The sequence below is a fragment of the Delphinapterus leucas genome, chromosome 17, assembly GCF_059928025.1.
Source record: "Delphinapterus leucas isolate spDelLeu-1000000601 "Yukka" chromosome 17, BTC_Dleu_Yukka2, whole genome shotgun sequence".
In the NCBI taxonomy this organism is placed as follows: Eukaryota; Metazoa; Chordata; class Mammalia; order Artiodactyla; family Monodontidae; genus Delphinapterus; species Delphinapterus leucas.
The window spans coordinates 34,393,708-34,514,350 of record NC_143145.1 but is presented as its reverse complement, the minus strand read 5'-3'; the positions used below and the strand labels follow the sequence as shown (position 1 = coordinate 34,514,350).

Sequence of the window (120,643 nt, the reverse complement as noted above, 5' to 3'; positions counted from 1 at the left end):
AGAAACTTCATGTCACAACGAAGAAGTGCAGCGATAGGGCTTGTCCCATGGAATAAACTCGTCTTTCCACATCCCCCATCACCTGGGAGTGACTGGCCTAAATGAGAGGGGAAATGGCTTACTGAGGACTCATTGATGGTACCAGTTGGTAGACAACATCCCGAAAGAATGGGGTTCTGTCTTACAGGTGCAGTATATGCTTTGGATCAGAAAGCATTACATGGTGTTCTCGCTCCTATAGCCAGAATACAAATGGCAGAAGTGGAAGTGGCTTCTCTCACTATTACATCTTATAACCCATTTGCAGATTTTTGCTTCCTGTCCTGACAACTTTGAGCTCTGCTGGTTTGGATATCTAGGTATCCAATAAGGGAATGCTTCTGCCAGGGGATACAACAATGTTTCCACAGAATTGGAAGATGAGACTATGTGTTTAAAATAACAGAAATGTCTTTATCCCCTGGTTTCTGTGGGTCAAGGATCTAGGCACAGGTTAGCTGAGTCCTCTGCTCAGGGTGTCACCGTGCTGAAATCAAAGTGTTGGCTGAGGCTGCAATCTCATCTGGGGCTCAGGGTCCTCTGCACAGGTCATGTGGTCGTTAGCAGAACTTGGTGCCTTGCAGCTGCATGATTAACGTCCCTGTTCTCTTGCTGTCAGCTGGGGATGGCTCTCAGCACCTGGAGGTCGTTCTCAGGGCCTTGCCACGCAGCCCCTCCTATCTCAATATGGCTGTTTTGCTTCCAGACTAGCAAGAGAACTCTTCTGCTTTTTTAGTGTTCTGAAACATGTTTTTATCTTTCATTTAACATTAAGAACATCTTTGTTGTTGTTGTTTTGTGGGATTTCTTTTGTTTTTTTGTCTTTTTTTTTTGGCCACTAGTGCAGCATGCAGGATCTTAGTTCCCCGACCAGGGATCGAACCCGTTCCCCCCTGCAGTGGAAGCACAGAGTCTTAACCACTGGATCACCAGGGAAGTCCCAAGAATGTCTTTTCATGTAGACAAATGTATGTTTACCTCATCCTCGTAAACAGTTGCACAGCATTCCATTGTAGTAATAGATCATCATTTAGTTAGCTAGACCCTAGTGACTGACGGTTAACATTGCTTTCTATTCCCACTGTTTCAAACAATGCTGCAGTGAAATTTCCTTGCACACACAGTATGTCCTGGGGCATTTCTTCAAGAGTGCCTGTAGGGCAAATTATCCCTGGGTCCAAGAGGAAGCATGTTTCAAATTTTGATATATCACTGACTTACCCTCAATTATTATGACAATTTTCACTCCTGCCAATAGTGTTGGAGAATTTCTGTTCTCCCTACCCTAGCCAGCATGGGATCTTATGAAACTTTTTTTTCCTTCCAGTTTCCTTGAGATATAACTGACATACAGCACTGTATAAGTTTAAGGTGCATGGCATAATGATTTGGCTTAAGTACGTCTTGAAATGATTATCACAATAAGTTTAGTGAACCTCCATCATCTCATACAGATACGAAATAAAAGAAAGAGAAAAAAATATTTTTCTCCTTCTGATGAGAACTTAGAACTTAGTTTCTTAACAGCCTTCACAGATAACATACAGCAGTGTCACTTACATTTATCATGTACATTACATCCCTAGTACTTATTTCTATAACTGGAAGTTTGTACCTTTTGACTATTTTCATCCACTTCCCCCTCCCCTCAGTCCCCACCCCTAGTAACCACAAATCTGATCTCTTTTTCCATAAGTTTGTCTGTTTCTTTTTGAAACCTAATTGACCTACAACGCTATGTTAGTTCCTTTTGTACAATATAGTGATTCGATATTTCTATGCATTTCAAAATAATCGCCATGATAAGTCTGGTTGGCAACCAGCTATTTGTTTTCTGAATCTATGACTCTTGTTTCTGTTTTGTTGTGCTTATTCATTTGTTTTGTTTTTTAGATTCCACATATAAGTGAAACCGAACAATATTTGTCTTTGTAAATATCTTCTTTCATTCAGTAGGTGGCCTTTTTTTGTGTGTGAATAGATGTTGAATTTTGTCAAAAGATTTTTCTTCATCTATTGAGCTGTTCATATGATTTCTATTCTTCAGTTTGTTAATGTGGTGTGTCACACTGATTGGTTGGTAGGTATTGAATCTCTTTCATCCCTGGAATAAATCCCACTTGATCATGGTGTATGATCCTCTTAATGTGTTGTTGAATTCAGTTTGCTAATATTTTGTTGAGGATTTTTGCATCTGTGTTCATCAGTGATATTGGCCTGTAATTTTGTTTTCTTGTGTTCTGTTTGTCTAGTTTTGGTATCAGGGTGATGCTGGCCTCGTAGAATAAGTTCGGAAGAGTTCCTTCCTCTGCAGTTTTTTGAAATAGTTTGAGAAGGGTAGATGTTAACTGTTCTTTAAATGTTTGGTAGAATTCACCTGTGAAGCCATCTGGTCTGGGATTTTTTGTTTGTTGGGAGATTTTTTACTACAGACTCAATTTCATTCCTGGTCATTCATCTGTTCATATTTTCTACTTCTTCCTGATCCAGTCAGGAGATTGTACCTTTATTGGAATTTGTCCTCTTCTTCTAGTTTGTCCACTTTATTGACATATAGTTGTTCATTGTAATCTCTTATGATCCTTTGTACTTCTGTAGTGTTTGTTGTAACTGTGCCTTTTTGTTTATGATTTTATTTGGGGGGGCCTTCTCTTTTTTTCTTGATGAGTCTGGCTAAAGGTTTATCGATTTTGTTTATCTTTTCAAAGAACCAGGTCTTAATTTCATTGATCTTTTCTATTTTTTTTTTTAGTCACTATTTCATTTATTTCTGCTCTGATCTTGATATCTTTCCTTAACTAACTTTGGGTATTGTTTGTTGTTCCTTTAGATGTAAGGTTAGATTGTTGATTTGATATTTTTCTTGCTTTCTGAGGTAGACATGTATCACTATAAAATTCTCTCTTAGAACAGCTTTTGCTGCATTCCATAGATTTTGGATTGTGTTTTCATTTTCATTTGTCTCCAGGTATTTTCTTATTTCCTCTTTGATGTCGTCAATGGCCAGTTTGTTGTTTAGTAGCATATTGTTTAGCTTCCACGTGTTTGTGTTTTGGGTAGATTTTTCCTTGTAGTTGATTTCTAGTCTCATAGCACTGTGGTCAGAAAAGATGCTTGCTATGATGTATGGTCAGGCCCTCAAGATGGCTGTTCTCTTGCTCTCTGTACCTCCCCTCATCAACCAGTCCCTGCTTTACTCACATGACTCTCTAATCCTCTTAATGATAGGGCTTAATTAGTAACTGCCTACCTACTTGCCCCCTGCCCCAGCTGCTGGTTTCCCTGGTAATTGATGAGCTAATCTGGCGTCAATTCACCCTATAAATGGTAGCCGCCTTCTCCCCGGAGTGGTGAGGACTGTTGCCATGTCCTGCCTGCTGTCTGCCACGCACAGTGAGGTGTCGCTCCAGGACCTTGCTTCATGTGTAAGTTTCTCTTGTCCAATAAATCCCTGATGTCTCTGTTGCTGTCTCTGGGTGAGAAAACTCCTGGGAGCTGAGATGTCAGGACATAAGGACGGGAAACAGAAAGTTGTGGAGGTGATCGGGAGGAGGCCGTCTACTAGCATGTGGGGCCTTGTGGTAGCTGTGTACCATGAGAGATGTCTTTTTCTTCCATTATGTTGATGATATCCTGTTAACCTCAGTCTTTTCCCAGTTTAAAAGTAGCAGCCCAGTGCTCCTCGTTCATCTGACTACATGGGGGTGGCTGGTGAATAGAGACAAAACTCAAGGACCTGGATTATCTACAAAATACAAGCATACCCCTGACCTACCACCCCTAAACAATTAGAGACACAGGCTTTAGGGATATGAATTCAGAGACAGACTTGTGAATTAACATGGCCCATTACCCAGGAGCGTTTGGTTGAGGTCTGTGGCAACAGCAACATAATAAGAGTGCCCTTGGGCTTCTGGTCCCAATTATAGAAGGGTGTAGAGCAATGATAGAGTGTGATGGAACAACAGCTATATGCAGTCTACGATACATTACAACAGGTGGGAGTCATTACAAAAAACCTACCCGATTCTTTGAGCATGCAAAAAACCACTATTCATTTGTATGCAACATATAGGATCCCCGTGGACATCAATAGTGACCAAGGAATCTACTTTATTGGCCATGAAGTTCAGGAATGGGCCGATACAAAGGACATATGGGGCATTTCCACCTGTCTTACAACCCCACTGCTACCGGGCTATGAAGAGACTACTTAAACAACAGTTGAGGTGGGAAACTCACTCTTAACACGTGGACACATCCCAGGAGCATTTATCCCAGTGCCGATGCCACGTTAACCCGGAGGTAACTAGTCAACACTGTTCGAGTTCAACTGTTGACCACCGAAGGACTGTTGCCAACTACAGGTCTGGACAGCAACTCATTTTTGCCCTTCACAGGATCTATCCCCAGGGGAACATATTATAACTAGCCCTGAGGACTGGCAGGTAAGTCCTCAGTGGTTTGGGTTTGCTGTCCCATTGGGGAATAGGATCAGAAAGGGATTTACAGATTTCACCTGTCTTCTACCCAGCCCCACCTCAGATTACTAAGGTAATTAATCCAGGCCTCTACTGTCGAAAGGCACCATTATGCTAACCCTGTGCACTGTTACACCACCTCTCCTGTATTCGGCACTGGCTATGGAGACTGAGGGTGGGCAGGTCGTATGGTATTGCAGGCCAGGACAAAATGAGTAGACAGGGGTGGCATTACCTCAGAATGATGTTACTGCTTGTATTTTGCTTAATGGTCATGATCTTCCCTATATTGTGCCTGTTAGTCATCTTGCAGCTTGTCCTACTCTGAGTGAAGGGAATCTGTTTGTGGACTGGGTGACAATGGTGGCCTCACTGAGAAGTGAGTTTGATTGCTGGCTCTACAGCAAAATGCCATTGTCAACCTCTGAGAGTCCATGAAAAATTGACTTGATAAGCTCCTGGTTCCAAAGCTTGCCCACCTGTTGGACTGTCTCTATTGCATTTGTGGTATTTGGTTGCAGTTGCACTTCTACCTACCTGTCCTCGGGGATATAGCAGAAGAAGTATGGGCCAAGATTATAGAGGTCATACAGGGTATTAAGGGTGGAGTGTTTGACCATGCCATTCAAGATGACTGTCCTCTTGCTCTGTATATCCCCTGTTCAGCCAGTACCTGCTTCACTCACATGACTCTCCAATCTTCTTAATTATAGGGCTTAATTAGTAACTGCCTATGTGTTTGCTTCCTGGCCCAGCTGCTGGTCTCTCTGGTGATTTATGAGCCAACCTGACCGTTAACTCCCCCTATAAATGGTAGCCTCCTCCTCCCCCGGGTAGCAAAGACTGCTGCCATGTCCTGCTTGCTGTCTGCCACAAACTGTGAGGTGTTGCTCCAGGACCTTGCTTCAGGTGTGTAAGATCCCTTGTCCGATAAGTCACTGATGTCTCTGTTGCTGTCTCTAGGCTCTTTCTTCAGTCTTGAGGCTGGCAACTACAAGCCTTGCAGGCCTGTGGGGTGCAGCCCAACATATGATTTTAATCTTCAATTTACTGCGACTTGTCTTGTGGCCTAGCATGTGATCTATCCTGGAGAATAGAACTTTTGCTTTTAAAAGACTTGCCTGATTAGATAGGTTGGACCCACCCAGGATAATCTCCCATTGAATTATAGTCAGCTGTTTAGGGACCCTAATTTCATCTGCAAAATTCCTTTTGCCATATTGTTGTATAATCATGAAGGTGATATCCAATGGTATTTACAGGTCCCTACAGTGCTCAAAGGAAATTACACTGGTGTTTACCCCAAGGGGCAGGAATTGTGGGATCCATCTTAGAATTCTGCCTACCACAGACTGCCCCCTGGCCATCTTACACTCCTTATACCACTGAACCAACAGGTGAAAAAGGTTAATCTACTGGTGTTATGATCTCAGTTACCGCAGGAAATTGGTTGCCTTTATAATGGAAGCAAGGAGGATTTCCTCTGGAACCCAGGAGATTTTCTCTGGAACCCAGGAGATTTTCTGAGGTTCCTTTCAATACTTCCATGCCAACAGTAAAGATCAATGGAAAGCTACAGGAACTGGAAAAAGGCAGGACAATTGAGGATTCAGACCATTCAGAAGGGAAGGATTGAATCATTCTACCAGTAAAGAATCTGGATGGAGCTGTGGGTTCTGGCTGTGGGCAAGGAAAACAGGGAATAAGTGGGTGAAGGTGGAAGCTATAGATGTCAACTCTGACCTTGTGAATAACTACAGAAACCAGGACTGGTAGCTTTGCATGTTTTCTGTTATATGTATGTGTTTATTCTAACTTCTCCTTCCCATTTTAATTTTATATAACACTAGGTGGAGGTTAACTTTACAATGTAGTCTTTAGTGGGACCTAAGACTGAAATTGAGGCCTAATTAATATAGGCAGCAATGGATTCAATGACCGTTGGGGTTTGTGTTTTACCTGGGAGAAGGGCAAGAACTTCACTTATCAGAGGGTTAGCTGTTTCTTGCTAAAATGTAGTTTCTTTGCTGGGCAGGCGTTGAAATGTGTGTAGAATGGTGCATATGAAAGCTGAGAAGTCAAAGGGGTCGACTGAGATGCCTATGAACTTATTGCTTCCCAGCTCCAAATTCATTCTCCAGTTGCACACCCAGAGTGCTCAGTCCTTTGACTACCTTGTAGCTCCAGCCCAGAAGCCTTGGTGATCACCTTGCTGCGGTCTTAAGAGGCACACCGCGTGCTTCTGGCTTCATGCTGTAGCAACCCACAGCCCTCACCACGCACACTCCCAAGCATGACCAGGCCTGACTTTCCTGGCCCCTGCAGGGCTGTTCCTGAGACCTTTCCAAGGTGGGCGATGTCTGCTCTGGCTTGGCACCTGCAGAAACATCCCAGCTTCCTCAGCAACCTGCTTACATGCCTTGGCTTGCCTGTGTCCTAGGTGATTGTTTCCTGTTTATCAGATGACCCTAAACCAGTTCTGGCACAGGCAACCCAGCAAACTTTCTCACCAGCCAGTGGTTGTCTGCAACCGCACCTTCTCCAAAATTCAATTAACTATCAAGTTAAGAAAAAGGGAATTCTGTTGGTGCCAAACTGAGTATTATAACCTGGGAAGCAGATTCTCAGAAAGCACTGAGAACTCTTCCACCTGTTAGAATTTGAAGGCATAGACTTACCCTTTTTTTTTTTCTTTAATTGATTCTATTTTTTACATAAAAAGTTCAGTAAAAATTGGATAAAGTAAAGTGATGTTTTTGTTTTGTTTTGCGGTACGCGGGCCTCTCACTGTTGTGGCCTCTGCCGTTGAGGAGCACAGGCTCCGGACGAGCAGGCCCAGTGGCCATGGCTCACGGGCGCAGCTGCTCCGCGGCATGTGGGATCTTCCCAGACCGGGGCACGAACTTGCGTCCCCTGCACTGGCAGGCGGACTCTCAACCACTGCGCCACCAGGGAAGCCCAAGTAAAGTGATTTTAAGCAGTAAATCAATCTTATCAACATAGCACAAGGCTGGCCGAAACCACAAGACAGCCTGCTCTGGAATATTTACATGATAACACATTAAACCTTGCAGGAGAACTTAAACCATCCTTACAAAGTCTTCTGTGATCCTAGCACGCAGAGGCTTAAAAGCAAAACAAAAGCCAAAAACCAGGGAAGACAAATTATTTTCAATATATTCACATAGACATTAAAATATAATACAGATCGTCAGGGTAAGGGGTCGTGGGTGGGGATGCACATGAGTCTGTGTGCTGACAGCACCGCCAAGGAGGAGACCCAGCCTTGAGAGTGGGGTCAGGCTTGGCCGGGATCTCGGAAGGGAAGGTCTCAAGGGCCTAAACCCTTGCCTCAGATGGCCTCTACCAACAGCTCACAACCAGGGACCGCTTGTTGTAGATGGAGCTCATTTTTGTGAGCTCATTCTGCAGGTTTGAATTCCCCAGGGTGATGTGTCATGAGTAGCACAGCCCTGACAGTGGGGTGGGGAGAGAGGGCCCACGGGGTTTCTTCTCCCCAGAGTCCCTCCTACCAGCTTGCCCGTCCTCCCACCCTGGCCCTGAAGGTCACTCTAATTCAGTGTCCCGTTTGGGTTTGGAAACAGCCCCAAACTTCTGCATGTACTTCTTAATGTACTCCTTGGTTTTGTGTCTCACGTTCTCATTGCACTCCAGGTCCTCGGGGTCCTTACAGTACTTCAGCTCCTTATTCATAACGCCGTGAGTCAGCTTGCGAGCTAGGTGTTTGAAATCTTCAGTTGTGGTAATTCTTCCCACTTTGCAGTCAGGTTTCCAGTAAGGGTTCAGGCACTGGACAATGAACTGGGCCATCTCTTTTCTGAATACTTGTTTGCTTTTCTTAGCCAGCTCACTGGAGGCGTCTGCTTCTGCTGTCTTAGGCTTTTTTGAGGTCTTCATGGGATTTTCATCATATGTTGGGGTTCCCAGGTCCATCTTAGCTTCATGCTCAAGGCTGGCATCATCTCCCGGGCTTTCCCAAGTAGGAGGATCCCACTGAGTCTGCCTTGTGATCACATGGTAGTAGTAAATCTTCCCTTCTGGGTCTCGGGCTGTCTTCCAGTTGGGAGGTAAGATAGTGGTTTTTGGTTTGGGAGGAGATGGGGGTGGTAAGTCCAAGAGGTTATTTGTCACAACCATTTCAGGTGGCTGTAAGGGCTGAGGCTGCCCTGGTGCAACTATTGGAGTCACGGCTGTGGCTGGCTGTACCACCACTCCTTGTGGGTGAGCTGTGAAAATCTGTTGTCCCTGGATGTACTGAAGACTTGGCTGGGCGTAACTCTGTACAGTTGGTGGAGTTGTCTGTGAATAGGGTGACGTCACACCATAGACAGTTGGAGCAGCCTGTCCTTGATAATATAAGATTGCTTGAGACTGTGCAGGAGGGTACTGCTGCTGTACACTCACGGACTGTTGATTTGAATCTCAAACACCATAATTCTGTCCCTGGACTGGGCCTGGGGCTGGCACTGGCAGGACGGTGACCCTGGAGTCTTGGTGTACCACACCATCACTTTGGGCCACATACTGTGAACTGGAAACTTCCACAGGGGCTGCCACATGTGGCACCACGGGCACAGGTGGAGGGGCAGCAAGGGGTTCTGTAGAATGTCCCACCAAGGGCTGAGAATAATCATAAGGAGAAGGAGAATACACAGGATCCATGCTGGGTGTGGGGAGGAGCACCCTTCCAGCATTAGGATTGCTGGGATCCACATAGGCCTGCATGGGGTAACCTGGTGGGTAGCCAGCAAAGGGGTGATGAGGGGCATGGTAGCCAAGAGAGTCATAGGGCAGTGGAGACGTCATTCCCAGGTTCTGCATCTGCTGCTGTTGTTTTTGAGCCTCCCGCTGAGCTACCTCCTGCTCAAACAACTTTCGACACTCCTCTGTAGAAAGTTGATTGCGATCTTGAATTCGTATTTTCTTTTTAGAAGTTGGTGTATCATATCTGCCACCTGGCCTTTTTGTTCCCTGCTCATAGGCAGAAGGTGGTGGTGAGAGGGAGCCCCTTCATTTCCTTTTCTCTTTATTTTGAGTTTGTTTGTCTGGGTCTCTCTCTCTTGACCTGTTAGGAGTCTTTGGGGCAACTGTTTGATCTCTGAAGCCAACAGCATCCCTTCCTCGTTTGGTTATTGTGCTCTCCTTTTCGGTTTGCCTTTTCTTTGGAATTCGATATACCTCCTTTAGGTCTTTCCAACTGTCCAGGAGCTTGGTGGCCAAATCACTTATATCTACCGTTTTATGTGGCTGTTCCTGGCTCCTCTCACTCTCCACATCAGATACACCCTCCTCTTCATCTTGGGATGGTGTTTCCTCAGCAATAGGTTCGTCTAGTTTTGTGCCATTGCTCTCTTTAGGCTCTATTTCAGTGTCAGCCTCTGGTTCAGATGTGGGTAGCTTAATGGCCTCCACAGCAATGTCACTATCAACTTTAGATTCAGGTAGCTGTTGTGTGAGTAGCTGTTGTTCCTCTTCTTCTATAGGGACGTTTTCTAACTGGTCAAGGTCCTCTTTGCCATCCTTGCCTTCTAGCTCACTGGTAGCATCAGAAATTGCACTGTCCATGCCATTTTCACTTATAATTTTAAGTCTGCGAAACATTAGCTTCTTGGGGGTGTCTGTGTTAGCTTCTATGCTCAGCTTGGTGGAAGGATCAGGTGTGTTGAGCGGTGTGTGAGCACGTGATGTATTCTCGCTAGAATACCCATCTCCTTCGCTCAGCTGAGGGACAGCAGTCTTGGTTTGAAACCAACGTTGAATAATAGGAAGTACTTTGCTCTCCTCCAACATATTTTCGGTAGGAATGGGTAAATGTTCCAAAGTCTTTATAATCTCTTCCTGAAGCTTCTGGTTACTTTCCCGGCCATCACGTAGTTCTGCCATCCAGATCCACAACAAAGGCAGCCCATGACGTTCCAGAAAGTACTTCAGGCAAGACTGTGAATGTGTGTTCTGTATGAGCTTGAGACAGGTAAGTTTCTGTTCCAAAGTTTCAATTCTAACCATTAGCCAGGATAAGCTGAGCACCTGGTTTTTATCAGAGAGACCCTCACCATTCTCCATCAGAGCTTCTAGCTCTCCATCCACCGAATCCTTCTTCCGAGATCGTTCTTTCTTCATTTTCCGTCCTGCTGCTCTGAGGCTGACTCTGTTCTCTCCTCCCAGGTAACCCCGGCAATTAGCCGACCCACAGAAACATCTCTGTGCTTCCTTGCCGTATCTTTGGAACTGATAGTCAAATGTTAACTCTGAGCCTGAAGGAACCAGTTTGGTGGTAAAAATCCCAACTCTCAGTTGTCCGTTCACAGTCCATTTTTGAGTCTCACAGTTTGGTTCACAGCTGTGATTCATGAACCGGGAGCAATTTCCTTTCTGAGTGGCATCTATTATCTCATCATTCTTCAGGGCCATGAAATAGTAGTGGATGTTTTTGTTTTGTGCATACTCCTTTACCCGGGCCTTAAACTCTTTGTGATCAAGTACCTCTCCACAATATTCCAGGACAAAGGTGTTCGAAGGAAGATCTTTAGCAGCTCTCAAGCCCCAGCCTTTCTTTTCTGTGAGTATGACTTCCACATCTGCATGCTGTTTTCTTTGAAACCGTCTATTGGAACAATAATCCCCATTTGGACAACGAGACGAACATTCAATCATGAGGAGATGATTAAGACAATCTTCCCCACATGCTATTTCACCTTGAGCTCTTTCATCTTTAGAAAGAGGTGTACACTCACACTGCATTCGCTTAATATCCCGATGGGATTTATTCTTCTTTCTTTCTGTTAAATAAACATTTTCTTCAATCAGATCAAAGTAAGAAGGCACCTTCCCTTGTTTGGCACATTCCTTCCACCGCTCTGGGTCCCTGAAGTCCTCCATGACACACGAAGTCCCAACCAATGCTGAGCCTAGAAGCACTGCTGTCTCTCCCTGCTCTACCTCCACTCTAACTTTCTTTCTGTCCTGAAGCTCACCGTCACTTTCAGAATCACTCTCCAATTCCTGTCTCCTTTTTTTAAGCGGCCCTCTATCTTTCCTATCATTTTTTTCTAAGTTTTTCGAAAGATCTTTCTCCTCATTCACAGCTAAAGAGTCCTTAATGGAATTGCTGCTTATTTCAGGTGCTTGCACTGACCCCTTGTCCTTCTGAAGGGACAGAAAAAATTTATTGGACTGGCCTGAAAAGTGAGATCCTCCACGTTGATCCCAATTCTCCTCCTCTTCACGGTCATCTGTTAAGGAATCTGGTACCTGCCCTTGAATTCGATCATACACAGCCCCAGTTCCAGGCGGCCTACCTGCTGATCTTGGATCCCAGTAGCCATTGCCTTGCCAGTAATTACCTGTCCCGCTATGCTGTTCTGCACTTTGCTGATACTTGTGTCCACCACAGGCTCCATAGCTGCGGTCAGGTTGCTGATATGTGGTAGTAGGCTCTTCTTGTTGAGAGAAGTCCCACCCTAGATTTCTGAGCTCTTCCGATGATGAACGGAAACCATCCACTCGGGAGATCTCACAAGAAGAAAAATTTGACTCTGTTTTTCCCAGTCTACTATCTGGCCTGTTAGGGAAAGTGGCCTGTTGCCGAGACTTACTTGAGACATCTTCAGAATCATCAGGAGAATAAACTGGCAGCTCTTCTTGCCGCCTAGAAGTTATTTTGGCTTTTGCTGCTTCCTCAGAATTTGGGTGACCTAGAGGGTCAGATTTTATGTCTGTATGACTTGTACTATCAACCCCATCACTCTGAGGATGAGCAATTTCAGACAGGTGATTATCTATCTGTTTTCGGCTGGGCTGTGTAAAAGAGATTTCTGAATTCTTCTCTGTTGCTTTATGAAAGAAGAACTTCTCAGTTTGAGGACAGGCTTTACTTGCTATACTCTCAAATTTTTCCTCAAATGAATGCCTCCTTGGCTCCAATCGCTCATCTTCCCAGTGGTCAGAATAGTGTCTGTAACTTTGACTGCTCTGAGAAGAAGAAGGACTTGTTTCTTCCAAGGTCAAAGTAGAATTCTTTGGCACAACCACAACAGACTGAAGACGGTTTCTTGGAATACTGCTATCATCAAAATCTGTATCTTCCGAATCCCTTTCATCTCTTGAACTTTCGGAAGAACCAGAATAGTCTTCATGGACAGTGGATACAATCTCTGAGGCATGACCACTACTGTCACATTTTAAGGTATATGTTACACCATCACTGTCCTCCATGATTAAATTCAAATCACAAGAAGAAAATACAACTTCTGAGTCATCAGAAGTATGTGCATGTCGTCTTCCACCTTCTTCATCTAAAGAGATTTCTGGTCTTCCTCTTCTATCAGGCAGTATGGAGATCCCTTCTTCTTGAGCCTCTTGCACACATTTCCCAGATAGTCCATTATTATGCCTGTTTTCCCAGGAAGCAAATCCTCTTCCTGAATCAGGAAGGCCACTAGCTACTTCTATTATTTCTTTCTCTGCATGCTTTAAAAACTCTGAGCTTTTACTCTTCAGCACAGCATCCAAAACTGGAGATGTATTCTCTCCACATTGCAAGAGAGTTAAACTGTCTACGTTTGTCCCTGCTGGAAGACTCTGAAGAGATGAAGCAATACATGAGCTCCCTGTAGGTGGATATAAATCATCAAAATGATTAACAGAAGCTGAACTAGTACTACCAACACTCTGCTTATATTCTCCACATGCAAATTTTGAGTGCTGATCTGTCAGACTTCCATTATCACATATAACTGTTTTTGATTTCAAATGCACATTCATAAAGCTATTTGAAGAAATCTTCGTTACTAAAGGCTCAGTATTTTCAGCTCCGGAATGACACAAAGAAGGACGGTTGTCGTTTGAAGTACAGTATATATCTGAATCTTTGGTTTTACAGCAAGAAACTCTCACATCAACTGGTTCTTTAACTATTGTTTCGGAATAATCTATAGTCATAACTGGCAAAGGTATGAGTTGATCCTGGTGTGGCGACACTGGAGGTTCTGTTTCTCTAAATGTGCTTTCTGACTTACTATGCTGCATGCGAGTATCATCCAAGTCTTTTTCTTTACATCTATTAATGTTTTGAAATCCATTTGATGAAAGCATGCACGTTTTGACCAAAGGGGAACCTCTGATGCAGTCACACTATCATCAGAAGACATCAAAACAGTGTCACGTTTAGAAGCGCAAAATGCTGCCAAATCAGATTCGGCCCCAGGAGATCCGTTTGTATTAAATTCGGTGGGACAATAACTTCGTAATTGATCATTCTTCACTTTACATAAAGAGTCTAATTCCTTAATACTATCATGGCTATCATGTCCTATAAATTCAGACTTAAAAACAGGTGATTCATGTAGCTTTTTAAAAGTAGGTGAATCATTTAATCGATTTGATGGAGATGGAGACCCGATCTTCTCTCTTTCAGGAACTTTACTAATCACCCTTAATTCACTACCTTTAGAACAAGGAGTCTGTAAACGAAAAGAATGAGACTGTTTGATTTCCTCATTCAATTCTGTACAACAGAAAGAATTTTTAAATTTATCAGACTTGGGTGCAGGTTTTGAAGGGGCAGATTTATAACGGGAAGCACTCTTACCGTGCTTGGAATATGATGACCCGCGTCGGAATCCCTGTTCATTAGTGGGAGAATAACATCTTTTCATTGCTTCATTTTCTGAAGTCCTTTTGGATTCTCCTTCTAATTTTGAAGAATCCTTTCCTCTTTTTTCCATCTCTAAGTAAGAGGACTCAGTTTTACAGTATCCATCAGTCTTGCCCTGTTATTGGTATATGGCCGAGACTAGCGTGCCCTCTCTCGATAAGGGGAGCTCCTATGGTAACGACCATCATAATGAGAGTCGTCATAATGGGACCGTTCTGACCGAGAATAGGATGAAGTAGTTCTAGAACCTCTGTCAGATTTAAACGAGACCTGCTCCGCCTTTGCTCTCTCTCTGATCTACAGCGAGAAGATATATAACGAGTATCTCTTTCAAGTTTTGAGTAGCTAAAAGATTTATCATCTCTCTGTTTTAGATCGTGAAGATTTCAGGAGCTCTGCTTAATGTGTAATGCAGATGCACACTGGGCATTAGGGAGGGAGAAGGCCCGAACAGAATTCCGTGTTTAATTTTTTTTGTCCTGCCTTTAAATTTTATTCCATCAGAGGTATGAATGCCAGACGGGGATCCTCTTCCAAGCTTGCCTTTCCTTGGGTACTCTCCCTCTGCCCTAGGATACTGTTAAGAGTTCTCAACACGCAGTCATCCCTCAGCATGAGCAAGGAATTGGTCCTAAGGCTCCCCCTGCCCGCCCAGTCCCCTGCGATTGCTGAAGTCTCTTATATAAAATGGAGTAGTACAGTCTGCCCTCAGTACCCCGGGGCTCCACATTGGAGGATTCTGCATCCGAGGATTCAATCTACTGCTATTCAGTTTACGGTTGGTTGAGTCCGGGGTGCAGAACCCGTGGATACAGAGGGGTAATTGTATTTATTTCACTCTATTATAGCTTAACAATTCTGGTTAAATTTACCATGTTCTGTCTCCTGGTTGGACCTAGATTGGTAGAGGTGTGATGACTAGCTTGAGTTTGAAACAAAGAAGTGAGCATGAGTAGCACTTTCTCCCCTCTCTTTGGGAATAAGCTGCTCACAGAAAGCATGCATTGGGCCCCATTTCTCCATAAGTCTTACAAGCGCAGGCGGCAAAATAGCCTGGGCTCAGTGCTGTCTGTGGCTGGATGCGTATGTCTGTATCATTATGGGGCTCAGTGTAAGGAAGCCCTCTTTTACACAGATATAAGGCTGAAATTAGAGAATGAGGGTTATTAGTAATAAAGATAATACATCATGTTCCACATACCTCTTGTCTACTTATGAATTACTTTAGAACCTGGGTACGGAAGAGGTTAACATGCTTCACTTAAGGGAAGAAGCTTGTTACTATTTCTTTTGACAAGTTGAGTGTGAATTGGTTTTATCGCTTTCTAGGCTTGTTCTATTCATAATTAACATATATTGAAACTTACATTAATATAAACAAACAATCCTGCAATATTTGCTGTCAGAAAATAGATAAGGGACAACCTTCAAATCCAACTTTTGTGTAGTTGGGCCTTCAACTATAAGCAGGTTTTAGTTATTTTTCTAAGTCTCTTATGATTTTCATGGTGAGTTGAATATCTTTATTATAAAAAAAAAGTTTCTCTGTAAAACTAAACGTTTTAAAGAACCTATACAACATACATAAGGGTCCCAAAATGCTCACTTTTCATAAAAATGACATCTATTTCCATAGACGAGTTCACCAACATCCTGACAGCTGATGGAAAAGTGACACATAGGCTTTAGGGTCTAGATCACAGATTCTGTCACCTAGGAAGCTTTCAAGTACAGCAACTAATAGAAAAACCCAACTGAGAATGGCTTACATAGAGCAAACCAATTAACTTCCTTTGAAACCACAGAGATACGTGTGGCTAGGAGTGAGACTAGACGCTCACAAAATGTGACTTAGAACCTAGTTTCTTTCAGTTTTTAACTGTCACTTCCCTGGCGTTGACTGTTTTTGGACAAACTCCCTCCCTCCCCCCCACCCCCCAGTTCATAATCCTAAACTGACTTTGAGGAACTCTAAGAATTACATAAATCCTTTTTGTGAAACAGAGAATCTATATCATATATTCAGCGAAAGTGTCTAAGAGTCACTGATTGGACCAACTTACCAACTTAGGTAATCGTGCCAGTTCCAAAACATTCAGAGATGGCACATTCAGATTGGCTCTATGAATCAGGGCCTTTCTCTGGGGCAGGTGAGGCCCATTTTCCAACTAAATCACAACGGTGAGAATGGAGAGACGGGGTAGGTACTGAAAAGAAATTCAGGCTATTACTCCAAGAAGGAAGAAAAATAGATACTGGGCAGCCATATAACAGGTATTCATTATAGGTACTTCCAGAGTCTATTTCCTACTTACTCAAAGAAATTTAAGACTCTAGGTAACCCCGAAATTCACATATTTTCTGCATGTTACCTAACACATTTTTAGAAAATAAAAAGGTAAAATAATGTGAAACGATTTAATTTCTATAAGTGATCTTATAATCAAAGAGACCTTGCTACAAAAGTGAAACTTTATCTAGAGGATTTTATATTCAGTAAAGTGTTCACATTCAAGAGCAAATTCCCATTCTGATGATTCATGAAGTCACTTGTGATATTCCTTCTTTAGTGTGGTGTTTATATAAAAACATGAGTCTTTAAAATTGCCATGGCAAAAACACATATTGAAGCTTGATAGCCTTCTTTTCACAAAGCATGGTTTCCATCATTGCCTTGGATCACACTGTACCTTATGTTCATTCTCTGGTACAGAGCTCCAGCAGCTTTTTTTCTTTTTCTCTTGCCCTGCATCTTAATCTTCAAGCATTCTCCTACAGTCATGTTCTGGTTTTCCCTTTGTCAGCCTCTGCCTCCTAGACTCCTAGTACTTTTTTCAAGCTAAAGTTCTTTACCTTTATCTGCTGAAATCCAAGAAAGAGCCTGTAGTGAAATGAAGACTTGCAGTTTTCCCCACCTGCTTAGTTGCTTGCAATCTGTCTTCAGCTGCTACAATTTGAATCTGCCTCAAGTTATCAGTGGCATTAATCTTCATCCTACCAAAATATTTACATGGTTGATAACCCCTTTTTCTTTGATCCTCTTATCTGACTGGTCTTCCTCTGTCAGTCCTAAGACATAGTCATGTCTTTCTGTTCTATTAATTTCTCTCACTGCTCTTTTATGCATCAAATAGACAGGTTAAGTAAGGCTCTGAAAGTACTCATCTTTCTGGTCTCAATCTTTCAACTTCCTCTTCCACTTCTTGTTCCATTACCACATTGACTATTCACTGCTCAAGACATGTCATCTATCCTTTTTTCCAAGGTTCCCTTGGAAATATCTTCCTTCAAGGCTCAGCTTAAATATTTTTCCTCCATGACCCCTGCTCTAGTTTCCTCCAAACTTGAACTACCTCCAACTCCGTTAACCAGGTCCATGCTCTATCACCAGCTCTTGACCGAATATTTGTGAAAGCTCTCTAGCTAGTATCCCTGCTTCTTGCCTGTCTTCTACTTGTTTCTCCATACTACCACTAGAACTGTCTCTCATACAATCTGAACCCCTCATCATGGCCTCTAAGACCTTGCTCCTGCTAATGTCTATTGGCCCAGGAACTGTGCTAAGAACTTTACTTGAATTAATCCATTTAATCCTATGAGCTACATACTCTTTTAAATTTTTACATCTTTATTGGAGTATAATTGCTTTACAATGTTGCTTTAGTTTCTGCTGTATAACAAAGTGAATCAGCTATATGTATACATATATCCCCATATCCCTTCCCTCTTGAGCCTCCCTCCCCTCCCTATCCCACCCCTCTAGGTGGTCACAGAGCAACGAGCTGATCTCCCTGTGCTATGCGGCTGTTTCCCACTAGCTATCTATTTTACATTTGGTAGTGTATATATGTCCATGCCACTCTCTCACTTCGTCCCAGCTTCGCCTTCCCCCGCCCCGTGTCCTCAAGTCCATTCTCAACGTCTGCGTATTTACTCCTGTCCTGTCCCTAGGTTCATCAGAACCTTTATTTATTTTTTTTTAAGATTCCATATATATGTGTTAGCATACGGTATTTGTTTTTCTCTTTCTGACTTACTTCGCTCTGTATGACAGACTCTAGGTCCATCCACCTCACTACAAATAACTCAATTTTGTTTCTTTTTATGGCTGTAATATTCCATTGTGTATATGTGCTACATTTTCTTTATCCATTCATCTGTCGACGGACATTTAGGTTGCTTCCATGTCCTGGCTATTGTAAATAGTGCTGCAGTGAACATTGTGATACATATCTGTTTTTGAATTATGGTTTCCTTAGGGTATATGCCCAGTAGTGGGATTGCTGTGTCGTATGACAGTTCTATTTTTAGTTTTTTAAGGAACCTCCATACTCTTCTCCATAGTGGTTGTATCAATTTACATTCCCATCAACAGTGCAAGAGGGTTCCCTTTTCTCCACACCCTCTCCAGCATTTACTGTTTGTAGATTTTTTGATGATGGCCATTCTGACCGGTGTGAAGAGATACCTCATTGTGGTTTCGATTTGCCTTTCTCTAGTGATTCAGTCATGTTGCGCATCCTTTCATGTGTTTGTTGGCCATCTGTATGTCTTCCTTGGTGAAATGTCTATTTAGGTCTTCCACCCATTTTTGGATTGGGTTGTTTGTTTTTCTGATATTGAGCTGCATGAGCTGCTTGTATATATATTTTTAACATCTTTATTGGAGTATAATTGCTTTACAATGCTGTGTTAGTTTCTGATTTATAACAAAGTGAATCAGTTATACATATACATATGTTTCCATATCTCTTCCCTCTTGCGTCTCCCTCCCTCCCACCCTCCCTATCCCAGCTCTCTAGGTGGTCACAAACCACCGAGCTGATCTCCTTGTGCTATGCGGCTGCTTCCCACTAGCTATCTATTTTACGTTTGGTAGTGTATACATGTCCATGCCACTCTCTCACTTTGTCACAGCTTACCCTTCCCCCTTCCCATATCCTCAAGTCCATTCTCTAGTAGGTCTGTGTCTTTTTTCCCGTCTTACCCCTAGGTTCTTCATGACATCTTTTTCCCCCTAGGTTCCATATATATGTGTTAGCATATGGTATTTGTCTTTCTCTTTCTGACTTACTTTGTACGACAGACTCTAGGTCCATCCACCTCACTACAAATAACTCAATTTCGTTTCTTTTTATGGCTGAGTAATATTCCATTGTAAATATGTGCCGCATCTTCTTTATCCATTCATCAGATGATGGACACTTAGGTTGCTTCCATGTCCTGGCTATTGTAAATAGAGCTGCAATGAACATTTTGGTACATGACTCTTTTTGAATTATAGTTTTCTCAGGGTATATGCCCAGTAGTGGGATTGCTGGGTCATATGGTACTTCTATTTGTAGTTTTTTAAAGGAGCCTGCATACTGTTCTCTATAGTGGTTGTATCAATTTACATTCCCACCAACAGTGCAAGAGTGTTCCCTTTTCTCCACACCCTCTCCAGCATTTATTGTTTATAGGTTTTTTGATGATGGCCGAGGTGACTGGTGTGAGGTGATGCCTCATTGTCATTTTGATTTGCATTTCTCTAATGATTAGTGATGTTGAGCATCCTTTCATGTGTTTGTTGGCAATCTGTTTAACTTCTTCGGAGAAATGTGTATTTAGGTCTTGCACCCATTTTTGGATTGGGTTGTTTGTTTTTTTGATATTGAGCTGCATGAGCTCCTTGTATATTTTGGAGATTAATCCTTTGTCAGCTGCTTCATTTGCAGAGGTTTTCTCCCATTCTGAGAGTTGTCTTTCTTTCTTGTTTACGGTTTCCTTTGATGTGCAAATGCTTTGAAGTTTCATTAGGTCCCATTTGTATATTTTTGTTTTTATTTCCATTACTCTAGGAGGTGGGTCAAAAAGGATCTTGCTGTGATTTATGTCATAGAGTGTTCTGCCTATGTTTTCCTCTAAGATTTTGATAGATTCTGGCCTTACATTTAGGTCTTTAATGCATTTTTAGTTTATTGTTGTGTATGGTGTTAGGGAGTGTTCTAAGCTCATACTTTTACATGTATCTGTCCAGTTTTCCCAGTACCACTTATTGAAGAGGCTGTCCTTTCTCCACTGTACATTCAGGCCTCGTTTATCAAAGATAAGGTGACCATATGTGCATGGGTTTATCTCTGGGCTTTCTAACCTGTTCCATTGATCTATCTTTCCGTTTTTGTGCCAGTACCATACTCTCTTGATTACTGTAGCTTTGTAGTATAGTTTGAAGTCAGGGAACCTGATTCCTCCAGCTCTGTTTTTCGTTCTCAAGATTGCTTTGGCTATTCGGGGTCTTTTGTGTTTCCATACAAATGGTGAAATTTTTTGTTCTAGTCCTGTGAAAAATTCCAGTGGTAGTTTGATAGGGATTGCATTGAATCTGTAGATTGCTTTGGGTAGTAGAGTCATTTTCACAATGTTGATTCTTCCAATCTGAGAACATGGTATATCTCTCCATCTATTTGTATCATCTTTAATTTCTTTCAACAGTGTCTTATGATTTTCTGCATAAAGGTATTTTGTCTCCTCAGGTAGGTTTCTCCCTAGGTATTTTATTCTTTTTGTTGTGATGGTAAATGGGAGTGTTTTCTTGATTTCACTTCCAGATTTTTCATCATTAGTGTATAGGAATGCCAGAGATCTCTGTGCATTAATCTTGTGTCCTGCTACTTTACCAAATTCATTGATTAGCTCTAGTAGTTTTCTGGTAGCATCTTTAAGGTTTCTCTATGTATAGTATCATGTCATCTGCAAACAGTGACAGCTTTACTTCTTCTTTTCCGATTTGGATTCCTTTTATTTCCTTTTCTTTTCTGATTGCTGTGGCTAAAACTTCCAAAACTATGTTGAATAAGAGTGGTGAGAGTGGGCAACCTTGTCTTGTTCCTGATCTTAGTGGAAATGCTTTCAGATTTTCACCATTGAGGATGATGTTGGCTGTGGGTTTGTCATATACGGCCTTTATTATGTTGAGGAAAGTTCCCTCTATGCCTACTTTCTGCAGGGTTTTTATCATAAATGGGTGTTGAATTTTGTCGAAAGCTTTCTCTGCATCTATTGAGATGATCATATGGTTTTTCTCCTTCAATTTGTTAATATGGTGTGTCACGTTGATTGATTTGCGTATACTGAAGAATCCTTGCATTCCTGGAATAAACCCCACTTGATCATGGTGTATGATCCTTTTAATGTGCTGTTGGATTCTGTTTGCTAGTACTTTGTTGAGGATTTTTGCATCTATGTACACCAGTGATATTGGCCTGTAGTTTTCTTTCTTTGTGACATCCTTGTCTGGTTTTGGTATCAGGGTGATGGTGGCCTCGTAGAATGAGTTTGGGAGTGTTCTTCCTTCTGCTATACTTTGGAAGAGTTTGAGAAGGATAGGTGTTCACTCTTCTCTAAACGTTTGATAGAATTCGCCTGTGAAGCCATCTGGTCCTGGGCTTTTGTTTGTTGGAAGATTTTGAATCACAGTTTCAACTTCAGTGCTTGTGATTAGTCTGTTCCTATTTTCTATTTCTTCCTGATTCAGTCTTGGCAGGTTGTGCATTTCTAAGAATTTGTCCATTTCTTCCAGGTTGTCCATTTTATTGGCAGAGAGTTGCTTGTAGTAATCTCTCATGATCTTTTGTATTTCTGCAGTGTCAGTTGTTACTTCTCCTTTTTCATTTCTAAATCTATTGATTTGAGTCTTCTCTCTTTTTTTCTTGATGAGTCTGGCCAATGGTTTTTCAATTTTGTTTATCTCCCCAAAGAACCAGCTTTTAGTTTTATTGATCTTTGCTATTGTTTCCTTCATTTCTTTTTCATTTATTTCTGATCTGATCTTTATGATTTCTTTCCTTCTGCTAACTTTGGGGTTTTTTTTGTTCTTCTTTCTCTAGTTGCTTTAGGTGCAAGGTTAGGTTGTTTATTCAAGATGCTTCCTGTTTCTTAAGGTAGGATTGTATTGCTATAAACTTCCCTCTTAGAACTGCTTTTGCTGCATCCCATAGGTTTCGGGTCATCGTGTCTCCATTGTCATTTGTTTCTAGGTATTTTCTGATTTCCTCTCTTTGATTTCTTCAGTGATCACTTCGTTATTAAGTAGTGTATAGTTTAGCCTCCATGTGTTTGTATTTTTTACAGATCTTTTCCTGTAATTGATATCTAGTCTCATAGCGTTGTGGTCGGAGAAGATACTTGATACGAGTTCAATTTTCTTAAATTTACCAAAGCTTGATTTGTGACCCAAGATATGATCTATCCTGGAGAATGTTCCATGAGCACTTGAGAAGAATGTGTATTCTCTTGTTTTTGGATGGAATGTCCTATAAATATCAATTAAGTCCATCTTGTTTAATGTATCATTTAAAGCTTGTGTTTCCTTATTCATTTTCACTTTGGATGATCTGTCCATTGGTGAAAGTGGGGTGTTAAAATCCCCTAATATGATTGTGTTACTGTCAATTTCCCCTTTTATGGCTGTTAGTATTTGTCTTATGTATTGAGGTGCTCCTATGTTGGGTGCATAAATATTTACAATTGTTATATCTTCTTCTTGGATCGATCCCTTGATCATTATGTAGTGTCCTTCTTTGTCTCTTGTAATAGTCTTTATTTTGAAGTCTATTTTGTCTGATATGAGAATTGCTACTCCAGCTTTCTTTTGATTTCCATTTGCATGCAATATCTTTTTCCAACCCCTTACTTTCAGTCTGTATGTGTCTCTAGGTCTGAAGTGGGTCTCTTGTAGACAGCATATATATGGGTCTTGTTTTTGTATACATTCAGCCAATCTGTGTCTTTTGGTGGGAGCATTTAATCCATTTACATTTAAAGTAATTATCGCTATGTATGTTCCTATTCCCATTTTCTTAATCGTTTTGGGTTTGTTATTGTAGGTCTTTTCCTTCTCTTGTGTTTCTTGTCTAGAGAAGTTCCTTTAGCATTTGTTGTAAAGCTGGTTTGGTGGTGCTGAACTCTCTCAGCTTTTCCTTGTCTGTAAAGGTTTTAATTTCTCCATCAAATCTGCATGAGATCATTGCTGGGTAGAGTAATCTTGGTTGTAGGTTTTTCTCCTTCATCACTTTAAATGTGTCCTGCCAGTCCCTTCTGGCTTGCAGAGTTTCTGCTGAAAGATCAGCTGTTAACCTTATGGGGATTCCCTTGTGTGTTATTTGTTGTTTTTCCCTTCCTGCTTTTAATATGTTTTCTTTGTATTTAATTTTTGATAGTTTGATTGACATGTGTCTTGGCGTGTTTCTCCTTGGATTTATCCTGTATGGGCCTCTCTGTGCTTCCTGGAATTGATTAACGATTTCATGTGCGATATTAGGGAAGTTTTCAACTATCATGTCTTCAAATATTTTCTCAGTCCCTTTTTTTTTGTCTTCTTCTTCTGGGACCCCTATAATTCGAATGTTGGTGTATTTAATGTTGTCCCAGAGGTCTCTGAGACTGTCCTCAGTTCTTTTGATTCTTCTTTCTTTATTGTGCTCTGCAGTAGTTATTTCCAGTATTTTATCTTCCAGGTCACTTATCCATTCCTCTGCCTGTTATTCTGCTATTGATCCCTTCTAGAGTATTTTTAATTTCATTTATTGTGTTGTTCATCGTTGTTTGTTTCCTCTTTAGTTCTTCTAGTTCCTTGTTAAATGTTTCTTGCATTTTGTCTATTCTATTTCCAAGATTTTGGATCATCTTTACTATCATTATTCTGAATTCTTTTTCAGGTAGACTGCCTATTTCCTCTTCATTTGTTAGGTCTGCTGGGTTTTTATCTTGCTCCTTCATCTGCTGTGTGTTTTTCTGTCTTCTCATTTTGCTTATATTACTGTGTTTGGGGTCTCCTTTTTGCAGGCTGCTGGTTCGTAGTTCCCTTTGTTTTTGGTGTCTGTCCCCAGTGGCTAAAGTTGGTTCAGTGGGTTGTGTGGGCTTCCTGGTGGAGGGGACTAGTGCCTGTGTTCTGGTGGATGAGGCTGGATTTTGTCTTTCTGGTGGGCAGGTCCACGTCTGGTGGTGTGTTTTGGGGTGTCTGTGGCCTTATTATGATTTTAGGCAGCCTCTCTGCTAATGGGTGGGGTTGTGTTCCTGTCTTGCTAGTTGTTTGGCATAGGGTGTCCAACAGTGTAGCTTGCTGGTTGTTGAGTGAAGCTGGGTGTTGTTGTTGAGATGGAGATCTCTGGGAGATTTTCACCGTTTGATATTACGTGGAGCTTTGAGGTCTCTTGTGGACCAGTGTCCTGAAGTTGGCTCTCCCACATCAGAGGCACAGCACTGACTCCTGGTTGTAGCACCAAGAGCCGTTCATCCACACAGCTCAGAATAAAAGGGAGAAAAAGTAGAAAGAAAGAGAATAAAATAAAATAAAATGAAATAAAATAAAGATAAAACAAAATAAAGTTATTAAAATAATTATTAAGAAAAAAAAATTTTTGAGAACAAAACAAAAAAAACGGACGGACAGAACCCTAGGACAAATGTTGGAAGCAATGCTATACAGACAAAGTCTCACACAGAAGCATACACACACACACTCACAAAAGGAAGAAAAGGGGAAAAAATCATAAATCTTGCTCTCGAAGTCCACTTCCTCAATTTGGGATGATTCGTTGTCTATTCATGTATTCCACAGATGCAGGGTACATCAAGTTGATTGTGGAGCTTTAATCCACTGCTCCTGAGGCTGCTGGGAGAGATTTCCCTTTCTCTTCTTTGTTCTCACAGCTCCCAGTGGCTCAGTTTTGGATTTGGCCCCGCCTCTGCGTGTAGGTCACCGGAGGGAGTCTGTTCTTCGCTCAGACAGGACAGGGTTAAAGGAGCCGCTGATTCGGGGGCTCTGGCTCACTCAGGCCGGGGGGAGGGGGGGGCATGGATGTAGGGCGAGCCTGAGGCGGCAGAGGCCGGCGTGATGTTGCACCAGCCTGAGGCGCGCCGTGCGTTCACCTGGGTAAGTTGTCCCTGGATCCCGGGAACCTGGCAGTGGCGGGCTGCACAGCCTCCCAGGAGGGGGTATGCAGATAGTGACCTGTGCTTGCACACATGCTTCTTGGTGGCGGCAGCAGCGGTCTTACCGTCTCATGCCAGTCTCTGGGGTCCGCGCTGATAGCCGCGGCTGGCGCCAGTCTCTGCAGCTCCTTTAAGCCGCGCTCTTAATCCCCTCTCCTCGCGAACCCTGAAACAAAGAGGGAAGAAAAAGTCTCTTGCCTCTTCGGCAGCTCCAGACATTTTCCCGGACTCCCTCATGACTAGCCGTGGTGCACTAACCCCTTCAGGCTGTGTTCACGCTGCCAGTCCTCTCCCTGTGCTCCGACCAAAGCCCGAGCCTCAGCTCCCAGCCCCCGCCCGCCCCGGCGGGTGAGCAGACAAGCCTCTCGGGCTGGTGAGTGCTGGTTGGCACCGATCCTCTGTGAGGGAATCTCTCCGCTTTGCCCTCCGCACCCCTGTTACCTCGCTCTCCTCTGCGGCCCCGAAGCTTTCCCTTACGCCACCCTCAGTCTCCGCCCGTGAAGGGGCTTCCTAGTGTGTGGAAACCTTTCCTCCTTCACAGCTCCCTCCCACTGGTGCAGGTCCCGTCCCTATCCTTTTGACTCTGTTTATTTTTTTTCTTTTCTTTTCTTTTTTTTTTTTTTTTTGCGGTACACGGGCCTCCCACTGTTGTGGCCTCTCCCGTTGCGGAGCACAGGCTCTGGACGCACAGGCTCAGAGCCCATGGCTTATGGGCCCAGCCGCTCTGCGGCATATGGGATCTTCCCAGATTGGGGCATGAACCCGTGTCCCCTGCATCGGCAGGCAGACTCTCAACAACTGGGCCACCAGGGAAGCCCTGTTTATTCTTTTTTCTTTTGCCCTACCCAGGTACGTGCGGGAGTTTCTTGCCTTTTGGGAGGTCTGAGGTCTTCTGCCAGCGTTCAGTAGGTGTTCTGTAGGAGTTGTTCCACGTGTGGATGTATTGCCCTCTGCACCCCTGTTGCTGTGCTCTCCTCTGTGGCTCTGAACCTCCCCACCCCCTGTCCCCGCCAGTAAGGGGCCTTCCTAGTGTGTGGTAACTCTTCCTCCTTCACAGCTCCCTCCCAGAGGTGCAGGATCCATCCCTATTCCTTTGTCTCTCTCTCTTTTTTTTTTCTTTTGCCCTACCTATGTACCTGGGGATTCTCTTGCCTTTTTGGAAGTCTGAGGTCTTCTGCCAGCGTTCAGTAGGTGTTCTGTAGGAGTTGTTCCACATGTAGATGTATTTTTGATGTATTCGTGGGGAAGAAGGTGATCTCTACGTCTTACTCCTCTGCCATCTTGAAGGTCTCCCGAGCTACATACTTTTAATATCCTCATTTGCAGTAGATACTGTTGACCACCCACCCAGATCCCTTTTACAGGACTGGTGCACCCACAGCCCAGCTGCTGCAGGTGTTGCTTAATAGCTCATACCTCCACCTTACTTGGAGGATTGCCCTTGACTGAAGAGAGGCACCCAGCCAGCCCTCCAACTCCTCCTTCCCACACCATGGGTAGTCAAGGACTGCCTGATATGGGAACATAATAGCCCAGCCCCTCAACTCTGGGCAGGACAACCTCTGTGGTCCATCCATACTGCAGAGTGCCCTGCTGGGTCAGGCTGAGGCTGAACTTCTGAAAACTCTCTTTCCCCTGCCAAATGCTGTTTTCTTTACTCCCTTATAAATTTCTTCTAAGGGCACTTCCTCAATAAATACTTGCCCAAGAATCCCCATCTCAGGCATGGCTCCAGAGGAGCTGATTTTACAGATGATGAAACTTGAGACAGAGAAGGGTAAAGTGATTTGCCTAAGGTCAAACAGAAAATGGGAAAGCTGAAGTTTGAAGCCAGACAATCTGGCTCCCAGCCTGCACTCTTCCCCACCAGTGTAATGACTACTTCTCCAACCTCCTTTTTGGCCACCTCCTTTCATAGGTGGCTGGGTTTTTGTTAAATTTGGCTTAAATTTTAAAGAATGAGTTGATGCATGGTTTGAACAATACTTTTACTATTGAAATAAGAGACTGAGTAATGAATTATTCACCTTGGAAGAATAAAGGGACATATTGCTCCTTCTGGCCACAAGGCAGTCCTATAGGGGAACCCCACTATGACCATAAAGTAAGTACTGCTCAACCAGGGGGCACAACAGAGGCTGATAACCCAGCCCCCCAACCACCCATCATGGTTTTAGGCCATCATAGGGAGAAACCAAGCCACATAAAAGAAGTCGAACCCATCCAAGGATAACTCCTTGGGGAGCTAGACTCAGAAGCAGCACACATGTGATCCACCACACTGTCCTCAGAAAGTTGTTCAGATCATATCTCATATCTGAATTAGGCTACGAAATTAATACTGGGAAATTGTGCCCGTGCAAACAGCCACCTGTGGGAATACCAGCTGGGTTTATGTATGCTTGCAAGTACTCAGTTGGGCACTAAAGGAAATCGGGCCCTGAAATGGCCAAATTGGGGTCCTTTTGACACTCCAAAACGATTTTGAGTGTGAAGTTAAAGCCGGCAGTCTTCTGGATCTGTGCCTGCAACGTTTACCAGAAACAACAGTGGTAATATTTTTCTAAAATTAGATTAGCAGGGGAAAATATTTGTAGGGCTAGCTCCATGGATCCTTTGGAGAAACATCCAAGTTTTTAAAATTTTAGAGAGCTCTTATCTTAAGCTGTTGTACCTATTCTAATTGGTATGTAGATGCCCCAAAAGGCTTCAAAATTCCAAAATAGCCTCATTGAAAGATTTGTTGTAGAAGGCTACTGAAAGTAATGATATAAAAGGTACCTAAAACTTTAACTACTGTTTCTCTCTATCCTTCTTTGAGTACTCATTCTAGTAATCTTCTGAATTGCCTTTCCAGTCTGAAGACACTATTAAGTGGTTACCTTTAGAAATGGGACCACATGAGGCTGTAGGCAAGCCTCTTCGTATCAAAGGCCAAACTGAGGGTCATAGTTAAACCCAGGGGAGGATCCTCAAAAGTGTTTGTAAGTGGATTCCCAAAATGGGAGGCCACCAGTCTGACTGGTGGAGCCTGATAGGAATTGGAGCCTGATAGGAATTGATTTTGGGGGGAGGGGCACTTCTCCCCTAAGCTAAATGAGGGAAAGTAAAACATTCTAACATAGATGAATGGGTGTTGTCAGTCCTTTGATATCATTGAGGTGGCCACCCAATTCTTTGAGGAAAAAAAACTGTCCTTGTTTTACAAGTCTAGTCTTTACAGGACCAGAGGTGTGGATCCAGAAATAATCCAAAGCCTACCAATCCTTTTACCACTCCCCAAACCTCCCCTATTTATCATAAGAGGCTTGTAAGTGTTGAGGGAAAAAATTTGTTTTCTGGCCTTATGGGAACAAAGTCATCCTAGAAGGAGCTTGCCTTTCTCCTCCTATGCCTTTGAGATGCAAATGTTTTACCTGATTTTTCCAGGAATGCTTATCTCTGCTATGTTTTTAAAATGCAAATTCCAGGAAAGGGGGTAGGTAATTTGGAACTTATCAAGGACAAATAGAAATCTTAAGTGTCTTTTCCATAAATAGTAGTAAAAAGTGTTTAGCCATAGACAGGTGACCTTGATTTGTTCCATCTGCCGGAAACCCAGTGTGTATCCAACCTCTTTCGTAACTGATCGATTTTATATTGTTGTACACGATTCATGACTGAAATTTTGGAATGGGAGCTGAGGTCTCTGTGAGTGTTTGTACGTAGCTATATGTGTGTTGTAGATGTGTGTTGCAGATGTGTGGTATTGCCAAAATTAATTTGTAAAAGAGCTCTACTTAATTGGCTTAAAGGAAATTAAGTGTTTACAAAAATACTTGGAAATATAAAAGAAACTGGCCAGAATGAACTTCAGGTTCACGTGATCTGGAAAATGTTCAATATTGAATTAATATCTGGTATTAAAGTTAGTCTAAGCTTGTTGGTTTGATTAATATGGACACGTCTTTAGAAAAGATGTTGCAGGAAGGAATGGGGCACGAAAGGATGGTCATGTCCCAGGTCTCGGGCGAGTCTCTGGAATGGCCACCGAGTGTGGGTTCTTGGCTTCGCTCAGGAAAGAGCTCAAGAGCGAGCCATGGTAAAGTGAAAGGTTTATTCAGGGAGATACACACTCCATAGACACAGTGTGGGCCATCTCAGAAGGCAAGAGGCCATGGGAGAAACACACTCCACAAACAGTGTGGGCATTCTTGGAAGGTGAGAGGTCCCAGGGTATATATAGGGCTGTCAGTTTCTATAGGGGTGGGTAATTTCATAGGCTAATTAATGGGAGGAGTATTCCAGCTATTTTGGGGAAGAGGTGGGGACTTCCAGGAATTGGGCCACTGCCCACTTTTTTGACCTTTTATGTTTGGCCTTGGAACTGTCATGGCACCTGCGGATGTGTCATTTAGCGTGCTGATGTGTCACAGTGAGCGTATACTGAGGCTCAAGTCTACTTGTCTGCCATCTTGGACCTAGTTGGTTCTAACCAGTTTATGATGCATCCTTGGGCTATGTCATTCTTTTAAAGGTTGTGCCCTGCCCCTTTCCTGTCTGAGTCATCAATATTAAATATAATACTTTCACTGTACCTAGGTTTACTAGAAATCAAATAAGACCTTATTACTGTTAAAGTTTGTCAGCAAGAAAAATAATGGTATGAAAACGTTTTAAGTAAATAAAATAGAGGTAAATAAGAGCTTTAGGTAAACTCTTTAGGAATAACTGTTTTGGGAATGTCTACTTTAAGGATAATATCTCCAGATTTTGGTAACCTGAAACAAAACTAAGTTAAACTACGAGAATTTCTTCACTATCTGGGTGATTACAAGTAGAATAAAATACTAGAACATTAATTGATGGGCAGGCCTAAGTTTACCTACTTTTGTCTTATGAGAAACTGAAGATGTTTATTAGATACATGGCTTGTATCACATTGAAGAAAGAAATTCTATAAGAAGGTGTATGTTTCTAGAGGTTATAAAATACGTTCATAATTGTCAATCAGGAAATGCTGGTATGACAGTTTATAATTACTTGCTTCTTGGTTTTTGCTAGAGATTAAGATTCTAAGGTTAAGAATTATATGGGAAACATTTCAGTATGCAAGGAAAGTAGGACGTGTGTTTTCAGCCAAAAAAAGAGGAATGAAAATGTATTTTGTTAAAAAAAGGTCATTTTGTCCTAGAGCTGGTTGTTTCTAAATGGATACATAAAGTTGTCAAATGTTTGTGGAAAGGGGACACTGAGAGTTTTGTACATGATCAAGATTGGCCTAAATTAGATAAGATTGAACTTAATTAAGAAAGTGAATTTTAAAAGTAAAGTGGGACAAAACCTGAATTTGGTTCTCTGAAAGGACAAAGTTTTCTTAAAATATTGAACTGTTTTTGATAATAGATTGTGAGTTTCTTTGTGTTTAAGTGATCTGTATTTGCTAGTGAGATCTTCTATTGTCACTTTAGTTAAGTGAATGGGTGTTGTTTCACAGTGACCCGTGATTCTATTTGACCAAGTGTTGTAAAACTTGATATTTTTGACAAACTTCCCAAAGATAAAATCCTAAATGAAGCTCATCTGACCTCTAGCTAATTTTGAAGTTTTCCAAAGGGTCCCTAGAATACCTCAAAATATTTGTTTTCTCTCCATCTCAGAGAGAGGAATATTAAACTACTTAGGCTTCTTTGGTATGTTAAATTACATGGGAAGCATTGTCAAATAGGTGGTGATGAAACTTCTTAGATTGTACCCTATGGGTAAATGTTACCAACATACATATTCTAGAAATTATATGGAACTCCTAAAATTCTGGTAGGTCCTGGTAAAAATTATATCAGTCATAATTTTAGTAATTATCTTAAATTGTTGTGTGTCACAGCAGTAACCAAGTTTTCCAATTGCATTATAATCAGGTCTTTAACCTTGACTTTTTAAGTCTTTTGACATTTATAGGCAGTTATCATTGTACTCTTTTTGCAAAATGCTTCATCTTCAAGATCCACAGAGAGTACTTTTTGACGTGAACAGATTTCTGATAATTTTCACATCATACTGCTGAACTGGGTAAGAAATTAGAATTCTAATAAACTGGATGGCTTCATGTAACTGTTACCAGAAGATTAAGATCAAGGACTAGTCACACAGGAGTGGGTGAACAGACTATGGTTATAATTTTTGGTTTTTGTCTGAAATATTACTGGGTTTTAATCTGTTTTCCAGATATAAGGAAACCTTTAAAATATACCTCTGTAAGTAGAACTGAAACCTTATCTTTTCTCTCTACCAGATGCCTCCAGAATTTGGAAACGCTTAGGTTCCCAGCAGCTTTATCAGGCCTGTAAGGAAGGCCACCTCCTAAAAGGTACAGGAAACTCACTGTATTTTGGGGACCTTGAGAAGAGAGGAATTCGCCTAAATCCATCACCCAAATCTATAGATATCACAGGTTGAATGTATGACATACCTTTGGTATGGGTTTCCTAGCCCTGAGGTTTTTAAAGTTCAATCTGAGATTCTTTATGAAAAGTTCCAGCACAGCCAATTTAAAAGTCTATGTGGTCAATTACCTAGACTTATTTTGCAAACAAATAAGTCTTAATTTGGCTATATTTTGTAGAAATGAGGGTACTTTTAGAGAGAAAAAGATTGTTTCAGTGAATACAGAATTATAGTTTTGTTAATTGATGTCTGTATTTACTGGCGAAGACTCACTTCCCAGATAACTCCTTGTTAATTTAGTCATTAAAAAGACACTGTTTCTGAAGTTTATCACAGTAATCTAACTTTGGAAGAAGATCAAGATGCATCATGACCTGCAACCGTTATGCATACTGGAAAAGACATCAGATAAAGGACTCTTTTGGGCCACTTCGGAGGGGACCTTATCAGACCTCTACAACTGAATGAACTGCAACTCCAATTTCCACACCTGACTTAGACTAAGACCAGCACTACCAGACCAGGATGAGAATATTACATCAGAAGTAGACAGCTGACCCAAGATGCCAGAGCAGGTCTGTATACTGATTACTTTGACAATTGCTCACACTTTTGCTAATGAACCAAATGTATTTCTTGGGCTTAATCCCATGCAAGTTTCAAAAAAAAAAAAATCAATTCAATTGCTGGGTTTGTGGCCAAGTACCAGTACTCCCAGGTTGCCTTGGTGGATTTCTCCTCTCCAAAGCTCTAACTGGATGGTTCTTAGACATTTTATTTCAAACGAAACTCTAGCACCATGCAAGCTAACATTGCCACCAATATCACTAACTGATACCCTCTTACCTGGCCAATTAACGGTGCATGTTCTCAACCTGGCCGTAATACTCCTTTTTTATTAGATGTTGAATATTGGGTAGCTCCTAACAGGACCCAATGGATTTACTGAACAAGTTTATGACCTTGGCTCTCTCCCCAGGTTGGTTAAGAAGATAAAAAACTGGTTTTCCTTGGGCTCAAGGTCACCTATGGCTACCGTGGAAACAGCCCCTGTCAATCTGTAATGTGAGTACTCTGGTTACTATCAGTTTTCCAAATGGCATGAACATTTATCCATGATATTTGTTTACTCATCTTATGACCCATGAAGTGTCAGATTTCTGCTCTGAACAATCCTCTTCCTAGTTTAGGGGAAATACTAGGAAAATGGTTTTGTTCAGGAGGATTTTGGCTTAAATCTTTGCTAATGATATTGCTACTACTACCAATTTAGTTTGTGGAACTTATAAGTTGATACTTTCCTGCCTTTCATGCTGTGTCACCTACTCGTACTAAGATAGTGTCTAAATGACTTGAAACTATAGATCACATCTGTAGTTCTATATAAAATAATGGACATACCCCACACCCATGTGAGGAAAATTGGCTTAAGTCTTACTGGACAACTTAGAATTGAATGTCAGTCCTTGCCAAACATCCTGCTAGTACAACTGCCCCGAAAGGAGAGAATCGGGCCATTAAGACCAGGCATCAAGGGACAGGCAAGCAGCCATCCTGGTTTTGAGGGACCAAATATTTGATCACCTAACACTTTCTACTGAAAGATTATTTCACAATTTCCCCCCATTGATCATTAAAGGTCATATTTTATGGCAAGACAAGAAAAACTTAAACTTTTCTCTGCCCTTTGGTGGCCTCTCTCCCCACTACTATGCATTGTGTATCTGCATTATGCATCGGCCAAACCTTCCCCATTGGCAGAGATACCTGCTCAACCATAGAGAGCAACACTCTCCTAGCATCAGAAAGACAACTCCTTAAAAGATAGTATTCCTTCTTGATCTTGTAAGGGGCCAAGATGATGCTTAGACTTGGATTGTGTAAACTGTCAACAACACATCATCTAAATGTATAGCCTTCTGTCTCAACAAAATTCTATAACTGTGCCTTTACTTCACTTCTCGGAGCTTTCTGAGATGCTCTTCCTGGGTTGTAATATCCAAATTTGGCTCGAATAACAGTTTCCATTCCTTAGGTTGACTGATTTTTGTCAACATCTCATAGTGGCTTGCTTCCTCCCATATGTCAAAATGTTTCAAATACTACCTCCTCAGAGACCTTTCCTGACCCCAGCTGTCCTACCTAGCATAGCCAACACTATTCCCAACTCCTTAGTTTTACTTCTAGCATTTAATATTTGAAATTATGCATATTTATATTTTGTCACTTCACACTAAAATGAAAATTCCCTGAGGGCAGGAATGTTTTGTAGCTCATTTACTGCCATATCCTCAATGCTTGGTAACATACATGGCACAGCGCAGGAAGGAGTGCTGTAACCGTTGATCGAGTGGAATGAATTCTCTTCTCAGAACTTGTGCAGGGCTTGTAGAAATCTTCTTGCGTGTTCTTAATCTGGAACTGTAGTTATTTAATGCTTATTCATCCCACAAGCCTGTATGCTCTCAGAGGACAGGAATTATGGCTTATTAATTTAGGGGTACACAGGAGGCATTCAAATAATGGCACTACCTCTAAAACTCCAAATATCAACTGTAACTTGTCTTTCCATACAGGGACTATTATCAGGATTTCATGTGAATAACAGTATTATTCAGAAGGAGGAAAATACATCACATTTAATTTATAATGCATTCCTCTGCATGTAACGAGATACAGTAAATACAATTAGGTACTTATCTTTATTTTTAAAACAAAGCCATTTTCAAAATATTAAAAAAATAGACCTCTTTTCAAAGAACCATTTAAATGTGGCTTTGACAGCCACAGTATTTTATTTATAACAAATAGATGGTACTGCAAAAAGCATTCATACATGTTTACGTAAATAAAAATGTTAGTATCATTCTGGCACCTTTTTGGGGCAGGCCTTTGTATTTATAGAAAAATTACCATAACTAAAAAGTAAAATCAATAATGGCCTTTAGTGTAATTTGTATTTAAACCTGAATTTGAGCAACCAGTGTAGATTGGTAACTTATTTGGGATCTGGACCCACATATCTGAAATCTGAAGTAGAAAGCTAAAGCTTCTCATTTCCATACAGTTTGTCAACAAATGTACCCCAGTCATTCTAGTATCTATATAAGGTGATCTATTAGCAACACCAGTAAAGTGATTTATAGACAAATATGCTAAGTAAGGGCTGACACAGCTGGATCCTAGTTCAGATTTTATAAAAAGACACTAAGTACCTATGCCGAAAAATAATGTGAATCCAGGATTACATTTTAAATGATGAAAGAGCTTCTGGGAAAAAAAATTAGTGATGGAATGACAACAGGTGTCAGGTACTTCTCAAATTAAGAGAAGTACATAACTGCATTCCAAATGAATTAAAACAAAAGCACATTTACAGTGGATTTTTTTTCCCCACCAAACTTTCCCGTTTCAAAAATGGTCAGGATTTGGGCAACATCTTTCCCAGCAAACACTTGAAACAACAATGACATCTTTTAAGAAGCCATTTTTTTTGCTATTGCACAGAGGTTGATTTTAAAGCCAATACAGACAAACGAGTTCAGAAAAAGGAGCGGTCTTCAAATCCATTCAGCAAATGCTGCAAATCAGCTTCTACTTGGACAATGAAATGGAGAAAATCTGTGAAACTCTCCATTTGGTGTCAGTTTTACTGTTGTGTTGCTGGCACCCATTTCAGGTAGAGGAAGCCAAGTCCCATACGTATGGGGAAAGCAAAAGCAGAAAAACATTGTGAAGGCTTAGCAGTTCTGTGACTTCTAATGATTATAGACCGAATTCAATTATGAGCCATGTTGCTGTGCAGTATTCTTCTGAGTTTCATGTCTCAAATACAAAGGAGCACATGGCTGCCTTGGGCAGATGTACTGGAATTATCTTCTTTTAGTTTACTTTTTCTTTTCTCTAAGGCCAAGTAAAAAATGTGAGATATTTTCATATACCACAAAGGTAATACAGCAGGCTGGAGTCACTCTAATCAAATTGGGGGCAATTCCTTTGTAAAATCCACCGATGCCTTCTTTCCTTCAGAGAGAGAAGAAAAGGATATATACATATATACACATATGTACTTAATTTCCTACAGAGCTAGCCTGAAGATAAAATCATAAACATCTTTCAAATGCCTTTAAATGTGTGAACATGTAACAGTATTAGCTGATCTAATGTAGGCATTAAACATCTCATAACTAATAAAAATGCTAGACAACACTAAACATAGCACACGAAAATAAAACTTTATTTTCTTAATGCCTAGAATTGGAATAAAGCCTTGAAACTTTTCACTTACTTTCTCAATATATATATTTACTAAAGTGAACTGAATTTAAATGTTTAAATACTCTGTTCTGGCCTTTTAGAATTAAAAAGAAACGTGGGGATGTATACCTATAACAATTTAAACATCCCCACACTGAAGACATGCATGTCTTCCATACATGGAAACAAGTGTTTGCAAAAGTTCTGCTACCAGTAGCAGATGTGGGGCCTTTTTTCCTTTTCTTTTTTTAAATTGGAGTATAATTGCTTCACAATGTTGTGTTAGTTTCTGCTATGCAATGAAGTGAATCAGCTATATGCATACATATACCCCTCACTCTTGGACCTCCCACCCCCCCCCATCCCACCCATCTACATCAACACAGAGCAAGGAGCTGAGCTCCGTGAGCTATACAGCAGGGTCCCATGAGCTAGCTATTTTACACATGGTAGTGTATTTATGTCAAACCTAATTTCCCAATTCATTCCATCCTCCCCTTCCCCCCGCCAACATGTCCACACGTCCATTCTCTACATCTGTGTCTCTATTCCTGCCCTGGAAATAGGTTCATCTATGATTCCACATGCACGCATTAATATACAATATCTGTTTTTCTCTGAGTTCCTTCACTCCGTATGACAGACTCTAGGTCCATCCACATCTCTACAAATGACCCAGTTTTGTTCCTTTTTATGGCTGAGTAATATTCCATAGTATATATGTACCACATCTTCTTTATCCATGCATCTGTCCATGGACATTTAGGTTGTTTCCATGAGCTGGCTATTTACAAATAGTGCTACAATGAACATTGGGTTACACGTGCCTTTTTGCATTGTGGTTTTCTCAGGGTATATGCCCAGTAGTAGAATTGCTGGGTCGTAGGGTAGTTCTATTTTTAGTTTAAGGAACCTCCAGACTTTTCTTCACAGTGGCTGTATCAATTCACATTCCCACCAACAGTGCAAGAGGGGTCCCTTTTCTCCACACCCTCTCCAGCACTTATTGTTTGTAGATTTTTTGATAATGGCCATTCTGACTGGTGTGAGGTGATACCTCACTGTAGTTTTGATTTGCATTTCTCTAATGGTTAATGATGTTGAGCATGCTTTCATGTGTTTGTTGGCAATATGTATATATTCTTTGGAGAAATGTCTATTTAGGTCTTCTGCCCATTTTTGGATTGGGTTGTTTGTTTTTTTGATATTGAGCTGCATGAGCTGTTTGTGTATTTTGGAGACTAATCCTCTGTCAGTTGTTTCGTTGGCAAATATTTTCTCCCATTCTGAGGGTTAGTCTTTTCGTCTTGTTTATGGTTTCCTTTGCTGTGCAAAAGTTTTAAGTTTCATTAGGTCCCATTTGCTTATTTTGTTTCTATTTTCATTACTCTAGGTGGTGGGTCATAAAAGATCTTGCTGTGATTTATGTCAAAGAGTGTTTTTCCTATGTTTTCCTATAAGAGTTCTATAATGTCTGGCCTTACATTTAGGTCTTTAATCCATTTTGAGTTTATTTTTGTGTATGGTGTTAAGGAGTGTTCTAATTTCATTCTTCTACATGTAGCTGTCCAGTTTTCCCAGCACCACTTACTGAAGAGGCTGTCTTTTCTCCACTGTATATTCTTGCCTCCTTTGTCATAGATTAGATGACCACAGGTGCGTGGGTTTATCTCTGGGCTTTCTATCCTGTTCCATTGATCTATCTTTCTGTTTTTGTGCCAGTACCATACTGTCTTGATATTGCTCCAGTTCTGTTTTTCTTTCTCAAGATTGCTTTGGCTATTAGGGGACTTTTGTGTTTCTATACAAACTGTAAAACTTTTGGTTCTAATTCTGTGAAAAAAAAAAAAAAGCCATTGGTAGTTTGATAGGGATTGCATTGAATCTGTAGATTGCTTTGGGTAGTATAGTCATTTTCACAATGTTGATTCTTCCAATCCAAGAACATGGTATATCTCCCCATCTGTTCATTTTTGATTTCTTTCATTAGTGTCTTTTTTTTGTTTTTAAGACTGTTTGGAATTTACTCTCTTAAATAAGAATGGTAACATTTGTTAAAAAAAATTAAAAGTACAACACCTTACTTTCACAGTAACGGAAAAACAAAGTTACGCAATTAAATAAAAACTCACAGAGAAACACACCAAATCTCACAACAGCACAGGTTAAAAACAGAGGCAAACGCAAGGCTTCACAGCAGGAAGCCTGGAGGTGGACAGGCACACCGTTCTGGCACAGCTCTGACCTCTGTACCACGCCTGGGGACCCGCCTGCCGCCCTCTACCCCAAGCTTAACGGACCAGGAAAAGTGGGGTGCAGAATCCCTTAATTCACTGGTCAGGTCTTCAAGGCCATGCTGAGGCCCCTTTCTGGAGAGACCAAGGATTCCACTGTCCTACAGACATACTAAACACCAAGAGACACCAGGGAGTTGTGGTAACAGACCTGGGGTGGGGGGAAGGGGCAAACACAGGCCTGAAAGCAAAGCGGTCCCCTGGGGTTCCTGAGCAAGAGCCCTGCTCCCCTGGTTTGTCTAAGTCACCTTTCTGGGGTTGGGAGTGTGCAGTGCTCACTTTCTGAGACACTTGCCCCTGCGGTCCCCACCTCCCCTAGGGTGCCTGGCTACTCTGCTCTCCCCAAACCCCGACCGGAACACTAAGCCAGGTCAGTGGCACAGTCCCCAATGTAAGCCAGAACCAAGGAACAAGAAGCTTGGGAAAAACCTTCACTAGTATTGTTATTATTATTTAGGGCACAATACATAAACGTGTACTTGTATATATGAAACTAAACCAGTGCAAACATATGTGTGTGTATATATATATATATATAAATGTTCACACAACACCATCTACTTTGACTCTTGGGGTAGGGTTGGGGAGGGAAGCTGGATTCGGATTCTCTTTGCTTTTCTAATAGGCTTTCCAGAAATGCCTATAAGAGAAGAGGGCTTGGGAAGCAGTGGGAAGATCTCGTAACTTCCTCCTGATGGCAGGAACCCAGGATTGTACCGCGTGGCTATTCTAGCTGGTGTGGGAAAAGCCTGCATTTCCTAATGGCTCATTCAGCATCCAAACTATGGAACCCAAAGGTGACCATGCAGGTCATGCACCAGCCACAGCGAGGCAGCCTTTTATGCTAAGATCCTCTTTCCATAAGACGACAGACAACGAAGCCTTTCTCCCATCCCATGTCTGTGACCTGTACTGGAAGCAATGCTCTTCTGTTCCCTATGATACCCCAAGCCGGTACACTTCAGTTTTGGTTACCCACTATGTGAGGTGTAAAGGGGATTCCTCTGGATGAAGAGAGGATCTAAAATCCTTCAACCGAGGGCCTTGTATTCAACGAGAAAACATCCCACTGGGGTTTTTCTTTCTCTGCCTGTTGTTATCCAAATGTTTCCTCTAGTCAGGGAAGGTACGATGAGGCCAGGGTAAGAAAATCTGTGCCAGGTCCACTGACCTGCAGCAGAAATATAAGAAGCTTTTGAAACAAAGCATTTACTGATTTTGAGAACAGAAAAGAGGGTTTCTACATGAAAAGATGCTAAACCAGGCAGCAGCTAGAGGCCAGGTTGCCAGAGACAGATGATGCTGGACTAGATTCTAACTCACGGGTTGTGTTTGTGTTTTTGGCAACAGCAGTCATTTTGGTGTAAGAGGAGAAGAACATAAGGGAAAAGACGGAAATGCCCATCAGTGTCTTAGTTTTCTGAATACAGGTCTTCTTGTCTCCTTAGGTAGGTTAATTCCTAGGTATTTTATTCTTTTTGTTGCAATGGTAAATGCGACTGTTTCCTTAATTTCTCTTTCTGATCTTTCTTTGTTAGTGTATAGGAAATTCAAGAGATTTCTGTGCATTAATTTTGTATCCTGCAACCTTACCAAATTCATTGATTAGTTCTAGTAGTTTTCTGGTGGCATCTTTAGGATTATCTATGTATAGTATCATGTCATCTGCAAACAATGACAATTTCACTTATTTTCCAATTTGTATTCCTTTTCTTTCTTTTTCTTCTCTGATTCCGTGGCTAGGACTTCCAATACTATGTTGAATAATAGTGGTGAGAGTGCACATCCTTGTCCTGTTCCTGAGTGTAGAGGAAATGCTTTGTTTTTCACCATTGAGAATGATGTCTGCTGTGGGTTTGTTGTATATGGCCTTTATTATGTTGAGGTAGGTTCCCTCCATGCCCACTTTCCAGAGAGTTTTTAAATCATAAATGCGTGTTGAATTTTGTCAGAAGCTTTTTCTGCATCTATTGAGATGATCATATGGTTTCTACTCTTTAATCTGTTAATATGGTGTATCACAATGACTTGCTGATACTGAAAAATCCTTGTATCCCTGGGGTAAATCCCACTTCATTATGGTGTATGATCCTGTTAATGTATTGTTGGATTTGAATTGCTAGTATTTTGTTGAGGATTTCTGCATCTATGTTCATCAGTGACACTGGTCTGTAATTTTCTTTCTTTGCGACATCTGTGTCTGGTTTTGGTATCAGGGTGATGGTGGACTCACTGAACGAGTTTGGGAGTGTTCCTCCCTCTGCAGTTTTTTGGAAGAGTTTGAAATGGATAGGTGTTAGCTCTTCTCTAAATGTGTGATAGAATTTGCCTGTGAAGCCATCTGGTCCTGGACTTTTGTTTGTTGGAAGATTTTTAATCACAGTTTCAATTTCATTACTTGTGATTGATCTGTTTGTATTTTCTAATTCTTCCTAGTTCAGTCTTGGAAAGTTGTACCTTTCTAAGAATTTGTCCATTTCTTCCAGGTTGTCCATTTTATTGGCATAGAGTTGCTTGTAATAGTTTCTTATGATCCTTTGTATTTCTGTGGTGTCTGTTGTAACTTCTCCTTTTTCATTTCTAATTTTATTGGTTTGAGTCCTCTCCCTTTTTTTCTTGATGAGTCTGGCTAAAGGTTTATCAATTTTGTTTATCTTCTCAAAGAACCAACTTTTAGTGTTATTGATCTTTGCTATGGTTTGCTACATTCCTATTTCATTTGTTTCTGCTCTGATCTTTATGATTTCTTTCCTTCTACTAACTGGGTTTTCTTTGTTCTTCTTTTTCTAGTTGCTTTGGGCATAAGGTTAGATTGAGATTTTTCTTGTTTCTTGAGGTGAGACTGAATTGCTATAAACTTCCCTCTTAGAACTGCTTTTGCTGTGTCCCACAGGTTTTGGGTCGTCGTGTTTTCGTTGTCATTTGTTTCTAGGTATTTTTGAATTTACTCTTTCTAGGTATTTTTGAATTTACTCTTTGATTTCTTCAGTGATCTCTTGGTTATTTAGCAGCGCACTGTTTAGCCTCCATGTGTTTGTGTTTCTTACAGTTTTTTTTCCTATAATCTAATCTCATAGCATTGTGGTTGGAAAAGATGCTTGATACAACTTCAATTTTCTTAAATTTTACGAGGCTTGATTTGTGACACGAGATGTGATCTATCCTGGAGTGTGTTTTCGTCCGCTTTCAGATGGAATGTCCTAGAAATATCAATTAAGTCTATCTAGTCTATCCTGTCATTTAAAGCTTGTGTTTCCTTATTTATTTTCAGTCTGGATGATCTGTCCATTAGTGTAAATGGGGTGTTAAAGTCCCCCAGTATTATTGTGTCACTGTTGATTTCTCATTTTATGGCTGTTAGTATTTGCCTTATGGGTTGAGGTGCTCCTATGTTGGATGCATATATATTTATAATTGTTATATCTTCTTCTTGGATTAATCCCCTGATCATTATGTAGTGCCCTTCCTTATCTCTTATAAGAGTCTTTATTTTAAAGTCTATTTTATCTGAAATTAGTATTGCTACTCCAGTGATTTCCATTTGCATGGAATATTTTTTCCATCCCCTCCCTTTCAGTCTGTATGTGTCCCTAGGTCTCAAGTGGGTCTCTTGTAAACAGCATATATATGGGTCTCCTTTTTGTATCCACTCAGCCAGTTTGTGTCTTTTGGTTGGAGCATTTAATTCATTTACATTCAAGGTGATTATCAATATGTATGTTCCTATTACCATTCTCTTAACTGATTTGGGTTTGTTTTTGTGGGTCTGCTTCTTCTTTTGTGTTTCCTGCCTAGAGAAGGTCCTTTAGCATTTGTTGTAAAGCTGGTTTGGTGGTGGTGAATTCTCTTAGCCTTTGCTTGTCTGTAAAGCTTTTGATTTCTCCATCGAAGCTGAATGAGATCCTTGCTGGGTTGTAGGTTTTTCCCTTTCATCACTTTAAATGTATCCTGCCACTCTCTTCTGGCCTGCAGAACTTCTGCTGAAAAGTCTGCTGATAACCTTACAGGGATTCCCTTCTATGTTATTTGTTGCTTTTCCTCCGCTGCTTTTAATATTTGTTCTTTGAATTTAATTTTTGTTAGTTTGATTACTATGTGTCTTGGTGTGTTTCTCCTTGGGTTATCCTGCCTGGGACTCTCTGTGCTTCCTGGACTTGGGTGGCTATTTCCCTTCCCACGTTAGGGAAGTTTTCTACTATAATCTCTTCAAATATTTTCTCGGGTCCTTTCTCTCTCCCTTCTCCTTCTGGGACCTCTATAATGCGAATGTTGGTGCATTTAATGTTGTCCCAGAGGTCTCTTAGGTTGTCTGTCTTCATTTCTTTTCATTCTCTTTTCTTTATTCTGCTCCTTGGCAGTTATTTCCACCATTCTACCTTCCAGCTCACTTATTTGCTCTTCTGTCTCAGTTGTTCTGCTACTGATTCCTTCTAGTGTATTTTTCATTTCAGTTATTGTGTTGTTCATCACTGTTTGTTTGTCTTTTAGTTCTTCTAGGTTTTTGTTAAACATTTCTTGTACTTTCTCCATTCTATTTCGGAGATTTTGGATATCTTTACTCTCATTACTCTGAATTCTTTTTCAGGTAGGTCGCCTATTTCCTCTTCATTTATTTGGTCTTGTAGGTTTTTACTTTGCTCCTTCGTTCGTAACATTTTTTTGTTGTCTCGTCCTTTTTGATGGGTGCGGCTGTGTTCCTGCCTTACTGGTTGTTTGGCCTGAGGTGTCTAGTACTGGAGTTTGCAGGCAGTTGGGTACAGCTGGGTCTTGGTGCCAAGATCAGGACCTCCGGGAGACCTCACCCTGATTAATATTCCCTGGGGTCTGGTTGCTCGGGGGCTCCTCTCATCCCCTTAGGTGTCTGTGGTCCCCCACCAGTGCCTGGTAGGTGTCCTAGTTGTGAGGAGTCACGAACTCCGTGTCCTCCTAGTCTGCCATCTTGACTCTGCCCCCCCCTTGGGGCCTTCTTAATTCTATTAAACTAGGTTTTTTATGACTTCCTATGTTCAATGCCATTCAAATATTCTATAATACCTAAATTTTAATTAATTTGTCAAGGTACTTTCACACATCTCATTTGATTTTTATAAACAACTCTGTCAACCTAGATATTCAAATTTTATAGATGAAGAAGTCGAGGCTCATGGTTTTCTATGGAGTAAATGGGATATGGGGAGGAAGGGGCCATCAGCCATGTTTTCACCACAGACACTGGTCTTTGCTATAAAACTAATGATGTCAACTGCACGGTTTAAGATTTACAAGGTACCTCCTAAGAGCCATTTTGATATACCACATACTCTTACCTCCATGTCTTTGTGATTACATCCAATACACCATTGTAAAACATGTGTTGATCCTGCAGACGAGCTCTTACAACTTGGTATGGGTATGTTGCTGCCACAGCAAATATTTTGGATAATGCTGCAACTGATATATATTCTGCCGTGCTCTAAAATGACAACAGAAAACATTTTTCTTTAGGTAGGGTTTCTTTAAAAATATAGAAGTAAAATTTACATAGGGAAACCAACACTGAAGTGGATCCACAAGTGAAAAATACTGTTTCCCCTCTTGAAACAAGGTCGTTCAATGGGGTTCTATTTTTTACAGTTGTGTGCCATTATCCTGTAAAATATTTAACTATAAATTAAATTAGTGGCAGAATCAGTACTTATCATCATAGCAATACTACCAAAGTAAACGTGACAAAATTTCCATCTATTAAATGCCCATAAAAATAAATACCAGTGTTTTTTCAAGTATCACCTTACCAACTGTGCTTCTGGTAATCTATTGGTATGTTGGTTGTATTTCAGTTTCAACAACTCATATGCCATAAACTGAAGGGCACCATGTGATGTTCCAAACAGCCCAGGAATAAACCCCTAGAAAGGAACAAGTGAAGAAAAAAAAAAAAAAGCTAAACTAAGCGAGTTTCCAAGGGACCACAGCTTCCGGGGAGGGGAGTAAGGAATGAGTGACCTCAATGTGTGACTTAGAGAAATGGTTACTCAACAAAGTTTTATTTTAGACAGTCCTTCTCACACCCACCAGTGTCACGATGATACTTCTTATGGTAATGAGGATAAACAGTTTAAAGTACAATTTCAATACAGATTTCGGTTGTCATTAAATTGTTCCTTGCCTAAGTCTGGTTTCTTTTCAGGACTGAGTACAGGTCATTCCGAACTCAGACAATAGAGCCAAGGGAAATTACAATTGTCAGCTATTAAAATATGTTGATAATAATTCATTACCTTATACAATCCACGCACACCTTCATACTTATATATTTTCAAAAGTGTATCAAGCATTCCTTTATATTGCCGCTGTGAGGCATTAACAACACCATCGTACTGTAACATAAGGCGAGTTTTTGTTACCCATAATGGGTTGGTAATGCAGAGGGTCATGGCTCCTGAAATCAGATTTAAATAATATTACTCAGCATACAGGTACTTTCTCACTTCTGACAAGCTGAATTAAGAACAGTCCATTTATATAAAGAATGGGGCTGTACCTGCAACAGCAAGGTGTGGTCCCTGAGGCACAGACCTAGGGTTAATGGGTAGACATAGTTTTTGGTGGTCTTAAAAAGTTCCCCATGTGGTTAGTGAGAAGTAAATTTAAAAGGTGATGAAAATGTGAAACACTTTCCCTTTGAGGTGTGAGGGTAGCAAAGATGTCCTGGCTCCTAAACAAAGTGGCCTAGTGTGGAGAACAGATCGAGGTCCTGGGAAGCAGATGCTGATAAGGAGATACATATACTTAGGAGGAGGACACAGTACAACCCAGAGGGGCTGAAGATTAGGGGGAAAGGACCAGCAATCCAGCACCTCAATCATCTGTGCACGTGCACACGTATACCCACCCCAACTTTATCACCCTCTTCCTCAAACCCACTCAAAGTAGCCACAACACCTCAAAAATTAAATAACTATGTAATATCAAAAGAAATATTTACATTCTTTACAGAGAGTGATGATTTTGTTAAAAAAAATTCAAATGGTTAAGTTTCTCATTTGCCAAGTTTCCTAAGTAGTCCTTTATTCAACAAGTATTTATGGAGTCCTATTGTGAGTCAGGTCTCTGCTAGCAGCTAGGTATTCAAAATGAGCAAGATAATTCTTGCCTTAAAAAACAATCAGTAAACATTAAGAAACCAAGGTGGGGAATTCCCTGGCAGTCCAGTGGATTCAGCACTTTCTCGGCCTAGGACCTGGGTTCAATCCCTGGTTGGGAAACTAAGATCCCACAAGCCGTGCAGCACGGCCAAAAAGAAAAAAAAAAAAACCACCAAGGTAACAAGGTATCAAAGTAGGAGTTAAAAGACTTATGAGTCCTACTTTGTTTTTCCTTCTGAATATTACACATACATAAGGCAATTAAACAAGACTATTAAATTGTTTAATTTGAAAACTGAAATCATATTTTAATGGAAGAAACACTATACCAAATCATCTTAAATCATTAGAGAGTCGTAACCTTTCTAAATATTATACCCTTTGAGACAAGTAAAATTCTTGAAATCTATCCAGAGTAATCCATCAGAATACTTGCCTTCTAAGAAATTTCATGTGATAACTGATTAGTATAGTTAGATGAGCATATTTAAACTCAGGTGTTCATAGGAAAAAAAGCAAATAAAGAACAAAAGTGAAAATCAAGTTGGAAGTTGATGTTTTATATTTCACACACTACCTTACCAGCTTCAGCAGCTGAGATGAGATATTCTGTTGCCTCTAACCTTTCTGCTCTTCCTTCTGTCTTATATGATTTGATGGCATTGTAACTAAAAGAATTAAACATGAACAGTTGTATAAATATTTGAATGGGTGACATAAAGCAGTAAATTCTATTTTAAAGTGTGGGTAACTTAAAAATACCTCAAAAGTAGAAGTCAATACATAATCCAACTACAAAACAAGACCTTTTTCAAATAATGGATTTACTGGAAATGGTTTACTGTAAGACTATACCATCTCTCCCCCCAGATATGTAGCTGGCAATACATATGTAAAATATTTTCATCACATGTTCAACCATTAATAAAAACAGCAAACAGGAAAACTGGAAGCGGGAGGGTGTACTGGTGCAGCAATTGGGCAGACAAAAAAAGGGCAGCTAACTATTACGTTCAGATACTGTGGTTGGCAATTCTGATACCTAAAACACTCCACGGATCCCACCTAACAGATTAACAAGGACCATAGTGGCACACAAGAAATCATAACAAAAGATAACACAAACAGTACCATGAGAGATTCAGGAACTATTACTGAGATCAGAGAAGGCTTTGTGTAGGAGGCAACACGGAGCCAGGTATGGAGAGACAGGTGCAGTTTCAATACGGAAACACAAGCATGAGCAAAAGTTATAGGGGTGGATGGGAAGACAGGGCAAACTGAGCTACACTTGAGTGGCACACTGACATTTACGCTTTACTTGGCAGAAAACAGCCACAAAATGCTTCTGAGTAAGGGAGTTAAATCACCTTTTTTGTCAAACTCCAATTTCCACTTTCCTCCAGGAAGAAGACTTCAACTAAATAAATCTTTCCAAACTTGACCAATCCATTCTATCATAAAACAAGTATACTGTTTTATGATAATTTCAACACATAAACCTTACATGGCTTGCCCTTAGAAACTCTCTTTAAAGAACCCACACAGCTCTGAAATTATTAACATAATAAATTTTATACATACGGTTTCACACCCATCTAGGAATGTCTTACAACTGAAAATAGGAAAAATATTTAAACAATATTAAGGCTGATTTATATTTTGATTTCACTTAGGAAATATTTTAAGGTTGGTTTGTATACTGCCAAAAGATTATGAGAGATCAAGTAAAATGTAAGACACAAAAGAGAAGAAGGCAAATATACCAGGTATTGATGTTTTCCTAAAAATGCCCTGTATTAAAACAAAAGCCTCCCCATTCATGGATTCAGTTTCAGATATCAGGGGCAAGCTCAGAACAGCACGCACTCCTCCACTGCGGTGTGATAATACTTTGTGTCCATGCCCTTGTACACTCAACAACTTGAATATGGCTGCCACAGGTGCTTTCTGTGGCTTCTTCAGTAAGCATCCAATATCAGTGATTACAAACGGTAATGATACCTGACAGTGAAGGAGTGAGGAAATGAATGAACTACAAAGATGAAGGAGCAGGTCAAATAGGAGGTAAGAAAGAACATGCCTCAGACTCTTTCAGTCATGCACTGGCTTTGGCTTTCTGTTCCCATAGGGCTATCCTGTGATACATGTTCTTATGAGGACTCCAAGATCTGTCCTCTTCTGCTTTTCCAACTTCATTATGAATCAATGTATTTTGGGAAGCCACCTTCCTGAATCCATCTCACAGAAATGGCTTCTGGAAGAGTGTTTCTCCATCTCATCCTTTTACCTTCTTATTAGTAACTTTTTTCCAGACTAAATGCCTCTGATAATAGCTTACAGAGAATGAGACTAATATGCCATTCTGCTCTTTCTAGCCCTTCCAATGCAGAGAAACTGATTAAATGACTCACCTTGCTTCACCAACTGATTTTTAAAAAAATCATTAAAAACATAAATTCCTTTTTATTTACTACTGTAAAATCTCCCAGACCTACTCACAAGAAAAAGTAGAGTCCCCAGGATAAGCCTGCACCCCACACATTTGGGGTTACTCCTTGGTAAAGTCCCCGTAGTCCATCAAGTTTCCAAATGGTGGTCAAGCAATGCAAAACTCCTTTATATTTCGGTCTCAGTTCCAATCCATCACTCACTGCAGTAAAGGATACACAGAGTTAGGTGGGAGCAAAGTTCTAGCTCTGAATTATATATAAACATATAGATATCACACAATCAATCACAGAAAGGAGGTAAATTCAAAAGAAAAAAATTTTAGGTAGATAAAATTATTTTCCAGGATTTGATATTTTTAAATTAATAAATTAATATATTTATCTAAGTTTTAAGTGTGTAGTATACCCTCAATAAAAACTTGGATAAAGATGTGAGGAACGATAAAGCAAATGTAGAGAATGGGATAAACTTTCCTGGAAATTCTCTTGCCACAGTCCCCACCAACACATACACACACACACACACACACACACACACACACACATACACAAATCAGAATAGAAAGAAAATCCCATTGTTTTCTTACTCTCAAAAGTTCTAAATTAATAAAACATGACAGGGTAAAACAAAAACTGATACTACACACATTCTGTGTTACTTAAATAAGGAGAATTCAAATCTGTTTTGGAAGTTTAAAAGATAATGCTTATTTAAAATAACTTCTATTTCATGAAAGACTCCACAAGCCAATAAGAGATTGAAAAAAATTTGTAGTATAGGGTTAATATATCTAATTTACAAAAAGGATTCACAAATCAATAAGAAAATGACAAACAGCCTCTAAAAAACTTATAGGCAAATTACATAAACTATCAATTCACAGAAAATTACTATGTGTAATTACACATAGTAATTTTCTGTGGATGGAACAGAAATGGAACAGAATGGAGAGCCCAGAAATAAACCCACCCACTTATGGTCAATTAATCTATGACAAAGGAGGTAAGAATATACAATGGAGAAAAGACAGTCCCTTCAATAAGTGTGCTGGGAAAACCGGACAGCTGCATGTAAAAGAATGAAATTAGAACATTCTCTAACACCATATACAAAACTAAACTCAAAATGGATTAAAGAACTAAATGTAATACCAGATACCATAAAACTCCTAAAGGAAAACATAGGCAGAACACTCTTTGACATAAATTGTAGCAACATTTTTTTGAATCTTTCTCCTAAAACAAAGGAAATAAAAGCAAAAACAAACAAATGGGACCTAATTAAACTTAAGGGCTTTTGCACAGCAAAGGAAACCATTGATGAAACGAAAAGACAACCTACCAAATGTGAGAAAATATTTGCAAATGATATGACCGATAAGCGGTTAATATCCAACATGTATAAACAGCTCCTATCACTCAACATCAAAAAAAACAAACAACCCATGGCACAGGGGCTGGGTGCTGAAACACGGGCTGCAGCGAACAAACTGGGGGAGAGGACTGGGGTTGGCTGTGCAGAGACTGCCCAAAGGGACTGAAGTGTGGTCTGGGCCACAACAGGGTGTGTGTAGGGTGCAGCCCAGATCTGCCATAAAAGCCCCATTGTTAATATACACACACACACACACACACACACACACACAGAGTGAGGGGGTGGGGCCCCGCCATAGCAGCCTCATTCTCAGTGTGCTCACAGCAGGTGCGGCTCCGCTTCTAGGAGCTCTGGGAGTGCGCAAGTGCCCACACGTAGAGATAAGACTAAAATCTGAGCAGATCCCTAGTGCTGGAGATTTCAGAAGCGGGGCTGAAATCTGAGCCGTGTCCCAGCAGCTGTGTGGATTTATGCTGCTGGGGCTCTGAAGGTGTAGTGCCTGTGGGACATTGGAGCATATTACTGGCACTGGAGCAGGTCTGGTGTTAGCACTGGTGGGCTTTGTGGGCACCTGCATGCGGAGGTGGGGCTGGGGTCTGGGCTGATTCCATAGCTCCCATGGGTGGATCCCCGTGCTGGACTTCAGTGGCTCTGTGCTGGCGGCTTTGTGAGCACAGCACCTGAGGGACATCCTGGCCAATTGCCTGCATTCCCAAGGCTGAGGGCAGTGCCAACAACACTGTACTTTGCGAGCTTACACAGGTGACACCACAGAGTGCATTTCCTGGTGGACAGCTCCTGAGGAGGAGCAATACTCAGCGGCTCCTATCCCAGCAGGAGCAATCCAGTCCCACCTACCTCACACTGTAGCTTAGAATCGAATATGGGGGCTTCTCCTCCAACAACTGGGGAGCAGACCCTGCCCCTGACAGGGCTGTGACAACCACAGAGCAAACATGAGGTCCCGTTCATGATCCAGTGCAGGCTCTGGTTACCGCCACAACAATCACACCCCCTCTCAAGGGGATAACAGCCAGCACACACTGAGAAAAAGCAGCAGCAGGCATCCATACTAAAAACAGCCCTTGCACCAAAAATATTAGACTCACGCAGGCAACACAGGGATGCTCCCACATAAAAACAGCCTTTCAAGACCACAGTAGATAACTGTTTTTCCTAAACTCATAGTCAGAGAAATATAAATAAAATGAAGAAACAGAGAAACCACTCATAACTAAAAGATCAAGAGACTTTCCCTGAAAGAACAAACAATGAAATAGCCCTTGCCAGTCTACTAGACCCTGAGTTCAAAAAGGAGGTAATAAAAATACTGAAGGAATTAAGAAAGGATACCAACAGAAATGCAGATTACTGTAAAAATGACATAGAAACTATAAAGAGGAGCCAATTAAAATTAGAAAACTCATTTGCCAAGAAGAAAGCTGAACTAAAGGCAATAAATAGCAAACTGAATAATGCAAAAAACAAATAAGTGATCTGGAAGACAGAATAATGAAAATCACCCAATCAGAACAAAAGACAGAAAGACACATGAAAACAATATATGAGACCTATGGGATAACTTAAAGCATGGCAATCTATGCATAATAGGGATCCCAGAAAGAGAAGAAAGAGAAAAGGTGATCAAAAATGTATTTGAAGAAATTATGGCTGAAAACTTCCCAAACCTAAAGAAGGAAATAGATATCCAGGTACAGGAAGCACAGATGGTCCCAAACAAGATGAACCCAAACAGACCTACACCGAGACATATTATAATTAAAACAGCAAAAGTTAAAGATAAAGAGAGAATTCTAGAGGTAGAAAGAGAAAAAAAGTTGATTACAAGGGAACTCCTGTAAGGCTATCAGCTGATTTTTCTACAGAAATGCTGCAGGCCAGAAGGGAATGGCAAGATATATTCAAAGTCTTGAAAGGGAAAAACGTACAACCTAGGATACTCTACCCAGTGGGATTACTGTTTAAAATAGAAGGAGAGATAAACAATTTCCCAGACAAGCAAAAACTAAAAGAATACAGCAATACTAAACCTATGCTAAAAGAAATATTGAAAGGTCTTCTCTAAATAGAAAAAAAGCAAGAATCTAAAGGAAAGAGAATCACAATTGGAAAGTAAATCATTTAAATAAGATAAATGTTTTTTGTGAAAGCAATTATAACTATAAACAGATAAACATGAAGATGTAAAAGAGGCCATCAAAATCATAAAATGTGGGGAAGGGGAGTAAGAAAACATAGATTTCTTTTTTTTTAAGAATGTGTTTGAACTTATATGACTATGAGTCTAAAGCAGGTATACAGTAATGGGTTAATGTACTTGAAAACCAGGGAAACCACAAATCAAAAACACAACAGATTCACAAAAACCAAAAAGAACTCGTGCATAATTTTTAAAAACCCATCAAACCAAAAAAGTAGAAAGAAAAAGAAACAGAAGAAATACAAAGTCAACTAGAAAACAAGGTTTAAAATTGGAATAAATCCCTATCTATCAATATTTACCTTAAATGTCCATGAACTAAATGCTCAAATCAAACAACAGAGTGGCAGATTGGATTAAAAACAACAAGAACCTCCAATATACTTCCCACTTTAGAGCGAAGGACACACATAGATTGAAAGTGAGGGGATAGGGACTTCCCTGGTGAGGCAGTGGTTAAGAATCCGACTGTCAAAAAAAAAAAAAAAGAATCCGCCTGTCAATGCAGGGGACATGGGTTCGATCCCTGGTCCGGGAAGATCCTGCATGTCACGGAGCAACTAAACCTGTGCACCACAACTACTGAGCCCATGCGCCACAACTACTGAAGCCCGCGTGCCTAGAGCCCGTGCTCCACAACAAGAGGAGCCACTGTAATGAGAAGCCCACGCACCACAACAAAGAGTAGCCCCCACCTGCCACAACTAGAGAAAGCCTGCGCGCAGCAACAAAGACCTGACACAGCCAAAAAAAAAAAAAGAGGGGATAGAAAAAGATATTCATGCAAATGGAAATGACAAGAACAGGGTAGGAATACTCATATCAGACAAAATAGACTTTAAGACAAAGGCCACAAAGAAAAATAAAGAAGAACAGTATATAATGATAAAAGTATCAATACAAGAAGAGGATATTACACTCAATATATATGCAACCAATATGATCACCTAAATACATAAAACAAATACTAACAAAGAGAGAAATTGCTGGGAATACAATAACAGTAGGAAACTTTAACACCCCTCTGACGTCAATGGGCAGATCTTCCAAATAGTAAATCAACAAGGCAACAGAGATACCAAATGATACAATAGAACAGGTAGACTTAATTGATATTTTCAGGACATTATATGCAAAAAAACCCCAGAATACACATTCTTTTCAAGCATGTGTATTTCAGAATACACATGAAACATTCCTTAGGATACACCACATACGAGGACACAAAACAAGCCTCAACAAATTTAAGAGGATAGAAATTATTTCAAGGTCTGCGCTCTGGGCTCGACTGAGGCTCCCTGGCCGCTTGCGCTTTTCGCTCCTTCTCCAAGATGGCGGCAGTCAGCGCACTGAGGCAGGATCTGGGCGAGCCTCGTGAAGATTGCTTTGATGGTGATCACAGCTTTGAGGACATAGGGCTAGCTGCTGGCCAAAGCCAAGAAGAAAAGAAACGTTCTTACAAAGATTTTTTAAGGGAAAAGGAAGAAATCACTGCTCAGGTAAGGAATTCTTCCAAGAAGAGGTTAAAGGACAGTGAACTTTACTTCTTGGGGATGGACAAGCACAAGAAGAGGAAGCACTCCTCTGATGATTACTACTATGGAGGACAGTGATTCTTGTTCTGAGTGCCGATAAACCAGGGTGAAGCAGGAGAGAGGTGGAGGGCTGGTATTTTGGAAGATTCAGCATAGAAGAACGGTCTTCATTTGTGATACACCAGATATTTTGTCTTTGGAATTGTCACTGAAGAAAAAGTCCAGCCCGCAATCTGCTGACACAACTATGGACCTGTTGAAAGGGATCACTTCCCCTCTGGCAAAAGGCACCAAGCCCCCCCAAAAGACAGGAGAAAAGTCCTCCAGTTCTTCAAGCCATTCAGAGAGTAAAAAGGAACACCACAGGAAGAAAGTCAGCAGAAGCAGTGGGGAGCTGTCCCTGGAGGATGGTGGTTCCCACAAATCCAAAAAAATGAAACTACTCTATGTGAACACTGAGACACAGACCCTTTGGGAGCCTGATGGGTTAAAGATGAAACTTATTCTCTCACCAAAGGAGAAGGGAAGCAGCTCAGTTGATGAGGAGTCTTTTCAGTACCCCTCTCAACAAGCAATTGTGAAAAAATCCTCTAAGACGTCAGCTTGAGATGAGCAAGGTGCTTTACTCCTACGACACGAGTTACGGAGCTTTCTGAAAACAGCCTGGAAGAATCACAAGTCATTCTCAGATTCACGTTCGTCTCCTGGCCCTGAAGGCTATGGGTCTGATGCCTCCCAGTTCCCAGAATCCCACAGTGCTAACCTTGATCTTTCAGGGCTTGAACCTATTCTAGTAGAATCAGGCTCCTCCTCTGGCGGGGAGCTGGAGGCTGGGGAGTTAGTGATTTATGATTCTTACTGGGAAATCAAGAAGAAAAAGAAGTCAAAGAAGATTAAAAAGAAGGACAAGGAGGGCTTCCCTGGTGGCGCAGTGGTTGAGAGTCCACCTGTCGATGCAGGGGACATGGGTTCGTGTGCCGGTCCGGGAAGATCCCACATGCCGTGGAGTGTCTGGGCCCGTGAGCCAGGGCTGCTGAGCCTGCACGTCTGGAGCCTGTACTCCGCAACGGGAGAGGCCACAACAGTGAGAGGGGCCCGCATACCGGAAAAAAAAAAAAAAAAAAAAAGAAGGACAAGGAGAAGCATAAAGAGAAGCGACACTCCAAGTCCAAGAGAAGGTCGGGACTTCCTCCTGCACCAGCGGGACAGGTCCCAGAGCCGCCCGGCCCTCCGCCCAGCATCCCGTACACTGGAGCAGCCGCCCCTCCCCCGCCGTTTCCTGGCCTCTACACGGATAGGCACAGTGAGAAAAAAAGAGAGAAGGACAAAGAGAGAGAGAAGAAAAGCCAAAAAAGAACATGTCGGCCTACCAGGTGTTCTTTAAGGGGTATCGTGTAACCTTTGTCTGACCATCTAGGCATAGATTTTGGGAAACTGAGTAAAAAACTGGCTGAGGGGCTTCCCTGGTGGCGCAGTGGTTGACAGTCCGCCTGCTGATGCAGGGGACACGGGTTCGTGTCCCAGTCCGGGAAGATCCCACATGCCGCGGAGCGGCTGGGCCCGTGAGCCATGGCCGCTGAGTCTGCGCGTCCGGAGCCTGTGCTCCGCAACGGGAGAGGCCACAACAGTGAGAGGCCCGCGTACCGCAAAAAAAAAAAACAAAACACAAAAAAACCCAAAAACCTGGCTGAGGTGTGGAAGCAACTGCCAGAAAAGGACAAACTGATTTGGAAGCAAAAACCTCAGCATCTTCAACACAAACAGAACAAAGCAGAAGCTACAACTGTGAAAAGAAAAGCATCCAGCTCAGAAGGTTCCATGAAAGTGAAAGCTTCCTCTGCAGGAGTACTGTCGCCCCGAAGAAATGCCCACCCACCAACATGCTATTATTACCCGCCTCGCCAGACAAAGCCCCCGAGACAGAGCCTGCTGGTGGGAGAGTCCCTGAGCCTCACTGGACACCACCTGCAGGAAACCGAGGGCATGGTGGCTGTGTCTGGCAATTTGTCAGTGCTTCTGGATTCCATCATCTGTGTGCTTGGCCCCTTAGCGTGTGTGACCACACAACTACCTGAGTTGAATGGCTGTCCCAAACAGGTCTTGTCAAACACGCTGGACCACATCGCTTACATCATGCCTGGACCGTGACAGCAAAGACTCCTGGGACAGAAACCTTATCTTGCCTGTTGCTGGCTTGTGTATATGTGACTGTTGCAGATCCCTTCACTGGCCTCTGGGTGTAGGTTTTTAAATTTTTATATATATGCATAATGTGTATATATATATGTATAATGTATAATATATACATAGGACTGTAACTACTTTGCTTTTAATAATTTTATGAAATGGCAAAGGTTTAGCCAAGAGGAAACCTTGGTATGAATATGGGCTTGGGATTATTTCTTCTCCTGTGGTGGATAAATCTGCCTTAAAAACCAATGTAACTTGGGGGCTGGGGGCTTGTTCTGGATGTCAGGTGCATCGCTTTAAGGTCAGCCAAAATGTGATTTTTTTCCAAACTCAGTTGTACCTCCAGACCCATCACTGACCATTTGCCTTACCTGTCTTACAGTCTGAAATGCAATGGGAAACATTATGGGAAGACGTCAGTTAACTGAAAGTACAAAGCTTTTCAACCTGAAGTGACCTAGGTGGGAGGTGATAACATCGTTCCCATCTGAAAGTTGTTGCGATGGTTTAAGTGAACTTAGTAGGGGGCTTCATCCCAATTCCTGCTCTACCAGTGTCCATATCTCAAAACTTATTGTAATCATTGGTGCCATTGGCAGCCTCAGTCGGAGCCAAGGAGATTTGTGAGCCCTGGAGAGGGTAAGGCCGTTAATGCCACCAGCTGAATGGACTATATTGTGAGCTGACCCACAGCATTTGGTCTGCAGAGCTAAGAGTTGTTATCTTCCATTGGCAGCGTCAGCTTAGCTCACAGTTCTGCTGCTTAGGCTTGGTGGGTGTGGAAGGTGAGCTTTGCCCAGCCTGATTCCTGGGTTCATCTCATTGGCTCCCCTGTTGGGCAGATACACAGTGTTCTGCATTCCACACTTAAGCAAATTGCGAAAAAAGTACTCTATTCTCATGTAGGTTTGTTTATGTGCATGTGTGGATGTGTTTTAATTATGTGTATTTAACTCTTTAAACTCTCTTAGATTTTAATTTATCCTGTAAATTTCTGTATATATAATTTAAAAACAAGAGCCTCCACCAGCAACAGCATGTGGAAGATACAGATTTGTCATTTCTGCCTCCCCTCCTTCCTCTGGTCTCCTCTGCAAACTCCAAATCATCTACACGTTCAGGTACTGCGCCTCGGAAAGGAATCATATTGGGATTCTAGTTCTTTACAACTGAACAGTGTCAAGAAACTAAATAAAAAGGAACGTTACCATTCCCAGCTGCCCTTATTTCCAAAGAACCAGATTTTTGCTTCCCAGTTCCAAAGAAAACAGTTGAGGGCTTCAGGGTTGTTTTTAAATTTGGTTTGAGAGTCCACGTCAAAACCAGACTCTGAGGTGACTGCTTTCTTCCCTTGGCCTGGATGGAGCACCGCAGTACCAAAGTAGATCTTTGAGGAAAGTGCCGCCATCCTGTATCCTATTTAATTCCTTCCTTTCTTCCCACCAGTGTGGTCACAGGGCTGTTTTTCTTAAAGGTATTCTGGCTGCTGAATGCCATTCTCACCTCAGAGCAGTTTTGAGATTTAACTGGGGAAACAGAAGGAAACAGGAATGTTTGGGAACCAAAATCACGAAGAGCAGAAATCCTGGTTTGAGTTTGTGTGTTAGCACCTGTCCCACGCCTCCTCTGTACCCATGTCAGTTTCCTGTTTGACATAGAGTATGAAGGAAGGGTCTCAGAGACATGGATTAGTACAGAAAGAAGTCAATCCTACCATTGTCATTTGTACACATTAATAAAGTCCTGATGAGGACCTGATTTTTGTTTGTTTGTTTTCCTTTAAAATCCAACCCTATTGTATTTGTATTTAAAATTTGTACACATTTGTATAATCTGTTCCTTGTGGTATTTGGTACTGTTAGAGGAAAACCTTTGGATTCAAACCTTCTTGCAGTTTTTATATCATTGTTTTATTTTGTCTTTTAAATAAATTCTAGCAGTTTGATCCAAATCCCATTACAGTTGTATAAAGAAATAAAATTTTGTACTTACATTAAAAATCACATTTTTAATATTTGTAAAGAAAAAAATTATTTCAAGCATCTTTTCTGACCACTATGGTATGAAATTAGAAATCAACCACAGAAAGAGTAATGAGAAAAGAAAAAAACCCCACGATTATATAGAGATTATACAGAGATTAAATAACATGCTACTAAAAACCCAATGGGTCAACGATGAAATCTAAGAGGAAATTTAAAAATACCTTGACAAAAATGACAATGAAAACACAACCATACAAAATCTATGGGATGCAGCAAAAGCAGTCCTAAGAGAGAAGCTCACAGCAATAGAGGTCGTCCTCAAAAAGCAAGAAAAATCTCAAATCACCTAACCTACCACCTAAAAGAAAAAAGGACAAACAAAACCTAAAGGTGGCAAAAGGAAGGAAATAATAAAGATAAGAGAGGAAATAAATTCAGAGGTTAAAAAAACAATAGAAATAGTCAATAAAACCAAGAGCTGCTGTTTTGAAAGGGTAAACAAAATCCACAAACTTCTGGCCAGGCTCCCCAAGAAGAAAAGAGAGAGGACACAAATAAACAAATTAAGAAATGAAAGGAGAAATAACCAACACCACAGAAATACGAAAAGGCCATAAGACAATACTATGAACAATTATATGCCAACAAACTGGACAACCTAGAAGAAGTGGACAAGTTTCTAGAAACATACAGCCCACCAAAAACTGAATCAAGAAGAAATAAATACTCTGAACAGAATGATCGCTAAAAGTGAAATAGAAACTATATAGAAAAAAAACCAACCAAACAAAACCCATAAACCTCCCAGCAAACAGAAGTCCAGGACTGGTGGCTTCACTGGGGAATTCTATCAAACATACTAAGAACTTATACCAATCCCTCTCAAACTCTTCCAAAAGAAAAGATACACTTAATAAACTAAAGTCCAGGACCAGATGGCTTCACAGATGAATACTACCAAACATTTAGAGGAGAGTTAATACCTATCATTCTGAAATTGTTCCAAAAAACTGCAGAGGAAGTAACAGTTTCAAATTCATTAAATGAGGCCATCAACACCCTGATACCAAAAGCAGACAAAAAAAAAATCACTAAAAAGGAAAATGATAGGTGAGTGTCACTGATGAACATAGATAGGAAAACCCTCAACAAAATACTAGCAAACCGAATTCAACAATACATTAAGACGATCATACACCATGATCAACTGGGATTTATCCCAGGGATACAAGGATTTTTCAATACCTGCAGATCAATGTGATATACAACATGAATAAATTGAAGAGTAAAAACCAAAAGATCATCTCAATAGATGCAGAAAAAGCTTTTAACAAAATTCAACATCCATTTATGATAAGAAAAAAAAACACCTCTCCAGAAGGTGAACATAGAGGGGACATGCCTCAACATAATAAAGGCCATATATGGCAAACCAATAGCTAACATCATAATAGTGAAAAGCTGAAAGCATTTCCTCTAAGATCAGAAACAAGACAAGGATGTCCATTCTCGCCACTTTTATCCAACATAGTTTTGGACGTCCTAGCCATGACAATCAGAGAGAAAAAAGAAATAAAAGAAATTCAAACTGGAAAAGAAGAAGTAAAGTTGTCACTGTTTGCAGATGACATAATACTACACATAGAAAATCCTGAAGAAGCTGCGAGAAAACTGCTAGAGCTCATCCATGAATATGGTGAAGTTGCTGGATACAATATACAGAAGTCTGTTGCATTTCTATACACTGATAATGAAATATCAGAAAGAGAAATTAACAAAACAATCCCATTTACCACTGCATCAAAAAGAAAAAAAAATACCTACTAATAAACCTACCTAAGGAGGCAAAGGAACTGTTTTTGAAAACTGTAAGATGTTGATGAAAGAAACTGAAGATGATACAAACACATGGAAAGATATACCAAGTTCTTCTTGGATTGGAAAAATCAATATTGTCAAAACAACTATATTACCCAAGACAATCTACAGATTCAATACAATCCCTCAAATTACCAATGGCATTTTTCACAGAACTAGAACAAAAATTTTGTAAATTTGTATGGAAACACAAAAGACCCCAAATAGCCAAAACAATTGAGAAAGAAGAACAGAGCTGGAGGAATCACACTTCCTGACTTCAGACTATATTACAAAGCTACGGTAATCAAAACGGTATGGTACTAGTACAAAAACAAACATATAGATCCATGGAACAGGATAGAAAGCCCAGAAATAAACCTACGCACTTATGATCAATTAATTTATGACAAAGGAGGAAAGAATATACGATGGACAAAAGACAGTCTCTTCAATAAGGAGTGCTGGGAAAATTGGACAGCTACATGTAAAAGAATGAAATCAGAACATTCTCTAACAAAACATACAAAAATAAACTCAAAATGTATTAAAGACCTAAGTGTAAGGCCTCTTACAGGAAAACATGGGCAGAACACTCTTTAAAATAAATTGCAGCAATATTTTTTTGGATCCATCTCTTAGAGTAATGAAAATAAAGACGAAAATAAACAGATGGGACCTAATTAAACTCAAAAGCTTTTGCACAGCAAAGGAAACCATAAACAAAACGAAAAGACAACCCACAGAATAGGAGAAAATATTTGCAGATGATGCAACCAACAAGGGATTAATTTCCAAAATGTACAAACAGCTCATACAGCTTAATATCAAAAGAATAAACAACCCAGTCAAAAAATGGGCAGAAGACCTACATAGACATTTTTCCAAAGAAGACATCCAAATAGCCAACAGGCACATGAAAAGATGCTCAACACTCCTAATTATTAGAGAAATGCAAATCAAAACTACAATGAGGTACCACCTCACACCAGTCAGAATGGCCATCATTAAAAAATCTACAAATAATAAATGCTAGAGAGGGTGTGGAGAAAAGGGAGCCCTCCTACACTGTGGGAGGAATGTAAATTGGTACAGCCATTACAGAGAGCTGTATGGACGTTCCTTAAAAAAATAAAGTTATCTTATGATACTACAATCCCACTCCTGGGCATATACCCGGAGAAAGCTCTCATTTGAAAAGATACATGCACCCCAATGGTCATAACAGCACCATTTATAATAGCCAAGACATAGAAGCAACCTAAGTATCCATCAACAGATGAATGGAAGAAGGAGATGTGGTACATACATACAATGGAATATTACTTAGCCATAAAAAAGAATGAAGTAATGCCATCTGCAACAACATGGATGGACCTAGAGATTATCACATTAAGTGAAATAAGTCAGAGAAAGACAAACTTATGATATCACTTATATGTAGCATCCAAAAAAATGCTATCAATGAACTTATGTACAGAACAGAAATAGAATCACAGACATGGAAACAAACTTGAGGCTGCCAGAGGGGATATGGGGAGGGGGGTGGGGAGATAAGTTGGGAGTTTGGGATTAATCTATACACACTACTATGTATAAACGAGATAAACAGCAAGGACCTACTGTATAGCTCAGGTAACTATATTCAGTGTCTTGTAATAATGTGTAGTGGAAAAAAGTATATGAAAAAAATATATGTATCTGAATCATTTTTTTAAATAAATAAAATATTTAGGAATAAACCTGATCAAGGAGATGAAAGACTTATACACTGAGAACTATAAAATATTGATAAAGCAAACTGAAGATGAAAAATATCCTATGCTCTTGGGTTAGAAGAATCAATACTGTTAAAATGGCCATATCTACAAATTTAATGAGATCCCTTTCAAATTACCCATGACATTTTTCACAGAACTAGAAAAAATAACTCTAAAATTTACCTGGAACCACAAAAGAACCAGAATTGTCAAAACAATCCCAAGGAAAAAGAACAAAACTGGAGGCATAACCCTCCGAGACTTCAGACACTACTACAAAGCTACAGTAATCAAAACAGTGTGGTATGGGCACAAAAACAGACAGATGGGTCAATGGAACAGAATACAGAGTCCAGAAAGAAACCCACACACCTACAGTCACTTAACCTTTGACAAAGGAGGCAAAAATATACAATGGAGAAAAGACAGTCTCTTTGGCAAGTGGTTTTGGGAAAGCTGGACAGCTGCATGTAAATCAATGAAGTTAAAACACTCACTAACACCATATACAATAATAAGCTGAAACTGGCTTAAAGTCTTAAATATAAAACATGCCACCAGAAAACTACTACAATACAACATAGGCAAAACATTCTCTGACATAAAATCATACCACTGTTTTCTTAGGTCAGTCTCCAAGGCAAAAGAAATAAAAGCAAAAATAAATAAATGGGTCCTAATCAAACTTACATGTTTTTGCACATTAAAGGAAATGATAAACAAAAAGAAAAGATAATCTATGGACTGGGAGAAAATATTTGCAAATGATGCAGCCAACAAGGGCTCAATTTCCAAAATATACAAACACCTCATACAGTTCAACAACAAAAAAACCAAACACCCAATTAAAAAAATGGGCAGAAGACCTGAACAGACATTTTTCCAAATTGGAAATGCAGATGGCCAACAGGCACACGAAAAGCTGCTCAACATCGCTAATCGTCAGGGAAATGCAAATCAAAGTCACAATGAGCGATTACCTAATACCCATCAGAATGGCAAGCATCAAAAGGAACACAAACAACAAATGTTGGGAAAGTTGCGGAGAGAAAGGAACCCTTTTTCACTGTCAATGGGAAAGCAAATTGGTGCAGCCATTGTGGAAAACAGTATGGAGGTTTCTCAAAAAAAAAATAACAAAACTAAAAACAGAGCTACCATATGACCCAGAAATTCCACTCCTGGGTACATATCCAGGGGAAAAAAAAAAAAACAAAAAACACTCACTAACTTGAAAAGATACGGGCACCCCAATGTTCATAGCAACATTATTTGCAATTGCCAAGACATGGAAGCAACCTAAGTGTCAATCAACAGGTGAATGGATAAAGAAGCTGTAATACAATATATCTGCAAAATGGAATACTCAGCTATAAAAAAATTAAAATTTTGCTATTTGCAGCGACATGGATGGACTTGAAGGGCATCATGCTAAGTGAAATACGTCAAAGACAAATACTGTATGATATCACTTATATGTGGAATCTAAAAAATACAACAAACTAGTGACTATAACAAAAAAGCAGCAGACTCACAGATATAGAGAACAAACTAGCAGTTACCAGTGAGTAGAGGGAAGGGGGGAGGAGCAATATAAGGGTAGAGGATTAAAATGTACAAACTATCAGGTATAAGTTGTAAGAATATATTGTAGTTTGAGGGGCAGGGCCTTGGGGGACTCTGGATGGAGTGGGTGGTGGAGGCGGTAGGAAGCGGAGCCCAGAGTGCCAGGAAAAGCTTGGACACTTTTCTACCATGCTGATGGCATTCTAAATATATTTGTCAGTTTTCCCAAATTTTAACTGAAGAAAGCCTTAAGAATTTATGCTTAAGGACTAAAGCGTGACTGCCAATTATCAGGCTTTCAGGATGAATCTGGAAAACCTCAGCAAGCTGGAACTCCTAACACTACTGAGTATTATCAAAGGAGAGCTTGAAGCAGGGGACCTTGTTATAGAAGCTTTAAAGAATTAGCTGAAAGAGTCTTGAGGTCTGCTTTCTGCCGTGGGGGTAGGGGCTGAGAGCACAGCCAGCAGGCAGTACACCATGGGCTCTGAGGCAGCCCGCTGAAAGTTAAAGAAATATTAATAGAAGATGGCAGAGTAGGACTTGAGTTCACCTCCTCTCAGAAAAACATAAAACTCACAATTAACTGCTGAATATCCATGGACAAAAAAGACTGGAACCTACCAAAAAAGATATTCTACACCCAAAGACAAAGAAACGAGACAGTAGGAAGGGTACATTCACGATACAATCAAATCCCATACCTGCTGGGTGGGTGACCCACAAACTGGAAAATAACTGTATCTCAGAGGTTCTCCCACAGGAATGAAAGTTCTGAGCCCCACGTCAGGCTCCCCAGTTTGGGGGTCAGGCACTGGGAGAGGCCCCCCAGAGTATTTGGCTTTAAAGACCAGCAGGGTTTCATCACAGGAACTCCACTCTTGAAGAGCACAGAGAAGGTCTCATGCACACTGGGACCCAGGGAGAAAGAAGTTACTTCACAGAAACCTGGGCCAGACCTACCTGCTGGTCTTGGAAGGTCTCCAGGGGAAGCAGGGGGCAGCTGTGGCTCACTGTGGGGACAAGGACACTGGTGGAGGAGGTACCGGGGAGTACTCACTGACGTGAGCTCTCCTGGAGGCAGCCATCTTGACACCAAGACCTGACCCCACCCAACAGCCTGTAGGCTCCTGTGCTGGGATGTCTTAGGGCAAACAACCAGCATGGTGGGAACACAGCCCTACCCATCAGCAGACAGGCTGCCTAAAGTCTTCTGGAGCCCACAGGCACCTCTAAACACACCCCTAGAAATGGCCATGCCCACCAGAGGGACAAGACTCAGCTCTACCAACCAGAGAGCAGGCTCCAGTTCCTCCTACCAGGAAGACCGCACAAGCCTCGTAGACCAGCTTCACCCACCAGGGGGCAGACACCAGAAGCAAGAAGAATTATAATCCTGCAGGCTGCAGAACACAGAAAGTTAGACAAAATGAGATGGCAGAGGAATATGTTCCAGATGAAGGAACAAGACAAAACCTCAGAAGAACAGCTAGGTGAAGTGGAGATAGGCAATCTACCTGAAAAAGAATTCAGAGTTATGATAGTAAAGATGATCCAAGATCTCAGAAAAAGGATGGAGGTACAAACCAAGAAGATACAAGAAATGTTTAACAAAGAACCAGAAGAGATAAAGAACAGAGTTGAACAATACAATAACTGAATTGAAAAATAAAGTAGAAAGAATCAATAGCAGAATAAATGAGACAGAAAAATGAATAAGTGACCTGGAAGACAGAATGGTGGAAATCATCGGCACAGAAGAGAATAAAGAAAAAAGAACGAAAAGGTATGAAGACAGTTTAAAAGACCTCTGGGACAACATTAAATGCACCAATATTCACATGATAGGGGTCCCAGAAGGCAAAGAGAGAAAGGATCTGAGAAAACATTTGAAGAGATAATAGCTGAAAACTTCCCTAGGGGCTTCCGTGGTGGTGCAGCAGTTGGGAGTCTGCCTGCCGGTGGGGGGGACGCGGCTTCGGGCCCTGGTCTGGGAGGATCCTGTGTGCCGCGGAGCAACTGGGCCCATGCGCCGCTGCTGCTAAGCCTGCGCTCTGGGGCCCGAGAGCCACAGCTGCTGAAGCCCATGTGCCGTGACTACTGAGGCCTGTGTGCCTTAGAGCCCATGCTCCACGGCAGGAGAGGCCGCTGCAGTGATAGGCCCACGCACCACGGCGGGGAGTGGCCCCTGCTTGCCGTGGCTGGTGGGGCCAGCGCAGCCAAAAATAAATAAATAAATAAAACAAAAAACAAAAAACAAAAACAAAAACTTCCCTAATATGGGAAAGGAAACAGTCACCCAATTACAAGAAGCACAGAGAGTGTCACAAAGGATAAACCCAAGGAGGAAAACACCAAGACACATTAATCAAATTGACAAAAATTAAAGACAAAGAGGAAATATTAAAAGCAACAAGGGAAAAGCAACAAATAACATACAAGGGAATCCCCATAAGGTTATTGGCGGATTTTTCAGCAAAAACTCTGCAGGCCAGAAGGGAGTGGCACAATATATTTAAAGTGGTGAAAGGGAAAAACCTACAACCAAGAATACTCTGCTCAGCAAGAATCTCGTTCAAATTTGAAGAAGAAATCAAAAGCTTTACAGACAAGCAAAAGCTAAGAGAATTCAGCACCATCAAACCACCTTTGCAACAAATGCTAAAGGACACTGTTGGTGGGAATGTAAATTTATACAGCCACTAATAGAGAACAGTATGGAGGTTCCTTAAAAAACTAAAAATAGAACTAACATACGGCCCAGCAATCCCACTACTGGGCATATACCCCGAGAATACCATAATTCAAAAAGAGACATGTACCACAATGTTCACTGCAGCACTATTTACAAAAGCCAGGACATGGAAACAACCTAAATGTCCATGGACAGATGAATGGATAAAGAAGATGTGGCACATATATACAATGGAATATTACTCAGCCATAAAAAGAAACGAAATGGAGTTATTTGTACTGAGGTGGATGGACCTAGAGACTGTCATACAGAGTGAAGTAAGTCAGAAAGAGAAAAACAAATACCATATGCTAACACATATATATGGAATCTAAAAAAAAAAAAAGGTTCTAATGAACCTAGGGGCAGGACAGGAATAAAGATGCAGACATAGAGAATGGACTTGAGGACATGGGGAAGGGGAAGGGTAAACTGGGATGAAGTGAGAGAGTGGCATGGAAATATATACACTACCAAGTGCAAAACAGATAGCTAGTGGGAAGCAGCCGCATAGCACAGGGAGATCAGCTCGGTGCTTTGTGTCCACCTAGAGGGGTGGGATAGGGAGGGTGGGAGGGAGACGCAAGAGGGAGGAGATATGGGGATATATGTATATGTATAGTTGATTCACTTTGTTATACAGCAAAAACTAAAACAATATTGTAAAGCAACTACACTCCAATAAAGATGTTAAAAAAAAATGCTAAAGGAACTTGACTAGGCAGAAGAGAAAAGGCCACAACTAGAAACAAGAAAATTACGAATGGAAAGCTTACTAGTAGAGGAAAACATACAGTAAAGGTAGGAAATCACCCACACACAAATATGATATCAAAACCAGCAACTGCGAGGAGAGAACAAATGAAGGATACTGGAAATCCATTTGAAATTAAGATACCAGCAACTTCAAACAATACTGTATATATAAAGACTGCTATAGCAAAACCTCATGGTAAGCACAAACCAAAAATCTACAACAGATACTCAAAAAAAGAAAAAAGAATCCAAACACAACACTAAAGATAGTCTTCAAATCACAGGAGAAGGGAACAAAAAAGGAAAGGAAGAAAAAAATACCTACAAAAACAAATCCAAAACAATTAGCAAAATGGCATTAAGAACATACATATTGGTAACTACCTTAAATGTAAATGGATTAAATGCTCCAACCAAAAGACAAAGACTGGCTGAATGGATATAAAAAGAAGATCCGTATATATGCTGTCTACAAGAGACCCAATTCAGATCTAGGGACACATACAGAATGAACACGAGAGGATAGAAAACGGTACTCCATGCAAATGGAAATCAAAAGAAAGCTGGAGTAGCAATACTCACATGAGACAAAATAAACTGTAAAATAAAGACTGTTAGAAGAGACAAAGGACACTACATAACGATCGAAGAATCAATTCAAGAAGATATATATCATATATCATATATATATATACACAAACACACACACTTATATATACACACACACACACACACATCCAACATAGGAGCACCTCAATATATAACACAAATGTTAACAACCATAAAAAGAGAAATTGACAGTAACACAATAATAGTGGGGGGGTTTTAACACCCCACTTACATCAGTGTACACATCATTTAGACGGAAAATCAATATGGAAACACAGGTTTAAGTGACACATTAGGCCAGATGGAGTTACTTGATATTTATAGAGCATTCCATCTGAAAGTAGCAGAATACACATTCTTCTCAAGTGCACATAGAACATTTTCCAGGACTGACCACATGCTGGGCCACAAAGCAAGCCTCAGTAAATTTAAAAAAATTGAAATTTATTGAATTTCACAACATTATGAGATTACAAATCAACTACAAGAAAAAAACGGTAAAAAACCCAGAAACACGTGGAGGCTAAACAATATGCTACTAAACAACCACTGGATCACTGAAGAAATCAAAGACGAAATCAAAAAATACCTAGATACAAATGAAAACAAAAACACGATGATCTAAAACCTATAGGATGCAGTAAAAGCACTTCTAAGAAGTTTATAGCAATACAATCTTACCTCAGGAAACGAGAAAACTCCCAAATAAACAACCTAACCTTATACCTAAAGCAAATAGAGAAAAGAACAAACAAAACCCAAAGTTAGCAGAAGGAAAGAAATCATAAAGATCAGAGCAGAAATAAATGAAATAGAGACGAAGAATACAAAAGATTAATGAAACTTAAAGCTGGTTCTTTGAAAATATAAACAAAATTGATAAACCTTTAGCCAGGGTTATCAAGAAAAAAGGGGCGAAGGCTCAAATCAAAATTAGAAATGAAAAAGGAGAAGGTACAACAGACTCCACAGGAATACAAAGGATCATAAGAGACTATTACAAGCAACTATATGCCAATAAAATAGATAACCCAGAAGAAATGGACAAATTCATAGAAAGGTACAATCTCCCAAAACTGAACCAGGAAGAAATAGAAAATATGAACAGACCAATCACAAGTGCTGAAATTGAAACTGTGATTTAAAAACTCCCAAAAGAGCTTCCCTGGTGGCGCAGTGGATAAGAATTTGCCTGCCAATGCAGGGGACACAGGTTCGATCCCTGGTCTGGGAATATCCCACATGCCGCGGAGCAACTAAGCCCCTGTGCCACAACTACTGAGCCTGTGCTCTAGAGCCCATGAGCCACAACTACTGAAGCCCGCGTGCCTAGAGCCCATGCTCTGCAACAAGAGAAGCCACCGCAATGAGAATCCCGAGCACCACAATGAAGAGTAGCCCCCGCTCGCCACAACTAGAGAAAGCCTGCATGCAGCAATGAAGACCCAACACAGCCAAAAATAAATAAATAAATATTTAAAATTTAAAAACAAACAAAAACCTCCCAACAAACAAGAATCCAAGACCAGATGGCTTCACAGGTGAATTCTATCAAACAGTTAGAGAAGAGTCAACACCTATCCTTCTGAAACTATTTTTAAAAATTGCAGCAGTAGGAACACTCCCAAACTCATTCTATGAGGCCACCATCACCCTGATACCAAAACCAAAGATACCACAAAAAAAGAAAATTACAGGCCAATATCACTGATGAACATAGACGCAAAAATCCTCAACAAAATACTAGCAATCTGAGTCCAACAACACATTAAAAGGATCTACACCATGATCAAGTGGAATTTATCCCAGGGATGCAAGGATTTTTCAATATCTGCAAATTAATCAGTGTGATACTCCACATTAACCAACTGAAAAGTAATAACCATATGATCATCTCAATAAATGCAGAAAAAGCTTTTGATAAAATTCAACACCCAATTATAAAAACTCTCCAGAAAGTGGGCATAGAGGGAACATATCTCAACATAATAAAGGCCATATATGACAATCCCACAGCTAACGTGTGCAAAGCTAAAAGTATTTCCTCTAAGATCATGCACAAGACAAGAATGTCCACTCTTGCCACTTTTATTCAACATAGTTTTGGAAGTCCTAGCCATGGCAATCAGAGAAGAAAAAGAAATAAAAGGAATCCAAATGGGAAAAGAAAAAAAACTATCACTGTTTGCAGATGCCATTATACTATACATAGAAAATCCTAAAGATGCCACCAGAAAACTACTAGAGCTCATCGATGAATTTGGTAAAGTTGCAGGACACAAAATTAATACACAGAATTCTGTTGCATTTCTTTATGCTAACAATGAAAGATCAGAAATTGAGGAAACAATCCCATTTACCATCACATCAACAAGAATAAAATGTCTAGGAATAAACCTAAGGAGGCAAAAGACCTGTACTCCAAAAACTATAAGACACTGATGAAACATCAAAGATGACACAAAACAGATGAAAATATATACGATGTTCTTGGATTGGAAGAATTAATATTGTCAAAACAACTATACTACCCATGGCAATCTACAGATTCAATGCAATCTCTCAAATTACCAATGGCATTTTTGCAGATCTGGAACCAAAAAAAAAAAAAATCCTAAAATTTGTATGGAAACACAAATTCTTGAGAAAGAAAAACAGAGCTGGAGGCTTCAGGCTCCCTGACTTCAGAGTATACTATAAAGCTACAGTAAACAAAATAGCATGGTATTGGCACAAAGACAGACTTACAGATCAATGGAACAGGATAGAAAGTCCACAAATAAACCGACACACTTATGGTCAATTATGTATGACAAAGGAGGAAAGAAAATACAATGGAGAAAAGACAGTCTCTTCAATAAATGGCACTGGGAAAACTGGACAGCCACATGTAAAAGAATGAAATTAGAACACTCTCTAACACCATACACAAAACTGAACTAAAAATGGATTAAAGACCTAAATGTAAGAACAGATACTATAAAACTCTTAGAGGGAAACATAGGCAGAACGTTCTTTGACATAAATCGCAGCAATATCTTTTTGGATCAACCTCCCAAAGTAATAAAAAGAAAAAGAAAATAAACAAAGAGGACCTTATTACACTTAAAAGCTTTTGTATAGAAATGGAAACCATAAATAAAATGAAAAGATAACCCACAGAATGGGAGAAAATATGTGCAAATGATGCAACCGACAAGGGATTAATCTCCAAAATATACAAACAGCTCACGCAACTCAATATTAAAAAACAAACAACCCAGTCAAAAAAGGGGCAGAAGATCTAAATAGACATTTCTCCAGAGATGACATCCAGATGGCCGACAGGCACATGAAAAGATGCTCAACATCACTAATTATCAGAGAAATGCAAATCAAAACTACAATGAGGTATCACTTCAAAGCGGTCAGAAAGGCCATCATCAAAAAGTCTACAAACAATAAATGCTGGAAAGGGTATAGAGAAAAGGGAAAACTCCTACACTGTTGGTGGGAATGTAAATTGGTACAGCCACTATGGAGAACATTATCAAGGGTCTGTAAAAAAATAAAAATAGAGCTACCGTATGATCCGGCAATCCCATTCCTGGGCATATATCCGGAGAAAACTCTCATTTGAAAAGATACATGAACCCCAATGTTCACTGCAGCACTATTTACAACAGCCAAGACATGGAAGCAACCTAAATGTCCACTGACAGGTGAATGGATAAAGAAGATGTGGTATATACACACACACACACACACACACACACACACACACAAGGAATACTACTCAGCCATAAAAAAGAATGAAATAATACCATTTGCAGCAATGTGGATGGATCTATCATACTAAGTGAAGTCAGACAGACAAATATCATATGATATCGCTTATATGTGGAATCTAAAAAAATGATACCAATGAACTTATTTACAAAACAGAAATAGACTCAGAGATTTAGAAAACAAACTTATGGTTACCACAGAGGAAAGGTGGGGGGAAAGGGATAAATTAGGAGGTTGGGATTAACATATACACACTATTATATATAAAATAATCAACAAAGACCTACTGTATAGCACAGGAAACTCTACTCAATACTCTGTAATAACGTATATGGAAAAAGAATAGATAAATGTATATGTATAATGAATCGCTTTGCTGTACACCTGAAACTAACACAACGTTGTAAATCAACTATAATATAAAATAAAAAAATTTGTAAAAGAAATAGTAATATTAAAAAAATATATTGTACAACATGGGGAATAAAACAAATATTTTATAAGTATAAATGGAGTATAACCTCTAAACATTGTGAATCCCTATACTGTACACTGTAACATGTAATATTGTACATCAACTACTCAATAAAAAAAAGAAGCACTGAAAAAGTTTTCAACCTCACCAATAAAATACGAATTAGACAAGGTAGCTTTTTTTATTTTTTCCCCTCCAGACGGAAAACAATTTTAAGGTTTGTTAATTCCCAGTGTTGGTGTGGGTATTTGGAAATAGACACTTTCATGGCCTTTCTGAGAGCAGTTTAACACTAATAAAAATTCAAATGCAAATTATTCTTTGACTTAGCAGTTCCATTTCTAAAAATATATCCTATAGAAATATAGCCCCAAATCTACAAAGATACACATAGAACGATGTTCACTGAAGCGCCTTCTGCAACAGCAAAAGTGAGAGTAATTTCAACATCCACCAATAGGGAAATGTTTAAATAAATTATGATACATGTATACTGTGGACTACTCTGAATATTTAGAAAAATTGAGAGCTATGAAACTAATAGATTGAAACACTGCATATGGTTAATAGTAGCTATCTGCAGGGAACGAGACTGGCTGTGAGTGGTTGTAGGGGGAGAATGATAAAGAGAATTCAACAATACAAATTTCATAAGGTAAAAAGTAAACAAAGATGACATATACCTTTTGTAATAAAATAAAACAGCAGCCCTAGGGAAATTTTAAAAATTTTTATTTCTGTTATCCTTCACTCAAGAACATTTTCAGATGCTTTATATCTGCAACTGAAATAGAGTAATTTTAAAACCTTTTCCATGTAATAAATATTAAACCAGCATACAATAATGAAAAATGGCTTTTTGAAAAGCAAAACGTGTATGCTGCAGAACATTTACAAAATATAGAAGGAATAAAGAAAATAAAATCACCCACAATGCCACCACTCCAAGATGACTACCCTTATGGTGGTATATTTCCTCCCTTTCTTTTTTTGGTCTGTGGATATAAATGCCAGTTCTCTATCCCTAGACCAGACCTTTTGCTTATCTTCAGATCTACACAGATAAATGCAACTAACAAAAGTTGCAGTTTGAACATATCCATAATTGAACTAGTATTCCCTATCCCTATTGCAGCTGCTCTTATTCTGCTGATCCATATTGGTCAATAAACAGAACTACCATCTACACAGATGCTCCAGACAGAAACCTGGGGACCATCCATGAACACTCCTCCTTTTACAACCTCTTACCAATTAAGATGTCCTGTTGATTCTGTATCACAAGTCTCTCCTGGACCCATTCACATCTCTCAGTTCACACTGCCATCACCCTACTTCAGGACACCATTTCTCAACTAGAAACAGAATTTAAAATAGCCTTCTTATATCCAGTTTTGCTGCCCCGCCCCCATTAATTGCACTGTAGGTTAGGTAACCTTTCTAGAAACATGCATTTCAATAAGTCATTTATCCACTTAAAACTATTCTACACCCCAAACAATAAAGAACATATTCCTTAACATAGTACATAAGGCCCTCCATCACTCTTCTGCAACAAGCCCCAGTCTCCTCTTTATTCTCTCCCTGCATTCAGTGATGCTGCCTTACGGAACTTACTGCATAGTGCCTGGCTCATTGAAGTTTACGCTTCAAAATATGTGATGAAAATTGCTAGAATGTTCAACAACTTTCAGCTCTTATACAGTCTCTGACCTTAACACTTTGGCACAGGCTACTCTGTCTGCCATGAACATTCTCTTCTTACCTATTCCTTCCCACAGTTAACTTTGATTCCTCTTTCAGGTCTCAGTTTAACAATCATTTCCTTTGGGGATCCTTTCCTACCCTCTAGATGGGGTCAAGTTTCTCTGTTCCCATGGCACACCATACTTTCCCTACCATAATAAAACACTCTTCATTGCAATTATTAGTTTTTTTGTTCAATTATCACGGCTTCTCAGTAGCAAGATGCTCTGTGAGGGCAGAGACTACTACTTCCTCATTGCAATATGCCTACTCCTATCATAGTGCTTGGTACATTGCAGGCTCTCAATATATATATGTGTTCAATTAATATAGCCTGAATATCTTCTGTTTCCTTTCCAGATCCAGGGTCCACCTCTCTCAACCACGCTCTGCTCCAGAAGCCTGATCTTGCCTTCTAGCTTCTAGCTGAGTTGGGTTAGTGGGGAGCCCTGGCAGATCAAAGGGATGGAAGAGAGCAGACGCAGATATTTATTCTTGCAGGGGTTGCCTTGGGCACGCTGCGTTCCTCTACTGAAGGTCACAGCTCCTCTCAAGGTGGCCCTCTCTCAACGACTCTTTCTCCCTGTCCTTTGGCCCTTCAGGTGACAGCGGCCCAAACTGTTTCTAGCCCCAAATACTACATTATTCCTTACGGTTTTCCTATGATCTGCTTACATCTTTGTAAACAATCCTTTTAGGCCCCCCCATGGCCCAGAGCTATACTATTTTGAATGTGTCTTCTGTTTCCTACAGGGAAATGGCATGGAAGAGAATGCCAAATTTATAATCTTAATTATGTTTTTTATAAAATTGGTATATCGTAAAATAAGGTTTCCAGAAGACTCAAAAGAAAAAAAAAAACGATTTCAACAAGACATGATGGTTTTGCCTCTCACAGATATCCCATCATTTGTACAAACAGCCCTCTAGTTGACATGTGAATTGTTTTTTTCTCTTTGCTATTATTAAAAGGTCTCTAAAGAAAATTCTGTTCAACAATTTTTTTTCTTATATCCTTAGAATGGGAATTAGAAGGGGTCAAAGAGTATAAATTTGTTCAAATACACATAGAAACTGCCCCCCAGAAAGTTTATACAAATTACAGTCCACTAGTCATACTCAGGCATGCCCAGTTCACTGTCCCCTTGCCACTACTTTACTGTGCATACTGCAGCCTGGCAAAGAACCACTGACTGTTTACCAATGCCAGGCAAAGGGGGAAAAGTCAATCTCTTTCATCATTAATCTGACAATGTTACACCATGAAATGAGAGTGAAGTACACTAGGCTTTGTTAGAAGAAATGGGTTTGATATCTAACTTCCCTAATTAGCTACTTAGTCTTTTCTTCCTGAGCTTTAGTGTCCTCTTTAAGTGAGGATAAATATTACCTACCTTGCAGGTTGTCGTGAGGTTTATAAAAGATAAGTTTAAAAGCAAGTAGCAGAGTTACTGGTTCTCAAGAAATGTTTTGCTGTGTTCTTTATAATCTTTCTGATGCTTCCCTTGGATTTTATGGCTCTCATTCTCCTTGTATAAATGTCTTCTAAGTAAATTTTCCTTTCAATAATAAGCTCACAACACAAGTTCTCTCTTGAGGTTAAAAAAAAGCAAACAAAAAAAAATACAAATCACAAAACACCATCTTTCCTTTTCACAGATATGAACCAATGATTTCTTTGTTTTAAGAAGTCAACCCTAGAAGTGTAGAGTATGAACTATCTCAGTAATAGGCAACAACATTCTGTACCCTATACTTCCTTAATACTATAATCTTATCTACTTTATCATATAGTTAGGATCAAATCTTTAATTTTGAAAGATGTCTGCTTGTTCACAGATAATTATTTATTTAAAAAAATTAAGAAAATGATTTATTGACTATCACTGCCAGGCAAAGAAGGAGTATAAACCTAAGTAGGACACAAACCCTGACCCTGAGGAAGATATAATCTGCAAGGCAAAATGGACAAGCAATCTCATTACAAAGTTATGAGCACCATGGTAAGCCTATGAAGTGCTATAGGAATACAGAGGAAACACGATCAACACTTGTGTATGGAGGAACTGGGGAGATGTAGGAGGGTGACAGGGCAAGTGGGAGAGCAGATACTGGGTAGAGCCCTGAAGATTGATTAGAAACTTGTCTTTGGGAAAAGGAGAGAAAGTTTATCTCTAGACAAGTGGAACAGCTGGTACAGATACATGAAGTATCACAGCACCTGGCACTGCTGGGGAGAATACTGGGGGCATGGTTCAGCTGAAGTAAACAGCTGTTAGAGGGAAAGGTTGGTAGGAAATCAGCCACTAAAGAAGGGTAAGGGCCTGTTTAAGGACTGAATTGTGTCCTTCCTCCAGTTTATATATTGAAGCCCAAACCCCCAATGTAACTGTATTTGGAGATAGGGCCTTTAAGGAGATAATTAAGATTAAATGGGGTCATAAGGGTGGGGCCTAAATCAATAGGACTGGTGGGTCCTTATAAAGAGGAAGACACACTAGGAGTGCATATGCACAGAGAAAAGGTCACGTGAGGACACAGCCAGAAGGAAGTCATTCGTAAGCCAAGGAGAAAGGTCTCACCCAGAAAGAAATCAACCCTGCTGGTCCCTTGATCTTGAACTTCCAGCCCCCAGAACTATGAGAAAATCATTTACTGTTGTTTAAGCCACTCTGTGGTATTTTGTTATGGTAGCCCTAGCAGATTAAGATAAACTTAATTGCAAAGGTTCTTGAAAATCACAAAAGAGAGTCTGCCTATGATCTCAAAGTCCCATATTTCTCAAACTTGGGTTCAAGTGTGCCTAAGATAACCAAATATGTGTTTAGAAAGGAGACCCAGGCACCCTGGGGGGAATGAATTTGAATGTGGAAAACCTGGAAGAAAACAAGAGGCCGCTGCAAAGTTACTGAGATGAAGAGGATCTGAATTAGGGCCTCTCTAATGTAGAATTAAAATTGCTATGTAAATAAAATACAGTAAATCCCCTACATACGAACAAGGTCCATTCTGAGAGCGCATTTGTAAGTCCAATTTGTTCATAAGTCCAACACAGTTAGCCTAGGTACCCAACTAACACAATCGGCTATACAGTACTGTACTGTAATAGGTTTATAATACTTTTCACAAAAATGATACATAAAAAACAAACAAAAAATAAAGAAAACATTTTAAATCTTACAGTACCTTGAAAAGTACAGTAGTACAGTACAACAGCTGGCCTACAGGGGCTGGCATCGAGTGAACAGGCAAGAAGACTTACTGACTGAAGGAGGGAGAGGAGGTGGGAAATGGTAGAGCTGAAGGATCCTCAGCAATAGGAGACGGAGGGCAAGCTGCAATTTCATTCACACCTGACATTGATGGCACAGGTTCTGGTTCCTTGCTGGATTCAATTCTATCTACCCTCCTGAAAAAATGATCCAGTGATGTCTGGGTAGTAGCTCTTTTTCCCTTGTCATAGATGACACGGTAGCACTGCATTGCATTCTGAATGCCTGCTGCAACCTTCGTGTACTGTTCTACATTCAGGTCCTGTGCCTCAAAAACGAACAGTGCCTCCTCAAATAAAGAAAAGAAAATCCCCTTGCCATTTCCTGCATCGTGAATCTCTTTGGTTCTTCAGTTACTCTTTCTTCCTCTTGTCTCTTCATCCTTTCTCTGGGCCTCCAATTCCATCAGGTCTTTATTAGTAAGCTCCTTGTTTTACACAGCAAGGAGTTCAGTGAAGTCGTCCTCTTGCAGACCTAGCTCCAGCTTTTCGCTGAGAGTCACTACGTTGCTCTTTGGACTCCATCCACCTTCTCAAACCCATGAAAATCATCAACAAACTGCAGGCAAAGGTTCTTCCAAACCCCATTCATGGTGACAGCCATAACCTCATGCCAAGAAAAGTCAATGTTTTTTATGGCCTTGTAGCTGTTATAGTCCTTCCAAAATTGTTGCAAGGTTGTTCCCGATTCATCACTCGCCTTTACTGCCTAACGAAAAGTGTGATGTAAAAAATATTTTTTGAAAGTCACTATAACTCCCTGGTCCACAGGTTGGATAAGCGATGTACTATTCGGTGGCAGATGGCAGATACTTTGACTTTGGGATGAAAGTTGTCCATGAATGGAGGGTGGCCCGGAGCACTGTCAAGCAGCAAAAGAATGTTGAATGGGAGATCCTTCTCCAAGCAGTATTTCTCTACCTCTGGGATAAAGTGGTGGAAAAACCAGTCCTGGAAAATGGCCTGTGTAACCCAGGCTCTGGGGTTATTCTTCCATACAAGAGAAGCCCTTGGCTATGTTTTTAAGGGTCTTGGGTTCTCTGAATGATAAACTAAGAGAGGCTTCAGCTTCACATCACCGGAAGCATTGCCACCAAACAGAGTCATCCTATCCTTTGGTGCCTTATAGCCTGGCATCAACTTTTCCTCCTTACTGATGTAATGTCAGTCTGGCATCCTCTTCCAGTACAGTCCTGTCTCATCCACATTAAAAACCTGCTCAGTTAAACACATGCCTTCAATAATTTCTCAAAGTGTTTCAAGAAATTCCCAGGGAGCTACCGTATCTGCACTCGCTGCCTCAACACTTACTTTTACGTTGTGAAGGTTAGCTCTAGCCTTGAACCGATGAAACCAGCCATGGTTGGCATTAAAAGATGCGCCCTCTGATTCTCTGCTGCTTCTTCTTCAAGTCTTCATAAAGGCTTTTAATTTTCTCTTGAATCAGCATTAAGCTGAGCGGGACTCGACGCTGATGCTGATCCTGCATCTACACACTGAGAAGTTTCTCCATCTCCTCCATCAATTTTCCATGCTTCTTTGATATTATTGTCAACATCATGGGCACAGCAGACTTCACAAGTTCTGTGATCTTGCCCTTGTTCTTTAGAATCATGCCAATGGTTGAACAATTCATGTTATAAGAACGAGCGACATCTACCATCTTTTTGCCTCACCCCACTCTCTCAATTATTCACTTCTGTTTCCATCGTTATTACTTGGCGCTTCTTAGCAGTACCAGCTACATCACTACTGCTTTTACACCTGCTTCTGGACATCATGGGCTTGAAATAAAGATACTATACTACTGTACTCTACACAGCACTGTAAAGTACACAAAAGCACAACCACTTGTAGAGGATGCACGCACGTGACGATGTATGCCAGACACGTGAACTTACATGATTGGACATCGAACACACATTCGCATCTTTGAAAGTTCACGACTTGAAGGTTTGTATGTAGGGGACTTACTGGACAGTGAATACTTTTGGCCTAAATGGCCTCATAATTGTCTTAAAAACACTTGCCACCGAAGATTTAGTAGGTGCATCTAAATACCTCCTGCATAACTGTTACAATGGCCTACAATAGTACTAAAAGATATCAACAGACACAATGGAAGATAGAAAAGTTTGCTGTGCAGGAGGGAGCCAAGACAGGGGACACTAATTTTTACTACCCTATTACAACCTGTTTCATTTGTTGGGTATTAGTTTTACCCCTCCTTTCCTCTGTTACGCTGAAGAGTTGGTAAAACCAATCCCCTCTACCTGTACTCTATGTCGGCATTTTGAAGCCTGCAGATGGGTCAAGAAATTGATTGAGGAGATCATTAAAACAAAACAAAAAAACCCCCAAACCAAAACAACAAAAGACCCGCACCAACAACAGACTGGAATAGAAGACAATATAAATGACATCACAAGTAGTAAGGATAACTATTACCGTAAGAAACTTGTTTCAGTAATATGTGTACATGCGTGCTCGCACCAGATAGCAAAGATAAAATTTATTTCCTACTGAGCGTTGTGGCCAAAAAAGTTTGAAAGAGACTGCTCTAGATTCTGCTTAGAACCCCTTAGAATTCTCACTCATTATCTTCCTGTCTCCATCTCCAATCTCTTTCTCACTTTTAGTTTTTTCACATCAAAATGTAAACACTAAAGTATCTCCTGAGTGTCTCCTCTCAGATCCCAGTGCCTCCATGTCAGTTAAGCTTCTGGAAGAGATAACTACAATCTCAGCATGGGCTTTCTCACCTCCATTGCTTCTCAATCCACTGCAAGCTGGTTTGGGCCTCCACCTGCTACTGCAGGTTAAAGACCTCCAAGTGCACTTTGGGATTCCTCTCTATTTAACCCTTGAGCAGCACCTGACATCGATTACCTCCTAAAACACACTTCTTTGGGCTAGTTTCACTCTCTCCTGATTTTCCTCTTACTTCTTTGGCCACTAAATTTCCTTTGCAGCCTCCTTCTCTTCTGCCCATCCTTTAAATGCTGATTTTTTAGGCAGTCTTTCCACTCAACAGGGGTAGTCTCTCAATCTTTAAGTAGCTTCAATTTCTATCCCTGCGCTATGGTTTCTATATCTCTAGTCCTGATCTCATTCCTAACATCCAGACCTGGCTTCCATTTTTACATGGCATAAAAGATGTGTCAATCCAGAAGCTTAACTTTCTGGAATAATTTTCATTTCAACCTTTAGCATTTTACCCTTTAGTTATACCAAACTACCCACTTATGGTTTCAGTCTAACAGCATATGCTATGAAATCAGACTTCCTGGGTTTGAACCCCAATTCCAACACTTACTGTGTGATCCTGAGTAAGTTACTAGATTACTCTGTGCCTGAGTTTTTTCATCCACAAAATGGGAAAAATAACAGAACCTGACTTTAAAAGTTACAGAGAATTAAGTGAGTTAATACATATAAAGCTCCTAAAAGCATGCCTGGCACATAGCAAACATTCGGTAAGTATTACTTTATTTATGCTACTGGGTCTTGCAATACCACATACATACAAAACTTGACTGTATGCTATTCTTGTTACAGGCTCTACATTTTGGTTCCTTGATTAACCTACAGATTAGGATTTCAGGTTATTTTAGAAAATTACTATTTTTATACCTCACTCACATTCTTTGTTGGGGCTCCCTCTCATCAATCTTGATGACTTAAAGTGTCATCTTGAATACTTTAAGTCTTGAAGTTATAAGGGGCCTCAATAATCACCTCAAGTGACCTTTCCACCCAACACAAGAATATTTTCTAACCTGTCATCCAACTGCTGAACCACTGCCCGTCATTGCCAGTTTCACTTCTGAGCACCAGCACTTTGCCAGGCCAAAATCTGCTTCCCTGTAATTTCCACCCAACCTCTGTCTGACCTTCAGATCACCTTCAATAAGGCAGCTCCCTTTCCCACATGGCAGTTCTCTAAATACCTTAAGTCCCTCCCACCCCCTAAGTTAAACTAGTTCCTCCAGTCATTTCTCGTATGAAATGATTTCTAATTCTTTGACTACTCTGGACACCTCTGAGTTCCAATCTGTACCTGAACTCATTGAAATATTGCAGGTTTGGTTTAATGGTCAAGACTAACACCCCCATCACTAGGTATTATAATTTTATTATAAGGGCTTAATTTTATGAAAGCATAAAAACTCTAGTACTAATGCTGGTGGCCAGGCAACTATTTTGATTTCAGTTATTCATCTTCCTAAGTTTTCTTCTTTCTTATCACCATTTCACAGCCACACTATGGGCTTGTTATTACAAAGTTCTGCTTCAACTCCTAGATCTTTAAATTTGTCCCCCAATCCTATCTCAATCACGTCAGCCCTACTGGTCTCCTAATACTCTTACCATTTCACCAAGACTACCAATATTCTCAGGTAGCAAGAATTCCCTTTTCTCAGGCACAGTTTGCTTCACAGCACTGTCTTAAACTCATCAGGCCAACCACACTATTCCTCAATGATCACCTCAACCATCACCTCTTCTACTCTTACATAAAATGCTGCAGAAGAGAAATACCAAGTCATATAGGTCTGCACCTGCAGCCAAGTCCAGAATTCCTGCCTTCATGTTCAAGCCACAGTATACCAGGAATTCCTAGAGGTACTGGGGTAAGTCGTTAAGTGCCAGAGGGTACTTGAGTTAGCCTGCCTGGATTCAAATTCAGATCTATCTTTACAAACTTGTGACTTGGGCAAGTTAGTCAGCTTCGATTATTCTCACCTGTATAATGGGGATAATAAATTCACAGGGTTGTTCAGAGTAGTAAATGATATAATGCAAGTAAGGTTCTTAGTTCATTGCTCTTGCTGCAAGTAAATGCTCAATGAATGTTCCCTGTTGTCATAATTATTATTTGTGTGTGCATGGTAAACTATGGAAATTATAGGCCTCTGTGGGTTTTCTTCTAGGGAGAACACTCCATAATTTCCACTGATTTTCAATGGCTTCTTGCCTCCTCTCCAGCTGTCAAAAATTTTAGTCCTTCTCTGGGGAACCTCAAGATCTAACGGAGGGCTTCCCTGGTGGCACAGCGGTTGAGAATCTGCCTGCCAATGCAGGGGACACGGATTCGAGCCCTGGTCTGGGAAGACCCCACATGCCGCGGAGCAACTAGGCTTGTGAGCCACAACTACTGAGCCTGTGCTCCACAACAAGAGAGGCTGCGACAGTGAGAGGCCCGCGCACCGCGATGAAGAGTGGTCCCCGCTCGCCGCAAGTAGAGAAAGCCCTCGCACAGAAACGAAGACCCAACACACCCAAAAATAAATAAATAAATAAATTTATAATTAAAATAAAGGATCTAATGGAACATTTACAGATACACATATATATCTGTGGTCATCACCAATCTACACTTTTCTTTCTTTTTTTTTTTTTTTTTTTGCAGTATGCGGGCCTCTTACTGTTGTGGCCTCTCCCGTTGCGGAGCACAGGCTCCGGACGCACAGACTCAACGGCCATGGCTCACGGGCCCAGTCGCTCCACGGCATGTGGGATCTTCCCAGACCAGGCACGAACCCGCGTCCCCTGCATCGGCAGGCAGACTCTCAACCACTGCGCCACCAGGGAAGCCCTACACTTTTCTTAACAGTCTATCTCTACTCATGTTTTCGTATTTGGATTTATTCCATTTTGTCCTTAATTTTATGTTGTCTACAATTACTTTTTATTTGACTAAGTCTCAAACCTACTATTAGAATTTAAGTTTCCTGAGGGCAAGAACTTTAGGTGCTTCTGTATCCCATACAGCAGTCTACAAATGTTAAAAGACCAATATACACCAGGTGAACAGAATACAATTACCTAACTCTTTAAGATAATCGACTTCTGATCTAATTCTCATGGTAGAAATTAACTTGTAGTAATGAAATAGAGCAGGACCCTATGGTCCTTTCCCCCCACATCCTCCGCCTGCCTTTTGCCTGTAGAAAAACTTTGGTCAGAGAATAAGTTTAGGGCTTCCCTGGTGGTACAGTGGTTGAGAGTCCGCCTGCCGATGCAGGGGACACGGGTTCATGCCCCGGTCCGGGAAGATCCCACATGCCACGGAACAGCTGGGCCCGTGAGCCATGGCCGCTGAGCCTGCGCGTCTGGAGCCTGTGCTCCGCAACGGGAGAGGCCACGACAGTGAGAGGCCCGCGTACCGGAAAACAAACAAACAAAAAAAGAGTAAGTTTAATTAGAGAACTGAGAAAATACGGAAGCAAAGGAAAATGGTCAAACAGGACCAAATAATAATAATTTACTCATTCAGCAAAGTCAAGGACCTTTAGTTCCTCTTCAAGGGCTGTAGATAATATTCTGAGCCATACCCTTTGAGCTGTTTTGTAGATACTGAAATGCTCGCCAGGTGGAAGAAGTTAACTACATGATGACTAGATTAGCCATGACATAAGCTGCCACGATTCCAAGAACTGGCCTCAAAGAAATGGGAACAAACCGACCCTGGAACTGAAGACTAACTGTCCTTAAAACAATCAAGATTATGCTGCATGACCAATTTCAAGATGACTGTCAGAGCTGCCTGTGTTGTTTCTACATGTAACTCCCTCCCTCCGCCTATAAAAGGTCTTACCCACTGACTGTCCGGGAAGGGGGTGTGGGAATCAGCCTTTGGACACAAGCGGCCCTCCCGTCCCCAGATGCCTGCCTCTGAAATAAAGCAAACTTTCCCTTCCACCAACTTTGCCTCTTTATTGGCTTTTGAATGGCGAGCAGCCGGACCCCACTTTTAGTAGTAGTAATAAGAGAACAGAAATGACAGAAAATACTTTCCAAATAAAGTTATCAAAGGCCTTCTTTGAAGCTATCTTTTCCAGAATTTAGCGTTGAGTTTATCTGTTAAAGTACTTTGTTAATTGCAATATACTTAATTCACTTAACTCAATGAAATTAATTCAGTAAAGCTAAATAAAGAACAATACTATTTGAATTCTAGCTACTTATTCCTTCACAGGACATTCCTTCACAGGACACTGTAAACACCAAAACCAAACTTTCAAGAGAATTCTATCCCAACCTCATTCCTAACCCTCTGCTAAGGATTACTCCCCACTCCAAGCACTTGCATTTTCCCTCTCAGCCCTGAGGCCAAACACGTGACTATCTTTAGCTTTCAAAGTACAGGTTTCCCTGGCTATGCGAAAGTAAAGCATGAAAGCTTTAATAAGCCAAAACTGCATAAGGCGAAGAAGCAATTACCGTAACACACACCTTGCTAATGGATGCACAACATAAATCCAGATAAAGCACAGATGCTCACAGACACAGTTCAAAGTTATGGCGGCTTGATGCTGTAAAGCGAACTTTCGAAAAGCGGGAGAAACCTGTACCTCCAAGGGTGAATGATTTACACCTGTGAGGGTTAAGCCCTAAAATGTGATAAACCCTTTCTTATTTTATAAATCAGGATTTGAGTCCCACGTTCTATACCAATGAGAACTTTTCTCAGACTTTTATATCCATGTTCCTCATCCCTCAGTATTAGGGAAAGGGGACGACGTTTGCCAGACCACTTTACCAAACTCCCCTCCCTCAAATCTGGCCCCAGGCGAGCCCGGACAAACAGCATCTTCTTCAACGCTCGCCTCACCTGCCGTATGGAAGAGGCAGGAGAGGCCAATGCCTCCGACTGCGTCTTTTATCACTCAGTTCGGGGTGACAGCAAGGAGAAGCCCAGGGTCTGAGCGGTTTCTTACCGGCGAAGCGGATCTTCACGAGATCCAGCGGGTGCAGCGCGAGGTTGGAAAGGACCCCGCCGCTCACGCCCGCCACCAGATTCTCGTACCGGACGTGGCGGAATACTGTGCTCCACGCCGACGACCCGGACGCCGACTGGCCCTGGGCCGTCATGGGCTCAGGGCCCGGTGATGCCGTGGAAGTGGGACGAGATGCAGTGGCCGCCACCGTGGCGACGGTCGCCACGCTGGAGCAGAAACCGCAGGGCACGAGCCCACTTCCGGGACCCGCGCGTGGAGTCACACGCCTGGGCGCGGGATGAAGCCTAGAGACCCAGGAGCCAGGGGTACAGGAGAAGCGCGCTGCCGCACGCCACGCCTACCCGGAGGAGAGTGAGAAGGGGGCGGGGCGCCTCCGCCAAGTCCCCGCCCCGCCTCGCCCACCTCGGCGGCTGGCTTAGGCCGAAGGGCGTGGATGGGAGAACACCACTGAAACACCGCCCCCAGCCAACCTTTGTCCGCAAAACTACGGAGCACCGCAGGGCCCAGCGAAGCCCGGTTTCCGCTCCATGGAAGTCACGTGACAGGAAGTAGTCTAGAAGAAGCGGAAGTGGTGTGTGTTCGTGGAGGAGGAGGCGGCGGCAACAGCAACCTGAAGGGGAAGGGTCGTGGAGTCGGGAAGAGCTAGGAGCAAGATGAAGGTGAAGATGTTGAGCCGGAACCCGGACAGCTATGTCCGCGAAACCAAACTGGACTTACAGAGAGGTGAGACAAGTTAGTCGGGAGTCCACCAGGCTTGGATCTGGCCTCGGCTTCCACCGAATAAAGCTGGAGGGGAGCCTGGTGTTCCACTCTCGTTCTTTTCCTGTTCCTTTTCGCCAGGGCATAAAGCCGTTCTGGTACTGGGTAGCAGAACCCTTGTTTTCAAGTACTTTTTCTAATAACTTTCTCTAGTGGTAAGAGGGAAAGTTAGTTATATGGGGAAATGATTCCACCTCCCCCTTTCCAGCTGCTGCTCCCTGATTGTTCTCAGGTTCCTGTTGAAGAAAAGTGGAACTTGAGTGAGCCAAACTCGTGGATTGAAGGATTTAACAATTGAGCAGACCTTTAAACCTTTCCCGTTGCTCTAACTTTTGGCTAATTTACTCCTTAAAATTACGTCCTTCTGGATGTGGGAAGAGATAAAGGTGAAACGTAAAGCCATCAGTTTTCTCTTAAAAACTTGTGGAGAAGTTTGGTGTGGGAATGGCTAAAATGAAATTAATGAGCTTTATTTTTCTGTTACTGGGTGTCTTGTTCCCCCATTAACATGCTGACTGCTTATGAATTATAACTCGTGATACCTAAATGACAAGGGACCATCCATGTATGAACAGACTATTCTAAGCGAAGAGAATAACAGGTGCAATGCCTTAAGGCAGGAATAAACTTAAGGCATAAAAAAAGGCCATGTCTTCGGAGTTTGAGTAAGGGGTTAAGCCGTAGAAGGTGAGGCTGGAACAATATTTCACTATCATTGAGTCGTGGAGATTATATATATATATATATATATATATAAAATGAGCAATGCTAAGTAAATATATGGTCTCTGCTCACAAAATGTTTACAGGTTAAGTAACAAAACAGTAATGCTTCTAAAATGCAAATTAGGTTGTGTCATTTGGACTTGACATCATCCCTATTCCTTGAACTTGGTCCCATCTTCCTCTTCAGTTTCACCAGTGATTACTTTTCCCACAACTAGCTTACATTTACTCTTGCCAGTCTGAGTGCATTTCAGTCATTCTCTTTGAGGCATCCTGTGTCACGAGTCCTTACCCAGTTTCTCTCCTAGCTCTGGGAAGCTTTCTCTGAACAATAGTCTTTCCAAACTTATCCCCTGCACATTTCCCCCCATCCTGTACACACTTAAGCACTCTCCTTCTATGTTTCTGTCACATATTTTTATACTAATATCAGAGTTTTTATTACATTGTCTCGTTATTGTGACTATCAGTCTTTCCCGTCAGACTGAGCTTGCAGAGAGTGGTATAATTGTATTTGGTTCTATATCCTGTATTTAGACATCACCTGGTACCTAGGAGTTGCATTATTAATGTCTGAATGAAGGAATGAGTGAATGACTGGCTGGTCACAGAATCTTGAGGTTAGGAAGTTATTAGTTACTGATCTTGTTATTAGGGATCTTATTTCTTATAACATTTTCCTATTTCTTTATAGTTTCTGGATGGAAGTGTTAATAGATAACAAAATGGAAAGATTGAAGTATTGGAGCTCTGTGAAACATAAAATAAGGAAGACAATTCCATGATTTTTCTGGTAATTTCGGAAAGGTTTTGGACAAAGGGTCTTCAACTTTTGTATTCTCCACAGTGCTAGGCACAGTGTCCCTGATAAACGTTTTTTGAGTAACAAATAGAATGATTAGCTGAGGAAGACCACAGGAAATATTAAATGTGAATTATTTTATTAAGAGGAATCATTCTTATTTCAGTTCCAAGAAACTATGATCCTACCTTACATCCTTTTGAGGTCCCACGAGAATATGTAAGAGCTTTAAATGCCACCAAACTGGAACGGGTTTTTGCGAAACCGTTCCTTGCTTCCCTGGATGGTCACCGAGACGGAGTCAGTTGCTTGGCTAAACATCCGAAGAGTCTGGCTACTGTCCTTTCTGGGGCATGTGATGGAGAGGCAAGTGTCACTCTAAACGTTGATATTTTAAACTAAAAATAGTTATATTACAAATGTTCTTCCTTTAGTTGTGCGTTACTGTGGGTTTTAACTGTTTTGATTTTATTTTTCTATGTTCTGTTTTCTTTTAATTCTCAAGAGTAAATTCTATTTGAATTGGTAATTTCAGTAGTTTCTTATCTAAACCTAAGATATTTAAAATGTATAACTTAAGGCTATTTGACAGTAAGTAATAAGGCATGTTTACAGTACAGATATTTAACTGTGAGTTTTTTTCCACAGAGAATGTTATTAACAATTCAACACTTAATTCCCCCACTCTGGCAAAGAAAGAAAGCTTTGAAACACTTTAAACTAGAATCAACAGAGTATTTAACAGGTTCAGTTTTCTGCTTGTTGATATTCTTATCCATAGACATTGCATTATTTTAATCTAGAGGATTTTGTGTTTAGCTGTCTGGTAGAGTGATTTACAGCCTTTTCAGTGTTGAATTTATTTTTCTTGGAATGTACTCCTGTGCCTGAACGTTTTTAATTTATAAGTCACTGAAATTTCCTAGTATGCTTTATCGTAGGTTAGAATTTGGAACTTAACTAAACGAAAATGTATTCGTATGATACAAGCACATGAAGGTTTTGTACGAGGAATATGTACTCGCTTTTGTGGGACTTCCTTTTTTACTGTAAGTATAATGCAATTAAATCATTAACTCTTTTCAACATGTATAAACTGATGTAATTGAATATTTTCTGAGTTCATTTACATGGTCCAAGGCCCTTTCAGAGTTTCACAATGCAAAATAACTTACTAAAACTTGGAAAAGCCCTGGTTTTCTTTACGTAATCCAGCCTCTTCCATACTTTTTATACATAATTACTTAACATATTACTGAACTAATATTCTATAGGACACTCAGCAGTGGGATTAAAACAAGATGAGTAGGGACTTCCCTGGTGGCACACTGGTTAGGAATCCGTCTGCCAATGTAGGGGACCCAGGTTTGATCCCTGGTCTGGGAAGATCCCACATGCTGCGGAGCAACTAAACCCGTGCGCCACAGCTACTGAGCCTGCGCTCTGGAGCCTGTGCTCCACAACAGGAGAAGCCACCGCAATGAGAAGCCCGTGCACCAAGAGTAGCCCCCGCTCGCCGCAACTAGAGAAAGCCTGTGCGCAGCAACGAGGACCCAAGGCAGCCAAAAAAAAAAAAAAGCCACTTTAAAAAGAGAAAACAAAACAAGATGAGTAATTTGTACTCCTTTGTCTATTATTAATACATCATTGAAGGATTTTTGTGTATGATAAAATATACATAACATAAAATTTACCATTCTAACCATTTTTAAGTGTACATTTCAGTGGCATTAAGTACATTCACATCATTGTACACCATCACCACTATCACCTTCCCAGACTGAAACTCTGTATCCATTAAATACTAACTCCACATCTCCCATGCCTACCTCCCACCCCCGAGCTCCCGGTAATCACTGTTGGACTTTGTGTCTCTGTGTGTCTCATTTATTTCACTTAGTATAAAGTCCTTAAGGCTCATCCATGTTGTAGCATGTATCAGAATTTCTTTCCTATTTAAGGCTGAATAATATTCCATTATATGTATATACCACATTTTGTTTATCCATTCATCCATCAATGGACGTTTGGGTTATTTCCAACTTTCGGCTTTTGTGAATAATGCTATCATGTACAAATACCTGTTCAAGTTCATTGAAAGCTTTTTAATAGGGGAATGACAGAATCTAAGCTGAGCTTTGAGATTTTGACAGCAGTAAGTGATCAGTTTGGAGGCTGTTTTAATAGTCTGCATAAGCAATAATAGTCAATCCTGGGGAGTGAAAACAGTTGAAAGTAATTGTTAGGTTTAGAAACATTTTTATTTTGGGGATTAGAAACGGTTTTATGGAGGTATAATTGACATATAGTACTGTGTAAGTTTAAGGTGTACAGCAATAATGATTTGACTTACATGCATCATGAAATGATTATCACAGTAAGTTGAGTGAACATCCATCATCTCATATAGATACAAAATTAAAGAAATAGAAAAAGGATTTTTTTTCTTGTGATGAGAACTCTTAGGGTTTAGTCTCAACAACTTTCATATATAACATACAGCCATGTTAATTATATTTATCATGTTGTACATTACATCTCTAATATTTATCTTATAAATAAGTTTGGACCTTTCACTGCCTTCATCCAGTTTCCCCCTTCCACCTATGGTAACCACAAATCTCATCTCTTTTTCTATAAGTTTGTTTTTCTGTTTTTGAAGTATAATTGACCTACAGCACTGTTAGTTCTTGGTGTACAATATAGTGATTCAATATTTCTATGCATTTCAAAATGATCACCACAGTAAGTCTAGTTATGATGTCACCATATATATAGATACCCATAGTTATTGACTATATACACTGTACACTTATTTTGCAACTGGAAGTTCATACCTCTTAATCTCTCTTACCTATTTCTCTCATTCCCCTACCCCTCCCCTCTGGCATCCACCTTTTTGTGCTCTATATTGATAATTCTGTTTCCATTTTGTTATGTTTGTTCATTTGTTTTTTAGATTTCACATATAAGTGAAATCATACAGTGTTTATCTTTCTCTGTCTGACTTATTTCACTTAGCATTATACCCTCTAGGTCCATCAATGTTCTTGCAGATCGCAAGATTTCATTCTTTTTTTATGGCTGAGTTATATTCCATTGTATGTATATAATACATTTTCTTTATCCATTCATCTGTTGATGGACACTTAGGTTGCTTCCCTGTCTTGTATTGTTAATAATGCTGCATTGGGCATAGGGGTGCTTATATCTTTTCTGATTAGTGTTTTTGTTATCTTCCAATAAATACCTAGGAGTTGAATTGCTGGGTCATACGGTAGTTCTATTTTTAATTTTTTGAGGAATCTCCATGCTGTTTTCCATAGTGGCTACACCAATTTCCATCCCCACCAACAGTGCACAAAGGTTTCCTTTTCTCTGCATCCTCACCAACACTTGTTATTTGTTGGCTTTGATAATAACCATTCTGACAGGTGTAAGGTGATATCTGATTGTGGTTTTGATTTGCATTTGCCTGATGGTTAGTAATGTTGAGCATCTTTTCCTGTGTCTAATTTGCCATCTGTTTGTCTTCTTTAAAAAAAGTCTATACAGAGCCTCTGCCATTTTTTATTTGAGTTGTTTTTTTGATACTGAGTTGTATGAGTTCTTTGTATACTTTGGATATTAACCCGTTATTGGATATATCGTTTGCCAATATCGTTTGCCTTTTCATTTTGTTGATAGTTTTCTTTGCTGTACAAAAGTTTTTTAAGTTTGATGGAGTCCCATTTGTTTCCCTTGCCTGAGGAAACATTTCCAAAATAAATTAGTAAAATCGATGTTTACCTACTATCTTGAACGTATCTGCCACATACCAAAGTCTAATTTACCATAGTTTGTTGCCTTGCTTTCATTTGGGCTAAGGCGCCAACAGTTCTACTCACCATTTATTTCACCATCTGTGCAACTGTCAGCTTAGTGAAAAGACAAGCAATGCCTTTACTAACACGAAAATAGTCTCAACCTCCTGGACCCCTGAAAAATTCTCAGGGTCCTTCAGAAGTCTACACTTCACAGTTTGACAACCTCTGACTTAATAGTTTCTGGAGTTTTATGTCATGAAGAGAAGGACTTTACCCATGCCAAGATTTAAAAATGCCTTCTCTCTAGTATTTTTAATGGGTTTTGTGGCATTTTTTACCTTTAAAATTACCTGGAATTTTATTTTTATATAAGATGTCAGATTGGTTCATACTTCTTAAATGACCGACCTGATCTCACAATACCATTTTATTGTAATTCATTTTTCTCCCTAATTTGAAAAGTCATCTTTATTACAATAATGCAGTTTTTGCCATGTTTATGACCTAACTTTGTTTCTACCCTACTCTTCTTTTGCTCTGCTCATGCTGTTTTAAATTTTATGTACTTCATGTGTTTGTCACAAATCTTTACTATAACAAGGTGGGACATAAATGCATCAATAAATACAGTACTGGAAGAATATGGTATGTGTTATTTTTTAAACTGAGAGGTTTATAATTTGATGTATGTGTTGGCAAGTGTACAGTTTATACCTTGTTCATTATCATCATCATCATAAATATTTCTAGGTTGGTGATGACAAAACTGTGAAGCAGTGGAAAATGGATGGACCAAGCTATGGAGAAGAGGAGGAACCATTGCATACAATATTAGGAAAGGTACAAAAATAAATTGACCCATACTTGGGCTATTAGAATTCTTCTCTTTTACCTACAATTATTTCATAATTTTAACTTCAAAAAAGATATAAATAAGAAATCAGACACTTTAGGCTGCAATAATTGACCTGTTCTAAGCAACATTTAATGCAATGAATGTCCTTTGCAGTTCAAGAATTTGAACAGTTCTTCGGTGTTCATTGCAGTAGGGTTCAGTTTCTGTTTTTAGCTAGAGGATGCAGTGAAATATTTCCTATAGCAAGAACATGGGAGGAAATCTGTAAAGGTCAGAAAAAAGTGCTTCAACTTCTGATTTATATCATCATGGATCTTTCACAAAGCTCAGAATTTCTTACTTGAAAGAATTCTTTAGGAAATGAATAAATGCAATAGTGTGGTTTTTGTATAAATCTTACTTACATTTCTTAACATTCTGCAAATCAGATGATATAGTTTAGTTATAGTTTAATAATTCAGATAATTTGGCCTACCCATGTTTTTTAATGCTTACGTTTTGATACTAAGTGAAATTCTGAAATTAGAATTAATCTTTAAATATCGCATCTTTAAAATCTCTTTGTCATTTCAGTATTATATTTAGTATATATTTAGGTTCTGCTTTTCAGGTTTCAAGAAGTTCTAAATGTTCTTTCTTTAGATGAGGGGTCCAGCCCATGATCAGGGCCTTCCTGTGTTCTAATGGTCAATCTAAGTGTTCTTGAAGGGACGTGGAGGTGGGATATTAGTATGAAATGGAAATAATTTGCAGATGGTAAAAAATTAGTAATTCGTAAAACAAAATTGGTTTCATTCTTGTAAAATGTCTTTTCTCTAGGAGTTCCAAAGATTTTTGAAACATTTAGTGTTACCCCTTCTCTGTGGTATTGGGGGTGAATTCTTATTATGGAAAAGTTTGTAGGACTTGCCTTCATGAATAGAAAATAATTCTAAATCTGTGGATGCTGATAAGAGTTCTTAAAAGCTTAAAGTATTGACTAAATAGTTCCCTTTAATTTGCTTTGCAAACATTTTTTGCCATACAGTACGAAGGTAGACTTTAAGCTGGTCCTGAATAGATGAGTCGCATATTTTTAAGTAAATAATACCAAATTTATGAGATTTTATTGCTTTTAACAGTCTTAGCATCCACGCTCGCCAATTTTATTTCTCCCCATAAATTTTAATGCAGTTGTCTGTATCTGTGTTTCTGTCCTGGGAATCAGTACTTCATATGTTAAATGTGGAATTAAGTTTTTTAGAAATTACCTTTGTGTTTCATTAGTTGGTTCCAAGATCCTTCAATACCCAATGATGATTTAAAAATTACTTCAGTGATATGTATTCAAACTTAATTAAATACATCCCATGTTAACATTTTTCTTTGTGCCCAGAATGTGTGATAAGAAACATCATTTCTTATGGTAGAGTTTTCTCCTTTCAGTGAGGGCTTCAAAGAAACTTCTTTGTGAACTGGGATTTTCTTAAACAAATGAGAGTGTAGAGAAATATATTTAAAATATTCTGTAGATTTGAAGTACTAATGAAAAGACTCATCTATAACAACATCTTTGCTTTAAAAGACAGTGTATACAGGAATTGATCATCACTGGAAAGAAGCTGTTTTTGCCACATGTGGACAGCAAGTAGACATTTGGGATGAACAAAGAACCAGTCCTATATGTTCAATGACTTGGGGATTTGACAGTATAAGCAGTGTTAAATTTAACCCAATTGAGGTAATGTTCCTTTTTGAAATATGTTCTGCTTATTGTTTTCTTATTATCTAGTAATTTCAGCTCTGTTTAGGAAACTTTTGAATGTATCATACAAGAATTTTCTGAATTTTAATGGTGTTCTAGCATTTGGTCCATTTTCCAGATTATATCTGAGTTCTTATACCTTTGGTCAGGTCTTGACATGTTTGCCTACAGTTATAGTCCCAGATACTAGTGTTCAGCACTGTTAAGAGGTGGGTGTGTGCATGTGCTCGTGGGGGTAGAATCCAAGTACACACTGTCCTGTGAAACTCCAGTTTTATTTGTGCCTTCAACACTCGATGTTCCACAGATTAACATCTTTGTACCTTTAGGAAAATGTTAATTTTTCTTAACTCTCTTGGAGGTCAGAAGAAGGAGTGTTGAGCATTGTTTTCTTTAATTATTTGTACATGGCAGGGGCACCAGTGCTTCAAAATAATATGCGTGGTTATTTTTGTACTACATGATAATTAGTTATATTTTTCTTTGCTCAAAAGTCTGAACTGTGATTCCTAATTTCTTCCAGGTCTAAGGGAAGAGTTAGAGATTAGCCTACTTTTTTTTAATAAATTTATTTATTTTATTTTTGGCTGCATTGGGTCTTTGTCGCTGAATGTGGGCTTTCTCTAGTTGCGGTGAGCGGGGACGACTCTTCGTTGCGGTGTGTGGGCTTCTCATTGTGGTGGCTTCTCTTGTTGTGGAGCACGGGCTCTAGGCGCACGGGCTTCAGTAGTTGTGGCACGTGGCTCAGTAGTTGTGGCTCGCGGGTTCTAGAACGCAGGCTCAGTAGCTGTGGCACACGGGCTTAGTTGCTCCGTGGCATGTGGGATCTTCCCGGACCAGGGCTCGAACCCTTGTCCCCTGCATTGGCAGGCAGATTCTTAACCACTGCGCCACCAGGGAAGTTCCTACTTATTGTTTATTCAGGTCCGAATTTGGGAAAGGAGGTTTCCCTGAAGGTAAAGCTATCCCCTGGACTCCAGACTTTTCCCTGAGCTTTTCCTGAATACGTAACAATTGATGAACTCATTTTCCAGAAGACTCAGTAAAGATGGCTTTTCCTGCAGAAAGAAAAGGAAATCACTGCATGTGTAAGCTGATTTTAGAAATTATCAGGAGATTATCTTGTTAGATGGTATCAGAGAAAATCCTGATCTTCAAGTTTTACACTCTTAGAGACCCTAACTGATAAAAGGAGGGAAAAAGGTTAAGTCAGAGTAGCAGCGTATTAAGACTGAGGTGCTGCGGTGTGATGTGAACTTGGCTTTGAGGTGCTGCTGAGAAGTCAGTCAGAGGATGCCCTCCTGCCTCCAGCACACACCTGCATATACACTTCTGGGAGAGGCTGCAGGTCTAGAGCAGGGGTTGCCAAGCTATGGTCTATGAGCCCACTGCCTGTTTTTGTTAAAAAAAAAAAAAAAAAAAGTTTTACTGAAACACAGCCGTGCTATGCCCTTTTGCTCATTTATTGTTTGTAACGGCATTTGCACTACAAAGTAAAGAAAGCACTGCAGAAACCATATGGCCCACAAAGCCTAAAATACTTCCTTTCTGGCCCTTTACAGAAAATGTTTGCTTCCCGCTGGTACAGGGTATCTGTCCCTACTATATCTTCCTCACTCCATCCTCTGTCTACCTTCCCTGTGTTTCCCTTGGTTGTAGAAGTGAGATATGGCATGAAGGGGCAAGCCAGCTTTGCAGAGCCAGCCCAAGGTGACACTAGGCAGAAGCAGGTTACAAACACAAGCAACTTGTGGGAACATTTTATGTCTTACTTGTGGTGGACCTAGGCTGGAACTGTATTTCCTGCCAGCATGCCTTTGCATTGACCTTATGCAAGTCACAGTTTTTCTCTGTATCTGTTTATTTTTAAAATGAGATTAATTATATCTTCCATTGTGTGTCATAGGTTTGTTGTAAGCGTAAAATGTGATAATATATGTGAATATTTTTAAAAGGTTCTCCCCAAATTTAAGATGGTGGTGTTACTGCTATTTAAAAAAAAAAATAAACAGGAGGAACAGACAGATACTGATTCCTAGTTCTCTAAAGGGTAAATGAGATCTTTTGTTTCTCTGTTTTGGTGAACACCTGTGTCAGAAGAGCTGATGGCCAATTCTAAAATCATAATTAATTATTAGTGATGACCTAGCAACCATGTTTTTCAAATTTGCCTGTATAAAAACTCTATTTGTTCAGCTGTGTGTGAATGCGTGTTTTATTAACCTACGAACTGACTTAGTGGTAAAAGCAAATGGTGTGCATGTCTCTTACCCTGTATTAAACTTAATGGAAAGGGCGTGTTGCTATGAACAAATGGAGTGTATTTGTCTCCTAATCATTAATTTTCTGTTAAAATATTGAAGCCTAGAATTCTCATAAAGCCAAAAGTTTATGCTGAGCAGCGCTACATTTTACAGTATGAAAGTCAGCTTTCCGTCTAGGTAGAATTTTTTGCTTTGTTCAAATTAAAGTCTTTACTTTTAGAAACAGAACCTGGTCAGACTTTGGAGTGACATAATGAGAAACTAAGAAAGGTTGAGAGAGTCACTAACTAGGGGAAAGGCTCAGAGAAGAAGTGGTTTAAGAAGGAGGGTTTTGGAAAGAACTGAGAAGAGATCGTGATGGTAGCATTGGCTTTATGAGTTTTATTTGAACTATATACACCCATGTAGTAGGAGGTAGCAGGCCATACAGCTGCTTAGTAAATAACTCTTCTAGTTCCTGTTAACGCTTGCAGTAGGAATAATGGAGGCAGAAGCCAAGAGTTGTGTCAGGAACCATGGGTGAGGAGGAATGGTACTACAAAGGGTGGGATTTGGGACTCCACTGGTAGGTAGATGGCTTATTTTCACTTATGCCAAGGATTATGTAAGCACTTAGCACATTTATAACTGACTTACAAATAAATATTTTAAACATCTTGGAACAGTTGGACAAAGGACACACCTAGTTTATACAGAGAGTTAATAAACATGAGGAAATGTTTAACTGCTAATAAAGCAGTAATTTATATAGTAGGCCCTCCATATCCGTGGGTTCTGTGTCTGTGGTTACAGAGGGCAAGGGACTCATGCATCTGTGGATTTTGGTATCCGTGGGTGGTCCTGAAACCAGTCCCCCACAGATGCCAAAGGATGACAGTATATAGGAAATATTGCCATACAGATATTATTTTTAAATGGCACTACCTATTGCTGCCCAGTTGCAGTAAAATTAATATATTTCTACATTGTAATGTATATTGGTACAACTCTTTGGAAAACAATTACTCCTAAATATCAAAAGCCATAAAATTGTTCATACTTTTTGATTGAGTAACGCCACTACTAAAATCTTACCCTTAGAAAAAGAAGAGCTAAATGTATGCAAATGTTTTTTGAAGTGTTATTTATAATACTGAAGAACAGGAAACAGGTCTAAGTTGAAGAATGGATAAGTAAAATATGTTGTTTTAAAATAGAATGCAGAATTATCTGTACAGTATCATCACAGGCATCTAAAGTGGGGATTTAACAATGAAAATACTTGGCTTAGGTTGCTGAGATTATGAGTGATTCATTGTACCCTCTGAAAATGGACTTTAATGTTATAACTTTGTATCTTAAACATAAACATTGAGGGTAATTAAATCATTTGTTCACTGAATGGACATGGTTTGCTGCCAAGCCTAGCTTTTAACTGATGATTGTTATACTTATTTTTAGACATTTCTCTTGGGAAGTTGTGCTTCTGACAGGAATATAGTACTATATGATATGAGGCAAGCTACTCCTCTGAAAAAGGTGAGTTTCAATTTGTCTTCTGCTTTATACAGTTGTTAATGCATCCCCCTGTAAGTGGAGTGACTGAAAATATGGAGCAAATGTTTTTTCAGAATTAAAAAACTCTTTAATAGAGGTATCCTTAGAACCCAAAATGATCATAATGGCATTCTCTCAATTTCCTGTTGCTTGTTAGAGACCCTTAAATTTCCATGAGGTACTGTATCCTAGTCTTTGTGTCTTCCATAATGCCAGCAGATTTTAGGCATCTAGTTTGTACTTACTGAATTGGAAGTTCTTTTTTTTTTTTTTTTTTTTTTTGCGGTGCACAGGCTTAGCGGCCATGGCTCACGGGCCCAGCCGCTCCGCGGCATGTGGGATCTTCCCGAACCTGGGCACGAACCTGCGTCCCCTGCATCGGCAGGCGGACTCTCAACCACTGCGCCACCAGGGAAGCCCAAATTGGAAGTTCTTAAAAAAGTATTGCATCCTGTTACATCAGGCCCTGTGATTATCATATGACACATATGGTATTTTATTCCAGAAAGTTTTATAACTAATTCACATAACTACCTTTATTTGTTTAGTTACATGCCAAGGGGGTTGACGTTTTATTTAGACAAGCTCTGTCCTGTTCAAGGTGTCAGATTTCCCAACAGTTCTAAAGCAGTCATTCCAGGACTTAGATATCAAAGTTAATACAACCTTAAGTTGATTCTAGAGAGGGAGAGAAATATTGTTGGTAAAGAGGGGAGTGCCATTATAAGTAAAAAGGTATAAAGTTGATTTCAGGTGCTAGAATTGAGAGAGAGCAAGAAGAGCTAGACCTTGTTCGTGTGCCACAAGTCCGATGTCCACACGTAATGGAAATGTTTTTAATATTTTTGTTGTTCCTAACAGGTAATAAATTCAGAAATATTAGGAGTAGAGTATATTCCTTAAAGTTTGAACTAGATAAATAGGATAATCTTTCCAAAGTATACTACCACTCCAATCATTTCACTCAGTCATGTGATATGGAGGGAAGATCCTGCATGAACTTTGGTGTTAGACTTTAAGCAGGTAACTTAACCTGTGTTTCTCCTGTGAAATGGTGGTATTAATAGCTACCTTGCAGCCCAATGGTAAGAATAAAACAAGATACTTAAGCATTTAGCAGAATGCTAACATGAAGTACTAGTTTAATAATAGTAATTTCTACCTCCTTCACTCCTCCATTCTCAGTTGTTAATAATAGTGCTTCATTACTTTTAGGTTGAAGAAAAGAACTGTAGCTCTCAAGCGCCTCCAAAATCTGGTCCCAAATTGTATTCCATTTATTTATTTGCTTTAGTCAGGGTTTGTTACATGTATGTCACGTTGATGGATGCAGACGTGCTATTTTCTGTTATTTCTCTGTTCCAGCTACTAGACTATCAATGTTTCTTCTATCTTTTCTCTCCTTAATGTAGCTGTTCTCATTCAGGGGTTGTACCACCCCACCAAGTGTATTTTTGGAAGTGTGGGAGGGACATTTAAAAGACTGTTAACTCGCATTTAATGGGCCGGCTCCCGAGAGGCTAAATATCCTCCAGTGGACAGTCACACACAACAAAAGATTATCCTGCCCAGAATGTTCCTTTTGAGAAACATGATAATATTTCTGGACCTTCACAGATCAGCTCAAATCATGCTTATCTTTTGAAACCTTTCTTCTCCACTTTAACCCTAAGCTCACCATTAATTTTGCCCCTGATTTGATACTTGATTATTTGCTGCTTCACTGTTTATATTTTAACTCTTCTTAATGTGTATCTCATTTTCCTGACTAAACTATAAGCTTTTTGAGGTCAAGGGACCATTTATTAAGCATTTTTATATTTTTCAGTATTTAGCACTCTGCCTGTGTGTTCAGTAAACAATTATTGATTTTCTTTTCCTATTGCATTGAGCCAAGTACTGTGCACATAATAGGTGTTTACTAAAGTACTTGCTTAAATCAATGGGAAAAGAAGGAAGGGAAATGAAGTGGGAATTTATCCATTTTAGAGGGACTTAATTTCATAGTAATGGGTTAGTGTATGCTTCTTTTCTTAGGTCATCTTAGATATGAGAACAAATACAATTTGCTGGAACCCTATGGAAGCTTTCATTTTTACTGCAGCAAACGAAGATTACAAGTAAGTTTCCCTCTTTAAAACTTACTTAATTTCTATCAGCAATAACTCAGTTGTATGTCTTACTAATGAAATATGTTTTCCTAGGTAATATTCCTTCATATACTCTAGAAAATTGCTGTTTGTTTTGCTAAAAAAAAAAATATTTCCCACATTAGAGAAGCGCTTCTTAAAAAGTATTCTCAGTTTTCAAAATGATACAGACCAGGGATGATAAACTGTGATCTGTGGACCAAATCCTGTCTGCTGCCTGTTTCTGTAAAGTTTTACTGGAGTATAGCCACATTTATTTCTGTATGGAATGTGGCTGCTTTTGTGCTATAACGCCTGAGTTGAGTAGTTGCAACAGAGACCATATGACCCACAAAGCCAAAAATGTTTATTATTTGGCCGTTCACAGAAAAAATTAGCTGATCCCTGACATAGACCATATAAATAATGGCTGAATCATACATGTTTTAAGAAACTAAAAATATCTGCCTACAAAGTGTGTAGCTCTTCAGGTAGTTGATACTCATGTGGTCATGTTATCAGCTACCACTATTACTTCAGTAAGACAAAAGGAAAAATAAAGTTTCAACCTTTACCTTAATATTTGCAGATATATTATTCTGTGACTTCATGTAAAGGTGACATAGAAGCCTTATGTTCTTGACCTAGATGGAATTTTATGATTTCTTATATACTGCTTTAAAACTTGTTGAAGCATTTGTCATCAGCTAACTTATTTTATCTTTGCAGTATCCCTGTAAGGTGGATAGGACATGTATGTTACTCCCTTTTTACAGATGAGGCTATTGATGTAGGGAGTTTAATCTCTTGATGAGGAAAGAGTGTCTTATCTTTTTTTATCCAAGCATTTATTGTAGTGCTATGCATATGATGGATTTTTAATACATGTTTTTTGGTGAAGGTGGAAGTTTGTCATTAGATTGAACTTTAGATCATCTGTATTTAAGTTCTTTGTTCTTTCCACTACTCTTATTTATGAAAGCATAAGTTAGCTCAGAAATAGGACTTATTACATGATGTTTTAGTGGTACCAACTGAAAACATCTCTTATGACTTTCCTGTACTAAAAAGAAGCTCAGTTGGACTCTCATTAACTAGCAATACCAAACCACATTAACTGAAGCCCTTTTTAGCCTTTTTCTCATGTAGAAATTAAAATAGAATTTACTAAAAAACAAAATTTTCTAAAACAAACCTGGTTGAGAACCACTGCCTTAGATAGGGACTGTAAAGCAGTTGTCAACTCAGAAATTTAATCTCCAAGATCAGTATGACCTTGGCTGACAATCCTGTGGTATGTTTGAAGATTATGAAAGAGAACAATGACTTGTCTCTTGATGAGAATTTCATGGTATTTGGAAATTTGTATCATTAGTATCAGTGACTTTTCATAATAATCGTATTTAAAAATATTCTTTTTGAAGTGTTAGGTCTTTTTTTTTTAATTTTTGTTTTGAAATAATTTTAGGCTTACTGAAAAGTTACACAAATAGTACCGGTCAGCCAATTTCCCCAAATGTTAATGTCTTACATCCCCACAGTTCAATTAGCAAAACCAAGAAATTAAGATTGGTACACTACTATAAAGTACAGACTTTATCCCATCACCGGTCTTTCCACTAATGTTCTTTTACTGTTCTGGGATCCAGTGCAGGATCCCACATTGCATTTGATTGCCATGTCTCCTTAGCCTGCTCACTCTGTGACTTTCTCAGTCTTCCCTTTTCTTTCATGACCTTAGTACTTTTGAGAAGGACTTTCTTGTCAATTATATTGTAGACTGCCCTTAAGTTGGGCTTAACTGGTGTTTTCTCATTATTTCATTGAGATTATGCATCTTTAGCAAGAATACCACAAAATTGATATGCCCTTCTTGGTGCATCAAATCAGAGGTACATAATGTCAGTTTATCTTATTATATTACGGGTGATGTTAACCTTGATCACTTAGTTAACATACTGTCTGCCAGTTTTCTCCACTATAAAGTTACTATTTTTTCCTTTTGTAATTAATACATGTCTTTGGGGAGATACTTTGAAATTATGTGGATATCTTGTTTCTCCTCAAACTTAATCTTCACATCTGGAAGTATTTTGATGTTGGGAACTTGGTCACAGTAATGCTATATTACTACTCTCCATCATCCATGTTAGCTCATTTGAAGCACTGTTTTTTTAGCTGTTGATTAAGAATTTTTAAACCTCGAAAATCATGAAGTCATTGTTTTTGCCAGTTGTGCACAAAGTATAGTTTTCTAATTTTAATATACCCTTTGAAAAGCTGTGCTCACTCTTATATATCACTGATGGAGTATAAACTATTGCAACTTCGCTGGAAATGATTTGTCAGCTCAAAAGACTTAAAAATGCTCATGTCTTTTCTACTTGTAGGAATCTATTCAGATCTAATTGAATCTGCCCCATTCAATTAAAAATTAAATATGAAAAATTAAAATTTCATTTAAGAATTAATTATAGTAAAATGTTGGAAACTTTATTAATAAATAATTAATAATAATAAATTAATTAATAATTAATTATAATAAATAATTAATAATAATTAATTATAATAAATAATTAATAAATAGATTTATTTAAACAAATAATTATTTTAACTCATATTTACATACGAAAACATTAAAATATTCTCAGATTATTTAATGGATAAATGTTCATAATATGCTACATGAAATATCAGGATATAGAGCTATACAGTATTATCTTAATTTTATTAAAAGGTACATAGTTAAATAGTATAGTGAAAAGATTAGAAATAATTACACTGTGCTAACTGACTTTCTCTGGGTGGTGGAATTAAAGGTAAGTTTTGTACTCTTCATATTCTTTTGAAGTTTGCACATTTTCTACAATGAGATTTATGTTTATAAGGTTGAAAGTGTGTAAGTGTAATCTTAAGGAATAATAAAAACTGTTGATATTTTTCCCTATCCCTTACCTGCTGTGTAAAGAATTGAGCTATTTATTTAGATGTGCATTATTTAGCCAGCAGTCTTATTTTCACTAGTGTCTCTTAGTACTACATATGCTTTTTTTAATAGGAATTTGTATAAAATAATTAAAAATTCTTTTACAGCTTATATACTTTTGATATGCGTGCACTGGACACTCCTGTAATGATACATATGGATCACGTGTCTGCGGTGCTTGATGTGGATTACTCTCCTACTGGGAAAGACTTTGTGTCTGCTAGTTTTGATAAATCTATTCGAATCTTTCCTGTGGACAGAAGTAGAAGCAGGTATGTTACTACCGATAAACATTTGTTTTTGTTTGATTTTTTTCCTTGTCTTTATCATTTATCTTTTTTGAAAGGTTATTTGGTTGTGTGTATATGATGGAGCTCACACCCAGGTGTTGTGACTTGGGGTACCAACTTCCACTGCATCACCTATGGGTAAAACATCAGCCTACTGGGCAGTTTCTTCATTGAACAGGATATTATCTTTATATAATTTGTTTATATGAAATCTTAGTGTTTGCCTTAGAGCAAAACCTTTTATTTTAGAATTATTTTTAAGTGTTTTATAGTAATTTTTAAAAATAAAGACTTGATTTTTTTCGAGGAGTTTTAGGTTTACAACAAAATTGAGAGGAAGGTAGAGAGATTTTTCATATATTCCCAGCCCCTACACATGCAGAGCCTATCCCATTATCAACATTCCTTATGGGGTGGTACTTTTGTTACCTCACCAGAATGTAAGATGAGCCTACATCATAATCACCCCAAATCCATAGTTTTCCTAGGGTTCACTCTTGGTATTATGTATTTTATGGGTTTGAATAAATGTATAATGACATGTTCATCATGATACTATCATAGTATTTTCACTGCCCTAAAATATAGTAAACTTAAAATTTTTTTTTAATTTGATAATGAAGAACTTAGATAAGGTTTTCCCTAATACAGTTTAAGAGCAGTTAATAACAATAATACCTTACATTTGTTATTTCTCACTTACTTATTTTTATTATTTTTTTTTTGTGGTACGCGGGCCTCTCACACAGAGCCTCTTCTTTAGAGTCACACAGCTCTTTTTTTGGTCATAGCCAATCTGCTTGTCTAACTCTTCGGTATTTTTACTTGTGATAGTTGCATCTTTTTCCCCTCTAATTTGAGGAAACCATATTAATTCCTAAACCTTTTTGTATAATCATGAATTGCTAGCAAATAATTGTCAGCATCGTCATGTGTATGATTTAAAAAGTGCTTGAATTGGAATCAAAAGCATACTGAGTGAGTGGGTGTTCTGGTGACTTTGATCTTCATTCCATCATCTCCTGGGGTTGGTTCCTATATGGCTGTTACAACTAACTTGATATTCTCCAAACTGTCATGAATGGTTTGTTGGGAATTGTTCAGTCAGGCCCAAGGCAAGCCTGAGAGTTTCCATTCTTCTCACCTCTCTGGAAAATATTAAGAATCAAGAGAGTGTAGCCCTCCATCATTTTTTGGCACCAGGACCTCCAAAGGTAGTAAGTAGGACAATACTTTTCTAACATGATGTATAAACAGACATAAAGAACAAAGGAAGAGGATGAGAAATGGGAATGTTTAGGCACCTATGATCCCAAGAGCCCTGCAGCTGAGCTCCAGCTGAATTGTTCTGCAGCCAGTGTGGGCAGTTAAATGCAAGTCTAGTTAAAAGCTCAGATTATTCCAAAACTGTATGAAGTGAGGAGTTCTTATACACCGTTTCCAGGGAATTGCCTCCTGATGTCATTTGGAGATTTTGTAATCACAATTTAATATGTGTTAACTTCCTGTTGGGTTTAGTTATAAATGGTATTCCTTCTGACCTTTGTCTGCTTGAAAGCTGCTTCTGGTTTGTTTCTGTGGTCTGCTCTAGTTTCCTGTCATTACAGACATCAAATAACACAGGCAATGCTTTGAATGATACGTTTTTTTGTTTGTTTTTTTTTTGCGGTACGCGGGCCTCTCACTGTTGTGGCCTCTCCCATTGCGGAGCACAGGCTCCGGATGCGCAGGCTCAGCGGCCATGGCTCACGGGCCCAGCCGCTCCGTGGCATGTGGGATCTTCCTGGACCGGGGCACAAACCCGTGTCCCCTGCATCGGCAGGCGGACTCTCAACCACTGCGCCACCAGGGAAGCCCGATATGTATTTTTAAAATGTTTTCCTTTGAAAGATCTTAAAGTAGTTAAATTGTATTTTAAAAGTAAATTTTGAGTAGGTTTTCAAAAAGTACAGTTAAATGAATATTTGAAGGTAAGCTTCTGTTGGGATTTCATTCAGTATTTACTTAGCAAACAAGTAAATTCAGTTGCATTCACACAGAACAATTCATTTATCTTGACTACGTATATAAAGAATTTAAGTTTTTAAATGTATTTATCCCCAAATAGTATAACTTATAATGAACTTTATGTATCTATTTTAAGTACAAGCATAAACATATCTAGAAGTTAAGAACCCTGTGTAGTTTACCATTAAGGAGGATTCTAAGTTGGTTAAGTGACTAACCATTGGATTTGTCTGGTCTAATACATGAACTGATGTAATACATGACTAGGTTATTTTTAATGGTTACCAAAGCCTAATCGAATTTCCTAATATTTAAATTCAATACGTTGCTTTGGGAAAAAAGACATCTTAAATAGGTAGAGGTTATAAGGATTGAGTCTTGTAAAAGCAGAGCATTGAGAGAAGAAAAAGTAGTCAGTGTCTCATCTACTTTTCCTTTTAATAGGATGTTCTTTCTAACCATACTCTCTTTTAGAAATAAATTTCTTATGGTCTAGCTACATGGTCATTCAGGAGCTCAAAATGTATCTGTTAGAAGCAGTGTAATAGACTAGTTTTGTGAGTGTACTTCAGAGATGTTTTTATATATATGAAATCTATTTGATTTCATCATCACATACGGGTTTTCTTTTACTGTGCAGAATTTGCTGAGCGAGTTTCCTTTCTCTCAAGTAGTCTGCATTTTGAATCACTTAATCCAGATATGGAAACTTTACTTCTCTAGAACTCTCATCCTTTTATTTTTTCTGACCTTGTCTTTTACTTGCTTTTTAATGCCCTGCTTAACACTTCCTAATATGGTATCTTCTGTGAATTTACTTAGTATGTTTCACAGCCTTCCAAATAGGTATGATATTTGACATCTCCATTTATTAAATGATACTTATCTCATCACTTCTATAGCCCTCCATTTCTTTTCACATATGTAAATCATCAGCTCTCACTTCAATTAATTGAGCTTTTCATTTATTTTATTTTTTAATTTTTTTTTGCGGTACGCTGGCTTCTCACTGCTGTGGCCTCTCCCGTTGCAGAGCACAGGCTCCGATGCACAGGCTCAGCGGCCATGGCTCACGGGCCCAGCCACTCCGCGGCATGTGGGATCCTCCCGGACCGGGGCACGAACCCGTGTCCCCTGCATCGGCAGGTGGACTCTCAACCACTGCGCCACCAGGGAAGCCCAATTGAGCTTTTTAAACAATTTGACCAAAACAGAAATCAGACATTAGGATCAACGTATTAGGATGTGCTCTTAGAGTGCCATTGCATTTATTTTTCAATGAAAAGAAATCCCAAAAAAGTGTGGTGGTTGACCTTATTGTTACAAAATTACTCCAGCGTCAACATATTTTATTTGTGTTATATGCCCTCAGTTATTTTGCGATCTTTTCTGGGCGTCTAGTTTTGCTTAGTTTGTTTATACTTATTTTTCTTATTGTATTATAACATCTCTGAGGGCAGGAATTTTTAATTCCCCAACACTTAGAATAGAATCTTGTTAGATTGGTCCCATAAAAATACATTTAAATGAATTTTAATTTCTCTTTTATACTCTTTTAGGACTCAAAAATGTTATCCTGATACTTGATAGGCAGTGGTTAAAGAAAATCTGTACCAAAATCCTAAGAGTTTTAACTTAATTCCTCTTCTGCAGGGAAGTCTATCACACAAAGAGAATGCAACATGTTATCTGTGTAAAATGGACTTCTGACAGCAAGTACATTATGTGTGGATCTGATGAAATGAACATTCGTCTATGGAAAGCTAATGCTTCTGAAAAGTTGGGTGTGGTAAGACCCTATTTTCTTTCATTGTCATAAAGCTAGTTTCTAGATTTATTGAATATCATTATATTATAAAGAGAATTTATTTGAAATGCGTTAGTTGTGATAAAAAAGGCTAGCAACAAAACAGGGTTGTATTGAGGTTTACTTTTATCATGTCAAAGGCACCTTCAGAGGCCTTTGTTTTTTGTTTGTTTGTTTGTTTTGTTGTTGGCCACGCCGCATGGCTTCTAGGGTCTTAGTTCCCCAACCAGGGATTGAACCTGGGCCCTTGGTAGTGAAAGCGCTGAGTCCTAACCACTGGACCGCCAGGGAATTCCCCCAGAGGCTTTTGTTAATTAAAATGTTTGATCATATTTGAGCCTTCTTGTTTTTTTGTATTCTCCTTGAGGTGGGGAGAGAAGATGTAGGGACTAGAGGCTTAGAACTTAGAACGCCCATTTCTTCTGTTAAAGGAATAGTAATCAGGCAAGTCAAAGGCTGCAAGTCTCTGTGAGGTATTTTAATATCAAAGAGACAGTGAAACACTTAAAAAAATACACAGCTTCAGACTTTTTAAAAAGACTCAGTGAAAATATAACAAATATTACCATTGGCTAGCTACCTCTGGGTTGTGAGTAATGGTTGATTTTTGTTTGTTCTTAATGTTTTTCTAAATGTCTCATGTTTTCATACAGGGTATTTGTAACTGAAACAAATATTAAGTTTAAGAAAGAAAGGTTAAGTGTGGGTTATTTTCTACTTAGCTCTGGAAGGAAAATCAAGATATGATAAGTAGTAATTAAAGATAGTTTTATTTTAGGTTTAATGATTACTAAGTACTACACTATGCCTAGGTTTCAGTTCATCATTAAATGTTCCTCTAAATCATATCATCCTTAACAGTTGTTAGACGAAGGCTAGTTATTACGGCATCAGATGCTTTCTTTTCTGTTTCAGAAGTTACTTTTACAGAAAAAAATTTTTTTGAGTGATTCATTTAAGTGCTTTTACTACGCCTAGAGTGGTCCACAGAGCCCAGCTCCCTTGGCACTGCTCTTTTTCACTTGGTGGCATCCATCTACATTGTAGGCATGCTGCCTAAAAGGAGATTCAGTGCTTGCAAACCTGGTATCACTAACATAACCTTGTAAAGGGTATAGTTACATTAGCAATTTTGGTCATACGTCATGAAAATTTAGTTTTTTGGGGAAACATTGCTCCTAACTTTGTTGTACTGAAGCAAAACAAACACACCATTCATTAAAATATCAAAATGCATTTTTTCAGCTTACGTCACGAGAAAAAGCAGCCACAGATTATAACCAGAGATTAAAGGAGAAATTTCAACATCATCCTCACATAAAACGTATTTCTCGTCACCGACATCTACCAAAATCTATCTACAGTCAGATTCAGGAGCAGCGCATCATGAAAGAAGCTCGTCGACGAAAGTATGTTTTGGAGCATTTGACTCTCTCTCAGTACCCTTTTCTAACTCCCCGCCTTGCGTCTCACCAAAAACAAACAAAAAAACATGCCTTTCAAGGGAATAGTTTATGTGCTGTTGTGCATCAGAGGTGTTTTTTTGTTTTTAATTGGGGTATAATTGATTTACAATGTTGTGTTAGTTTCAGGTGTACAGCAAAGTGAATCTGTTACACACATATATATATATATATATAAATATATATATATCCACTCTTTTTTAGTTTCTTTTTCCATGTAGGCCATTACAGAGTATTGAGTAGAGTTCCCTGTGCTATACAGTAGGTCCTTATTAGTTATTTGTTTTATATAGTAGTGTGTATGTGTCAATCCCAATCTTCCAGTTTATCCCTACCCCCCATACCCCCCTGGTAACCATAAGTTTATTTTTTGCACCTGTAACTCTATTTCTGATTTGTAGGAGTTCATTTGTAGCCTTTTTTTAGATTCCACATAACAAGCAATATCATGATATTTGTCTTCCTCTGACTTACTTCACTCAGTATGAGAATCTGTAGGTCCATCCATGTTGCTGCATATGCCATTATTTTGTTCTTTTATGGCTGAGCAATATTCCGTTGTATATGTGTACCACATCTTTATCCATTCCTCTGTCGATGGACATTTAGGTTGTTGCCATGTCCTGGCTATTGTAAATAGTGCTGCAGTGAACATTGGGGTGCATATATCTTTTTGAATTATGGTTTCCTCAGGGTATATGTCCAGGAGTGGGATTGCTGGTTCATATGGTAGCTCTATTTTCAGTTTTTTCAAGGAACCTCCATATTGTTCTCCATAGTGGATATACCAGTTTGCATTCCCACCAACAGTGTAGGAGGATTTCCTTTTCTCCACACCCTCTCCAGCATGCATTGTTTGTAGATTTTTTTGATGATGGCCATTCTGACCGTGTGAGGAGGTATCTCATTGTAGTTTTGATTTCCATTTCTCTAATAATTAGTGATGTTGAGCATCTTTTCATGTACTTTTTAACCATCTGTATGTCCTCTTTGGAGAAATGTCTAGTTAGATCTTCCTCCATTTTTTGATTGGGTTGTCAAAGGTGTTTTTGAATACTTCTCTGGGCCTTTTTCCTTTTCCTGATAAAAGGGGGGGCAATGGTCATCTCACATGGTGAGAATTTTCATTAACTATCTTTGAGCATATGTTTAAAGGGCAGACAATGTCAGTGACTTAAAATAAGAAAATGCTTCTGCTCATGCTAAAAAACTATTATAAATGGAGAATGTTTGTAAAAAATAACTTCCAATGTAGCTGGAATTAAGAGGTATTGTGTATTTTCCAGCTTAAAGACGGCAAAGAACATTTGTTAGATAAAAATTTGTCTAATATGCTTCATCATAGCATTTGGAATCTAACATTTTGGCTCTAAAGCGTAGCATTCCACCATCATCACCATTTCCCCTGTGGAATATTCTTCTCCATGCAGTCTTTGAATTCATGTGAAGTATTATAGAAATTCTAAGACAGAGTTCTTTTTTTCTTTTAATTAGACTATTCAAATGATTATTTTGTTGTCTTTGGGTAGATGTTGGGGTTGGGTCACTTTTAAATATCTTAACAACTGCAGCAGGTTTTTAAAGTTAGTAAAGGACGCCGATAGTAAGAGAAGAAGCTAATAAATAAGTTAACAAAACTTGATTTCTAGCTGCTTTTTACCTAATCTCATTGTGAAACCTTTTTTTTTTAATAGATGGTTTTCCAGTGAAAGAAAATGTCTTGTGATTTTTCTGAGGAAGTTTTCTTTGGTTAAGATGATTTCTCGTAAACTTGCTTATATTTTGTATATTTTGTTTTATTTCTAGGGAACTGAATCGTATCAAACACAGCAAGCCTGGATCTGTGCAGAGGGTGTCAGAGAAGAAGAAACGCGTAGTGGCAGTTGTGAAATAATATTTGGTATTCCTACCAATACTGATGTATAAGTATTTGTTATGTTTTCATTCGTGAACTCTACAAATAAAAGTACTGGCTCTAGTATAACAACAAATGTTACAGTTGTATGTGTAGAGCTTAATCGTTGCACATTTTTGCTATCCTGAAAAATTATTTTTAAATGTGACCTGGTCAATAAGACTATCCAACATTTTATTCCTGATCTTCTTTCTTACTGCATTAAAGAATACAGTATTTACAAACTAACTTATTTTTTGCTGTTAGAAATTGCAGATATACTTTCGCTTTGATTTGTTGCTTTAGACACTCTACGTTTGAATTTACATTTAAGACCAAACATCTCTTTTGTTACCTTTTAGTATTACTTTAGATAATTATTGCAGTGATTCTTCCTAGGATTTCATAAACACATAGAAGAATTATGTCAGAACTTTTTTCATTTGAATTTATTTTCTGGGCTTTATTTATATTTGGCTTTTTGAGACATTAAAGATATCAGCCTACATTTATATAACTTTTTTTTTTTACATCTTTATTGGATTATAATTGCTTTACAATGGTGAATCAACCATTGTAACAAAGTGAATCAGTTATACATATACTGATATGTATAATCAGTTATACATATACATATGTTGTTCCCATATCTCTTCCCTCTTGCGTCTCCCTCCCTCCCACCCTCCCTATCCCACCCCTCTAGGTGGCACCGAGCTGATCTCCTTGTGCGATGTGGCTGCTTCCCACTAGCTATCTATTTTACATTTGGTAGTGTATGTATGTGCATGCCACTCTCTCCCTTTGTCACAGCTTACCCTTCCCCCTCCCCATATCCTCAAGTCCATTCTCTAGTAGGTCTCTGTCTTTATTCCCGTCTTGCCCCTACGTTCTTCATAACCTTTTTTTTCTTAGATTCTATATATATGTATTAGCATACAGTATTTGTCTTTCTTTTTCTGACTTACTTCACTCTGTATGACAGAGTCTAGGTCCATCCACCTCACTACAAATAACTCAATTTTGTTTCTTTTTATGGCTGAGTAATATTCCATTGTATATATGTGCCACATCTTCTTTATCCATTCATCTGTTGCTGGACACTTAGGTTACTTCCATGTCCTGGCTATTGTAAATAGAGCTGCAATGAACGTTTTGGTACATGACTCTTTTTGAATTATGGTTTTCTCAGGGTATATGCCCAGTAGTGGGATTGCTGGGTCGTATGGTAGTTCTATTTGTAGTTTTTTAAGGAACCTCCATACTGTTCTCCACAGTGGCTGTATCAATTTATATTCCCACCAACAATGCAAGAGTGTTCCCTTTTCTCCACACCCTCTCCAGCATTTATTGTTTCTAGATTTTTTGATAATGGCCATTCTGACTGGTGTGAGATGATACCTCATTGTAGTTTTGATTTGCATTTCTCTAATGATTAATGATGTTGAGCATTCTTTCATGTGTTTGTTGGCAGTCTGTATATCTTCTTCGGAGAAATGTCTATTTAGGTCTTCTGCACATTTTTGGATTGGGTTGTTTGTTTTTTTGGTATTGAGCTGCATGAACTGCTTGTATATTTAGGAGATTAATCCTTTGTCAGTTGCTTCATTTGCAAATATTTTCTCCCATTCTGAGGGTTGTCTTTTCATCTTGTTTATGGTTTCCTTTGCTGTGCAAAAGCTTTTAAGTCAAATTAGGTCCCATTTGTTTATTTTTGTTTTCATTTCCATTTCTCTAGGAGGTGGGTCAAAAAGGATCTTGCTGTGATTTATGTCATAAAGTGTTCTGCCTGTGTTTTCCTCTAAGAGTTTGATACTGTCTGGCCTTACATGTAGGTCTTTAATACATTTTGACTTTATTTTTGTGTATGGTGTTAGGGAGTGTTCTAATCTCATACTTTTACATGTACCTGTCCAGTTTTCCCAGCACCGCTTATTGAAGAGGCTGTCTTTTCTCCACTGTATATTCTTGCCCCCTTTATCAAAGATAAGGTGACCATATGTGTGTGGGTTTATCTCTGGGCTTTCTATCCTGTTCCATTGATCTATCTTTCTGTGTTTGTGCCAGTACCATACTGTCTTGATTACTGTAGCTTTGTAGTATAGTCTGAAGTCAGGAAGCCTGATTCCTCCAGCTCCATTTTTCGTTCTCAAGATTGCTTTGGCGATTGGGGGTCTTTTGTGTTTCCATACAAATTGTGAAATTTTTTGTTCTAGTTCTGTGAAAAATGCCAGTGGTAGCTTGATAGGGATTGCATTAAATCTGTAGATTGCTTTGGGTAGCAGACTCATTTTCACAATGTTGATTCTTCCAATCCAAGAACATGGTATATCTCTCCATCTATTTGTATCATCTTTAATTTCTTTCATCAGTGTCTTATAATTTTCTGCATACAGCTCTTTTGTCTCCTTAGGTAGGTTTAATCCTAGATATTTTATTCTTTTTGTTGCAGTGGTAAATGGGAGTGTTTTCTTAATTTCACTTTCAGATTTTTCATCATTAGTGTATAGGAATGCCAGAGATTTCTGTACATTAATTTTGTATCCTGCTACTTTACCAAATTCATTGATTAGCTCTAGTAGTTTTCTGGTAGCATCTTTAGGATTCTCTATGTATAGTATCATGTCATCTGCAAACAGTGACAGCTTTACTTCTTCTTTTCCGATTTGGATTCCTTTTATTTCTTTTTCTTCTCTGATTACTGTGGCTAAAACTTCCAAAACTATGTTGAATAAGAGTGGTGAGAGTGGGCAGCCTTGTCTTGTTCCTGATCTTAGTGGAAATGCTTTCAGATTTTCACCATTGAGGATGATGTTGGCTGTGGGTTTGTCATATATGGCCTTTATTATGTTGAGGAAAGTTCCCTCTATGCCTACTTTCTGCAGGGTTTTTATCATAAATGGGTGTTGAATTTTGTCGAAAGCTTTCTCCGTATCTATTGAGATGATCATATGGTTTTTCTCCTTCAGTTGTTAATATGGTGTATCACGTTGACTGATTTGCGTATATTGAAGAATCCTTGCATTCCTGGAATAAAGCCCACTTGAGCATGGTGTATGATCCTTTTAATGTGCTGTTGGATTCTGTTTGCTAGTATTTTGTTGAGGATTTTTGCATTTGTGTTCATCAGTGATATTGGCCTGTAGTTTTATTTCTTTGTGACATCGTTGTCTGGTTTTGGTATCAGGGTGATGGTGGCCTTGTAGAATGAGTTTGGGAGTGTTCCTCCCTCTGCTATATTTTGGAAGAGTTTGAGAAGGATAAATGTTAGCTCTTCTCTAAATGTTTGATAGAATTTGCCTGTGAAGGCATCTGGTCCTGGGCTTTTGTTTGTTGGAAGATTTTGAATCACAGTTTCAATTTCAGTGCTTGTGATTGGTCTGTTCCTATTTTCTATTTCTTCCTGATTCAGTCTTGGCAGGTTGTGCATTTCTAAGAATTTGTCCATTTCTTCCAGGTTGTCCATTTTATTGGCATAGAGTTGCTTGTAGTAATCTCTCACGATCCTTTGTATCTCTTCAGTGTCAGTTGTTACTTCTCCTTTTTCATTTCTAATTCTGTTGATTTGAGTCTTCTCCCTTTTTTTCTTGATGAGTCTGGCTAATGGTTTACCAATTTTGTTTATCTTCCCAAAGAACCAGCTTTTAGTTTTATTGATCTTTGCTATCGTTTCCTTCATTTCTTTTTCATTTATTTCTGATCTGATCTTTATGATTTCTTTCCTTCTGCTAACTTTGGGGGTTTTTTTGTTCTTCTTTCTCTAATTTCTTTAGGTGCAAGGTTAAGTTGTTTATTCGAGATGTTTCCTGTTTCTTAAGGTAGGATTGTATTGCTATAAACTTCCCTCTTAGAACTGCTTTTGCTGCATCCCATAGGTTTTGGGTCGTCGTGTCTACATTGTCATTTGTTTCTAGGTATTTTTTGATTTCCTCTCTTTGATTTCTTCAGTGATCACTTCGTTATTAAGTAGTGTATAGTTTAGCCTCCATGTGTTTGTATTTTTTACAGATCTTTTCCTGTAATTGATACGTAGTCTCATAGCGTTGTGGTCAGAAAAGATACTTGATACAATTTCAATTTTCTTAAATTTACCAAGGCTTGATTTGTGACCCAAGATATGATCTATCCTGGAGAATGTTCCATGAGCACTTGAGAAAAATGTGTATCCTGTTGTTTTTGGATGGAATGTCCTATAAATATCAATTAAGTCCATCTTGTTTAATGTATCATTTAAAGCTTGTGTTTCCTCATTTATTTTCATTTTGGATGATCTGTCCGTTGGTGAAAGTGGGGTGTTAAAGTCCCCTACTATGAAAGTGTTTCTCTCGATTTCCCCTTTTATGCCTGTTAGTATTTGCCTTATGTATTGAGTTGCTCCTATGTTGGGTGCATAAATATTTACAATTGTTACATCTTCTTCTTGGATCGATCCCTTGATCGTTATGTAGTGTCCTTCTTTGTCTCTTGTAATAGTCTTTATTTTGAAGTCTATTTTGTCTGATATGAGAATTGCTACTGTAGCTTTCTTTTGATTTCCATTTGCATGGAATATCTTTTTCTATCCCCTTACTTTCAGTCTGTCTGTGTCTCTAGGTCTGAAGTGGGTCTCTTGTAGACAGCATATATAAGGGTCTTGTTTTTGTATCCATTCAGCCTGTCTGTGTCTTTTGGTTGGGAGCATTTAATCCATTTACATTTAAGGTAATTATCGATATGTATGTTCCTATCCCCATTTTCTTAATTGTTTTGGGTTTGTTATTGTAGGTCTTTTCCTTCTCTTGTGTTTCCTGCCTATAGAAGTTCCTTTAGCATTTGTTGTAAAGCTGGTTTGGTGGTGCTGAAGTCTCTCAGCTTTTCCTTGTCTGTAAAGGTTTTAATTTCTCCATCAAATCTGAATGAGATCCTTGCTGGGTAGAGTAATCTTGGTTGTAGGTTTTTCTCCTTCATCCCTTTAAATGTGTCCTGCCAGTCCCTTCTGGCTTGCAGAGTTTCTGCTGAAAGATCAGCTGTTAACCTTATGGGGATTCCCTTGTGTGCTATTTGTTGTTTTTCCCTTGCTGCTTTTAATATGTTTTCTTTGTATTTAATTTTTGATAGTTTGATTAATATGTGTCTTGGCGTGTTTCTCCATGGATTTATCCTGTATGGGCCTCTCTGTGCTTCCTGGAGTTGATTAACTATTTCCTTTGTGATATTAGGGAAGTTTTCAACTATCATCTCTTCAAATATTTTCTCAGTCCCTTTCTTTTTCTCTTCTTCTTCTGGGACCTCTATAATTCGAATGTTGGTGGGTTTAATGTTGTCCCAGAGGTCTCTGAGACTGTCCTCAGTTCTTTCCATTGTTTTTTCTTTATTCTGCTCTGCAGTAGTTATTTCCAGTATTTTATCTTCCAGGTCACTTATCTGTTCTTCTGCCTCAGTTATTCTGCTATTGATCCCTTCTAGAGAATTTTTAATTTCATTTATTGTGTTATTCTTCATTGTTTGTTTGCTCTTTAGTTCTTCTGTGTCCTTGTTAAACGTTTCTTGTATTTTGTCTATTCTGTTTCCAAGATTTTGGATCATCTTTACTATCATTATTCTTTGTTCTTTTTCAGGTAGACTGCCTATTTCCTCTTCATTTATTAGGTCTGGTGGGTTTTTACCTTGCTCCTTCATCTGCTGTGTGTTTTTCTGTCTTCTCATTTTGCTTAACTTACTGTGTTTGGGGTCTCCTTTTCTTGGGCTGCAGGTTCGTAGTTCCTGTTGTTTTTGGTGTCTGTCCCCAGTCACTAAGGTTGGTTCAGTGGGTTGTGTAGGCTTCCTGGTGGAGGAGACTAGTGCCTGTGTTCTAGTGGATGAGGCTGGATCTTGTCTTTCTGGTGGGCAGATCCACGTCTGGTGGTGTGTTTTGGGATGTCTGTGGCCTTATTATGATTTTAGGCAGCCTCTCTGCTAATGAATTGGGTTGTGTTCCTGTCTTGCTGGTTGTTTGGCATAGGGTGTCCAGCACTGTAGTTTGCTGGTCGTTGAGTGAAGCTGGGTCTTGGCTTTGAGATGGAGATCTCTGGGAGATTTTTGCCGTTTGATATTACGTGGAGCTTTGAGGTCTCTTGTGGGCCAGTGTCCTGAAGTTGGCTCTCCCACCTCAGAGGCACAGCACTGACTCCTAGCTGGAGCACTAAGAGCCTTTCATTCACATGGCTTTTGTGCCGCCCTAGTCTAGAAGCTTATATATAACTTTTATAAACAGTAATTTATAACATATGGTCAAGTCAAGATAATAAAACATCCTTTTTCTCAGCATTGTTACTTTGATCCATTTCTGCTAAATAATTTCACTTAAATCTCACTGAATTGCAAATAGTTCTGTGTACAAAGGTTCGTTTTTTTTTTAGTCATCAGTTTAATAAACTGTATTATAAATACATATAAGTCTAATTTTTAGGAAATTATAAGTTAAAAAGAAATTAAAAATCCAAAGCAAAAATATGTTGTTTAAGAATTCATATATTTAGGGACATCCCTGGCTGTCCAGTGGTTAAGACTCTTTGCTCCCAATGCAGGGGGCAAGGGTTCAGTCCCTGGTTGGGGAGCTAATATCCTGCATGCTGCATAGCACAGCCCCCAAAAAACAACATATATTTGTAGTAAAAATATTATAGTACGCACAACGATGTTAAAGATCAAAATCTGGAGAGTGGGAGAAGGGTACAGTCAGAGTGGGATACACAGGAGATTTCAACTCTTTTGATAAGGTTTATTTATATATATATAAATTTATTTATTTTATTTTTGGTTGTTTTGGGTCTTTATGGCTGTGCGCGGGCCTTCTCTAGTTGGCGTTGAGCAGGGGCTACTCTTCGTTGCGGTGCACTGGTTTCTCCCTGGGGTGGCTTCTCTTGTTGCAGAGCACAGGCTCTAGGTGCGCGGGCTTCAGTGGTTGTGGCACGTGGGCTCAGTAGTTGTGTCACGCGGGCTCTAGAGCACAGGCTCAGTAGTTGTGGCGCACAGGCTTAGTTGCTCTGCGACATGTGGGATCTTCCCTGGACCAGGGCTCGAACCCATGTCCCCTACATTGACAGGTGGATTCTTAACCACTGCACCACAAGGGAAGTCCTGATAAGGTTTCTTTTTTAAGCTGTGTGTTCATTCTGTTATTTTTTATGCTTTCTTGGATATCTTAAATATTTCATCATGTTTTTCTCAAGGCTGATAATATCACCCATTTCCCTTTTAATCCTTAGGAGCTATTGTAGGCCTCGAATTACTTGATTGACAAGGTGAACAAAGTTCTCTGGGGCATCTGTACTGCTCTTAGTTTGGGTGTGGTTTCAAAGAAAATAATGCAAATACTGGTCTGTAAATCTGAGCTTCTGTGTCAGTTTGATTCCATCAAGAAGCAGATGCCTATGGAAGACATGTCGCAAGAGATTCATTGGAGGGAAGTGTCTTTGAAGCATAAAGAGGAGGCGCGGGAGGAGGCAGGCGGAGCCTTCCATCTGTACTGTAGGCTTGACTCCTGGGACAGGAGAGCAGGAAGGAAGGAGCACCGGCTAGGAAGAGCCTCAGACTGCAGTGCAGTTCTGAAAAAGGTTGGGCCAGGCTGTTGGGGTGTCCTCGAGCGCACGCTGCTTGTCAGAAGAGTCCCATGTTGTGCAAGACCGGGCCAGCGCTGGTACCCTCTCTGCGCTCAGTCAGTGGCAGGGAGCAGCCCTGGGGAAGCCTGGCCTTGCAGCGAATGCAGCGGTGAATCCAGAGCGGTGGAGGCCAGGACCCCTCAGCAGGGACTCAGTCAGCTATGCTTCCTGCAGCCAATTCTCTTGAAGGAATTCTGAACGGAACATTCCTATAGCTGCACCCCTTGCACCCCACAGACCCACTTCTTGCAGGATTGGGGAGCAACTCCGTGATTTCTATGTACTTTGCTTAAGGAGGAGTTGAGTTGGATCATCGGTATCCCCTGTCACTGAAGGGCCACATCTAGTATTCATCCTGTCTTCCATCATCCATTTTAAATGTTCCTCATCCACAGCTATCACCTTAGCAGGTTTTGGTGGCTTACCTAATGGTGTGACCCAAACCTTCATTCCTGAGGGGTTCCAACCTTTGCTAATCACACCCTTATCAGGCTGGGGTTGTTACACATATCCATTTATAGCTGCAGTGGAGCGAGGGAATACCAGTAGGCACCAAACGGGTCACCTGTGTTCTGCACATAGTTCTCCCATCCCCCCGACTCCCGTTGAGCAACATCAGTGACCCCTGCCAGAAGGGTGACTGCTCTTCTAGCTTGCTGGTCCCTGGACATAGGAAGTCCAAAGTACCTTGGTGACAGTAATGGCATGTAGTTCAGTAGGACTTTTGCTGTGTACCCTAGTAAGAGTGTACCCCCTTTGGTGACCAATTCTTGCAACCCTGAAGAGCCCAGAGTTTTAGGAATGGTAAGCAGAGTCCTCCAGTGGGTCACTGGAAGTGATGGTAATTGGAGCCATCACTTGTATCCGAGAGATTTGATGCATATACTGCATCCTGAAGCATGGTACCCCATCCTTTCAGCATGTCGCCTCTGAGCTGGTGCTTACGTTGTGTCTTCAGTAGACCACTCCAGTGATCTGTGAGACTGCAAATTGTGTTTATGTGATATGATCAGTGGGTTCTGTGGTTGGGCCCACTCTCACTCCTTTGCTGAAATAGATCCCCTGGATAAAAACTGTTTTGGGGTGGGATTCATGCCTGTGAATTAGGCATTCTATTAACACCCAAATAGTGGTGCTGGCTGAGACTTTGTAGCTCTGGTATCTGGGGATATCAGAATAGGTATCCCTGTGAAGTTGAATTGCTGGCCTTTCTAGAATCAAAAGGATCCAGTGTAGTCTAGATGACACCAAGTGGTCTGTCGTTCTCCTAAAGGTGTAGCACCATATTGGCATAGCATTAGTCTCTGTTGCCGACAGATCGGACAGTCAGAAACACAATAGCTAGATCAGCTTTGGTAAGTGGGAGTTCATCTGTTGGGCTCAATCATAGCCTCTATCTTTGCCACAAGCAGTTCTATCCATGTGCCCATTTTGCCTCTTCTAGGGTGGCCAGTGTCAAATGATGGGATCATTTTATCTACTTGGTTGTTGATGAAAGTGCCTCTTCTATGGTGGATGCCCATACCCTCACCAGAGGGCCAGCCATTGACCACTTCCCAGGAATCTCACCTAAGGCCACTTCTACATAAAACTATGAGCAGGTACCTTGCTCCCAGATTTTCTTTCACTACTGTCTTTCAAGGCCCACCCCTTCATATGTCTCTAATGCAGCCGTGGTCCATTTGTGTCTCACACCCACAATTTGAGCCAAGCCAACCCACTGGTATTGGGCATCATCCTCCTTCAGCTGGTTGTACCCCATCTCCCCATATGGCCATAGGTACAAATGGGGAAAACAGCATTAATGCAACTGTGATTGACGTGTAGGTCTGAGCTACCTGCTCATTCATCTTACTTGTATCCTCTGGTCTTGCTTGGGCTCAATCACATACGTACCACTTTTGTCTTCTGAGGGACTGCTGCTGAGTTCATACAACTTTATATATCTTGGTGAGTCTGACTAAACTCATAACAGGCAGTTCTGGACACATGGTTACTTGGTGTTCATGGTCAAGCATGCTGTGTCTACCAGAGCTCAGCAACGTTTTAGGAGCTATTTCTCAAATGGCTTAATTCGCTGCAGATGACACGGCTTTGCTCTGGAATCCTAGAGTCTTGTGTTGTGATTCTGCTGCTGGGGCTTGTCATAAACTCCACACTGCATCTCTCCCACCAGTGATGCTTCCTATACCGGAAGGTCTGCTGGATCTTAGGGCCCAAGTTTCAGGGTTGCTTGCACCACAGCCTCCTGCAGCACTGTTTCCTGCCCTGGGCCCCATGCAAAGCTGGTAGGCTTCCATGTTACCCAACATATGAGCCAGAGCATAAATATTCCTAGGTGTGGAATATGTTACCTGCACAACTCAAAGGGGCCTGCCAGGCACAGTGCTTCCTTCCAATGCAATATTTTGGAAGCGATACCATGGCATGCCCCTGATCGCTAGACCTCTAAAAAGTCACTGAAGTGGCAGATCGCTGAACTTTCATAGGATTAATTTTTCACCCTCTTGACTGCATATGTCTTACCGAGGCTTCAAGGGTACTAGTCACTTCTGGCTTGTCCTGTCCAATCAGCAGAATGTCATCAATGTAATGGATACATGTAATGTTCTGTGGGATGTCCAGTCAGTCCAGATCTCTCTGGACTATGAGAGAGTGCAGGAGAGTTAACAGCCCAAGGGCAAAATTAAATGAATAGTATTCATTCCATGTGAATGTGAACTGTTGCTGGTCCTCTTTTTAAACTGAAATAGAAAATGCATTTGCCAGATCAATAAGCGCATACCATGTACCTGAGGCCTAGCAACACATTTGCTCTAGCAACGGTACTATGTCCATCACAGCAATTGTGATTGGGCCTGCTTGCATTGACATTACAGTCATTCTGCAGAATCCATCTGGTTTGCGCAGAGGTCAGACTGACAAATTAAACAGATATGAAAGAAACCACACCTGCTCCTCTCCCTGCCCCCCTGCCCCCATATTTTAAGTCCTTAATGATGGCACTAATCTTCCCTATCCTACCCACCCCCAATGCAGTGTTTTTTTTATTTGCTAGATTTACCTTGGTTGGGAGGATGGGGTGAAATTTAAGAAGTTTTTTACTTGTTTTTCCTTACCCTCTTACCTTACAGGGCAGGGATTCAATATGGTGTTTACTCCAGCTACATCATTCCCATTTATGCATTTGGGAACTGAGGAAACGACAACTGGGTAAGTCCTTGGACTTATAACTTACCCAGTCTATAAGTTAGACTTTAGATAGATCTTCATTTATTAAATGGCCCTCCTGAGCTTCCATTCTAACAGGGTCATGATGACTCTTTAGGTCTTTGGGAATCAAACTCTGGGTCCAAAAGTCCTTGCAATATCTAGCTATTCCCCCTTTCTCACAGTTCCCCGAGTAAATGGTCATAGGTCCTTTTGAGAAACCACTGTTGCACATACTTGCTGTGGTTTTGCAAGGTCCTTCCTCCTAGGGACCCAGCCACCTCTCTAGTCAGTGGTTCCAGATATGAAAGCCGGCTCAGGTCTGGTAACTGAGCAAGAGCTTGCGCTTGTTACTGTGACTACACTTGGCCCCCCTACTCCTACAGTCTTGCCTTTTTCTGGTTATAGGCATCAAGGAGTACCCTCATTGGATGCCCATCTGTTTTGCCTAAAGGACACCATGCCTTGTTTTCACAGTTCCCTGCAGATTAAGGCTATTTGGCTGTCCCTCAGCCTTGCTGATCATTACAGCCTCCTGGCTTCTAATGGTGAAGCACCACGCCCTGACCTCTATTACTGGTATATATTTGGGGGCAAAGGTATGGTCACCATAGATTTTAATGAGCCCAGCTCTGGCCTGCAGAGGAGAGCCAGCAGTGAACATTTTGGTGATGTTAGTGCTCCTCTCACCAGCACATTCCTGTTGACCTTGGTGAATGGTGTGTCTTCTAGGCTTTCCCATGGAACATAATCGGTTTTAGCCTAACATAATAATATATCCATCCAGCATGCCAGCTTCCTTCAGCTCTTCATTTCTTCGTTTATAGGCTACCAAAGCAACACAGGTGTTTCCACTTTGCTCAACATTGGCTATCACTTTCTCTAGGCTTCTAAGAGCCACACATGTTTGCCCCATCTCCTGAGTCCTTGCCAGGGTGGTAAATCCCATGAATTAAGAAAGTGCCCCCAGTTCAACGCGTTCTTCCTTTTTCAGTGTTATGTTCCTGCCGCCTTGATCAAGCCCCCTTAGAATCCAATTGCAGCAGCACTCCCCTGGCTCCTGCCAGTGTACACATGGCTCCTTTGATGTGTAAACTCTTCCCTCTCTTGTCAAGGCCAACATATCCCCAGACAAGAAATGCTGGAATTTAACTTCAGTTATTGGGCTGGCAGCATGCAGTGTAGATGGGGAGAGCTCCATACCTGCTGCGTTGCAAGGGAGAAGCCTCTGCAGTATCTTCCCATATGGGGAAGTGCTAGCCCTTGGGTGGACCACCTCTCCAAGTTCTAGGGATTCAGGGAGGTTTGCAGTGCCCCAATCCTTGGGACATCCTTAGAGATCTCCCACCCCATATTTCAAAATCCTGTTTTCTCTACCAGAGCCCTGTCCTCAGCATAACAGACCTACACTGGCTGAGCATTTAAATGTCTC

At 39.9% G+C, this 120,643-nt stretch overlaps 2 protein-coding genes and 2 pseudogenes across 2 annotated transcripts; 2 read left to right on the top strand and 2 right to left on the bottom strand.

Moving 5' to 3' along the window:
• Positions 1 to 7,848: 7,848 nt before the first annotated feature.
• LOC111180360 (histone-lysine N-methyltransferase SETD2 pseudogene) lies at positions 7,849 to 14,286 on the bottom strand (annotated as a pseudogene).
• Positions 14,287 to 34,352: 20,066 nt separating this feature from the next.
• On the bottom strand, positions 34,353 to 83,685 carry SLC25A32 (solute carrier family 25 member 32). The gene is made up of 7 exons (XM_022584650.3): positions 83,297 to 83,685; positions 47,774 to 47,924; positions 45,854 to 45,939; positions 44,405 to 44,565; positions 43,919 to 44,032; positions 43,451 to 43,596; positions 34,353 to 35,616 (listed from the first exon to the last, which is right to left on the bottom strand). The coding sequence occupies exons 1-7, from the start codon at positions 83,448 to 83,450 to the stop codon at positions 35,481 to 35,483; spliced, it is 948 nt and encodes a 315-aa protein (XP_022440358.1). The 5' UTR covers positions 83,451 to 83,685; the 3' UTR covers positions 34,353 to 35,480.
• On the top strand, positions 53,039 to 55,073 carry LOC149746930 (HMG domain-containing protein 4-like; annotated as a pseudogene).
• A 187-nt stretch (positions 83,686 to 83,872) lies between the features above and the next one.
• DCAF13 (DDB1 and CUL4 associated factor 13) lies at positions 83,873 to 108,482 on the top strand. Its single transcript, XM_022584649.3, has 11 exons — positions 83,873 to 84,040; positions 85,770 to 85,969; positions 86,545 to 86,652; positions 90,160 to 90,249; positions 91,830 to 91,985; positions 95,714 to 95,791; positions 97,847 to 97,929; positions 101,032 to 101,196; positions 104,875 to 105,010; positions 106,274 to 106,437; positions 108,298 to 108,482. The coding sequence occupies exons 1-11, from the start codon at positions 83,971 to 83,973 to the stop codon at positions 108,383 to 108,385; spliced, it is 1,338 nt and encodes a 445-aa protein (XP_022440357.1). The 5' UTR covers positions 83,873 to 83,970; the 3' UTR covers positions 108,386 to 108,482.
• Positions 108,483 to 120,643: the final 12,161 nt, after the last annotated feature.

Coding starts and splice junctions, on each gene's coding strand:
- SLC25A32 (XM_022584650.3), bottom strand. CDS start 83,450: ATGACGGCCCAGGGCCAGTCGGCGTCCGGGTCGTCGGCGTGGAGCACA. Junction 47,925..83,296: donor CGTGAAGATCCGCTTCGCCG/GTAAGAAACCGC, acceptor CCTTTACTGCAG/TGAGTGATGGATTGGAACTG. Junction 44,566..45,853: donor CATCTCAGCTGCTGAAGCTG/GTAAGGTAGTGT, acceptor ATCTGATTTCAG/GAGCCATGACCCTCTGCATT.
- DCAF13 (XM_022584649.3), top strand. CDS start 83,971: ATGAAGGTGAAGATGTTGAGCCGGAACCCGGACAGCTATGTCCGCGAA. Junction 86,653..90,159: donor GTGGGACTTCCTTTTTTACT/GTAAGTATAATG, acceptor AAATATTTCTAG/GTTGGTGATGACAAAACTGT. Junction 90,250..91,829: donor TGCATACAATATTAGGAAAG/GTACAAAAATAA, acceptor TTGCTTTAAAAG/ACAGTGTATACAGGAATTGA.